Source organism: Anolis sagrei, chromosome 5, assembly GCF_037176765.1.
Source record: "Anolis sagrei isolate rAnoSag1 chromosome 5, rAnoSag1.mat, whole genome shotgun sequence".
Lineage (NCBI taxonomy): Eukaryota > Metazoa > Chordata > Lepidosauria > Squamata > Dactyloidae > Anolis > Anolis sagrei.
Window position 1 is genome coordinate 3,628,895 of NC_090025.1, and position 112,972 is coordinate 3,741,866.

The 112,972-nt window shown below is 49.1% G+C and overlaps 4 protein-coding genes and 1 long non-coding RNA gene across 7 annotated transcripts in view; 1 reads left to right on the forward strand and 4 right to left on the reverse strand.

The window, feature by feature from the left end:
* LOC137097118 (uncharacterized) overlaps nt 1-1,401 on the reverse strand; it is a 2,546-nt gene extending 1,145 nt beyond the window's left edge. The window contains exon 1 of the long non-coding RNA XR_010909986.1: nt 101-1,401. This is a non-coding gene — a long non-coding RNA (uncharacterized lncRNA). The remainder of the gene's footprint in view (nt 1-100) is intronic.
* Nucleotides 1,402-2,330: 929 nt separating this feature from the next.
* On the reverse strand, nt 2,331-9,489 carry LOC132777142 (BCL2/adenovirus E1B 19 kDa protein-interacting protein 3-like). Its single transcript, XM_067468447.1, has 7 exons — nt 9,129-9,489; nt 7,974-8,103; nt 7,647-7,671; nt 4,766-4,789; nt 4,450-4,529; nt 4,219-4,344; nt 2,331-4,066 (listed from the first exon to the last, which is right to left on the reverse strand). The coding sequence occupies exons 1-7, from the start codon at nt 9,175-9,177 to the stop codon at nt 4,018-4,020; spliced, it is 483 nt and encodes a 160-aa protein (XP_067324548.1). The 5' UTR covers nt 9,178-9,489; the 3' UTR covers nt 2,331-4,017.
* A 5,499-nt stretch (nt 9,490-14,988) lies between these two features.
* Nucleotides 14,989-28,802, reverse strand: AUP1 (AUP1 lipid droplet regulating VLDL assembly factor). Of its 2 annotated transcripts, none has more exons than XM_060771407.2 (12): nt 28,601-28,802; nt 28,366-28,503; nt 24,226-24,376; nt 23,130-23,317; nt 22,910-22,982; nt 22,604-22,677; nt 22,293-22,359; nt 22,033-22,141; nt 19,454-19,594; nt 18,259-18,416; nt 18,074-18,162; nt 14,989-15,404 (listed from the first exon to the last, which is right to left on the reverse strand). In XM_060771407.2, exons 1-12 carry the CDS (start codon nt 28,681-28,683, stop codon nt 15,353-15,355), a joined length of 1,323 nt encoding a protein of 440 aa, XP_060627390.2. In that variant the 5' UTR covers nt 28,684-28,802; the 3' UTR covers nt 14,989-15,352. The 2 variants fall into 2 exon arrangements, with proteins under 2 accessions (XP_060627390.2, XP_060627388.2); XM_060771405.2 differs by having other exon boundaries at nt 22,604-22,731.
* A 184-nt stretch (nt 28,803-28,986) lies between these two features.
* On the forward strand, nt 28,987-41,511 carry HTRA2 (HtrA serine peptidase 2). Its single transcript, XM_067468448.1, has 8 exons — nt 28,987-29,414; nt 33,398-33,602; nt 35,172-35,366; nt 35,498-35,530; nt 35,916-36,024; nt 37,707-37,779; nt 40,483-40,578; nt 40,705-41,511. Exons 1-8 carry the CDS (start codon nt 29,080-29,082, stop codon nt 40,868-40,870), a joined length of 1,212 nt encoding a protein of 403 aa, XP_067324549.1. The 5' UTR covers nt 28,987-29,079; the 3' UTR covers nt 40,871-41,511.
* Nucleotides 41,512-45,878: 4,367 nt separating this feature from the next.
* LOXL3 (lysyl oxidase like 3) lies at nt 45,879-98,773 on the reverse strand. 2 transcript variants are annotated; one of them, XM_067468450.1, is made up of 15 exons: nt 98,667-98,773; nt 86,140-86,480; nt 82,010-82,173; nt 77,479-77,690; nt 64,268-64,327; nt 63,652-63,889; nt 61,640-61,820; nt 61,237-61,391; nt 56,031-56,204; nt 53,861-54,020; nt 52,294-52,537; nt 52,053-52,168; nt 49,986-50,122; nt 46,536-46,647; nt 45,879-46,437 (listed from the first exon to the last, which is right to left on the reverse strand). In XM_067468450.1, the coding sequence occupies exons 2-15, from the start codon at nt 86,459-86,461 to the stop codon at nt 46,364-46,366; spliced, it is 2,349 nt and encodes a 782-aa protein (XP_067324551.1). In that variant the 5' UTR covers nt 86,462-86,480; nt 98,667-98,773; the 3' UTR covers nt 45,879-46,363. The 2 variants fall into 2 exon arrangements, with proteins under 2 accessions (XP_067324551.1, XP_067324550.1); XM_067468449.1 differs by lacking the exon at nt 64,268-64,327.
* Between the last annotated feature and the right edge of the window lie 14,199 nt (nt 98,774-112,972).

Sequence of the window (112,972 nt, forward strand, 5' to 3'; positions counted from 1 at the left end):
AATGGTATTGGGTGTCATTCAAATATGTGTTTCCACACATAATGTAGATTTATTTCCTATACGTATTGCACACAATTCCGTGGTATTGTAAATTAAAAACAACAGGGGAGTTATTACAATATTGAGCTCCCTTTGTGACTTTTGGTCTCCCTGTATGCATTTGCGCTATGTGTGTGTGTGAGAGAGAGAGAGAGAGAGAGTGAGTTGCAGTCCAAAACAGCTGGAGGGAGGGTTGAAGTTGGCTCAGGCCTGTGCTAGGTCTATTTGGAGGGGACACCGCATCTGAAGTGCCATTTTAGCCAAACTCCACACACACAAACACACAGGTCTGTTTATCCTGGGCCTTTCCTGTCCAAGTTTTCATCTTGGCTCTCCTGCAAACTAGCCGAATGACCATCCCTGCATCTTGTCCCCCAGGCTTCAGGGGGGGGAAAACATTCATAGAATCAAAGAGTTGGAAGAGATCTGGTGGGCCATCATCCAGTCCAACCCCATTCTGCCAAGAAGCAGGAATATTGCATTCAAATCACCCCTGACAGATGGCCATCCAGCCTCTGCTTCAAAGCTTCCAAAGAAGGAGCCTCCACCACACTCCAGGGCAGAGAGTTCCACTACTGAATGGCTCTCACAGTCAGGAAGTTCTTCCTCATGTTCAGATGGAATCTCCTCTCTTGTAGTTGGAAGCCATTGTTCCATTGCGTCCTAGTCTCCAAGGAAGCAGAAAACAAGCTTGCTCCCTCCTCCTCCCTGTGGCTTCCTCTCACATATTTATACATGGCTATCATGTCTCCTCTCAGCCTTCTCTTCTTCAGGCTAAACATGCCCAGCTCTTTAAACCGCTCCTCATAGGGCTTGTTCTCCAGACCCTTGATCATTTTAGTTGCCCTCCTCTGGACACATTCCAGCTTGTCAATATCTCTCTTGAATTGTGGTGCCCAGAATTGGACACAATATTCCAGGTGTGGTCTAACCAAAGCAGAATAGAGCATGGGGAGTAGGACTTCCCTAGATCTAGACATTATGCTCCTCTTGATGCAAGCCAAAATCCCATTGGTTTTTTTTGCCGTCACATCACATTGTTGGCTCATGTTTACCTTCCTCCCCACGAGGACTCCAAGATCTTTTTCACACGTACTGCTCTTGAGCCAGGCATTATCCCCCATTCTGTATCTTTGCATTTCGTTTTTCCTGCCAAAGTGGAGTCTCTTGCATTTGTCCCTGTTGAACTTCATTGTGTTAGTTTTGGCCATTCATCTCTCTAATCTGTCAAGATCGTTTTGACTCCTGCTCCTGTCCTCTGGAGTATTGGCTCTCCCTCCCAATTTGGTCCTGTCTGCAAACTTGATGATCCTGCCTTCTAGCCCTTCATCTAAGTCGTTAATAAAGATCCTGAGCAGGACCGGACCCAGGACGGAACCCTGCTTGTGGCACTCCACTTGTCACTTCTTTCCAAGATGAAGAGGAAGCCTTGGGGAGAATCACCCTCTGGGTTCGTCCATTTAACCAATTCCAGATCCACCTCATCGTGGTTTTGCCTAGTCCACATTGGACTAGTTTCCCATCCGAGGGTCCTAGAAGAAGCTGGAAAGCCCCCCCCCCCCCAATATGGGACCCCCAACCCATTCACTTTGCAGGAAACCCTTCCACGTTGGTGTCTCTTGCTGCGTGCAGGAAGAGGTCTTTCTGGCCAGACACCATTTCTTCTTCCTAGGTGAGGATCTCCAGACTCCCACTCTGAGTGAATCACAAGCTGAACATGAGTCAACATTGCCATGCGTCAGCTAAGCAGCCCGTGGGATTGGAAGCCATAGAAGGATGGTCCCGAGATCGAGGGAAAGTCATGGCTCCGTTCTCTTCTGGGTTGGCCAGACCTCGCCTGGAATAACCTTGTCTCCGATGCGGTTTTAATCTGCTGGCGAATTGATGAGTCAAGAGTGTGATGCGGCAGCTCACAAGGCCAATGCATTTCCAGGACACAACAATAGGAGTTTAGCATCCAGAGACCAAGAGCAAGCATCTTGGTCTCTATAGCCTCAATCTGCATTCTTCCTCTCTTTGCTTTGGGGGGTGGGCTCACTTGCTACCCGCCTCTAGGGGGGTTTCACCGTGAGTGGCATTCATCTTGCTATGGGGCCAAATTTGGGGGGGGGGGGGGAGAGATTGCTTGCATGCAATTTCAATTTAGTAGCAGTGGGGGAGAGATGTGAAGGGGAGATGTTGCGCTGCCCCCTCCCCCCAGCCAATCCATTGGGAAAACTTCAGTGATGTTCTCTCCAAAATGCCCCCTTCCCTTATAGGCACCATAAATTGGGGGCGGGGGGACTGATTGGGGGGGGGGGGGGTCAAGGTATGTTTGTGTGTGTAGAGACCCCACTTTGCCAGGAAACAACACCCCATTTCCCATGTACACAACACAGCCCCTCACAGCTCTGGGAAGGAGGGTCTTCTCAGTCAATTGGGGAGGGGTCCATAAATTGGGGGTGGGGGGGGTCGAGGTATGTTTGTGTGTGTAGAGACCCCACTTTGCCAGAAAGCAAACCCCTCCCTTTCCCATGTACACAACACAGCCCCACACAGTCCTGGGAAGGAGGGTCTTCTCAGTCAATTGGGGAGGGGTCCATAAATTGGGGGTGGGGATTGAGGTATGTTTGTGTGTGTAGAGACCCCACTTTGCCAGAAAGCAAACCCCTCCCTTTCCCATGTACACAACACAGCCCCACACAGTCCTGGGAAGGAGGGTCTTCTCAGTCAATTGGGGAGGGGTCCATAAATTGGGGAGGGGGGTCAAGGTATGTTTGTGTGTGTAGAGACCCCGCTTTGCCAGGAAACAACACCCCATGTCCCATGTACACAACACAGCCCCTCACAGCTCTGGGAAGGAGGGTCTTCTCAGTCAATTGGGGAGGGGTCCATAAATTGGGGGTGGGGGGGGGTCGAGGTATGTTTGTGTGTGTAGAGACCCCACTTTGCCAGAAAGCAAACCCCTCCCTTTCCCATGTACACAACACAGCCCCACACAGTCCTGGGAAGGAGGGTCTTCTCAGTCAATTGGGGAGGGGTCCATAAATTGGGGGGGGGATTGAGGTATGTTTGTGTGTGTAGAGACCCCGCTTTGCCAGGAAACAACACCCCATTTCCCATGTACACAACACAGCCCCACACAGCTCTGGGAAGCAAGGTCTTCTCAGTCAATTGGGGAGGGGTCCATAAATGGGGGGGGGGGGGGTCAAGGTATGTTTGTGTGTGTAGAGACCCCGCTTTGCCAGCAAACAACACCCCATGTCCCATGTACACAACACAGCCCCACACAGCTCTGGGAAGCAAGGTCTTCTCAGTCAATTGGGGAGGGGTCCATAAATGGGGGGGGGGTCAAGGTATGTTTGTGTGTGTAGAGACCCCGCTTTGCCAGCAAACAACACCCCATGTCCCATGTACACAACACAGCCCCACACAGCCCTGGGAAGCAGGGTCTTCTCAGTCAATTGGGGAGGGGTCCATAAATTGGGGGGGGGGGTCAAGGTATGTTTGTGTGTGTAGAGACCCCGCTTTGCCAGGAAACAACACCCCATGTCCCATGTACACAACACAGCCCTACACAGTCCTGGGAAGCAGGGTCTTCTCAGTCAATTGGGGAGGGGTCCATAAATTGGGGAGGGGGGTCAAGGTATGTTTGTGTGTGTAGAGACCCCGCTTTGCCAGCAAACAACACCCCATGTCCCATGTACACAACACAGCCCCACACAGTCCTGGGAAGGAGGGTCTTCTCAGTCAATTGGGGAGGGGTCCATAAATTGGGGGGGGGGGATTGAGGTATGTTTGTGTGTGTAGAGACCCCGCTTTGCCAGCAAACAACACCCCATGTCCCATGTACACAACACAGCCCCACACAGCCCTGGGAAGGAGGGTCTTCTCAGTCAATTGGGGAGGGGTCCATGGGGCGAGGAGCTGCAGACAAGTCCTGGAATTAGGGGAGGGGGCTCCTCACTGGAGAACGGACGAAAAGGGTGGGTGGTCCGGTCACAGGGCGCTGGAGGAAGAGGTGGCCAGGCGCTTCCCAATGCAGATGCTGGAGGGAGAAAGTGGGGAGGGGGGTGGTCAGGCATCAAGATCCCGGTGTGGAAAGGCAGAGCCCCCTCCCCAGGTTTTGCTTGACCAAATAGGACCCCTCAAAGAGCCCACCAAGCAGGGCAGGTTGTTGGGGGTCCCAAAGCAACTCACCCCAGGCCCAGGGCCAAGACGTGGCTGAGCATCAGGGAGGGGACCACCAGTAGCATCAGTGGGGGGTCCTGCAGCCCCTCTTTCCGGGTCAGGGCTGGGCTGAGGAGGGGGCCACAAGCCAGGTCTCTGCACAGACAGAGAGAGAGAGAAAGAGGGCAAAGGTTGGGGGTCCTGCAAAGCCAGAGAAGGCTCAAACGAAGAGGATGCAAGGGGGGGGGGGACCCTCCTTACGTGGTGGGAAGGGTCTCCGGGGGGCCAGTCCACGTCCAGGGCAGGGTCTCACACAGAGGCGGCCTCTCGGGGTCTTCCCTCTGCAAAGAGAAAGGGGATTGCGGGATACCTGCCTTCTTCTTTATGCAGGTGTTACATTCATTTGGCCCTCCTTCCAGGTGTTTGGACTACAACTCCCACAATTCCTAACACCTGGAAGGAGGGCCAAAGTTGGCCCAGGCTTCCTTAGAGGCCCTCCCCCATTCTGGCAGGAGAACGAGGTGCATTCTTGGTGGGGGGGGGTCTTCCCGGAGTCTCCCACCTTACTGCAGCTCACCTGTCCAGGTGGGCTCCCGTCCTCCTCTTCCTTTGGGGCAGGTCCCTTCGTGGTCCTAGACACACAAGGAAACGAGTCACACTCCCTTCTACATGGAGGGTTAATACACATTTGACCCTCTAGGCCAGGCCTGGGCCAACTTCGGCCCTCCCTCCAATTGTGGGAGTTGCACAAGGAAGAGGAAAGGAAGAAGGTGAAAAGAAAGGGAGAGGAAAAGGAAGAAGAAAAGGTAGTGGAGGAGAAGGAGAAAGGAAAGAGGAGAAGGAGAAGGAAGAGGAAAGGAAGAAGGTGAAAAGAAAGGAAAAGAAAGGAGGAGGAAAAGGAAGAAGAAAAGGTAGTGGAGGAGAAGGAGAAAGGAAAGAGGAGAAGGAGAAGGAAGAGGAAAGGAAGAAGGTGAAAAGAAAGGGAGGAAAAGGAAGAAGAAAAGGTAGTGGAGGTGAAGGAGAAAGGAAAGAGGAGAAGGAGAAGGAAGAGGAAAGGAAGAAGGTGAAAAGAAAGGAAAAGAAAGGAGGAGGAAAAGGAAGAAGAAAAGGTAGTGGAGGAGAAGGAGAAAGGAAAGAGGAGAAGGAGAAGGAAGAGGAAAGGAAGAAGGTGAAAAGAAAGGGAGGAAAAGGAAGAAGAAAAGGTAGTGGAGGTGAAGGAGAAAGGAAAGAGGAGAAGGAGAAGGAAGAGGAAAGGAGGAAGGTGAAAAGAAAGGAAAAGAAAGGAGGAGGAAAAGGAAGAAGAAAAGGTAGTGGAGGAGAAGGAGAAAGGAAAGAGGAGAAGGAGAAGGAAGAGGAAAGGAAGAAGGTGAAAAGGAAGGAGGAGGAAAAGGAAGAAGAAAAGGTAGTGGAGGAGAAGGAGAAAGGAAAGAGGAGAAGGAAAAGGAAGAGGAAAGGAAGAAGGTGAAAAGAAAGGGAGAGGAAAAGGAAGAAGAAAAGGTAGTGGAGGAGAAGGAGAAAGGAAAGAGGAGAAGAAGGAAGAGGAAAGGAAGAAGGTGAAAAAGGAAAAGAAAGGAGGAAAAGGAAGAAGAAAAGGTAGTGGAGGAGAAGGAGAAAGGAAAGAGGAGAAGGAGAAGGAAGAGGAAAGGAAGAAGGTGAAAAGAAAGGGAGAGGAAAAGGAAGAAGAAAAGGTAGTGGAGGAGAAGGAGAAAGGAAAGAGGAGAAGGAGAAGGAAGAGGAAAGGAAGAAGGTGAAAAGAAAGGGGGAGGAAAAGGAAGAAGAAAAGGTAGTGGAGGAGAAGGAGAAAGGAAAGAGGAGAAGGAGAAGGAAGAGGAAAGGAAGAAGGTGAAAAGAAAGGGAGAGGAAAAGGAAGAAGAAAAGGTAGTGGAGGAGAAGGAGAAAGGAAAGAGGAGAAGGAGAAGGAAGAGGAAAGGAAGAAGGTGAAAAGAAAGGAAAAGAAAGGAGGAGGAAAAGGAAGAAGAAAAGGTAGTGGAGGAGAAGGAGAAAGGAAAGAGGAGAAGGAGAAGGAAGAGGAAAGGAAGAAGGTGAAAAGAAAGGAGGAGGAAAAGGAAGAAGAAAAGGTAGTGGAGGAGAAGGAGAAAGGAAAGAGGAGAAGGAGAAGGAAGAGGAAAGGAAGAAGGTGAAAAGAAAGGGAGAGGAAAAGGAAGAAGAAAAGGTAGTGGAGGAGAAGGAGAAAGGAAAGAGGAGAAGAAGGAAGAGGAAAGGAAGAAGGTGAAAAAGGAAAAGAAAGGAGGAAAAGGAAGAAGAAAAGGTAGTGGAGGAGAAGGAGAAAGGAAAGAGGAGAAGGAGAAGGAAGAGGAAAGGAAGAAGGTGAAAAGAAAGGAAAAGAAAGGAGGAGGAAAAGGAAGAAGAAAAGGTAGTGGAGGAGAAGGAAAAAGGAAAGAGAAGAAGGAGAAGGAAGAGGAAAGGAAGAAGGTGAAAAGAAAGGAAAGGCAACTCCCACAATTGTGGGAGTTGCAGTCCAAAACATCTGGAAAGAGGGCAAAGTTGGCTCAGGCCTGCGCTAGGTTTATTTGGAGGGAACACCTCATCTGAAGTGCCATCTTAGCCAACCTCCACCTCCTCTACATCTCATTTCTTGTCCCTCCGTCTCATCTTTCTCTTTCTTCTCTCATCCTGCTCGTTCTTGCTTTTCCTCCTCTTCCTCCTCCCTTTATTTTCCTCCACCTCTTCCCTTTCCCCTTCACTACCCCTTCCTCCTCCTCCTTCCCCTTTCATCTTCTTTTCCTCCTCCTTCTCTTTCCTTTCCCCTTCACTACCCCTTCCTCCTCTTCCTTCATTTTCCTCGTTCTCCTCTTTCCTTTCCCCTCCCTCTCCACTCCCTTATCTTCCCCCTCTTCCTCTTCACCCTTCGCCCCGCTCCATCTGGGCTTCTCTCAGGATGGCCTCCAGCTTGCCTTCCTCCTCCTCCTATCTTTCTTTTTCTCCTCCCTCTTTTTCATCTTCCTCCTTTCCTCTTCCTTTTTATTTATTTATTTACTACTTTTCCTCCTCCTTCTCTTTCCTTTCCCCTCCACTACCTTTTCTTCTTCCTTTTCCTCCCTCTTTCTTTTCCTCCTCCTTCTTCTTTTCTCCAACTTTTCCTCTTTCTTTTCTTCCTTTCTCCTGTTTTCCTCCTCCTTCTCCTTTTACCTCTTTCTTTTCCTACTTTTTCTCTTTCCCTTTTTTCTCTTTCCTCTCCTTCTTTCCTCCACCTCTTCCTCTTTCTTTTCTTTCTCCCCCTTCCTTTTCCTCGCCTTTCTTTTCATCTTCCTCTTCCTCCTTTCCTCTTTCTCCTCCTCCTCCTCCTTTTTCCTTTCCCCTTCACGACCTCTTCCTTTTCCTACTTCCTTCCCTTTTCCTCCTCCTCCTTCCTCTTCCTCCTCACCCTTCTCCCCGCTCCATCTGGGCTTCTCTCAGGATGGCCTCCAGCTCACCTTCCTCTTCCTCATTTCCTCCACCTCTTCCTCTTTCTTTTCTTTTCCTCTCCTTTCTTTTCTTCTTCTTCCTTTCCTTTTTCTTTTCTTCCTCCTATTTTGTCCTTTCCCCTTCAATACTTCTTTCTCCTTCCTTCCCCTTTCCTTTCCCCTTCTCCTCCACTACCATTTCTTCTTCCTTTTTCTCCTCCTTTCCTTTTCACCTTCTTCCTTTCCCCTTCCTTCTCCTCTTTCCTTTCCCCTTCTCCTCCACTCTCTTATCTTCCCCCTTTTTCCTCCTCTCCTCCTTCTTTCCTCCAACTCTCTCTTTCTTTTCCTCCTCTTCCTCTTTCCCCTCTTCCTCTTCCTCACCCTTCTCCCCGCTCCATCTGGGCTTCTCTCAGGATGGCCTCCAGCTCGCCTTCCGCTTCCTCTTCCTCTTCCTCCTCCAGGGAGGGGGGCCACTCGGGGGCGCCCAGGGGGGCCACTTCCACCCAGGAGCCTGCGGGGAAGCAAAGTGGGGAGGGGGCGGGGGGGGTCAGCACCCACTGACCTTCCTTGAGACCCCTCCCCTCCGCGGGGAAGCCAAGTGGGGAGGGGGAAAGTGGGGAGGGGGTGGCAGGTGAGCCCCCCTGGCCTTCCTTGAGACCCCTCCCCTCCGCGGGGAAGCAAAGTGGGGAGGGGGAAAGTGGGGAGGGGGTGGCAGGTGAGCCCCCCTGGCCTTCCTTGAGACCCCTCCCCTCCTCGGGGAAGCAAAGTGGGGAGGGGGCGGGGGGGGGGTCAGCACCCACTGACCTTCCTTGAGACCCCTCCCCTCCGCGGGGAAGCAAAGTGGGGAGGGGGAAAGTGGGGAGGGGGTGGCAGGTGAGCCCCCCCCCCCGCCTTCCTTGAGACCCCTCCCCTCCGCGGGGAAGCAAAGTGGGGAGGGGGAAAGTGGGGAGGGGGTGGCAGGTGAGCCCCCCCCCCGCCTTCCTTGAGACCCCTCCCCTCCGCGGGGAAGCAAAGTGGGGAGGGGGAAAGTGGGGAGGGGGTGGCAGGTGAGCCCTCCTGGCCTTCCTTGAGACCCCTCCCCTCAGCGGGGAAGCAAAGTGGGGAGGGGGAAAGTGGGGAGGGGGTGGCAGGTGAGCCCCCCCTGGCCTTCCTTGAGACCCTTCCCTCCGCGGGGAAGCCAAGTGGGGAGGGGGGAAGTGGGGAGGGGGTGGCAGGTGAGCCCCCCCTGGCCTTCCTTGAGACCCTCCCCTCCGCGGGGAAGCCAAGTGGGGAGGGGAAAGTGGGGAGGGGGTGGCAGGTGAGCCCCCCCCCCGCCTTCCTTGAGACCCTTCCCCTCCGCGGGGAAGCAAAGTGGGGAGGGGGCGGATTGGGGTCAGCATCCCCTGGCCTTCCTTGAGACCCCTCCCCTCCGCGGGGAAGCCAAGTGGGGAGGGGGAAAGTGGGGAGGGGGTGGCAGGTGAGCCCCCCCTGGCCTTCCTTGAGACCCCGCCCCTCCTCCAATCCCCCTCCCTCCCTCCCCCTTGGCCCCCTCCTCACCGCGCAGCAGCATCAGGGGGTCCTCTTCCTGCGGGGGGCTCTCCATCATCTCCCCCTCCTCTTCCTCTTCCTCTTCCCCTTCCTCTTCCTCTCCTCCTTCCTGGCAGCCACTGGTTCTGAGCCCCGCGCCCCACCGACCACTTGTAAACACACGCGCTGCCTCCTTAAAAGGGCCATGCCACTCCTCAAAAGGGGGGGGGGCTCCCAGAACAAGGGACCTTGAATCCTCAGGGAGGGTCCGCTCTTTTTTGCAGCTGCGCCATCGCCCTTTTAAGAGCGTCCGCCTACGTGAGGCATGAATGGAGGGCGCGGAAAGCAGACATGCCGAGCTGCACGCAGCAGCCCCAGCGCCGCCAACCCAGAGCCTGACCTCGCCCGACCCCGGGGCATCCAGGGAAGGGGGGGGGGGGAAGAGAGAGTCACGTGACATGGTGGACCCCACCTCCCACCCTCCCTCCTATAGAAAGCAATAAGTCAATTTGAATAATCCGAAATATATGGAAGTGTAGAAGTGTCTACACCAGGTCTGGGCCAATTTAAACCCTCCCTCCAGGTGTTTTGGACTCCAACGCCCACCATTCCTTACAACCAGTGAGGACAAACTCGCAGGCCCCCGCCTTCAAGCTGATTTGAATTGCAGCAGGGAGTTCCGCAGTTCCTGAGAACCTGGACTGAATTATAATAAAGGGACTGTGGCTCCAGCAGAAACTTCAACACAAGAAACCTTTCCTTTGGGTTGTTGTAGGTTTTTTCCGGGCTATATGGCCATGTTCTGGAGGCAATTTTTCTCCTGACGTTTCGCCCGCATCTATGGCAAGCATCCTCAGAGGTAGTGAGGTCTGTTGGAAGTAGGAAAAGGGGTTTATATATCTGTGGAATGACCAGGGTGGGACAAAGGACTCTTGTCTGCTGGGGCTCGCTGTGAATGTTTCAGCTGATCACCTTGATTAGCAATCAATGGCTTGGAAGTGCCTGGGGAGGATCTTTTGTTGAGAGTGATTTTATGTGCCTGTTTGTTTCCCCTCTGTTGTTTTGCTGTTGTAATTTTTGAGTTTTTTAATACTGGTAGCCAGATTTTGTTACCAGTATTAAAAAAACAGTATTAAACAGGCACATAAAATCACTCTCAGAAAAAGATTCCCCCCAGGCACTTCCAAGCCATTGAATGCTAATCAAGGTGATCAGCTGAAACATTCACACCTAGCCCCAGCAGACAAGAGTTCTTTGCCCCACCCTGGTCATTCCACAGATATATAAACCCATTGTCCTATTTCTAACAGACCTCACTACCTCTGAGGATGCTTGCCATAGATGCAGGCGAGACGTCAGGAGAAAAATTGCCTCCAGAACATGGTCATATAGCCCGGAAAAACCTACAACAACCCAGTGATTCCGGCCATGAAAGCCTTCGACAATATATTGAACAACCTTTCCTTTTCTTACTAAACCCTGTTTCATTGTAACTAACCCCCTCCCCAATAAAAGGTATCCTTTCTTGTTACTTTCCCTCTCTAGAGTGATACTTTGTGTCCTTTTACTGACTCTGTCTTGCTATCCTTATTAACCTTCCCTTTCCAGAGGCGTGGAACTCCGCCGGCTCACCCGGGATGCTCTCGCAGCGTCCCAGAGAGGCCGAAACTGCATTCCTTTGAACCGCGGATACGGTAACCCATCCGGGCTCCTGTATCCACGGGTCAACCGATAAAAGGTATCTTTTCTTGTTACTTTCCCTCTCTAGAGTGAGACTTTGTGTCCTTTTACTGACTCTGTCTTGCTATCCTTATTAACCTTCCCTTTCCAGAAGCGTGGAACTTCACCGGCTCACCCAGGATGTTCTCGCAGCGTCCCAGAGAGGCCGAAACTGCGTTCCTTTGGACCGCGGATACAGTAACCCACCGTGCTCCTGTATCCGCGGGTCAACCGATAAAAGGTATCTTTTCTTGTTACTTTCCCTCTCTAGAGTGAGACTTTGTGTCCTTTTACTGACTCTGTCTTGCTATCCTTATTAACCTTCCCTTTCCAGAAGCGTGGAACTCCGCCGGCTCACCCGGGATGCTCTCGCAGCGTCCCAGAGAGGCCGAAACTGCGTTCCTTTGGACCGCGGATACGGTAACCCACCGGGCTCCTGTATCCGCGGGTCAACCGATAAAAGGTATCTTTTCTTGTTACTTTCCCTCTCTAGAGTGAGACTTTGGGTCCTTTTACTGATTCTGTCTTGCTATCCTTAATAATCTTCCCTTTCTAGAGACGTGGTACTCTGCCAGCTCACCCGGGATGCTCTCGCAGCGTCCCGGAGAGGCCAAAATTGCGTTCCTTTGGACCACGGATACGGTAACCCATCCGGGCTCCTATATCCGTGGGTCAACCAATCAGCTCCAAACCGGTGCCATCTTTCTCCTTCTCTTAATAATAATAATAATAAACTTTATTTAATACCCCACCACCAGCTCAACCGGGATGCTCTCGCAGCGTCCTGGGGAGGTTGAAACTTCGTTCCTTCGGACCGCGGATACGGTAACCCATCTGGGCTCCTCTATCCGCAGGTCAACCGATCAGCTCCAAACCGGTGCCATCTTTCTCCTTCTCTTAATAATAATAGGACTGAATTAGAATAAAGGGACTGTGGCTCCAGCAGAAGCTTCAGCACAAGAAACCTTTCCTTTTCTTACTAAACCCTGTTTCATTGTAACTAACCCCCCCCCCCCATAAAAGGTATCCTTTCTTGTTACTTTTCCTCTCTAGAGTGAGACTTTGTATCATTTTACTGACTCTGCCTTCCTATCCTTATTAACCTTCCCTTTCTAGAGGCGTGGTACTCCGCCGGCTCACCTGGGATGCTCTCGCAGCGTCCCGGAGAGGCCAAAACTGCGTTCCTTTGGACCACGGATACGGTAACCCATCCAGACTCCCGTATCCGCGGGTCAACCGATAAAAGGTATATTTTCTTGTTACTTTTCCTCTCTAGAGTGAGACTTTGGGTCCTTTTACTGATTCTGTCTTGCTATCCTTAATAACCTTCCCTTTCTAGAGACGTGGTACTCCGCCAGCTAACCCGGGATGCTCTCGCAGCGTCCCGGAGAGGCCGAAATTGCGTTCCTTTGGACTGCGGATACGGTAACCCACCGGGCTCCTGTATCCGCGGGTCAACCAATAAAAGGTATCTTTTCTTGTTACTTTTCTTCTCTAGAGTGAGACTTTGTGTCCTTTTACTGACTCTGTCTTGCTATCCTTATTAACCTTCCCTTTCCAGAGGTGTGGAACTCCGCCGGCTCGCCCAGGATGCTCTCGCAGTGTCCCGGAGAGGCTGAAACTGCATTCCTTTGGACTGCGGATACGGTAACCCATCCGGGCTCCTCTATCTGCGGGTCAACCGATCAGCTCCAAAACAGTGCCATCTTTCTCCTGGACTAATTCTAAGACTAACTGCTATCTCGATTTTTACTAAACTGACCCTTGTGCCTCGGGAAACCACCTTTTGTATAAAAATTATTTATTTATTTACACTATTTCTATTCTACAAGGTTGGCACAATTCGATGCCATATATAAATACATACATTGATAAAAAGCAGGAAAAAAAAACATTACAATACATTTAAAGCCATAAAAACAGTGTACAATAAAAATTCTAAAAACTATGACTTCTTGTTCACATCCTCATCCGTACCACTGTCTTAGCCGTTCCTGGGTCATTTTCCAATTCAAGTTTGTCTGGTTGTGCTGAATTTCCGAATGCTTGCTTGAAGAGCCAAGTTTTCACTATTTTTCGAAAGGTCAGGAGGGAGGGAGCCGATCTAATATTCCTAGGCAGGGAGTTCCACAACCGAGGGGCCACCACAGAGAAGGTCCTGTCTCTTGTCCCCGCCAGACGTGCTTGTGAAGCAGGCGGGATCGAGAGCAGGGCCTCCTCCAACGATCTCAAGTTCCTGGCGGGTTTGTAGGAAGATATGCGTTTGGATAGATAAGCTGGGCTGGAACCATTTAGGGCTTTATAGGCTAAAGCAAACTGGCAGCAAACTGGCAGCCAGTTGTATGCTCCCTGAGCGCTGCTCCTGTTAGCAACCTGGCTGCTGTCTGTTGGACCATTTGGAGCTTCCGAACAGTCTTCAAAGGGAACCCCACGTAGAGCGCATTGCAGTAGTCTATACGGGATGTAACCAGAGTGTGGACTACCGTGGCCAAGTCAGACTTCCCAAGGTACGGGTGCAGCTGGCGCACAAGTTTTAATTGTGCAAATGCTCCCCTGGCCACCACCGAAACCTGGGGATCCAGGCTCAACGATGAATCCAGGATCACACCCAAGGTGCAAACCTGCGTCTTCAGGGGGAGTGTAACCCCCTCATGTGGGGACCTGCAAGTTTCTTTCCATGGCTCCACACTGCAACGATGTTCGTGCCTCCATTTCATGTGCACCTGGAAGCCTGTCCACCCCAGGAGGGTCCCTTGTGTTCACCCCTTGGGACCCCTGGCAGGCCATTTTGGCCTTTATGAATTGGATCTAGTTTTCTTTTGTGAATGGACCCCGACTGCTCAGTGCTCCCATGGACTCCCATATGCTCCCCGTGAACTTTTGGGAGTTCTTATGGATGTTTATGAACTTCTCAGGAACTTTTATGAACTCTCTTCAACTTTTATGAACTTTTATGAACTTCCATGGACTCTTTACCAAACCCCCATGAACTTTTTGATAACGTTCACAAACTTTTATGAACGATGGACTTTGGGAAGGGACCGACTGACCCTGAATGATTTCCCCTCTTCTTATGAATTCCATGTATGCTTCCTTGGCCCATTCCCTATACGTGTTTCTGTCTATATGAAAAATATGAAGGAAAAAGCGGTTTTCATGGAACCAGCAACTGATGACTCTGGAAGTCCCCCCACGCTTCCTGAGTCGATAATCCCCTGACAAAAGGACTTCACCAAGACCATTTGCATGGACAATAAATGAATGGCTCTTTCAGGCCGGAGCTCGGAGGGTAAATCGCCAGGCCATCCAGAATGATGGAGTCGATGGACATTTCAGATCACGTAACACAAAGGACATCTCTCCATCTGCGAGGAACGGGGATTTGTCAAAGCCTCCCTGCTGTCCCACATCCTAGTCTTCCTGAAACTCATCTTTGCTTCATCAATAAACCCCATATCACTGAATGGGAAAAACAAAGGAACTAGCCTTTCGGGGCTAGACGAAAATGTCTCTTCCGGGCAACAGACAATAACTCCGGACAGGCTTGAGAGCCCAAAGCTATCGCCTGGCCATCAACAAACATTGGTCACCTTAATCCTATCATCTTTCCATTGTTTCTCGCCTGGCCCACCTCCTCCCTTCCCATTGGCTGAGCGGCTGAAGCGGGGCGAGAGCTCTGATTGGACAGAACGCTACCACTCACAGCCATTCCTCCCAACCAGCTGGTGCTCCCCACCAATCAGTGTGAAGTCGGCTCAGGGGGTGGGCATGGGAAATTTGAATTTGACAGTTCTGTATTTCCTATAAAAGTTGTGTTACTTTACCCAACGAGTCATGTCGGCTCCTAGGCAAGTGATTGCGGTCATCATCCATTCCAGCTGGAATGAAATAAACATCTCGGTGGTTTTTCTTCAACTTGGTGAGATTTATTTGGGAAAATAGGGAAAAATCTTTCTGGGTGCTTGCTGTCTCGCCAGGTGTTCCGAATCCTCTTTTTGGGTCTGGCCGGTCACTGCTTTGGTGGAGACTCCCAAATTCGTGTTTGTCATCACCGGTGTTTTTCCAACCATAGTGCATACAGCCCCCCCCTAATAGTACACCCCAGTTCAGAGCAACCACCTTGTGAAAAAGAGACCCAGCCAAAGAATCAGTGCCCAGCCCAGGCAGTGGGTGAGAATCAAAGTAAGGTTTATTTGGACAGTGAAAGCTCCCCCTCCCTCTCCCTTTGCAGGCTTCCTGGCTGCCCCACGGGGAGGAAGGCCTGCCTTTTGTCCTGGCTGCATCCCAGACCAAACAGCTTGGGCCAGGAGAGGGGCAGCCAGGCCGGGCCCCTGCGTTCTTTGCCCCGAAGAGCCAGGCAGGGTTCGCGCTGCTCCAAGGCTGCTCAGGGCCCACTGCACGACTGCAAGCGCAGCCTAGGCAGAAGCAGTCCCATCGGCCAGGGCCAGCTGCCCGCTTCTCTCGCAGGCAAACAAAGATCCGAAGTCGCTGGTCGACTCAAAAGTCCAGGTGACAGAGTGGGCTGTCCTGGCTGATCAGCGGCTGCCCTCTCTCTGTGCCATCGTCCCGTGTCTTTCCGTGAATCTCCTGCAAGGAATAAAAAAGAATATCCTAGAGTTGGAAGAGACCCCAAAAGGCCATTCTGCCCAACTCTCTCCTGCCAGGCAGGAAGACACAATTCAACCACTCCTGAGAGATGGCCATCTAGCCTCTGCTAAAAAAACCTCCACTAGACTATTAAGCAGCATATTCCACTACCAAGGAGCTTTCACATCAAGAAGTTCTTCCTAATGTTTAGTTGCAATGTCTCTTCCTGTCTTGAATATACAAAATGTGGTTTTATTGTATGAAAGATGTATGGTTGGCGTCTATGTAGCCTGAAAAACTACCAAAAAGAACGGATGAACTGTAATTAAAAGTTGCTAATGAGAACTGCTGATGTTGATGACCAGAGACAAATGTTTAAATCTTGGTGGAAAACAACATGTTTACATTACAAAATACAATGGCTTTCTCAAGCTAAGGCTAACAGTGCTCTTTACGATACGAAGGAAAATCAATTATCACTTCATAAGGAAAGGCGACATCTGTCTGGAACTGATGAGGTCAGGATGTTTTAGCTGCCTGTCATTCATATACAACTGTTGGAGCAACATCAGCAAGAAAAACGCTGTGTAAGAGACATCTGGCCTACTTTGTGGTCTCTTTTCCAAGAGAAGGAAGAACAGATGGGTTGCTGTGAGTTTTCCAGGCTGTATGGCCATGTTCCAGAAGCATTCTCTCCTGATGTTTTGCCCACATCTGTGTGGGATTTGTTGGAAACTAGGCAAGCGGTGTTTTATATATCTGTGGAAGGTCCAGGGTGGGAGAAAGAACTCTTGTCTGTGTGGATGTTGTAATTGGCCACCTTGAGTAGCACTGAATGACCTTGCAGTGTCAAAGCCTGGCTGCTTCCTGCCTGGGGGAATCCTTTGTTGGGAGTTGTTAGCTGGCCCTGATAGTTTCCTGTCTGAAATTTTCTGGTTAAATTAGTCTGCTGTTACTCAACCAGAGAAGTCAGCCATAGCAGAACACTTGATGGACCAACCTGGACACAGCATGATATTGGAGAACACAGAAATGCTGGACAACTCGCACAACCACGTCAGGCTACACGAAGAAGCCATTGAAATGCAGAAAGGAGGAAACCATGAAAGGGAACAAGATTTGGCTACCAGTATTAAAAAAAACTCGAGAATCAGGACAGTAAATAAAGAACAACACTTAGGAAACAGGGGAATTCCAGACAGGAAACAATCGGGGTCAGCAAAACCTCCCAAACAAGGATTACCCCAGACAGGAAGCAGCCAGGCCTTGAAGCTGCAAGGCTTTGCAATGTTAATCAAGGTGATTAACACCAAGATTCACACTTGCCCCCAATGGACAAGAGGTCTTTCTCCCACCCTGGACATTCCACAGGCATATAAATTTCACTTGCATAGTTTCCAACAGACCTCACAACCTCTGAGGATGCCTGCCATAGATGTGGGCGAAGGAGGACAAAAAAGCCAATGGGATTTTGGCCTGCATCAAGAGAAGCCTAGTGCCTAGATCTAGGGAAGTCATGCTCCCCATGCTCTATTCCGCCTTGGTTAGACCACACCTGGAATATTGTGTCCAATTCTGAGCACCACAATTCAAGAGAGATATTGACAAGCTGGAAAGTGTCCAGAGAAAGAGGGCGACTAAAATGATCAAGGGTCTGGAGAACAAGCCCTATGAGGAGCGGCTTAAGGAGCTGGGCATGTTTAGCCTGAAGAAGAGAAGGCTGAGAGGAGATATAATGAGTGCCATGTATAAATATGTGAGAGGAAGCCACAGGAAGGAGGGAGCAGGCTTGTTTTCTGCTTCCCTGGAGACTAGGACGCAAGGGAACAATGGCTTCAAACTACAAGAAAGGAGATTCCATCTGAACATGAGGGAGAACATCCTGACTGTGAGAGCCTTTCAGCAGTGGAACTCTCTGCCCCGGAGTGTGGTGGAGGCTCCTTCTTTGGAAGCTTTGAAGCAGAGGCTGGATGGCCATCTGTCAGGAGTGATTTGAATGCAATATTCCTGCTTCTTGGCAGAATGGGGTTGGACTGGATGGCCCAGGAGGTCTCTTCCAACTCTAGGATTCTAGGATTCTATGAGTGTAAGGAGTGGCAAGTGAAGGTCATGGGCTTGGTGCAAAAGGGCTATATAGCTCAGCAACCCAGTGAAACCCATGAAAGCCTTCGACAACACAAAAAATAGATGGTAATGTATGCATGTTGATGAATGAGTGTGTATATGTGTGTGAATGCTGAGTTAAATTAAATCCCCCTTGCTTGTGTACCTAATGAGTCTCAGTGTCTACTTTCTGTCTCTGTATTGCTCTGTGGTATACTTTGTCTCATTGTGAACAAAATAAAAGAACTTTAATGCTTTTTGGGGTTTAATTTATGACATTCCTGCCCTTCGAACCCATGGCTCTGTTGTGTCCCAGTCTCCAGAGCAGCAGAAAACAACCCTGCCCCCTCCTCAGTGTGACATCCTTTCAAACATTTAAACATGGCTCTCATGTCCCCCTCTCTGTTTACTTTTGCCCAAGCTAAATACATCTGAGTAAAAGTGCATCTACCAACTGCCCGCATGGCAACGTAACAACCCTTCTTTCCCACCAGAGAGGCTGTCCAGCTACACCCATTGGAGAGACTGTCCAGCTACAGCTATAAGGCAATGTGTGGGGTCCTCACCTCCTGGCGTAGTCATAGAGGACCCGCTTGCGCTCCTGCAGGGAGAGGTGCCGTGCTTCTGGGGACCGGGCAAAGACTGCGGCGGACGGCTGTGCAGAGAGAAGGGAAGCATCATAAAGCCTGTGTCTCAACCTCCCCACAGCACTGGCCCATTCTCCCCCCCCCCCATGACCCCCAGGTGTTACCGTGGCTGGGGGAGAGGCGGGCGGGCAGTGGGCACCGGAGCCAGAGGGAGCCAGGAGGGAGGACTCTGCCGTCGCCACCTCTCCCTCCTCGCTGGGTGTGAAGGGAACCCGCCCCTCCAGGAGGTTGGCGATAGTGGCGTCCACGCAGTTCGTCTGGGCTGCGGGGAAAGGAGGGGGTCACTCTGAGTGAGGCAATGTCCAATAAACAAGAAAGATCTTAGATAATTATTGGAAAATTAAACCTATTTGTCATGAAGAACAACAACAAACTGATGCTTCAAGGAAAGGAATCACTTCCTGTTCCTTAAATGATATAAGTTCTTTGAGACTTATTATGTTTGAGTCCAGATCTGGCCGGAGTGGTCCATGCCTTGGTCACCTCCAGATTGGATTACTGCAATGCGCTCTACGTGGGGCTGCCCTTGAAGATGGCTCGGAAGCTCCAACTGGTCCAACGATCAGCAGCCAGGATGCTAACTGGGGCCCCTTACAGAGAGAGGTCAACCCTCCTGTTCAAGGAGCTCCACTGGCTGCCATTTATTTTCCGAGCCCAATTCAAGGTGCAGGTGCTTACCTACAAAGCCCTAAACGGTTTGGGACCAGCCTACCTGTGTGACCGCATCTCCGTTTATGAACCCACACATTCACTTAGATCATCTGGAGAGGCCCTGCTCATGATCCCAGCGACGTCGCAAGCGCGCTTGGTGGGGACTCGGGACAGGGCCTTTTCCGTGGTGGCCCCCTGACTCTGGAACACCCTCCCCAAAGACCTTAGACAGGCCCCTACATTGGCTGTCTTCAGAAAGAACTTGAAGACCTGGCTTTTCCGATGCGCCTTCCCGGATTAGGAAATCTCCACCACCAAGTCCCATAAGCACTTTATCAGAACCAATGATTGCTGCACATCGCACATCGCACTTGCCCTGGAAGCCCTATATACACCTCCTGTCACATCAGGACTTTTGATCCTTGTACCCATTGCTCTGGCCCGGCCCAGTTTTACTGTGTTTTAGTGTATTGTGCCTGTTGTTTTGCTTTATTCTGTTTTTAATTGTTTGATTTGCTTAGATTGTATTGTTGTGTTGTGTGTTGAGGCCTCGGCCTGTGTGAGCCGCATCGAAACCTTCGGGAGACGCTAGCGGGGTACAAATAAAGTTTAATAATAACAATAACACACTGCTACCATCCTGCTCACCCAAGTCCTTGCAGATGACGGCCAGGGGCACGTGGGGCAGGACCTCCTTGACGCGCTGGGCCAGTTCCATCAAACGCACATCCTCTGCAGAGGTCACGATGGGAGGCGCTCGGGGCCGGGCCACTGCAGGCTGGTTTGGGGCTGGGAAAGAGGGACAAGTGTTATTATTAGAGTGTTCCGCCGCTACTTCATGGTTCTCTTATTGCAGACTCACTGTTTTGGGTTTTTTTTAAAGTAAGTTTTTTTTTAAGTACCTGTCCAGGGACGACCTGGCTACGGTGATCCAGGCCACGGTCATCTCAAGACTGGACTACTGTAACGCCCTCTACATTGGCCTTCCTCTGTCGGTGATCCGGAAGCTCAAGTTGGTACAAAATGCAGCTACTCGGCTTCTTGCGGGAATCCCAATGAGATGCCACATCACCCCAATCTTCCTGCAGCTGCATTGGTTACCCATTGAGCACCGGATCACTTTCAAAGGGATGGGACTCACCTTTAAGGCCTTGCATGGTCTGGAGCCGATGGACCTGAGGGACCGCCTCACCTCGTACCAACCCCAGAGATCCCTCCATTCTGAGGACCAAGATCTCTTGGAAGTCCCCAGTGTCAAGACCTTGCGTCTAACAGCAACCAGACGCAGAGCCTTCCCAGCAGTGGCACCATCACTCTGGAATACTCTGCCACCTGAAGTCCGTGCCTTGCGGGACTTACCAGCTTTCCGCAGGGCATGGAAGACATACCTGTTTCGACAGGACTTTGACCTTTAATATTGCTGTTTTTAAATTGTTTTAAACTGCTTTTAAATTTTGTTAGATTTTAGCTATTCTTGTAAGCCGCTCCAAGCCCCAGGGGAGTGGCCGCATATATGTTCAAATAATAAATAAATAAATAAATAATAAAGTAATAAAACTGGGGGAAAACCAAATACCACTAGGCGGCAGCCTCTTCTTCCTCCTCACCGCCTCTCCTTCCTTGGAGAGGGGTGCGCCGAGACTTCCCCTCCCCCTCCTCTTCCAAGGGGCCTTTGAGGAAGAGGAGGAGGGGGAGCTTCAGCACAGCCATCTCCAAGGAAGGAGCGGAGAGCAGCAGAAGCGGCGAGTAGGAGGCCACTGCCAAAGAGGGCCGTACTGAGCACCCCCCCCCCTCTTACTTGGAAGCCTAAGGGTCCTCTGAGGAAGGGGAGAAAGAGGATGAGGATGAGGAGGAGGGAAAGCCTTGGTGCGGCCCTTTCCGAGGAAGGGAGCAGTGAAGTTGGCGAGGAGGAGGAGGCCGCTGCCAAAGAGGGCCACGCTGAGGCCCAGTCCAGAGACAAGCCCCAGGGTAAGGCCCAGCACCCAGATCCCTCTCCCCTTCTCCTCTTCCTCATCCCTACTTCGCGGATTTTCACTTATCGCAGGTGGTCCTGGAACGTAACACCCTGGAATGTGATGGTACTTACCTTTAAGACCTTGAATGGTCTGGGGCCGATGTACCTGAGGGATCGCCTCACCCCCTACCACCCCAGAGATCTCTCTGCTCGGAGGACCAAGATTTATTGGAAGTTTCCAGTTTTAAACCCTTGCGTCTAACAGCGACTAGATGCAGAGCCTTTACAGCAGTGGCACCATCACTCTGGAATACTCTGCCACCAGAAGTCCGTGCCTTGCGGGATTTATCAGCTTTCCGCAGGGCTTGTAAGACATATTTGTTTCGACAGGCTTTCGATCTTTGACATGTTGTTTTAAATTGTGTTAGATTCGAGTTTGTTTCTTGTAAGCCGCTCCGAGCCCTAGGGGAGTGGCGGCATATAAGTTTGAAATATAAATAAATAAATAAATGAGGGAACACTGTATTTTCAAAAAGAAAAATGGGTTCCCCTGAAACTGTGGAGACCAAAATGCACTGATTGTGGCAATATGAAAATAACTAAATTGACTCAATGTATATATTACAAATACACATATCAAAAAAACTGCCACATTCACATTAAGTAGAAACAACTAGTTCTTCTCTTGAAGTATAAAACAATGTCTTCGTTTGAGAAAATGTCCTGTTCTTTATTACATATGAGTAGACTCCAGTAGTCACATGAATTGAAGGGGTGGATCAGCTATACTCGCCACAGAATAAAACTCCTTGCAGGGTATATTGCTCAACAAAGATTAGCTGATCCACCCCTTCAGAAGACTGATGGTGAATTTCTCACCTCTAAAGTTGAGCTTTTTTTGATAATTTGAACCCAACCGCCTGACGAAGGCTCTTGTGAGTCGAAACCGGTTGCAGGTTGGAGTCAATTCATGTGACTACTGAACACTGTATTTTCATCAGATTTATTTATATTCCTTCTTTTATCTCAGGAAATTCGGACCCAAAGTGTCTCATAACCTTGAGGGGAGGACAAATGAATACAAATCCTGTCCTGGGAGGGGAGAAGGAGGGGTTGAACACAATGTTTACAGTCCAGGGAGGGCACAGAGTTCCCTACTGAAGGTGGAAGGGCTTGAGGGGCAGCTGCTCTCCCCTCCCGCAAAGGTAGAGGAAGAGACAGTGCATGCAGATAAATAAAACGTCTCTCAGGGAATGAACATCCCCCAACTCACCTGGGGAGCTGTAGGAGTTGCGAGGGCTGTGGCGCAGGCGCTTCAGGTACTCCGCTTTGTCAGCCACCGTGAGCCGAGTAGAGACAAGGCCCAGCTCCAAGGCCAGGAGCTATGGAATGGGGGAGGAGAGGGGTCAGGACTCAAGCTCAGAGTGGACAGCGGAATCCCAGTCACCTTCGGCATGGGAGTAGGTCCAGCCTTCACCTGCCCAGCACCAAGACAAAGGGACATGACTCTCCCCCCACCACCCCGCTTCCTACCTCCTGAACTCGCAAGGCAAACTCCTCACGTGTCTCTTCAGCTTGTCTGCAGACAGATGGGAGCCACCTGGGAAAAAGGGAGGAAAGGGAAGGAAGCCCAAGTAGAGTTTTGGGTGCTGCAGCACACAGGGGAAGATCCCTCCCAATCACAGAGTTGGAAGAGACCACAAGGACCATCCGTCCAAGCCCCTCACATGACGGCAGCAGGAAGACACAATCGTGAATGGGGGGAATATAGGAGACCCACTTCCTTGAGCCACCCCAACCCTATGCCCCCCATCACCAACAAAAAAGGCAAAGAATTTTAGTACCTTACTTGATAAACAGTGAAGGGAACAAAGAACGTCCAGAGCAGCTCAGTCACCCAGGATGCATCAGCCACACTCTTCAGGGGGATTTGGAGGGAGGTGCATTGGGAGAGATGTGGGAAGAGAGAGGTCTGTGAAAAGTCCCCAAGGGAGCAGCTGCATGTGGACATTTGGGACGCTTGAAGAAAAGAGCGAATCCCGGCCTCTCTCCCTCCCTCCACATCCAAAGCATATTGTTTTAAAGGAGAGCATGGCAAGTAAGATCCTCCTCAATATGAGCAACCCCTCTTCCCATGTCTCTGAACTCACCACAGTAACAAATGGTCTCTGGACTTGTAGTGCCACTGGCTGGACAGTATCTGAGATAGAGAAGGGCCATGTGCTGCGGGGACGGAGGGAGGGGCCCAATCAGTAAGGCCAAATAAGGGGGTGATGCCCCCAATTCAGCAACAGCAGATTCCCCTTTTCCTGTCCCATGCCTTCATCACCCCCAGCTCTGCAAGGGACACAGAGATATCCCTTCTCCCACCTGAAGCGCAGGAGCCCAACGCGGCCATTGGTGGTTGTCTCCTCGGGGAAGAGCAGTAGCGGAGGGTTCCCCCCCTGAGAAGAGTAGGCCTTGAGCGACTCCAGCAGCTCAGCTCGGCTGTCCGTGGGCCCCACCTCCAGGAAGCCCCGGGACCAGCACAGGAAGCCAGAGGCACCATTCAGGACAGGCTGCAGGGGGAGATCAGGAGGAGGAGTCAGAGGGCCCCAGGGGCACATTTTGCAAGTGGACAATGCCAGGCAGGATCTACCTACTCCATTGTTCCTTGCTCAGCTACCTGGCAGACATGCCCCTACATCCCCTAAGGAAGAAGGGCCTCAAAAACTTTTGGGGCTGCAATGCTGCACTCTGGCCCACCATGCCCTCCAACCCATTGGAAATGAAGAAATAATAATTACAATCCCAAGAACAAGCCATTAGAACAAATGCCATCAAAGCCAGAAAATTCGACAACAGATCCCAAATGTAAACTCTGAAAGGAAGCAGATGAAACAATAGATCCCATCGTCAGCTGCTGCAAGAAGATCGTGCAGACAGACTACAAGCAGAGGCACAACACCATTGATCAGATGATTCATTGGGACTTGTGCCACAAATGCCATCTGCCTGCGACAGAGAACTGGTGGGATCACAGGCCGGAAAAAGTTACAGAGAATAAACATGTCAAGCTACTCTGGGACTTCCGGATTCAGACAGACAGAGTTTTGGAGAACAAAACTCCTGACCTCAAAAATATGGATTGTCGATGTTGCAATCCCGGGTGACATCAGGATTGAAGAGAAACAACTGGAAAAGATGACATGATATGAGGATTTAAAGATTGAACTGCAAAGACTCTGGCACAAGCCAGTCAAGGGGGCCCAATACCCTTTTGCTGTGCTCTCCTTTGCCATAGATACTCAATATCTCTGCAGGTAATGGGGCCAGCATTCTTAAGCTGCACTCTGTTGTGCAACAGGATCCAAGTATTCCTACACATGCATAAGGTGGCAGACCTAGAGCCCTGGCGCTGAGGATCTTCTACAAAGTCCTGCCCTCTCTCCCCTCCCTCCCATCTGGCCAGTCTTTGGGGACTCACAGCACCACAGGAGAGGAGGAGGCCAAGGACGTTGTGGTCGAAGGGGGTGATGTGGTTGGCGACCAGGAGGCGGAGGCGAGAGGGAGGCCGACGGGGGCTGCTCTGACGCACCAGGAGGCCCAGCACAGCGCACATCGCCCGCACCACGAACCTGCAGCAGGAGAAGGAATGGGGCAGCGGGTGAGGCACTGATCCAGCACTGACACCCATGTCCTGCAGCCTCCCACACAATTAGGCTACTTACAGGAACATACAGGAGAGAGCATATGACACTCATATTAAAGTCACTCCACTGGCTGCAATGAGTTTCTGGGCAAAGTACAAAGTGTAGATTTTGACCTTTAAAACCCTACATGGTTTGGGTCCAAGTGACCTAGAGCAGGAATAGGCAAACATGGGTCTTCCGGGTGTTTTGGACTTCAACACCCACTTAAGTGAGGAAAAGGAAAAGGCCTGAGGCTGTCAGGAATTGTGAGAGTTGGAGTCCAAAACACCTGGGTTAACACCAAAGTTAACCCAGCCCAATCTGAGCCAATTTGACATCTGTTCTGTTTATATACAATGCACAAGATAACCAGGGCATCAATCCCCAGAAGTCTCAGAAAGATTCACACATTGGCATATTTTTGGGAGTTTTTAATTTTTTTTGACAAAAACAATTTATCCCCCAAAAAGCACCAACAGCAATCCCCTTGAATGCCTGTCTTTATGACACACACCACATAACTTCAACTTAGCACAGATTTATACTATTACTTACTTACTTAAGTCCTCTTTGCGGACTCTTGTCCTTAGCTGAACGTAGCATTTGTTGGATTTTCTTAGTGAGTCTGTAGATAGTTTGTATTTTGTGTTTCCTCATCTGCTTCCCTGTGTGGTCAGTGGTTCCCTTGCTGTATGGCAATCCAACAAATGCTACGTTTAGCAAAGAACAATTTCTGCAGGGGTACACCATATACCATGCAGCTGTGGACAAGTCTACCAAACGCAGCAGCATTGCCCAAACACGAGTCAAGGAACATGAAAGGCACTGCAGACTACTTCAGCCAGAGAAGTCAGCCATAGCAGAACACCTGCTGAACCCACCTGGACACAGCATTTTATTTGACAACACAGAAATCCTGGACCACTCTCACAACCACCAGGTCAGACTACACAGAGAAGCCACTGAAATCCACATGAACCACATGGACTAGTTGAAGCTTCCGGACCGTCTTCAAAGGCAACTCCACACTTGCCTCCAACAAACAAGAGTTCTTTCTCCCACCCTGAACCTTCCAGATATATAAACCCAATTTTCCAGTTTCCAACAAACCTCACAGTCTCTGAGGATGCTTGCCACAGATGCAGACAAAACGTCAGGAGAGAATGCCTCTAGAACAGGGGTCCTCAAACTAAGGCCCGGGGGCCAGATACGGCCCTCTAAGGTCATTTACCCGGCCCTCGCTCAAGGTCAACCTAAGTCTGAAACGACTTGAAAGCACACAACAACAACAATTCTATTTCATCAGCCAAAAGCAGGCCCACACTCACCACTGAAATACTAGTAAGTTTATATTTGTTAAACTAGCTCTTCATTTTAATTTTTGTATCGGATTGTTGTAGGTTTTTTTGGGCTATCTGGCCGTGCTCTAGAGGCATTCTCTCCTGACGTTTCACCTGCATCTATGGCAAGCATCCTCAGAGGTAGTGAGGTCTGTTGGAACTAGGAAAGCCACATCATGAGGAGACAGCAAAGCCTAGAGAAGGGAATGATGCTGGGGAAAGGGGGGGCCGACCAAGGGCAAGATGGATGGATGGCATCCTTGAAGGGACTGGACTGACCTTGAAGGAGCTGGGGGTGGTGACGGCCGACAGGGAGCTCTGGCGTGGGCTGGTCCATGAGGTCACGAAGAGTCGGAGACGACTGAACGAATGAACAACAACATATCTGAGGAATGACCAGAGTGGGACAAAGAACTCTTGTCTGTTGGGAGCTAGGGGTGAATGTTTCAACTGACCACCTTGATTAGCATTTGATGGCCTGGCAGTTTTTTGGTATGGCTTGTTACTGCCTGGGGAAATCTTTTGTTTAGAGGTGATTAGCTGTCTGGGGCTGAGAGTTCAACTGCTGAACAGCTCTCACAGTCAGGAAGTTCTTAAAATCATAGAATCATAGAGCTGGGAGAGACCTCATGGGCCATCATCCAGTCCAACCCCATTCTGCCAAGAAGCAGGAATACTGTATTCAAATCAGCCCTGACAGATGGCCATCCAGCCTCTGTTTCAAAGCTTCCAAAGAAGGAGCCTCTACCACACTCTGGGGCAGAGAGTTCCACTGCTGAACAGCTCTCACAGTCAGGAAGTTCTTAAAATCATAGAATCAAAGAGTTGGAAGAGACCTCATGGGCCATCCAGTCCAACCCCATTCTGCCAAGAAGCAGGAATACTGCATTCAAACCACCCCTGACAGATGGCCATCCAGCCTCTGCTTAAAAGCTTCCAAAGAAGGAGTCTCCACCACACTTCGGGGCAGAAGTGAGAGAGTGTGCTGGTGGTGATGGGGGGTGCCTGGCTTGGAAGCAGTATGTGTGAAAAAGATCTTGGGAGTCTTCGTGGACAACAAGTTAAACATGAGCCAGGAATGTGATGTGGCAGCAAAAAAAGCTAATGGGATTTTGGCCTGCATCAAGAGGAGCCTAGTGTCTAGATCTAGGGAAATCATGCTCCCCATGCTCTATTCTGCCTTGGTTAGAATATTGTGTCCAATTCTGGGCACCACAATTCAGGAGAGATATTGACAAGCTGGAATGTGTCCAGAGGAGGGCGAGTAAAATGATCAAGGGTCTGGAGAACAAGCCCCATGAGGAGCGGCTTAAGGAGCTGGGCATGTTTAGTCTGAAGAAAAGAAGGCTGAGAGGAGATATGTTAGCCATGGATAAATATGTGAGATGAAGCCACAGGGAGGAGGAGGGAGCAAGCTTGTTTTCTGCTTCCCTGGAGACTAGGACGCAATGGAGCCATGGCTTCAAACTACAAGAGAGGAGATTCCATCTGAACATGAGGAATAACATCCTGGCTGTGAGAGCCATTCAGCAGTGGAACTCTCTGCCCCGGAGGGAGTGTGGTGGAGGCTCCTTCTTTGGAAGCTTTTAAACAGAGGCTGGATGTCCATCTGTCAGGGGTGATTTGAATACAATATTCCTGCTTCTTTGTAGAATGGGGTTGGACTGGATGATGACCCAGGAGGTCTCTTCCAACTCTTGGATTCTATGATTCAGGAAGTTCTTCCTCATGTTCAGATGGAATCTCCTCTCTTGGAGTTTGAAGCCATTGCTCCATTGCGTCCTAGTCTCCAGTGAAGCAGAAAACAAGCTTGCTCCCTCCTCCTACCTGTGGCTTCCTCTCACATATTTATACATGGTTATCATATCTCCTCTCAGCCTTCTCTTCTTCAGGCTAAACATGCTCAGCTCCTTAAGCCGCTCCTCATAACGCTTGTTCTCCAGATCCTTGATCATTTTAGTCGCCCTCCTCTGGACACATTCCAGCTTGTCACTACCTATTTAATGTTTTAAAAAGTACTTATAACAGGCCCTCCAGTCCAACCCCATTCTGCCAAGAAGCAGGAGTATTGTATTCAAAGCACCCCTGACAGATGGCCATCCAGCCTCTGTTTCAAAGCTTCCAAAGAAGGAGCCTCCACCACACTCCAGGGCAGAGAGTTCCACTGTTGAACAGCTCTCACAGGCATAGAATCATAGAATCAAAGAGTTGGAAGAGACCTCATGGGCCTTCATCCAGTCCAACCCCTTTCTGCCAAGAAGCAGGAATATTGCATTCAAAGCACCCCTGACAGATGGCCATCCAGCCTCTTTTTAAAAGCTTCCAAAGAAAGAGCCTCCACCACACTCCGGGGCAGAGAGTTCCACTGCTGAATGGCTCTCACAGTCATATAATCCTAGAATCCTAGAGTGGGAAGAGACCTCCTGGGCCATCATCCAGTCCATCCCCATTCTGCCAAGAAGCAGGAATATTGCATTCAAAGCACCCCTGACTGATGGCCATCCAGCCTCTGTTTCAAAGCTTCCAAAGAAGGAGCCTCTGGGGCAGAAGTGGGAGAGTGTAATGGCAGTGATGGTGGCGAGGGGTGAGCCTGACCTCCTGGGGGCGCTGTCGGGGAGGGCGCAGCTGACGAGGAAGACGTGGAGTCCGACGAAGAGGCGCAGGAGGAGCAGGCAGAGGCCCACGGGCGCGTAGAGCAGCAGCGCCACCGCCAGCAGGCCGTCTCCCGGGAGGCTGCGGGAGAGAAGGAGACAGAGAGAGAGAAAGAGAGGCGTGAGGGTCTGAGGAGAGAGGTAGGCCCAAATCCACTGCGCCGCGCTCCTGCCCTCACCGGTGCGAGTCGAAGAGGCGCTCGGGCCCCACGGGGGAAGGAGAGGCGCCCGCTGCTGCTGCGGAGGGCGGCGCGGGATCCATGGCTTCTCCCCGGCGCCTCCCGCCTCTCCTCCTTCCCTTCCCGGGCTCTCCCTCAGCGCTCCCAAGGCCCGGCGGCCATCTTGGCGTCGCCTCCTCGCACAGGCCCCAGTTGGGCGGAAATGCGTCACCGCGTAGCACAACCCTGAGCCCTGATTGGTTCCCCGCCCGGAAGTGACCAAAAAGCGCCTCGGACTACACTTCCGGTCGCCTCCTCGCACAGGCCCCAGTTGGGCGGAAGTGCGTCACCGCGTAGCACAGCCCTGCGCCCTGATTGGTTCCCCGCCCGGAAGTAAACAAAACTGCGCTTCGGCCTACACTTCCGGTGGCGCCGCGGCCTACACTTCCGGTGTTACTCCCAGGGAGTCTCTTGTTTCCTTCGCCCGGGGGATAGGGAGGATGTGGCCGGCGGGGATGCGGAGGGGTTTGTGCTTGGCGTTGGGAAAGAGGGCGGTCTTCTCAGGCGGAGGAAGGCCTCCTTTTCCTCCTCCTTCTCCGCCGCCGTCTCCTCCTCGTTGGCGTTGGGCAGCCATGGGAGCGTGCGGAGCGGGGGCCGGGCTGCTGCTGCTGTTCTTCCTCCCTCGCAAACGGCGGAGGCCCGAGGAAGGCCTGGTCCCCGCGCTCTTGGCCGCCGTGCCTTCCCCGCCGCCTTCCCCGCGCACCACTTACAACTTCATCGCCGACGTCGTGGAACGGACCGCCCCGGCCCTCGTCTACATCGAGATCCTGGGCAGGTGCGCCTTTAGGGTTATTATTTAGTATTATTGTGCTGTCGCACGCTGGGCCTGTGCATAAGACTGTATTGTTGTTGTTCATTCGTTCAGGCGTCTCCGACTCTTCATGACCTCATGGACCAGCCCATGCCAGAGCTCCCTGTGGGCCGTCACCACCCCCAGCTCCTTCAAGGTCAGTCCAGTCCCTTCAAGGATGCCATCCATCCATCTTTCCCTTGGTCGGCCCCTCTTCCTTTTGCCTTCCACTTTCCCCAGCATCATTCCCTTATCAAGGCTTTGCTGTCTCCTCATGATGTGGCATTCAAAGGACTTCCACTTTCCCTCTAGTCTCCTTCCCTCCAGTGAGCAGCCGGGCTTTCTTTCCTGGAGGATGGACTGGTTGGATCTTCTCGCAGTCCAAGGCACTCTCAGCACTTTCCTCCAACACCACAGCTCAAAAGCATCTCTCTTCCTTCGCTCAGCCTTCCCTAAGGTCCAGCTCTCACATCCGTAGGTTACTACAGGGAATACCATGGCTTTGACTAGGCGGATCTTTGTTGCCAGTCTGATGTTTATTTATATATATATAAATAAATACAACGCATGCACGAAACCACATATAGATATGCAAACACACATATGCACACACATATACACACACCACATGTGCACAGACTGGACCGCACATTATAATGCATGTGGAAAACCACATATATACATATAAACACAAATATATGTGCGCGCACACATATATATATATAAACACAAATACACACACACACACACATATATACACACACAAAACACATATACACAGACAGGACTACAGCAATGTGTGGCAGGCACAAAACCACACACACATCACACATATACCCAAATATATATAAACACACAAAACACATATACAAAGACTGGGCCACAGCAACACGTGGCAGGGGATGGCTAGTATATAAATAAAAATGTAATGTTCGTTTGTGAGATTAACAGAACTCAAAAACCACCGGGGGAATTGACACCAAATTTAGACAGCATACACCTAACAACCCAATGTATGTCCTTCTCTCAATTTGATTTTGTCATTTGGTAGTTGTAGTTTCTGGGATTTATAGTTCACCTACAATCAAAGAGCATTCTGAACTCCACCAACGATGGAATTGAACCAGGACTCCCATGACCAACAGAAAACACTAGAAGGGTTTGATGAGCATTGACCTTGAGTTTGGGAGTTGTAGTTCACCTACATCCAGAGAGCACTGTGGACTCAAACAATGATGGATCTGGACCAAACTTGGCACAGATATTCAATATGCCCAAATATGAACACAGATGGAGTTTAGGGAAAATAGACCGTGACATTTGGGAGTTGTAGGTACTGGGTTTTATAGTTCACCTACAGTCAAAGAGCATTCTGAACCCCACCAACGATAGAATTGGGGCAAACTTCCCACACAGGAACCCCATGACCAACAGAAAATACTTGAGGCCACCCAGTCCAACTCTTCACCAGGGCAGGAAAATGTAATCATAGCCCTCCTGACAATGAGGAATCCAGTCATAAATATAGATGTATATTATTCTCTCTCTCACACACAGATATAGTATCATAAATTTGAAAGGGACCTCTAAAGAAGGACAATTATATGTTGCATGTTCCAGAGTAGGCAAACCAGACACTCTCCACATCAACACTGACGAAGAAACAACAAGAAATACTGTTTACCCACAAGCAGAAAGACTACATAGATTAGAAACCAACACTTTCTCATTACTTTATTTTCCAGATCACCAGATTGGGCCACAGCAACACGTGGCAAGGGATGGCTAGTAATAATAATAATAATAATAGGACTCGGGGCGGTTTCCAACAAAAGTGACAAACATTAAATGCCAGAAACTAACAAACTGTAAATTAAATAAAAACAATCACAATATAAAACTTACAACTATTCCAAAAAGTAATCAACATTATTAAATATTAACAGATTAGAAAAAGTATAAAGTATAAGACATTACAAAAAATTACAATATAGTAGAACGAACCCACCAGGACTTTGAGATCATACGGGGAGGCTCTGCTCTCGATCCCGCCTGCTACACAAGCACAGCTGGCGGGGACGAGAGATAGGGACTTCTCGGTGGTGGCCCCTCGGCTGTGAAACGCCCTTCCCACGGACATTAAATCGGCCCCATCGCTAATGGTATTCCGGAAAAAAGTGAAAACCTGGTTATTTGAACAGGCGTTTGAATAGACAGTGCAATGAGTGAATGAACATAGGAATGGAGGAATGGATGACGATTTTGGATCATGTTTTTAGTTATGAGACGTTAGTGTATGATTACTGTTGTTAATTGGTTAATGTGTTTATGATGTAATTGTTTTATATACTGTGTTGTTGAAGGGTCTAGAGAACAAGCCCTATGAGGAGCGGCTTAAGGAGCTGGGCATGTTTAGCCTGAAGAAGAGAAGGCTGAGAGGAGATATGATAGCCATGCATAAATATGTGAGAGGAAGCCACAGGGAGGAGGAGGGAGCAAGTTTGTTTTCCGCTTCCTTGGAGACTAGGACGCAAGGGAACAATGGCTTCAAACTACAGGAAAGGAGATTCCATCTCAACACGAGGAAGAACTTCCTGACTGTGAGAGCCGTTCAGCAGTGGAACTCTCTGCCCCGGAGTGTGGTGGAGGCTCCTTTGGAAGTTTTTAAACAGAGGCTGGATGGCCATCTGTCAGGGGTGATTTGAATGCAATATTCCTGCTTCTTGGCAGAATGGGGTTGGACTGGATGGCCCATGAGGTCTCTTCCAACTCTTTGATTCTATGATTCTATGAAGCATTGAATTTTTGTTGTTCTTGTTGTTAACCGCTGTGAGTCGCCTAAAGGCTGAGAACAGCGGTATACAAATAAAGTAAATAAATAAACAACAGATAAAAGGCATTAAAATTATGGCAACAGACTGATGTAGGTTTCCAGTATGTGAACAAGGATAAATATAGCGGTATTAGTCCTTTACTCTGTAACATTGAGTAACATTATTATTATATTTATTTATTTATACTCTGCTTAATCTCTCCGGAAGAAAACTCAATGTGGCTTGACATTATTATTATAGTTATTAATATCCCACTAAGGTCTAGAACCCAAGCCCTATAAGGAGCTGGTTAGGGAACTGGAGTGTCTACTTTGGTTTTCCTATAGAGGCTGGGTGGCCATTTTTCAGGAGTGCTTTGATTGTAGAAGAAGGAGATTGACCTTGGGGTCTCCTATTCTTTAATTCTATCAGATGGAGGCCCCTCCTTTGGCGTCTTGGCAAAAGAGAGGCTGAAGGACCTGGGGATGTTTAGCTTGGAGAAAAGGAGGCTGAGAGAAGGGGTCACGAGAGGCGTGCTTCAATATTGGAAAGGAGGTTACATTGAGGAGGAAAGGGCCAGCTTGTTTTGTTATGATCCGGAGACACAATGGAACAATGGATTCAAATTGCAGGAAAAGAGATGGTAAAAGCTGTTCAACCATGGAGTACGTTGCTTCCGTTTGTCTGTTTCTTTTGAGGTCTTTAAGCAGAGGCTGGGTGGACATCTGTTATGAGGGCTTGGATTGTGTCTTCCAGTATAGAATCATAGAATCAAAGAGCTGGAAGAGACCTCATGGGCCATCCAGTCCAACCCCCTGCCAAGAAGCAGGAATATTGCATTCAAATCACCCCTGACAGATGGCCATCCAGCCTCTGTTTAAAAGCTTCCAAAGAAGGAGCCTCCACCACACTCCGGGGCAGAGAGTTCCACTGCTGAACGGCTCTCACAATCAGGATGGCAGAAGGGGGTTGGACAGGATGGCTCTTGGCCTGTCTTCTAACTCCATGAAATGGAGGCCCTGACTTTGGTGCCTTGGGCACAGATCACACTGTTTCCGTGCCTTTTCCTCTGGGCTGGGAAGCTGTGTGGAGGGGTGTGTGTGGATTCCCTCCGCTGGACCCCTCATCCTCCCTCTGCTCCCCCTTGCTTTGCAGGCACCCCTTCTCTGGGCGTGAGGTGCCCATCTCCAATGGCTCAGGCTTCGTGGTGTCTTCGGACGGGGTGATTGTGACCAACGCGCACGTGGTGGCCAACCGGAGGCGAGTGCGGGTGCGCCTGGCCAGCGGGGAGCTCTACGATGCGACAGTGCGGCAGGTGGACCAGGTGGCCGACATCGCTACCCTCAAGATCTCCCCCAAGGTGAGGAGCCACTGGGACTGGAAGGGGACTGAGCCAGAAGAACAGAAGAAGGGCAAGAGAGCCAGCCCCTGGAATCTGGCTCTCTTAGCATCTAAATGGGGTGCTGGTGGTCCTCAGATAGACCACCCTTTTCCATTCAAAGAGCCAACACAGAGCCCATCTGCAGGTTCAGATGCTGCCATACTCTCACCTTGACACCTAAATTGAGGCATTAGACTCTTTGTTCTGGGTTGACAATGAGGCAGCCTCCTCACCATGTTGGAATGATGCTTGGTTTAGTGTGAAGGAAGGCAGCAGAATATCTTGAGTTGGTCACATCCCTAAGGATATCCCATTCCTTTAGAGTTAATCCGATTTCTGGTCAGTTGGTATTGACAGATGTAAACAGATGTAAATATTTCTCTTTATCACGGTCAGAGTTCTTATCAATCCCAGTAGTTTACTATGGCAGATCAAACATTTTAGTTCTCATTAGCAACTTTTAATTACAGTCCATCAAGCAGGTAGTAAATGATTTAGAATGGTGTCTTCAGCCAAATTATTAGCTCTCATTCATTCATCTTTCATTTAAATCCACATTTATCAAATCTGCACAATACATTTCTTCACAGGCTTACCTTTTTAGTATTTATTGCCTGAGTAATTTTGGCCCCACCCATGCAAACTTCTGAGTTGCAACTCATTCTCGGTATCTAGGCTTGGGTAACCACGGAAAAATTTGGTTCTAAACTCGTTTTGTTTTTAGGGGGCCCTTGTGTTTCGTTTTTTTTAATAATTCCGAAATTTTCCTTTTAAAAATGTCAAAATATATGAAATTTCGTATAATTACGAATCGATTCGTTAATGGCGGACGCGATTGCGCAATATGCTAAAAAAAACCCTCCAAATGGGACAGGGGGAACTTCTGAAGCTTCCCTCTCCCTCTGTTGTTGACTGTTGGTGTGATAAAACAAACAACAACTATAAAACTTGCACCAGACATGCGAAAATAATTATGAAATAAATTGAAAAAAATTGTTTCGAATCTAATTTACTCCTCACACTATTCCTGCATGGCTCAATATTGGATCATAAGCTAATTTAAATACGAATTAATAACGAATTACTAAATTAACGAACGAAACCGCCCAAGCCTACTGTATACCTATATCTTCTGTTTTCCATATATTACTATTGCCTGCTCCAGCATATTAATACTTTGTACTAAGCTTGTAGGTGTGAATTAGAATTGAAAGCAGGCTTATAGGACCAGTACCTGGGAGATAAGAGAGGAAAGTCTGGGAGATGGGAACGAAGGTCGTTTTCTCCTGAGAACTGGGGTTAGGATAAGGGGGCTTGTTTAGTTTTATTAGCCAATAGAGATGTTGTGAGCCAATGAAAATGTATGCACAAGATATCTAATTGCAGTCCATCATAATGTGTGTATGTTATGACCAACTTTAGTGTTGACGGGGGCAGAGCTTGCGCTGTTTTCTTTTCACAAAGTTCTTCAAGATGGACTTATTCTTGAAAGACAGGTGAGGTTTGTAGCTGTGCGCTGGCGCTGACCCGCTTCCCCTTCTCCCCCAGAAACCCCTCCCCACACTCCGCCTGGGCCGCTCCTCGGAGGTGCGCCAGGGGGAGTTTGTGGTGGCCATGGGCAGCCCCTTCGCCCTCCAGAACACCATCACCTCCGGCATCGTCAGCTCGGCCCAGCGGGGGGGCCGGGAGCTGGGACTCTCCTCCTCGGACATTGAGTACATCCAGACCGATGCCGCCATCGACGTAAGTAAGCCATTCCAGAGTGGATGGGCACAGGCTCTGTCCTGGCCCCTGTGTTGGGAGTGAGAAAGGTCCTTGGGGGTGCCATGGGGTCCTCAAGTAACACCCCCTCCTTTGTGTCTCTTTCCATGTAGTTTGGGAACTCTGGAGGCCCCCTTGTCAATCTGGTAAGTACTTCTTTTGCTGAGTATGCCTTGTTTGCCTCTCCTTTGCCCTTCAGCCTTGTCTGCCCCATTTCTGAAGGTTGGCTCTGCATCTCGTGGTGCCAGAGCGCAGTCTGTTCAGTGCCTTCCAAGTCGCCCAGTCTTCTGTGTGCCCAGGGGGGAGTCTCTCATTTAGTATCAGCCATTGGTTGAGGTTCAGGGTTTGAGCCTGCCACTTTTGGACTCTCGCTTGCTGAGGTGTTCCAGCGAGTGTGGCACGCTTGGGGCTTTTGCACACCCCAGAAGCCCTCCCCCTGTGGCTACATGGAAGGATTCTTCTCTTATCTCTCCCTCCTACCTATCGGAACACAGCTAAGCCCTGGTCCTCTCTTTTTCTTCCTGACCCCAGGATGGGGAGGTGATTGGGGTGAACACCATGAAGGTGACACCTGGGATTTCCTTTGCCATTCCCTCGGACCGTCTCCGGGCCTTTCTGGAGAAGGAGGAGAAGCACAAAGGTGAGATGATAATAATAATAATAATAATAATAATCCTTTATTTATACCCTGCTAACATCTCCCGAAGGACTCAGTGCGGCTTACAAGAGGCCGAGGCCCAACACATCAATAAAACAACAGCATAACAAATACAACAATACATAAACTCATAAAACAAGCAATACACATTAAAACAATCACAATAAACTGTAGACAATATGACACATTTAAAACTAAGGCCGGGCCAAATGTAATGATTAAAATTTTTTAAAATGCTGGGCATGACAGTTGAAATGGATAGGTTTTTGGAGATAGGTGCGATATGCAGACAATCTTAAATCTCTAGTAAAGTGCATTTGGGACATGATGCTTGGAGTTTCCTATTCTGGGAAGCCACACTGGAACAATCACGTCTTCAAGCTCTTCCTAAAGACTGCCAATGTTGGGGCTTGTCTGATGTCCTTGGGGAGAGAGTTCCAGAGTCGGGGGGCCACCATGGAGAAGGCCCTGTCCCTCGTCCCCACCAAATGCGCTTGCGACGCAGGTGGGATCGCGAACAGGGCCTCTCCAGATGATCGGAGAGATCGTGTGGGTTCATATACGGAGATGCAGTCACGCAGGTAGGCGGGTCCCAAACCGTTTAGGGCTTTGTAGGTAAGCCCCTGCACCTTGAATTGGGACCGGAAAATGAACGGCAGCCAGTGGAGCTCCTTAAACAGGAGGGTTGACCTCTCCCTGTAAGGAGCACCAGTTAACAACCTGGCCACCGCCCGTTGGACCAGTTGGATCTCATGCATCCAGATCTCATGCATTTTTATTGATTGTGTTATGTACCGATTGTTTTTAACTGTGATAATTGTTTTAACTGCTGTTTTGTACGTATGTGTATTTTGTGTAGGCATTGAATTGTGCCTTTTTGTAAGCCTCCCTGAGTTCCCCCCTCGGGGGTTGAGAAGGGCGGCGTAGAAGGACTCGAAATAAATAAATACGTATATATATATTTCTCCTTGACCTTGTTAGTTTGGGAAAATTTCTTCATATTTATATTTCATATGGATACAAACAAGTTAAGGGGCCAGAGTGGTGCAGTGGGTTAAACCGTTGAACCTGCTCACCTAAAGGTTGGCAGTTTGCAATTGCAGGTGAGCTCCCACTGTTAGCCCTAGCTCCTGCCAACCTAGCAGTTCAAAAACATGCAAATGTGAGTAGATCAATAGGTATTGCTGCGGCAGGAAGGTAATAAAAGCATCCATGTAGCCATGCCGGCAACATGACCAGCCATGCCGGCAATATATCCACGAACAGCAGGCTCCTTGGCTTGAAAATGGAACAAGAGCACCTCCCCGTGGCCAGAGTTGAGCATTGCCTCTTGAAATCCGGAGACTAACAATGACACACAAATACACAGAACAAAGGTAAAGGCCTTTACCTTTGTTCTGTGTATTTGTGTGTCATTGTTAGTCCACTGTACTAAGGCATTGAATGTTTGCTTTTCTGTGTGTGTTGTAATCCTCTCTGAGTCCCCTTGGGAGATAGAGGGGAATAAAGTGTTGTTGTTGTTGTTGACAGTTTCTGTTACTCTTCTGGGTTTGCTGCCATGTGGGTCTGTGTGCGGATCCATCGGGTGTGAGATCTGGAGGGCCAAGTCCCCTTCCATGATGACAGACCCTCTTCTCCCCACTTCCCCCCTCCCCCAATTGCAGACTCCTGGTTTGGTGGCACGACGGAGGGGAAGAGGCGCTACATTGGCGTGATGATGCTGACCCTGACCTCCAGGTAGAGACTTTTCCATAAAGCTGGGGGGGGGGGGGGGCGTTGCTGTTGCGGTCAGTGGATGGGGCAGAAGTCTTTCTGTGTTGGAGACAAAGACCCTGCTCCATCCAACCACAGAATAGGGTGGGATGTGCATTGTAGCAATAGTATGGTGCAATGAAGCCAGTGCTATGTATGAGTATGATAGTATCACTTGCTGCTCCATCCCTCCCCACTGTTTCCCATTCTGTGGGGTGAGGCTTATTGTGTGATATTGCGTATATGTTCAGTTGTATTATTTATATTGTTTTACTTGCTTGCTTGTTTGTGGATGTATTGTTGTATTTTTATTTGACGGGCTTGGCCTCATGTAAGCCGCTCCGAGTCCCTTCGGGGAGATGGTGGCGAGGTATAAAGTATTATTATTATTATTATTATTATTATTAGCCGTCCCCTGCCACACATTGCTGTGGCCCAGTCTGGTGGTCTGGAAAATAAAGTAATGAGAAAGTGTTGATTTCTAATATTTGCAATGTCTTCATGCTTGTGGGTAAACAGTATTTCTTATTGTTTCTTTGTCAGTGTTGATGTGGAGATTGTCTGGTTTGCCTACTCTGGAACAGGCAACATATCATTGTCCTTCTTTAGGGGTCTCTTTCAAATCTATGATACTATATCTCTCTGTTGTGTGAATCATATATATCTATATCTATGGCTGGATAGCTCTTTGTCAGGAGGGCTTTGATTACATTTTCTTGCTCTGGTGAAGGGAGTTGGACTGGATGGCCTTAAGTATTTTCTGTTCTGTGTGGGAAGTTTGCCCAATTCTGTTGTTGGTGTGGTTCAGAATGCTCTTTGATTGTAGGTGAACTATAAATCCCAGTAACTATAACTCCCAAATGTCAGGGTCTATTTCCCCCAAACTCCATCTGTGTTCATATTTGGGCATATGGAATATTCATGCCAAATTTGGTCCAGATCCATCATTGTTTGAGTCCACAGTGATCTCTGGATGTAGGTGAACTACAACTCCAAAACCAAAGGACACTGCCCACCAAACCCTTCCAGTATTTTCTGTTGGTCATGCGAATCCTTTGTGCTCAGTTTGGCCCATTTTTATCATTGGTGGGGTTCAGAATGCTCTTTGATTGTAGGTGAACTATAAATCCCAGCAACTCCCAAATGACAAAATCATTTTTTTTGAGTGAAGGACATACATTGGGTTGTTAGGTGTCTTGTGTCCACATTTGGTGTCCAGTGGTGTTTGCGTTCTGTTAATCCCACAAATGAACATTACATTGTTATTTATATAGACTAGCTGTACGCGCCACGCATTGCTGTGGCCAACCTTCCCTCCCTCTTTCTCTCCTTCCTTCCCTCTATCCTTCCTTCCCTCTTTTTCTTTCCCTCTATCTCATCTTTCTTCCATCTTTACCTGTTTCTTTCCTCCCTTTCTTTGCTCTTTGGTTACTTCCTTCCTTCCCTATCTTTTTCCTTTCACTTTTTTATTTCCTTCTCTCCTTGCTTCTCTATCTTTCCTTCTTTCCCTCCCTGCTTCTCTCCTTCCTTCCCTTTTTCCCTCCTTCTCTCGTTACTTCTTGACTGTCCCATTTAATATCGTATTTATATCTTAGAAATAAGGACAGGAAGAAGGAAGGACAGGAAGGAAGGAAAAGAAAGAAGGAGGGACAGGAAGAGAGGGAGGAAGGAAGGAGGGAAAGAACGGAGGGGGATGAAGAAAGGAGGGAAGGAAATGAAGGGGGGAGGAAATGAAGAAAGGGAAAGAGGGAGGGAGGGAGGAAAAGAAGGAAGGAAGGAAAAGAAAGGAGGGACAGGAAGAGAGGGAGGAAGGCAGGAAGGAGGGAAAGAACAGAGGGGGATGAAGAAAGGAGGGAGGGAAGGAAATGAAGGGGGAGGAAATGAAGAAAGGGAAAGAAGGAGGAAAGGGAGGGAGGGAGGAAGGAAAAGAAGGAAAGGAAGGAAGGAGGGACAGGAAGGAAGGAAAAGCAAGGAGGGACAGGAAGAGAGGGAGGAAGGAAGGAGGGAAAGAACGGAGGGGGATGAAGAAAGGAGGGAAGGAAATGAAGGGGGGAGGAAATGAAGAAAGGGAAAGAGGGAGGGAGGGAGGAAAAGAAGGAAAGGAAGGAAGGAGGGACAGGAAGGAGGGAAAGAAGGAAAGGAAGGAGAAGGAAGTAAAGGAAGGAAGGAAAAGGAGGAAAGAAGAGAAGGGAGGGAGAGAAGGAAGGTCCTTCATTCAAGCACCGTGGACCTTCCATTACATTTTTATTTATATAGATGATGATGATGATGATGATTATGGTGTGAACCCACTCCCCAATGATGATGAAGGAAGGAAGGAGGAAGGAAGGAGGGAAAGAACGGAGGGGGATGAAGAGAGGGAGGGAAGGAAATGAAGGGGGAGGAAATGAAGAAAAGGAAAGAAGGAGGAAAGGGAGGGAGGGAGGAAGGAAAAGAAGGAAAGGAAGAAGGAAGGAGGGACAGAATGGAAGGGAAGGAGGGAAAGAAGGAAAGGAAGGAGAAGGAAGGAAGGAAAGGGAGGAAAGAAAAGAAGGGAGGGAGAGAAGGAAGGTCCTTCATTCAAGCACCGTGGACCTTCCATTACATTTTTATTTATATAGATGATGATGATGGTGATGGTGATGGTGATGGTGTGAACCCACTCCCCAATGATGATGATGATGTCCCCCCCCCCCCCCTTTCTCATAGCATCTTGTCAGAACTGAAGATGAGAGACCCTTCCTTCCCAGACATCTCCTATGGAATCCTGATCCACAAGGTTATCATTGGTTCTCCAGCGCACCAGTAAGTTGCATGTTCCTACTTGCGCGGCCAAGGGAGGGATCTGGAGGGGTGCCTCCCTTGTGGGGGCCACAATCTTTCCCCGTTGCGCTCCCCCGCCATCTGTTGCTGTGCCTTTTCCCCCTGCAGGGCAGGACTCAAGGCGGGTGACGTGGTGGTGGAGATCAACGGCCGGGCTTCCCGCCGGGCGGAGGACATCTACGAAGCCGTGCGGACCCAGGACCACCTGACCCTGCTGGTCCGCCGGGGCTACGAAGCCCTGCTCTTGACCATCACCCCAGAAACTACCGAGTGAAGCCGGAACGAGGCAGAACGGTCCCTTTATTTTCAAAATGGATGCCTTGTTCAAGGGGGCATTAAATCAGAGTTGCTCCCTCGAAAGTGGGGATGTGCTAAGTGACCCCCACATTCCTCAAAGCGGACTGTGGAATGGCTGCGTGGCAGTAGCTGTGCTCTCTCCACTCCCTGGCTTGTCTGCACAGGTTCCAGATTTTAGCCTGCCACTTTTGGACTCTTGTTTGCTGAGGCCCACTATGTTGACAATGAGAGCACAAGGGCAGACACGCATGGGGGGAGCTTATATTGAGTACGTTGGGGGACACCTTTTGTGGCCCTTGTATGTCATAGCTCGAACTGGTCCAGAAATTCATATTTTATGTGCATTGCATCACATCTCATCCTAAAGGACTTGGTGTGAAATCAGAGGATAATGTCGTGGCAGTGGCTTGTGCTGGATGGGGATTGTGGGAGTTGTAGTCCAATGCAGAAAGAGGGATCTGGATTGCGTAGGCTGCCATAAGGACTAGCGCCTTGAGCGTTCTTTCTTTTTTTTTACAGTAGCTGCCGGAAAATTATGTGTGGGGTCTGTGGGGCTTGACCCACCCTCCAAAGGTTTTGATGAAATAAATCTTGGGGTGCTGCACGCCCAGAACTTTGGCTTCTTCTTTCAACGCCAGTATTTTCAAAGTGTGTGTGATTTATTGAAGTTTGTGTGTCTACAGAGTGTTGGAATATAACCCCATACTGCCCAAGTCTCAAGTCCTCAGTGAGGAACAGTTTACTTAGCTTAGAATCATAGAATCCTAGAGTTGGAGGAGCTGGCCATGTTTAGCCTGAAGAAGAGAAGGATGAGAGGAGATATGATAGCCATGTATAAATATGTGAGAGGAAGCCACAGGGAGGAGGAGGGAGCAAGCTTGTTTTCTGCTTCCCTGGAGACGCAAGGGAACAATGGCTTCAAACTACAAGAGAGGAGATTCCACCTGAACATGAGGAAGAACTTCCTGACTGTGAGAGCCGTTCAGCAGTGGAACTCTCTGCCCCGGAGTGTGGTGGAGGCTCCTTCTTTGGAAGCTTTTAAGCAGAGGCTGGATGGCCATCTGTTGGGGGTGATTTGAATGCGATTGTCCTGCTTCTTGGCAGAATGGGGTTGGACTGGATGGCCCAGGAGGCCTCTTCCAACCCTAGGATTCTATGATTCTATGAAATGTCAAGGTTCTATTTCCCCCAAACTCCACCAGTGTTCACATTTGGGCATATTGAGCATTCGTGTAGAATTTGGTCCAGATCCATCATTGTTTGAGTCCACAGTGATCTCTGGATGTAGGTGAACTACAACTCCCAAACTCAAGGTCAATGCCCCCCAAACCCTTCTAGTGTTTTCTGTTGGTCCTGGGAGTTCTGTGTGCCAAGTTTGGTTCAGTTCCATCGTTGGTGGGGTTCAGAATGCTCTTTGATTGTAGGTGGACTATGAATCCCAGTAACTACAAATCCCAAATGACAAAACCCATGCTTTTTGAGTGATGGTCACTCCTTGGGGTAGTAGGTGTATGGTGTCTAAATTTGGTGGCAATTCTTCCAGTGGTTTTTGAGTTCTGTTAATCCCACAAACGAACATTACATTTTTATTTATATAGACTATCCGTCCCTTGCCACGTGGTGCTGTGGCCCACTCTGGTGGTCATGGGGGTTCCGCGTGGGAGGTTTGGCCCAATTCTATCATTGGTGGGGTTCAGAATGCTCTTTGATTGTAGGTGAACTATGAATCCCAGCAACTACAAATCCCAAATGTCAAGATTCTATTTCCCCCAAACTCCACCAGTGTTCACATTTGGGCATATGGAGTATTTGTGTAGAGTTTGGTCCAGATCCATCATTGTTTGAGTCCACAGTGATCTCTGGATGTAGGTGAACTACAACTCCAAAACCAAAGGACACTGCTCACCTTTCTGTTGGTCATGAGAGAACTGTGTGCCAAGTTTGGTTCAATTCCATCATTGGTGGGGTTCAGAATGCTCTTTGATTGTAGGTGAACTATGAATCCCAGCAACTACAATTCCCAAATGTCAAGATTCTATTTCCCCCAAACTCCACCAGTGTTCACACTTGGGCATATTGAGTCTTCGTGTAGAGTTTGGTCCAGATCCATCATTGTTTGAGTCCACAGTGATCTTTGGATGTAGGTGAACTATAACTCCAAAACCAAAGGACACTGCTCACCTTTCTGTTGGTCATGAGAGAACTGTGTGCCAAGTTTGGTTCAATTCCATCATTGGTGGGGTTCAGAATGCTCTTTGATTGTAGGTGAACTGTCAATCCCAGCAACTACAAATCCCAAATAACAAAACCCATGCTTTTTGAGTGATGGTCACTCCTTGGGGTAGTAGGTGTATGGTGGGAGAACTGTGTGCCAAGTTTGGTTCAATTCCATCGTTGGTGGGGTTCAGAATGCTCTGTGATGGTAGGTGAACTATGAATCCCAGCAACTACAAATCCCAAATGTCAAGATTCTATTTCCCCCAAACTCCACCAGTGTTCACATTTGGGCATATTGAGTATTCGTGTAGAGTTTGGTCCAGATCCATCATTGTTTGAATCCACAGTGATCTCTGGATGTAGGCGAACTATAACTCCAAAACCAAAGGACACTGCCCACCAAACCCTTCCAGTATTTTCTGTTGGTCATGGGAGAACTGTGTGCCAAGTTTGGTTCAATTCCATCGTTGGTGGGATTCAGAATGGGCATATACCGCAGCTATACGGGTAGCCAGGGAGTCTTTCACGACTGCCCGTATAGCGTCTGTAGCAAATAGATCATCGGAGTTGTTTCGGGTTGTCGGGGAACTCCTTCACTCACCTGTGGTGGAGGAGACCTTCGATGACCCAACAACTCGGTGTCGCGAGTTCGCACACCATTTTGCAGGCAAAGTTGCTCAGATACGCCTTGAGCTGGACTCCAATTTCATCACAGTTCCAGAGGAGGTGACTGAGGCACCTGTTTGTCCGATTTTGTGGGATTCTTTTAGGCTTGTTCCTCCTGAGACCGTGGAGGAGGTCCTTGGGCCTGTGAGGGCGACCACGTCGGCTCTAGACCCTTGCCAGTCTTGGCTAATTAAATTGGCCAGGGAGGAGTTGGTTGAATGGTTTGTGTTGATCATTAACGCATCGTTGGAGCAGGGGTTTTTTCCATCTCGACTAAAACAGGTTGTGGTTTCTCCACTCCTCAAAAAAGTCTCCCTTGACTCCACGGTGCTGAACAACTATAGACCAATCTCCAACCTTCCGTTTTTGGGCAAGGTGCTGGAGCAGGTGGTCGCCTCCCAGCTCCAGGGTTTTTTGGATGACATCAACTACCTAGATCAGTCACAGTCTGTTTTCGGGCCTGGTCACGGCACCGAGACAGCCCTGGTCGCCTTGGTGGATGACCTCCGTAGAGAGCTGGACTGGGGGAGTGTGACCGTGTTGGTCCTCTTGGACATCTTGGTGGCTTTCGATACCATCGATCATGGTATCCTTCTGGGTCGAGTCTCCGGGATGGGTCTTGGGGGCACGGTTTGTCCTGGCTCCGGTCCTTCCTGGAGGACCGATCCCAGATGGTGAAGCTGGGAGATGCCTGCTCGGACCCCTGGCCTTTGACCTGTGCAGTCCCGCAGGGCTCTATTTTATCTCCCATGCTTTTTAACATCTACATGAAACCGCTGGGGTTCAGAATGCTCTTTCATAGAATCCTAGAATCCAAGAGTTGGAAGAGACCTCCTGGGCCATCATCCAGTCCAACCCCATTCTGCCAAGAAGCAGGAATATTGCATTCAAATCACCCCTGACAGATGGCCATCCAGCCTCTGCTTAAAAGCTTCCAAAGAAGGAGCCTCCACCACACTCCGGGGCAGAGAGTTCCTCTGCTGAACAGCTCTCACAGTCAGGAAGTTCTTCCTCGTGTTCAGATGGAATCTCCTCTCTTGGAGTTTGAAGCCATTGTTCCGCGTCCTAGTCTTCAGGGAAGCAGAAAACAAGCTTGCTCCCTCCTCCCTGTGGCTTCCTCTCACATATTAATACATGGCTATCATATCTCCTCTCAGCCTTCTCTTCTTCAGGCTAAACATGCCCAGCTCCTTAAGCCGCTCCTCATAGGGCTTGTTCTCCAGACCTTTTATCATTTTAGTCGCTCTCCTCTGGACACATTCCAGCTTGTCAATATCTGTCTTGAATTGTGGTGCCCAGAATTGGACACAATATTCCAGGTGTGGTCTAACCAAAGCAGAATAGAGCATGGGGAGCAGGACTTCCCTAGATCTAGATTGTAGGTGAACTATGAATCCCAGCAACTACAACTCCCAAATGACAAAATTATTTTTTTTTTGAGTGAGAGACATACATTGGTTTGTTAGGTGTCTTGTGTCCAAATTTTGTGTCAATTTGTCCAGTGGTTTATGCGTTTTGTTAATCCCACAAACGAACATGATATTTTTATTTATATGGATGTGTTCATGTCCCCAGAGGGGTTGGAGCATCCTTGTTGGAATGCCACCCCCCAAATGCCTTTTCACCTGCTGCTCTGGCTTCCTCCGCACTTGGGCAATGGAGGTGCGCCTTTTATGGGAGTCCCTGGTGTGTGTGTGTGTGTGTATCTGTGTGCGGAGCATCCAGACGGACTAAGCCCCAGGAAGTCCAAGGGGGAGGCGGCCTTGTTGGTTTTAGGGCCGGGCTGTCCAGCGGCTGGACAGCCTCTCCTTTCAGCTCCTGTCTTGGAATGTGAGACCCAGCCAGGAAAGAAAACACGCCTTGCGAAGAAGAACGGGCAGCCAGACGGAGTCCTCCTCCTCGCAGCAGCAGCAGAAAGCGTCTGGTGGCTCAGCTGACCACAGGCATTGCTGACATAGCTGGCTGTGTGCTTGGAAGGGGAGAGGCCGGCCAGCCGGGCAGAGAGTGGCTGAGCCCATCAATGCCTCCCATTTTGGTCCCAGAGGTGGAGGAAGGGCCCCTTCGTCGGGGTTGGCAACAGAAGAGTCAGCCGAGAGACACGGTTGGGCCAAGAGAGTTACCTTTATATAAGAGACAGAGTGGGCCAATGCCCAGGCGGACAGAGACCAAAGCACCAGCAATGTGGGGAGGGGGGGGCAGGCTGAGGACCTCCCGGGTGGCCGCCGTGCCTGCCACCTGCAGCACCAAGGGGGACCCCTACCCGAGACCCCCTCAACATTCGGAATGTACCCATGGCAATGAAAAGACGTGTGTTGGGGGCCAAGTCGGGGTGGTGACAGTCCGGTCCCAGACACGCTGCAAGAGGTTGTGCTGTTTGGGGAAGAGGGTCAGTGGCAACTCCTCTCTCCTTTCAGAGATGGTGGGGCTGACTTTGAGGTGGCCCCAGCTGTGCCCCCCAAGCTGCTCTCCCGCTCAGCCCTTGATCCTGGGGGTGATGTCTCAGCGGGCTTCTCGTCTCTCCGGGTGGCACAGCTGACGCGGGCAGTTCTAGTGGCATGAGGGGGCCGGCGGGTGGTCTTCCCTGCTGCTACGCGATCTGGTTGTTGAGCTGTCCTGGGTACTGTTCGAAGCGCCGGTTGGCCTCCTCGCTGAGAGCGTCGCCTGCAGAGAAGGGAGACAATGAGGCTCGCCCTTGCCCCACACAGGGAAAAGCCCCCCTTCCTTCCTGCAGTAAGAGTCCCACGACCCCCAAGCTGTACCTATATGGCAGTTGTGGATCCAGATGCGGTGCCCGTCGTACTTGCAGTTGCATTTCATGGCGTTGTTGGTGAAGTCGCTCTCCGCCACTTCATAGCGAGGGTTGATCACCACCTGGAAGAAGGAGGAGGAGGAGGAGGAAATGCATTACAGAAACCTGGATATGAGAAAGAGATAATATTCCCTCGTATGAACTAACACCTTCAGGTTTCCAGATGCTTCAAAGATCTCGAGGGGGGTTGAGGAGGGGGGTGGGTGGGAATAGTAGCCCACGATCATTTCTCCATTAGAACTATTCCTACCCCAGATATTATGGGTATCGAATGTATAGGTTTGACATTGGCTGCTAGGGAAAGTGTGACTATCCTCTTAGTTTATCGGGCCCCTGGGGCCCCGAACGAGAGCATCCCCAAGTTATTAGACCTTGTGGCGGACTGGGCCCTGAAGTTCCCAAGTCTCATCGTATTGGGAGACTTCAATGTACATGCAGATAGGTTGTTGTCTTCTTCGATAGCAAGGGACCTAGTATGATCTATGGAAACAATAGATCATACTGGACTGGTGCGGAGCTTTGGCCTAGAGTGCTACCAGTATGTAGATGATACCCAGCTACTCTTGCGTCTTGAACCTGGGACAACCGTGATTCCTGAGAACTTTAGGCTGTGTTTGGAAGCAGTGATGAGTTGGCTGCGAGCGAGCAGACTCAAAGTGAATCCTGCAAAAACAGAGATCCTCTGGCCCGGCCAGCCGCCAGAATTAACCCAGCCTCTGCCTGATTTCGATGGGGAAGCTCTGGTTCCGCCTGCCACTGGTCAAAGCCTTAAAGGGGTTGTGTTGGACTCATCGCTGACGATGGAGGCCCAGATCACGGCCATAAGGAAGCAGGCCTTTTCTCATCTTCGCCAGGCAAGGAAATTGGCATCCGACTTTCCGGTAGAAGCATTGAGAGGGTTTTCGCCTTCTGTGAGAAAGAGGCCAGCTGCTCTTCCCAGCACAAAATTGAGAGATACGTACAAGTGGTTGCATGTGTGTGCATGTTGGTTGAAGTATGTGAGAGAATAAAACAAAGGATCATAGAAGCATAGAATCCTAGAGTTGGAAGAGACCTCATGGGCCATCCAGTCCAACCCCATTCTGCCAAGGAATATTGCGTTCATAGAATCATAGAATCCAAGAGTTGGAAGAAACCTCCTGGGCCATCAACCAGTCCAACCCCATTCTGCCAAGAAGCAGGAATATTGCATTCAAATCACCCCTGACAGATGGCCACCCAGCCTCTGCTTAAAGGCTTCCAAAGAAGGAGCCTCCACCACGCTCCAGGGCAGAGAGTTCCACTGCTGAACGGCTCTCACAGTCAAGAAGTTCTTCCTCGTGTTCAGGTGGAATCTCCTTTCTTGTAGGTTGAAGCCATTGCTCCATTGCGTCCTAGTCTCCAAGGAAGCAGAAAACAAGCTTGCTCCCTCCTCCTCCCTGTGGCTTCCTCTCACATATTTATATATGGCTATCATGTCTCCTCTCAGCCTTCTCTTCTTCAGGCTAAACATGCCCAGCTCCTTAAGCCGCTCCTCATAGGGCTTGTTCTCCAGACCCTTGATCATTTTTGTTGCCCTTCTCTGGACACATTCCAGCTTGTCAATATCTCTCTTGAATTGTGGTGCCCAGAATTGGACGCAATATTCCAGGTGTGGTCTAACCAGAGCAGAATAGAGCATGGGGAGCAGGACTTCCCTAGATCTAGACACTAGGCTCCTATTGATGCAGGCCAAAATCCCATTGCCTTTTTTGCTGCAGCATCACATTGTGGGCTCATTGTTTAACTTGTTGTCCACGAGGACTCCAAGATCCTTTTCACATGTACTGCTCTCGAGCCAGGCATCATCGTCCCCCATTCTGTCTCTTCAGATTTCGTTTTCTCTGCCTCTCCTTTGTAGGCTGCCCCAACTTGGCACTGTGTCCAAAGCCCAGACTGAGGGCTGTCTTGATGTTTTGTAATCAATTTTGTGGTCAAACATGGAAGAGAATAAGTGTTTTAAGTTATTGCTTTCAGGAAAACGGCTTTTGACACAAACTGGGTGTTGTTTGGTTCATCTCTGCCTGTATTCCACTCTTATGGTTGCAGCCTAGAATTGTATTGCCTTTTAAAGCTGCCACGCACCCTGTTACTCATGTAGTTGCCACAACCCCCCTGTTCAATGCCTGCTCCTGTTGCTTGTTTTCAACCACAGTAGCCTTGTATATTGCGTGTTTGTCTGGGGTGGCATTTTGCCCATTCTGGCTTTCCATCCTTTGTGGATTCTGGAATGTGGAGAATGCAGGGAATGCTCCGCTGGAGAGAGCAAAAAGCCAGGTTAACAACCCAACGCCTCTTGCATGTAAAACAGCGGGACGGCTGGTAGTAGCCAAAGAATGCCGCCTCTGACATCCCTCTTCCACCTCAGTTGCTGGAAATGACGACATCCCACTCACCAGAGGCCAGGCTGTGAAACCTGGCAGGCGGTCAAGCACCAAAGTGTTGTGGCTCAGCTTGATAATCCTGAAACTAAACCCTCACAAGAGGGTTCCCTGAACCCTCTTGTAAGCCTGAAATGTTCCCTGATGAAGAGGATGATGGGATTCAGATTTCTGGGTCTGCTTCTATGCTTTTCTCTGTGCCTCTTGCAGACAGTGCATTGGAGGAGTCGCTAAGTCACTTCTCATGGGAAAAGAATGCCAGCGAGTTAGATAACGACCAGGTGCAGAGGCCTTCTCTTTCTCAGCCGTCTCACGCTAATAGAGAAGAGAGCTTTGATAGTGATTTAATGAGCAGGCAGGAACGTTTAGATTGGCGGGTCAAGAGGAGTTCACGGATAGCCAGCAAGAAAGAAGCTAGGTCGGTGAAAGGTCACCGTAATGCTTTCATGTTGGCCAGAGCGTAATGTTTTCATTGGCAAAAAGTATTTAGGCTTCTGGTTAACAGGGGGAAGGTGTCAGTTCAATGTGGCTTTTGGCATGAAAGCTTCTATGGAATAATCTTGGCTTTACAGCAGCACACTTTGGGCTTCCTGCCTCGTGATTCTTGGGTCTTGTGTTTCACTGTTTTTACCATGGACTCTGATTTGACCATTGCCTAAAGGATTATGTTTTATGTTCTTACCTGAAGACCTTTGGAACTGTGTTTTGCATTTAACCTTTGTCTTTGGAACTTTGCATTGCTTATTCTATGTTTTGATTTGGATTCTTTCCTCAATAAACTACAAAATCTACAGCTCTTGTGTGGTGGTGCTTGGGAGCAAGGTGAAGCCTACTCCGAGTTGCAACACAAAGCCTGCCAGCCCTTCCCCATGGCAAGATGACTTTGCAACCCTGGCGAGCGTTATCTGGGGGCAGGATGGGGGAGGAAGGGAACCCACCACTGCTGCCTTTCTTCTCCATCCACAAGGACTTTCCTGCCCCACTCCCCATGTCTCACTCACCTGCAGGATGTAATTCCCAGCCTTGACGTCTGTGATGTCGATCCACTGGCAGTCAATGTCGTGCCGATAGAGGTCCCAGCAACCCACGGTGATGCCCTGTTCCCCAAAATTGGCGCACTCGTAACGCTTGGCTACATCTGACCAAAGAGAAGGGGGGGGGGGTTAGATGCCACCTGTGAGAGGGGCATTTTGCCTGGGCAAGGAAAGCAGCACCAAAGAGGTTCCTCCACCTTTCCCACTTTCAACACCACACATTATATCATTTCTGTATATCATTTCTGAACATGATTTACTTTACAGTAGAGTCTCATTTATCTGACATAAATGGGCTGGCAGAACGTCTGTGTCATGTATCATGTTCCACAGTTGATGGTGACAGGCCTAGCAGTTGGTGATGGAAGGGTTAACGTAAGTCTTAGTTCTAAAGGGTTGAGTAATCTGTAAGTAAGAGTTTATGGGTGAGAGCAATTAAGGGTGGAGGCATGCAAGAGACAGGTTGCAGCTGGGTGTTACTGTAAATAAGGAACTAACCTTGGGACTGATCTTTGTGAGAAAAGTATTTGTCTTATTTTGGTGGTAGATGCTGCTGGTTTTCCCCCAGGTTGGTGGATTTTCGGTATCCTGTTTCGTCTCCTGAACTTTTGGAACCCTGGAACCTTGAATCTCTGGACTGGCTTTTGACTACGGTATAGACTCTTGATCCCTGGACTTTAGTCATTGAACTCTCAGCATTTGACCACTGGACTGGACCCTTTGACTATGATGTTCTCATGAATTTGAAGCTGAAGATGTCACTGCCAGTGTCGCTGTCGCTGTCAGTGACATCTCCAGCTCATCCCTTGTTTGGGTATCGGCCAGCACATGAACAACTTAAATCACGAAGTAGTTTTCTGAGATCTACAGAAACACTCGGAACACCCCAGCAAGCGAGAGTCCAAAAGTGGCAGGCTCAAACCCAGAACCTCAATCAATGGCACACAGAAGACTGGGCGACTTGGAAGGTGCTGAACAGACTGCGCTCTGGCACCACGAGATGCAAAGCCAACCTTAAGAAATGGGGCCACAAAGCGGAGTCCATGACATGCGAGTGTGGAGAAGAGCAAACCACTGACCACCTGCTACAATGCACCCTGAGCCCTGCCACATGCACAATGGAGGACCTCCTTGTGGCAACACCAGAGGCACTCCAAGTGGCCAGATCCTGGTCAAAGGACATTTAATCAACTCCCAAGCTTGCAAACTTTGTGTTTTGTCTGTCTGTTTGTTTGTTTGTTTGTTTTGTCAAAAATGTAATACAAATGTCTGGTTGCTCCTGACACGATAAATAAATAAATAATTGAATAAATTAAATAAATTTGCATCGCCGTATGCTATCAGTTTCTGTTTTATATTCTGTAGCAGAGTGCTATCTTTATGTTTTACATTTGGACTATGAAAGCAGCCGGAAGGTAAGTGCTGCTTTAATTAAACAGTTTGATTCTAATGGGTGTTTGATTCACCTCTGCCTTCATACCGGCAGAGCTCTGGCAATGACACAGTCAGATAAACTAAAATATCGGATAAATATGGAGTCTCCTACTGTTACTCATCCGACGCAGTGCTAGACACCTAGAATACTAACTACAGGGACTCAAAAGGTTGAGGAAAGGCAACACCATGACCTAGTTGCCCAGCGGGGAGTTCCCAAATGATGCGGAAGAGCAGCATGGAAATTACAGAGGGAAGGAGGGAGGGTGCTTCCGCTTCCGGTCCTGCCTCAGTCCTCTCTTTCCTCCCTCCTCCTCCTCCTTGTGTTGCCTTTTTCACTTATTGGGAATGGAGAGAGAGTTGGGGAGTGCTCCCTTAATTGAAGGGGAAATTCTGGAGGAAAACTGGGGGGACGTCGGATAAGAGCATTAGATTATATGTAATGTTGGATAAGTGAGACTCTACTGTACACTGAAAATGAGAAAGGGAGAGAGAAGCTGAGAAAGTGTAGAGAAGGAAGGAGGGAGGGAGGGAGGAAGGAAGGGGAAACAGGCAGGTCTTTCCCCCCAACTGTGCCAAAGAAGGCAGCCCCCCACCTACCTTCTTCACACTCTGTGTCCTCCAAGCAGAAGCTGGCCTTGTGTCCTTCAGCTACCTTGGTGCCGTTGGGCGTCAGGAGGTCGTAGTGGGTAAAGATGTCCATGCTATGGTAGTGCCTGGGGTAAGGAAGCCACAAAATGTGAGTGGCACATACCAAGAGGGCGAAGCCAACGAGTGTGGAGGGGAACTGGGTGCCAGGGGGCAAGGCAGCATGGGAACAGGCTATGCTGGGGTTTCTTACCCGTGACATTCGTGCCAGACCCAAGAATGCCGTCCAGCCTTTGGGCGGAAGTCGGCGCGGCCGTTGTTGTGGATCTGGGAGGAGAAGCGCAGGAGCCGCCGGTATCCATAGGGCCAGGTGGCATTGCGGGCGGTGCTAGACAGGCAGTTCTCCTCTGCGGCGCAGTAGAGCATGTGCAGAGGGCGGTCCTCAATGTAGGCAGTCTCTTGTACCAGAGGGGCATGCAGAAGGAGGTCCGACGCAGCTGGGAGGAGATGGTAGAGAAAAGGCGTCATGGTGGGGGGAGAGAGGGAGCATGCTCAGTGACACCTGGAGGAAACCCATCCAGGGACCCCCAAGCAAGTATTGAGATGCTCAGGAGGAATATGGAGAGCTGGCCGTAGAGAAAAGGGGTCATGGTGGGGGGGGGGCAGAGGGAACATGCTCAGTGACATCTGGAGGAAGCTCATCCAGGGACCCCCTGTTGGGGTTCAGCCTGATCCTGATCTGTGTGAACAGGATTCTCCGATAGTTTTTCAAACTGAGCAAGCTTTCCCTGACCCTGACAGTGTGGAATCTGTTGTTGATACTGAGCTCAGTGGGAATGAAAACGAAACCCAACAGTTAGAAGAGAATGTTTTGGAAATTAGCCGTGATATCTCCCCACCTGGGCTAGATAATGAGCTCTGGAGAGAACAGATAGTGAGAGATAGATGTGTCTCCCAGTCTATACGAAGGTCACAGCGGCTTCAGCAAAAAGAAACCCAAACAGAAAAGTCAAGGGGCGTTTCTAAGAATAGCTTCTTTGGTTTAAGAGCATCCCTGCCGGGTGCTTCTTTAGGTCAAGCAACGTTTGGGACTGTGGCTGGTCTTGGCAGAATTCCTGTGTTCCATGGCCAGTAATCCCAGAGGCTTCTGTTTCCAAGTTCATGCTTAGTAAAAGGCTAACAGAATCTTGGTTATTGTTTTGTGGCTTTTGAAGTTTTGCTCAAGTTCAGAGATTCTATTGACTCCTGTGTTTTTCTGTGTTTTTTTTTTTTACTCTGCATTTACCTTTCTTTTGTAACCAATTTTTCATCAATAAACAAGGATTGCTTTTCCTACAGTACAGAGTGGTGGATTTAATCTTATGGTCTTGTTTCTTGAACTGGGATGCAACACCCCCAAGCAAGTATTGGGACACCCAAGAGGAATATGGAGAGCTGGCCGTAGAGAAAAGGCGTCATGGTGGGGGGGGAGAGGGAACATGCTCATTGACACCTGGAGGAAGCCCTTCCAAGGACCCCCAAGCAAGTACTGAGATGCTCAGGAGGAATATGGAGAGCTGGCCGTAGAGAAAAGGGGTCATGGTGGGGGGAGAGAGGGAGCATGCTCAGTGGCACCTGGAGGAAGCCCATCCAGGGACCCCCAAGCAAGTATTGAGATGCTCAGGAGGAATATGGAGAGCTGGCCGTGACCACACTCCCACCAACCACTGCTTCCTTCTCCTCCTCCTCATCCAGCTGCTAATTCACCAACCAATGATGCTCTCTGCCACAGAGGCTATGGCAAAAGTGTGAAGAAGGCCCCCTCCCCATCCCCTTCTTACTCTCGGAGCAGATGACGCCCGCGGCAAAGCGGGTGCCCGTCTTCCGGCAGGTGACGGTGTTGTGGTGCTGGCACTGACTCAAGGCCATCTCATGCCCGGCACACTTCACGCCACTCAGCACCATTTGGGTCACGTTGCTGGCATCCCAGTACCACGTTTCCTGTGGGTGGGGGGAGCACAAGCAGAGCACACACAGAGAGGGATGGGACACGGGACAAACCTCAACCCATACCATCCCCACATTGCGAAGCAAGCGTGGCCGTGAGCACATGCAAGTGCTGCTCTCGTGTCCAGCTAAACGTGGCTGCATTGTCACCCTTTGTTGTGGTTCAGGCAGATGATGATGAGGGGTTTATGGGTTCAGGGCTTGATGGTTCTATAGGGGAGCAAGTTGGTTCTGTAGATGAGGGGATGGAGGAGGTTTTGGAGCAAGATGCTGTTGCTGAAACAGAGTGTGATAGTGAAACTGTTATGTTCATTACAGAGATTCAGGTGCAGGAAATCTGAAAGAATGTGAAAGAGAGGCAGAAGCAGGCCTCTCAAGGTCAAAGGAATGTCTCTCAGTTCTTGTGGGTTTTTTCGGGCTATATGGCCATGTTCTAGAGGCATTTCTCCTGATGTTTCGCCTGCATCTATGGTAAGCATCCTCAGAGGTGAGGTCACCTCTGAGGATGCTTGCCATAGATGCAGGCGAAACATCAGGAGAAATGCCTCTAGAACATGGCCATATAGCCCGAAAAAACCCACAAGAACTGAGTGATTCCAGCCATGAAAGCCTTCGACAATACATCAAAGGAATGTGTTCATGTTTTGCAGTCCTTACATTTGGTTGGGAGTTTAGATCAAACAATATCACTTTTGGAGTGAAGAACTCTTGTCTTGTTCCTGGCTCAGGCTGTTGTGGCTGAGATGTTCCCTGATGATGAGGATGATGGGATTCAGATTCCTGGCTCTTTCTGTGCCTCAGATCCCTGCTTCTAGATCTTTTTCTGAGGCTCCCACAGACAGTGGAGAGTCAACAACACAGCGGTTCTCAGAAGAAAAGGATTTTAACGAAGGAGATAGCGAACAGGTGGGGAGGCATTCGCCTCCTTCCCACGCTGATACTGAAGGTGCAGAAAACCTTGATAGTGACCTGACCCAGCAGGCTCGTCTTGATTTGCGGGTCAGGCGGAGTTCTCGCCTGGCCGGCAGACGGGAAGCCAGCTCAGGCCAAGGTCATCGCAATGCTTTCATGTTGGTGAGAGCATAATGTTTTCATGTTAGAAAGGTATTTAGGCTTCTTGCAAACTAAGGGAAAGCGTCAGTTCAACGTAGCTTATTAGCCTGAAAGCTTCATGGAATAACCTTAGCCTGGAAAGCAGCACGCTTGGGATTTCTTGCATTGTGATTCTTGGGGCAATTATTTTATTGCTTGTACCTTGGACTCTGGTTTGAACTCTGCCTATAAGGTTGTGCCTCTTGTTTTTACCTGAAGATCTTTGGAACTATATTCTGCATTTAACCTAATCTTTGGAACTTTGCAATCCTTATTCTTTATTTTGACTTGGATTTTTCCTCAATAAACTATAAAACTACAGCTCTCGTGTGGTGGTGTTTGGAAGCAAGGTGAAGCTTACTCTGAGTTGCAACACTGGCCTTCATTCAAAACACAAGATTGATGCTCATGTTTTGTTCCCTGTTCTTTGGAGATGCCTTTGGTTTCATGCTCATGTTGTGTTCCTCGTTTCTTGGACTTACTTTGGAATTCATGTTCATGTTTTGATCTTTGCTTCCTAGATTTTCCTATTGCTTTAGGACTTGTTTCCTTCATTAACTCTTGGATTTTTACCCTTCCATTTGCTATGGTGCCTTTCCCCCTTTTTATATCTGCCTGCTTGTATCAATAAACTATTTATTATCATGTTTAGTATCTTGGTGACTATTGTGAGCAAGGTGAACTCCTGCTGAGGTGCAACACCCTCCTCCCCCCAAAGCCCTTTCACGATGTCTGTCATATATGCATGCATGCACCCTCCATGCCAGCCGCCCACCTACCGTGATGGCATGCATGGCCCATGCCCAGTGGCTTCCGGTCAAGGGGAGGAGTTAGCTGCTGCTGCTGCTCTTCGCCAGCCAGCTGGTTAGTTTAGCGGTGGCAGCCGGGCAAGGGGCAAGCGGTGGTACCTACTTGCAAGCCGTGGTTGGCATAGCCCAGACCCAGCTGGCGGCAGGCCACCATGGCCTCCAGCGTGCCCCAGTTGTCTCCGCAGATCAAGCCCCAGCGGCGGGTGCCGAGACCACCGTGCCCTAGTGCCACCTCGACCCTCCCCTCGAAACGGCTGCGCCCCCCACTCAGCCGGATCTGTGGAGGAGACACAATTATTTATTTATTTATTTATTTATTACTTGCACTTATTTACCGCCACTCTCAGCCCAGGGGGCGACTCGTGGCGGTGAACAACAACATAGAAAAGGCAATTTACAGTAATCAGAACAATACATAACATGCTACTACTACTTGACATATACTTATACTAAAAATCCGCTTCGTCATATCATGGGTCATAGTCAGTCTCATAGTCGTGGTCCATTCCGGTCATCATTGCCAAGATATAGCACTCAGTTGAAGGCCAACTCGAAGAGCCATGTTTTCAGGCTCTTACGAAAGGCCATAAGGGAGGGCGCCTGTCTAACTTCAGCAGGGAGGGCGTTCCACAGCCGGGGGGCCACCACCGAGAAGGCCCGCTCTCTCGTCCCCGCCAGGCGTGCCTGTGAGGCAGACGGGATCGAGAGAAGGGCCTCCCCGGATGATCTCAAGGTCCTCGTGGGCTCGTAGGCCAAGATGAGGTCTGCAAGGTATTTTGGGCCGGAACCGTTTAGGGCTTTGTAGGATAGTACCAGCACCTTAAATTGGGCCCGGTAGCAAATCGGCAGCCAGTGGAGCTGGGACAGCAGGGGCGTTGTGTGCTCCCTACGCCCTGCTCCTGTTAACAACATGGCTGCCGCGCGCTGGACTAGCTGGAGCTTCCGGGCCGTTTTCAAGGGCAGCCCCACGTAGAGAGCGTTGCAGTAGTCGAGGCGGGATGTGACCAAAGCGTGTACCACCGTGGCCAAGTCAGACTTCCCAAGATACGGGCGCAGCTGGCGCACGAGCCTGAGCTGTGCAAATGCTCCCCTGGTCACCGCTGAAACCTGGGGATCCAGGCTCAGCGACGAGTCCAGGGTCACACCCAAGCTGCGAACCTGAGCCTTCAAGGGGAGTGCGACCCCGTCCAGCACAGGCTGTAACCCTATACCCTGTTCGGCCTTGCGACTGACCAGGAGTACCTCTGTCTTGTCTGGATTTAATTTCAGTTTGTTCGCCCTCATCCAGACCATTACAGCAGCCAGGCACCGGTTCAGGACTTCGACGGCCTCCTTAGTAGCAGGTGGGAAGGAGTGACAGAGTTGGACATCATCTGCGTACAGATGACACCGCACCCCGAAACTCCGGATGATCTCACCCAGCGGCTTCATGTAGATGTTAAACAGCATGGGGGACAGGATGGAGCCCTGAGGAACCCCACAGGTCAAAGGCTGTGGTGTTGAACAGGAGTCCCCCAATAACACCTTCTGGGTACGGCCCTCCAGAAATGACCGGAGCCACTGCAAAGCAGTGCCCCCGAGACCCATCTCTGCAAGGCGCCCCAGAAGAATACCGTGGTCGACGGTATCGAAGGCCGCTGAGAGGTCCAGGAGCACCAACAGGGACACACTCCCCCTGTCTAGCTCCCGGCGCAGATCATCCACTAAGGCGACCAAGACCGTCTCGGTACCATGTCCCGGTCTGAAACCAGACTGTGCCGGATCCAGATAATCCGTGTCTCTCAAGAATACCTGGAGTTGTGAGGCCACCACGCTTTCCATGACTTTGCCCAAGTAGGGAAGATTGGAAACAGGCCGAAAGTTTTCGAATTTGGTGGGGTCCAGTGATGGCTTCTTCAACAGCGGCTTTATAATAGCCTGTTTTAGGCTCGCTGGAATCTTGCCTTCCCGAAGGGAGGCATTCACCACCACCGTTACCCACTCGGCCAATCCCCCTCTGGCCTCCTTCAGAAGCCAGGATGGGCAGGGGTCTAGGATGGACGTGGTGGGCCTCATTCCTCCAAGTATCTTGTCCACATCCTCGGGCTTCACAAACTGAAAAGAATCCAACAAAATAGGACAAGCAGGTGCTTGTGTCACATCCACAGAGACTGCACTTAATGTGGCGTCCAGCTCAGAGCGGATCAAAGCGACTTTGTCTGCAAAGAACCGAGCAAATGCTTCACAGCGCGTGACCGAATTGTCAGGGCTCCCACCTGAGGTAGGGGGAGTTAAAAGACCTCTGACAATCCGAAACAGCTCCGCCGGATGGTTCTTTGCAGACGCAATAGTAGCCGCAAAGAAAGTTTTCTTTGCGGCTTTTATTGCCGCGGCATATGCCCTTAGAAAGGACACAAACCGTGTTCGATTTGGCTCGCTTGGGTCCGAGCGCCACACGCTCTCTAGTACCCTCTTCCTTCGCTTCATCGCTGCCAGCTCCTCAGTGAACCAAGGGGCTGATTTAGCTCGGTTACTCGAGAGGGGACGTTCCGGAGCGATCCTGTCAATTGCCCTGGTCATCTCCCCATTCCAGAGAGCGACCAAGGCCTCGACATGGTCACCTACCGAGGTGGCGGGAAAATCCCCAAGAGCCGTCAGGAATCCATTCGGATCCATAAGCCTCCTGGGGCGGACCTTCTTAATGGGTCCTCCACCTCTGCAGAGGTTAGGGGGCGCAGTGAGCCTAAATCTGATCAAGAAGTGGTCGGTCCATGGCAACGGAGAGATAGACAGCTCCTCCACACCGCCACCCTGCTCCCATCCCTGGCAGAAGACCAAGTCCAATGTGTGTCCAGCACAGTGGGTGGGGCCAGTTATCTGTTGGGACAGCCCCATGGTTGCCATGGCGGACATGAAGTCCTGAGCCGCTCCTGTGAGGGTTGCCTCGGCATGGATGTTGAAGTCCCCCAGCACAAGGAGCTGTTGGGACTCCACCGCCAGGCTCAAGACCACCCCCGCTAGCTCAGGTAGGGAGACTGTAGTGCAGCGAGGTGGACGGTACACTAGCAGAATCCCTATTCTGTCCCGGTCACCCACCCTCAGGTGGACGCATTCAAAATTTGTGGTCTGCGGGATGGGGCTCCTGGTCAGATGGATGGAATCTCTATAGACCACTGCGACCCCGCCTCCCCGTCCTCCGGCTCTTGGTTGGTGTTGCACGGAGAAACCTGGAGGGCAAAGCTGGGAGAGATTTACGCCCCCAGCTTCATCCAACCAGGTCTCCGTGATGCACGCCAGATCTGCCCGCTCCTCCAGGATTAAATCCTGGATCCAGGTCGTTTTTCCGTTGACAGATCTGGCGTTCAACAACACCACCTTCAAGCCGGAGGGTCCGCTCACCTGGTTACACCAATTTACCTTAGGAGACCGATTGGGGGTTGTTAATATGGATAAGCGTTCCGAATTAGGCCGAATTTGAGGTCTCCTTTTTCCGCATCTCCTCCTTCCCACCACGACCTCTATGGGGGCCCCTCGGCTAGTGGAAGACCTCCCCCCCTCCATGCCGCCATCCATAGTCAAGAAATTGCTTTCTACTTTGCTCGTTGTTAGATTTTTTGGTTCTTGCCAACATCCTCTCTCCCCCTCCCCCTCCCTCCCTATCCCATTTTCGTTCGCAGGCTCCAACCCACCTCCTTTTTTGCCCCCTCCGCTACACAGAAGTAACAGGGACAGTACATAAATGGGGATGGGGAACCACATGGATAGCAGCAATACAGATGGTGGTGGTGTTCCAGCCACACCAATGGGCTAGATCTTAAAGTGCAAGTTTTTAAATGCAGCCCTGTCTATAGTAGTATTTAATCAACAGCAGACACTACGTGCTATCGGGCACAATCATAAAGTGCTAGGTCTAAAGTGCTCTATTCGACAATAATTAAAGTGCGGCACGGAGGGATGGGGAAGGGGCGAAAGTGCTGGTGCAATCTAGCAGCAGGCGGCAGGCGCCTAAAGTGCTCTATTATGTTCTCACCATATTGGTACAAATGACAACCAGGAATATACTAATATACAAGGGTGGACGGAAGCGCATAGGTCAGTTGGGGTCATTTTGGTCTCCTCCGCCTTCACAAAAGAGGGACAGATGGGTTGGTTGCTTCTACCTGGACTACCATCCACTTTGCTGGTTCCTCTAAGGCAGTGTTTCTCAACCTTTCTAATGCTGCGACCCCTTAATGCAGTTCCTCATGTTGTGCTGACCCCCAACCACAACATTATTGTATAACTGTCATTTTGCTAGTGTTATGAATCATAATGTAAATATCTGATATGCAGGATGTATTTTCATTCATTTGGCACAAAGACCCAATACGCCCAAATCTGAATACTGGTGGAGTGGCAGGGGGTTGGTTTTGTCATTTGGGAGTTGTATTTGCTGGGATTTATAGCTCGTAGAAACAAGAATGTATGTATGTGTATTTTATAAGACTCTCAAGAAAATAATATCAGGATAATATGTTCTCTAATGGAGTAAATTGTCTAGACTTATAGCATATATAGCATTTAACAGTAATGTTATCAGCACATTATAAGTAAATGTAGGTTATCTTATCAACATAAAGAGAAATGAATAGTAGACTAGAGATAATAAAGTCCATCCTTTCCTGGAGTCGGATTTCAGTGCAGGAATTCAACAGTCTCTGTCTTTATCCTCAAAAGAATTCTTCTTTTAACAACACAGTCTTAAGGAGTACTTCTTATGATTTATAGCTCACCTACAATCAAAGAGCATTCTGAACTCCACCAACAATGCAATTGAACTAGACTTGGCACACAGAACTCCCACGACCAATAGAAAATACTGGAAGGGTTTGGTGGGCATTGACTTTGAGTTTGGGAGCTGTAGTTCACCTACATCCAGAGAGCACTGTGAACTCAAACAATGATGCATCTGGACCAAACTTGGCACGAATACTCAATATGCCCAAATGTGAACAGTAGTGGAGTTTGGCGAAAATGTACCTTGACATTTGGGAGTTGTGGTTGCTGGAATTTATAGTTCATCTACAATCAAAGAGCATTCTGAAGCACATCAATAATACAATTCGACCAAACTTCCCACACAGAACCCCCATAACCAACAGAATATACTGTGTATTCTGATGGTCTTTGGCGACCCCAATGACACCCCCTCGTGACCCCCCCCCAGGGGTCCCGACCCCCAGGTTGAGAAACACTGTTCTACCTGGACTACTATCCACTTTGCTTGTTCCTTTAAGGAATTGCTGGATATTTGCTCACCCCTCCCGGAGTACAACTGCTCCCCGACTCACCGTGGTTTCGTAGCCCATGTATGGGATGTTGCAACGGACGGCGGCATCCTCTGAGTGTTTGCAGCCCTCTTGGGTGATGTTCTTGTGAGGGCAGCTCCACAGGGACTTCTCGGAGCCCAGGCATTGGACCTCGTTCATGTGGATCTGGCCGAATCCTGCCAGGAATGCCAGGAATCATTGGGTGACATCATGTGTGTATGCAGAATGGTTCTCTCTACCCAAACCTCCCATGCACTCATGACTCCTGTCCTACCTTCCTACATGCCAGGGACAGTGGGGTGCTGCCCAGTGGGAGCCCCAGTTCCTGCATGATAGTAGGAGGTGGAAGTGGGGACCTTCATCAGATTCCTTGGAAGCGTCTGAAGGGGGGAAGGAGTGTGCAGCCCATCCTCCCCATGCTCACCTTGGCCCATGCGTGCCCCCGTGAGAGCCTCCTTGGCGCTACCAAAGCCCAGCTCTCGGCAAACCACGCTGGCTGAGATTAGGTTCCAGCGATCGTCACAGACGGTGCCCCACTCGCCGTTCTTCAGCACCTCAACCCGCCCCTCGCCGGGCTTGGCACCTGCTTTCAGGCGGACACGTTGCTGCGGAATAGGAGAAAGAGGTGGTGAGCAAGAGACTGTAGCCCCTCAAAGATGCCATTCCACTCCACCATCATCTCCACTTTGGAGTTCTGCAGAACCTGTGCTCATCCGCAGGACGGGAGAAGTACAAAGGAAAGTGCAAAGGCCCTTCACTGGAAACATTTAAAAAGAACCTCAAAACCCGGCTTATCCGCTGCGCCTTTGGCGAGTAGGTGCACAGCATGATTTTTGTTACACCCCCTCAATGTTTTCGGCTAATGGAGTTTGTGCCCTCCAAATAGGATGTTCTGCCCCACAACTCTGTGTGTTTTATGAGTTCCATTTAAACGTCCTGCTCCTATTTTATCTCATCATAGTTTGTTAATTGTTTTAAAATTCAGAATATGTGGCCCACCCATTGTCATAGAATCATAGAATCAAAGAGTTGGAAGAGACCTCCTGGGCCATCCAGTCCAACCCCATTCTGCCAAGAAGCAGGAATATTGCATTCAAATCACCCCTGACAGATGGCCATCCAGCCTCTGTTTAAAAGCTTCCAAAGAAGGAGCCTCCACCACACTCCGGGGCAGAGAGTTCCACTGCTGAACGGCTCTCACAGTCAGGAAGTTCTTCCTCACGTTCAGATGGAATCTCCTCTCTTGTCATCTCTATCGTGATTGTGTCTATTGGAATTTTCATTTTATTTATTTATTTATTATTCTTTTAATGCCATTTTGATAATGTTGTTGTCTGTTGTATATGTTTTGATTTTATCGCTGTATTATGTTGTCCGGGCTTGGCCCCATGTAAGCCGCTCCGAGTCCCCATCGGGGAGATGGTGGCGGGGTAGAAATAAAGTTTACTATTTATTACTATTATTTATTTATAAGGAAGCCTTGGCTGCAGGCATGTAGCTGGGGGGGGGGGGGGGCTTGGGGGGCTTCAGTCCCCCCCCCCCCGAAATTCTCAGGGTGGTCTGCAAAAAGGCCTTACTGGTACATTATTTAAACTGTTATGTTTATTCATATCATGATCTGATCACCATGCTCAATATATCTCATATGCATGGGGGTATGAGAAGCATCCCGAGCTCTGAGGATGACCTGGGAACGAATCCCACTGGAGCATTGCAGCGCACCCAAATACCTGGGAGTCACTCTGGACCGTGTTCTTACCTACAAGAAGCATTGCCTGAACATCAAGCAAAAAGTGGGCGCTAGAAACAATATCATACGAAAGCTGACTGGCACAACCTGGGGATCACAACCAAATACAGTGAAGACATCCGCCCTTGCACTGTGCTACTCTGCTGCTGAGTACGCATGCCCAGTGTGGAACACATCTCACCACGCTAAAACAGTGGATGTGGCTCTTAATGGGACATGCTGCATTATCACAGGGGGTCTGCGCCCTACACCACTGGGGAAATTACTCTGCTTAGCTGGTATTGCACCACCTGACATCCGCCGGGAAGTAGCAGGCAATAGTGAAAGGACCAAGGCAGAGACATCTCCAGCTCATCCCTTGTTTGGGTATCAGCCAGCACGTCAACGACTAAAAAATAGTTTTCTAAGGTCTACAGAGACACTCGCTGGAACGCCCCAGCAAGCGAGAGTCCAAAAGTGGCAGGCTCAAACCCAGCACCTCAACCAATGGCTGATACCAAATGAGAGACACAGAAAACTGGGCGATTTGGAAGGCGCTCTGGCACCACGAGATGCAGAGCCAACCTTAAGAAATGGGGCCACAAATTGGAATCCATGACATGCGAGTGTGGAGAGGAGCCAACCACTGACCACCTGCTGCAATGCAACCTGAGCTTGGCTGCATGCCCTCCAGTCCAACCACTCACCTGCCCGTCCTTCTGCTGCTGCTGCCTCCTCTTCTTCTTGGCCTGCGGATTGCTGCCGGCGGCAAAGAGGGGCCCTGGCACACAGCTGACTATGGCGGGCATCCCACCCTTGCACGCTCCGGTGCTGTTGCCCTTGTAGAACTCGAAGGAGCAAAGGGAGAGGTGGACCTCGTTCCCGGTGCATGTGACCGAGTGCAGGCGGAAGTTCAGCTGGTGCTGCTGGCGCTCCAGGGACAGCCTGTGAGAGAGGGGTCAGATGGGGTGCAATGAGGCATGCGGAGGGAAACTGAGTCAAGCTGGACTGCTGCCCCAGATGCCCACTGTTTTCAGTGACTGAGAGTGAATCCTACAGGTGCACAATTGGTCTTCTGCACATCACTGACTCTGGATCGTGTCCATCAAAAGGTCTCATCATCTCCTGGCTCTGCTCAGATGTTCCCTCCCACCCTGGAAGAGCTTTGTCCAGTTGCACCCCATGGACCGCTGCCCTCCCCTCCTATTGGTCTGAGGTGGGGAGTGGGCAAGGTCTCCCCTCCCCAAAAGGCTGAGGGTGGGGGTGGGGGGGTCCCTGGTACTAGACATGGGGGGGAGGAAGAGGCAACCGAGGCCGTTGTACCTCTTGGTGCCCCTCCACGCCTCCCTGCGCCTGTCTCTGGGCTGGGGCTTGGAGACCCTCCTGGAAAATAGAAGACAAACATGAAACGGGGTCAAGGGTTGTTGCTGGGTTTGTTGGGGTGGGGTGGGGTGGCAGTGCTTCTTTGCAAATGCTCTCCTGGATTGGCCCCATCGTCCCAAGAGCCAAAGAAGAATGCGCCTGGAATCCCCCCCAACAAGCAAAGAGACCCTGAATCTGTTCCATCAGAACAAATGTCAGTCAGGTCCAGGTTTGTTTATTTCGTGTCAAAAGCATTGCATAAATAAACAAGTATAAAATAGAGGGAACACAAGTGGGTAAATAATTTTCGGCCAAAAAACGGGCAACAGCGACTGCATTGTCTGTAGCTTTAGACAATTCTTCCTCTGTGCATGAGGCAGGGCATTGCGGACAAGCACACAGGTGAAATAAACAAGTACAAAACTGATAAAATAGAGGGAACACAAGTGGGTAAATAATTTTCGGCCAAAAAACGGGCAACAGCGACTGCATTGTCTGTAGCTTTAGACAATTCTTCCTCTGTGCATGAGGCAGGGCATTGCGGACAAGCACACAGGTGAAATAAACAAGTACAAAACGGATAAAATAGAGGGAACACAAGTGGGTAAATAATTTTAGGCCAAAAAACGGGCAACAGCGACTGCATTGTCTGTAGCTTTAAACAATTCTTCCTCTGTGCATGAGGCAGGGCATTGCGGACAAGCACACAGGTGAAATAAACAAGTACAAAACTAATAAAATAGAGGGAATACAAGTGGGTAAATAATTTTAGGCCCAAACTGGGCAACAGCGACTGCATTGTCTGTAGCTTTAAACAATTCTTCCTCTGTGCATGAGGCAGGGCATTGCGGACAAGCACACAGGTGAAATAAACAAGTACAAAACTAATAAAATAGAGGGAATACAAGTGGGTAAATAATTTTCGGCCAAAAAACGGGCAACAGCGACAGCATTGTCTGTAGCTTTAAACAATTCTTCCTCTGTGCATGAGGCAGGGCATTGCGGACAAGCACACAGGTGAAATAAACAAGTACAAAACTAATAAAATAGAGGGAATACAAGTGGGTAAATAATTTTAGGCCCAAACTGGGCAACAGCGACTGCATTGTCTGTAGCTTTAAACAATTCTTCCTCTGTGCATGAGGCAGGGCATTGCGGACAAGCACACAGGTGAAATAAACAAGTACAAAACGGATAAAATAGAGGGAATACAAGTGGGTAAATAATTTTAGGTCAAAAAACAGGCAATAGCGACTGCATTGTCTGTAGCTTGAAACAATTCTTCTGTGCATGAGGCAGGGCATTGCGGACAAGCACACAGGTGAAATAAACAAGTACAAAACTAATAAAATAGAGGGAATACAAGTGGGTAAATAATTTTAGGCCCAAACTGGGCAACAGCGACTGCATTGTCTGTAGCTTTAAACAATTCTTCCTCTGTGCATGAGGCAGGGCATTGCAGACAAGCACACAGGTGAAATAAACAAGTACAAAACTGATAAAATAGAGGGAACACAAGTGGGTAAATAATTTTAGGCCAAAAAACGGGCAACAGCGACTGCATTGTCTGTAGCTTTAGACAATTCTTCCTCTGTGCATGAGGCAGGGCATTGCGGACAAGCACACAGGTGAAATAAACAAGTACAAAACTAATAAAATAGAGGGAATACAAGTGGGTAAATAATTTTAGGTCAAAAAACAGGCAATAGCGACTGCATTGTCTGTAGCTTGAAACAATTCTTCTTCTGTGCATGAGGCAGGGCATTGAGGACAAGCACACAGGTGCGGAATTGTTAGTTCTGCTCTATAGTCACACAAAGTGGAGGATTCTTCTAGGTCGTGCCATTTTGCCAGGGATGGTTTGCAATGTAAGAGTGAGATATTTAGAAAGGTCAGCCAGAGAGCTGTAGTGCATCCCCAAACTACCCTATTCCCCTGAAAAGAAGAATTAATGGGAAAGAAAGCCCTACCCTCAAATTAAGCCCTAGTTAAGACCATCAGACAGATTGTGGCATACATTTAGGGCATCCGTTGCAAAATGCGACTGACGTAAAACTGATAAAATAGAGGGAACACAAGCGGCTAAATAATTGAAGACCAAAACCGGTCAACAGTAACCACATTGTAGTTTAAACAATTCTTCCTCTGTGCATGAGGCAGGGCATTGTGGACAAGCACACAGGTGAGGAATTGTTTGTTCTGCTCCACAGTCACACAAGGTGGAGGATTCTTCTAGGTTGTGCCATTTGGCCAGGTTGCCTTTTGATCTTCCCACTCTGCTTCTGAGTCTGTTCAGGGACTTCCACGTTGCTCATTCTTGGTTTGCCCCTGGAGGAAGACCCTCTCTTGTGGCAACCCCACATAGAGAGTGCTGCAGTAGTCTATAGGGATGTAACCAGAGCATGGACTACCGTGGCCAAGTCAGACTTCCCAAGGTACGTGCGCAGCTGGTGCACAAGTTTTAACTGTGCAAATGCTCCCCTGGTTAAATGTTTTAAATAAATGATGAGAAAGGGTCCGATTCAAGGTCATTGGGAAGGTGCATAGCTGGCGTCCGTGTGGGCGCAAGGCTCTGGATCTTAGGTTCTTGTAGGTTTTTTCGGGCTATAGGGCCATGTTCTAGAGGCATTTTCTCCTGACGTTTCGCCTGCATCTATGGCAAGCATCCTCAGAGGTAGTGAGGTCTGTTGGAATTAGGACAATGGGTGTATATATCTGTGGAATGGCTGGGGTGGGGCAAAGAGCTCTTCTCTGCTGGAGCTAGGTGTGAATGTTTCAACTGACCACCTTCATTAGCATTTGAAGGCCTGGCTGAGCCTGGGAAAATCTTTTGTTGAGAGGTGTTAAGATGTGCCTGGTTGTTTCCTCTCTGCTGTTTTGCTGTTGTAATTTTAGAGTTTTTTAATACTGGTGGCCAGATTTTGTTCATTTTCATGGTCTCTTCCTTTCTGTTGAAACTGTCCACATGCTTGTGGATGTCAATGGCTTCTCTGTGTAGTCTGACATGGTGGTTGTGAGAGTGGTCCAGCATTTCTCTGGATCTTAGTTGGGAGTGGATGGGCATGTGAGTCAGAAAAGAGGCATCCCTGGACTGGACCTTGGCCCACTTTGACCAGAACAGCCTTGCTAGCTGTAGCTGAACGTGGTCTGGTGACCACTGCTGGAGGGTCTTGTTGCCCATCCCTAGACTGGTATTTTGGGAAGAGAGAGAAACGCCCTCTCCCTCCGGCTCCCTCTTACTCCACCAGCTGTGCCAACCTGCTGAGATTGAAAGATGGGCTCAAAGCCAACCTTAAAAACTCTGACATAGACACTGAGAACGGGAAAGCCCTGGCCCTTGAGCGCTCCAACTGGAGGTCAGCTGTGACCAGCAGTACTGCAGAATTTCAAGAGGCACGAATGGAGGGTGAAAGAGAAACGTGCCAAGAGGAAAGCATGTCAAGCCAACCCCAACCAAGACCACCTTCTACCTGGAAACCAATGTCCTCATTGTGGGAGAAGATGCAGGCTCCACAGTCACCTATGGACCCACCCTGGAAGATTATCCTACTCGGACAACGAGGGATCGCCTAAGTAAGTAAGTAAGCCAACCTGCATCAGCTGGGCAGTGAGTACACTTGATTTTGTAGGCGTGGCCTTCATTAAAAGTACGAAAAGAAGCATCCCTGAGGAGTATCATGGAATCATAGATGGAACGGACCTCAGAAGGGACATCTTCCTCCAAGGAAGGAGAGCTGCTGCTGATGGAGGGCTTGGTTGGTTGCCCATCCATCTCTGGTATTTTGGGAGGGTGGCTCCCTCTCCCTCTTTCAGCTGTGCCACAGAAGCTCTCCAAAGCTCTGGGTGCTCTAACTGCTTATTACAGGGAAAACCAGCTGATCCCTAACCCATCTAAAACACAGACATGTGCCTTTCACCTTAAGAACAGACAAGCATCCCGAGCTCTGAGGATTATGACCTGGGAAGGAATCCCACTGGAGCATTGCAGCGCACCCAAATCCCTGGGAGTCACTCTGGACCATGCTCTGACCTACAAGAAGCACTGCCTGAACATCAAGCAAAAAGTGGGGGCTAGAAACAATATCATACGAAAGCTGACTGGCACAACCTGGGGATCACAACCAGACACAGTGAAGACATCTGCCCTTGCGCTATGCTACTCTGCTGCTGAGTATGCATGCCCAGCGTGGAACACATCTCACCACACTAAAACTGTGGATGTGGCTCTTAATGAGACATGTCGCATTATCACGGGGTGTCTGCGCCCTCCACCACTGGAGAAATTACACTGTTTAGCCGGTATCGCACCACCTGACATCCGCCGGGAAGTAGCAGCCAATAGTGAAAGGACCAAGGCAGAGACATCTCCAGCTCATCCCCTGTTTGGGTATCAGCCAGCTCGTTAATGACTTAAATCTAGAAATAGTTTTCTAAGATCTACAGAGACACTCGCTGGAACACCCCAGCAAGCGAGAGTCCAAAAGTGGCAGGCTCAAACCAAGAACTGATACCAGATGAGAGACTCCCCCCCTGGGCACACAGAAGACGGGGCGACTTGGAAGGCGCTGAACAGACTGCGCTCAGGCACCACAAGATGCAGAGCCAACCTTCAGAAATGGGGCTACAAAGTGGAATCCTCGACATGCGAGTGCGGAGAAGAGCAAACCACTGACCACCTGCTGCAATGCAACCTGAGCCCTGCCACATGATGCACAAGGGAGGACCTTCTTGCGGCAACACCAGAGGCACTCCAAGGGGCCAGATACTGGTCAAAGGACATCTAATCAGCTACCAAGTTTGCAAAATTTGTGTTTTTTTTTATCTGTTTGTTTGTTTTGTTCTGTTAGAAATGTGGTACAATTTTCTGGTTGCGGATGACACGATAAATAAATAGCTGTGCCACCCTAACTGATCCCAGCCCCGATCCTCCAAAGGGTTTCATGCGTGGGAGGAAAAGGAACGGGAGCCGAGGCACCGCCAATTGAGGACAGTGCCCAGACGGTCAGAGCGAGAGAGAGATGCCCGCGTGGCAGTCCCTAGGTGCCAAGGCTGCCTTGCCATGTGCCGCTGCTGTTGCATGCTCTGGAAAACCCGGCTTGCTTCCAAAGCACATGGAGCCCAAGGCAGAAGACACTGGGGGCTTTGTCTCCCCACCCACACTGCCTCCTTCCCTCTTCCTCCTGCCTCTCAGCCGGCTTCTTCTCGTGGAGCAGAGGAAAAGAGTCATCTGCAGAAGCCGGGAAATTCAGGGTTCCCTTGGCATGGATTTGGCACGGCTTTTCCTGCCCGGGGCTTGCCTAGTCATAGAATCATAGAATCAAAGAGTTGGAAGAGACCGCCTGGGCCATCCAGTCCAACCCCATTCTGCCAAGAAGCAGGAATATTGCATTCAAATCACCCCTGACAGATGGCCATCCAGCCTCTGCTTAAAAGCTTCCAAAGAAGGAGCCTCCACCACACTCCGGGGCAGAGAGTTCCACTGCTGAACGGCTCTCACAATCAGGAAGTTATAGAATCCTAGAGTTGGAAGAGACCTCATGGGCCATCCAGTCCAATCCCATTCTGCCAAGAAGCAGGAATATTGCATTCAAAGCACCCCTGACAGATGGCCATCCAGCCAAACAAAGAAGAAGCCTCCACCACACTCCGGGGCAGAGAGTTCCACTGCTGAACGGCTCTCACAGTCAGGAAGTTCTTCCTCGTGTTCAGATGGAATCTCCTCTCTTGTAGTTTGAAGCCATTGTTCCATTGCGTCCTAGTCTCCAGGGAATCATAGAATCATAGAATCATAGAATCAAAGAGTTGGAAGAGACCTCCTGGGCCATCCAGTCCAATCCCATTCTGCCAAGAAGCAGGAATATTGCATTCAAAGCACCCCTGACAGATGGCCATCCAGCCTCTCTTTAAAAGCTTCCAAAGAAGGAGCCTCCACCACACTCTGGGGCAGAGAGTTCCACTGCTGAACGGCTCTCACAGTCAGGAAGTTCTTCCTAATGTTCAGATGGAATCTCCTCTCTTGTAGTTTGAAGCCATTGTTCTATTGCGTCCTAGTCTCCAGGGAATCATAGAATCATAGAATCATAGAATCAAAGAGTTGGAAGAGACCTCCTGGGCCACCCAGTCCAATCCCATTCTGCAAAGAAGCAGGAATATTGCATTCAAAGCACCCCTGACAGATGGCCATCCAGCCTCTCTTTAAAAGCTTCCAAAGAAGGAGCCTCCACCACACTCCGGGGCAGAGAGTTCCACTGCTGAACGGCTCTCACAGTCAGGAAGTTCTTCCTAATGTTCAGATGGAATCTCCTCTCTTGTAGTTTGAAGCCATTGTTCCATTGCGTCCTAGTCTCCAGGGAATCATAGAATCATAGAATCAAAGAGTTGGAAGAGACCTCCTGGGCCATCATCCAGTCCAACTCCATTCTGCCAAGAAGCATGAATATTGCATTCAAAGCACCCCTGACAGATGGCCATCCAGCCTCTGCTTAAAAGCTTCCAAAGAAGGAGCCTCCACCACACTCCGGGGCAGAGAGTTCCACTGCTGAACGGCTCTCACAGTCAGGAAGTTCTTCCTCGTGTTCAGATGGAATCTCCTCTCTTGTAGTTTGAAGCCATGGCTCCATTGCGTCCTAGTCTCCAGGGAAGCAGAAAACAAGCTTGCTCCCTCCTCCTCCCTGTGGCTTCCTCTCACATATTTAGACATGGCTATCATATCTCCTCTCAGCCTTCTTTTCTTCAGGCTAAACATGCCCAGCTCCTTAAGCCGCTCCTCATAGGGCTTGTTCTCCAGACCCTTGTCGCCCTCCTCTGGACAAATTCCAGCTTGTCAATATCTCTCTTGAATTGTGGTGCCCAGCATTGGACACAGTATTCCAGATGTGGTCTAACCAAAGCAGAATAGAGGGGTAGCATTGCTTCCTTAGATCTAGCCACTAGGCTCCTATTGATGCAGGCCAAAATCCCATTGGCTTTTTTGCCACCACATCACATTCCTGGCTCATGTTTAACTTGCTGTCCATGAGGACTCCAAGATCTTTTTCACACGTCCTGCTCTCGAGCCAGGCCTCATCGTCCCCCATTCTGTATCTTTGCATTTCGTTTTTCCTGCCAAAGTGGAGTATCTTGCATTTGTCCCTGTTGAACTTCATTTTGTTAGTTTTGGCCATTCATCTCTCTAATCTGTCAAGATCGTTTTGAATTCTGCTCCCAAGAATTCTGAGGCTCTTGGCTGTGGCCTGCCCCCTCCCATCCTATTCATGCCCCTTGGACCTCTCTTTGCCCCCTTGCCAGAGAGGGGCCTCCTCTGTTATGAGCATCCTGGGGTTCCCTTTTGGGGGGAAACGCAAGAAGGGCTGGGAGGGGGGCTGCTCTTTGATCCAAGGGCCAATTAAGCTCTGGACACAGCCATTGCTCCCTCCCTGCAAAGGCTCAGCTCCCAAGGGGCAGGGGCTGGGGAGCAATGGGTTAGGGCAGTGGTTCTCAACCTTCCTAATGCCGTGACCCCTTAATCCAGTCCCTCATGTGGTGGTGACCCCCAACCAGAACATTGTGTTTGTTGCTACTTCATAACAGTCATTTTACTACTGCTATAAATCACAATGTAAATATCAGATATGCAAGATGTATTTTCATTCACTGGACCAAACTGGGCACAAATACCCAATGCACCTACATGTAAATGCTAGTGGGGTTGGGGGAGGATTGATTTTGGAATTTGGGAGTTGTAGTTGCTGGGATTTATAGTTCACCTATAATCAAAGAGCATTCTGAACTGCACCAGCAATTGATTTGAACCTAATTTGCCACACAGAACTCCCATGACCAACGGAAAACACCGGAAGGGTTTGGTGGGCATTGACCTTGAGTTTGGGAGTTGTTGTTCACCTACATTCAGAGAGCACTGTGGACTCAAACAATGATGGATCTGGACCAAACTTGGTGCAAATACACAATATGCCCCAATGTGAATACCGGTGGAGTTTGGGGAAAATAGACCTTGACATTTGGGAGTTCTAATTGCTGGGATTTATAGTGCACCTACAATCAAAGAGCATTCTGAACTCCACCAACGATGGAATTGAACCAAACTTGGCACACAGAACTCCCATGACCAACGGAAAACACCGGAAGGGTTTGGTGGGTATTGACCTTGATTTTGGGAGTTGTAGTTCACCTATATCCAGAGAGCACTGTGGACTCAAGCAATGGTGGATCTGGACTGAACTTGGCACAAATACTCAATATGCGCAAATGTGAACACTGGTGGAGCCTGGGGAAAATAGACCTTGACTTTTGGGAGTTGTAGTTGCTGGGATTTACAGTTCATTACAATCAAAGAACATTCTGAACTCCACCAACGATAGAATTGGGTCAAACCTCCCACATGGAATCCCCATGACCATCAGAAAATGCTGTGTTTTCTGATGGTCTTTGGCGACCCCTCTGACACCCCTTTGCGACCCCCTCAGGGGTCCCGACCCCCAGGTTGAGAAACACTGGGTTAGGGGGTTTCAAGCGAATGGGAAAGTCTTTTGGGAGGAGCAGCACGGTTGAGATTGTACTCGTACGCATTGCTTCCGGGGGACAAAAACGTTCAGGTCTCTTTTTCAGGGAGAAAAAATTGGATTAAATATTAATAATAACAATAACACTATGTAACACTCCTTCTGGGCCAGAGAAGCAGAAGGTGCAAAGGGAAGAATGTCCTGCCTCAGGGGAGCATGCTTGCCCCATCCATGTTTAGCATTTACACAAATGACCAGCGACTTCCAGAAGGGACAGGGAGTTTCATCTACGCTGACGATCGTGCCATCACCACCCAAGCAGGGAGGTTTGAAATGGTGGAACAGAAACTCTCTGTAGTTTTAGGTGCTCTTGCTGCCTATTACAGGAAAAACCAGCTGATTCCCAATCCATCTAAAACACAGACGTGTGCTTTTCACCTTCAGAACAGACAAGCATCTTGAGCTCTGAGGATCACCTAGGGAGGAATCCCACTGGAGCATTGCAGCGCATCCAAATACCTGGGAGTCACTCTGGACCATGCTCTGACCTACAAGAAGCACTGCCTGAATATCAAGCAAAAAGTGGGTGCTAGAAACAATATCATACGAAAGCTGACGGGCACAACCTGGGGATCACAACCAAACATCACGATTGTGGAAAAGAAAAAAAATCTGGATTATTGATGTCGCCATTCCGGGTGAGAGTCGCATTGAGGAAAAACAACAGGAAAAACTCAGCAATTATCAGGACCTCAAAATCGAATGGCAAAGGCTCTGGCATAAACCAGTCCAGGTGGTCCCAGTGGTGATGGGCACACTGGGTGCCATGCGAAAAGATCTCAGCCGGCATTTGGAAACAATAAACATGGACAAAATCACGATCTGTCAACTGCAAAAGGCCACCTGACTTGGATCTGCACGCATTATTCGGAAATACATCACACAGTCCTAGACGCTTGGGAAGGGGTCGAATTGTGATGTTGTGATACGAAATCCAGCATAGAGATCTCATTTGCTGTGACATACTGTGGTTTTGTGTAAGTAAAATAATAATAATAATAATAATCTATATAAATAAAAATGTAATGTTAGTTTGTGGGATTAACAGAACTCAAAAACCACTGGATGAATTGACACCAAATTTGGACACAAGACACCTAACAGCTTAATGTATGTCCTTCACTCAAAAAAATTTGATTTTGTCACTTGGGAGTTGTAGTTGCTGAGATTTATAGTTCACCTACAATCAAAGAGCATTCTAAACCCCACCAACGATAGAATTGAGCCAAACCTCCCACACAGAATCCCCATGTGGGCCACAGCAATGTGTGGGAGGGGACGGCTAATAATAATAATAATAATAATAATAATAATAATAATAATGTCAGCAGTTTGCACATTGAATAACATGTCTGCCTACAAACGTCAAACTCCTGTGGGACTTCTGAATTCAGACTGACAGAGTTTTGGAGCACAATACTTCTGACCTCATGATTGTTGGGGGAAAAACAAGCGTGGATTGTTGATGTTGCAATCCCAGGCGACAGAATTGACGAGAAGCAACTGGAAAAGCTGACACAATATGAGGATTTAAAGATTGAACTGCAAAGACTCTGTCACAAGCCAGTCAAGGAGGTCCGGGTGGTGTTTGGCACACTGGGTGCAGTGCCTAAAGACCTTGGCCTGCACTTGAAAACAATTACCATCCGTCAGCTGCAGGAAGCCCACTCCCACCCTTCCAAGCAAGCTGCTGAAGCCAAGCCCCTTCCCCTGGTACCCTTTTCCCAAATGAACCTCATGCCCTCCAGACCAATGGGGCCGGCCCATTGGTGAGACAGCTAGCCATCCCTTTGGATGGAGGCATGAAGTGAGAAAGGGTGAGCATGCATGTGGGGCCAGTTTGGGGATGAGGTTCTCTGTCTCCTGCATCCTATGGTTGGATTCATAGCCAACAAATCCAGCCGGATGAGGCACGAGGGATCAATCCAGCCAAACGGGGGGGGGGGGGGGGGGGGGGGGCTCAGCCCGATCTTGGGGATGCGGGCAGGAGCGTGGCCGGGCCTTGGTGGCTACGGTGCCAGCTGAGAGTTGCCCAGGGCAACCGCCTGGACCGTTGGCCGGCCCGTTACCTCTTGGGGGGCTTTGGGGGCAGCGGGCGCCTCCTCCTCCTGTCCTTGCTCGGGCCTCGGGGGGCCGCCTTGGCCGCTCGCTTGAATCGCCTGCGAAGGAAAGGCAACAGCCTCTTCAGGGCAGAGTTTTGGTGATGGTGATGGTGGTGGTGAGCAACCGGGAACGATGGGCTTTGCCATTAATGACCCTGCTCACTTGAGTTTCCAAATCTTGCACCGACTGAGGCACCGGACACACTCCTTTCCAAGACGGCTTGCTCACTTCAGGACAACTTTGCTAAGCATGCACTCCAAGCCCACTCACTCCTCACCCCTCCACATCAACATCGTTTCATAGAATCATAGAATAACAGACTTGGAAGAGACCACATGGGCCATGTAGTCCAACCCCCTGCCAGGCAGGAAAACCATCCTCAAAGCACCCCTGACAGATGGTCATCCATCCTCTGTTTAAAAGCTTACAAGGAAGGAGCTTCCACCAGACTCCGAGGCAGAGAGTTCCACTCCTGAACAGCTTGTACACTCAGGAAGTTCTTCCTAATGTTCCTTGTGCCGTCACACCCAGACGCCTTAAAAATAAAACTGCGATGTGCTGCTCTCTCTCTTCGTTAGACCACACCTGGAATATTGTGTGCAATTCTGGGCACAACAATTCAAGAGAGATATTGACAAGCTGGAATGTGTCCAGAGGAGGGCGACTCAAATGATCAAGGGTCTGGAGAACAAGCCCTATGAGGAGCGGCTTAGGGAACTGGGCATGTTTAGCCTGAAGAAGAGAAGGATGAGAGGAGATATGATAGCCATGTATAAATATGTGAGAGGAAGCCACAGGGAGGAGGGACCAAGCTTGTTTTCTGCTTCCTTGGAGACTAGGACGCAATGGAACAATGGCTTCAAACTACAAGAGAGGAGATTCCATCTGAACATGAGAAAGAACTTCCTGACTGTGAGAGCCGTTCAGCAGTGGAACTCTCTGCCCCGGAGTGTGGTGGAGGCTCCTTCTTTGGAAGCTTTTAAGCAGAGGCTGGATGGCCATCTGTCAGGGGTGATTTGAATGCAATATTCCTGCTTCTTGGCAGAATGGGGTTGGACTGGATGGCCCATGAGGTCTCTTCCAACTCTAGGATTCTAGGATTCTATGATTCTTTGTCTGAGCGGACCGCTGGGATCTTTCTTTGGAAGCTCAAATTTTCTCAGTAACTGAGTCCACTTCAGGTATGGAACCCCAAACAAAGTATTTGTTTCCAAAGTCCCTGCAGACTTGGCACAGCTTATCAAAGTTACAAACAGTCAAAAGCATAGAGATGAGTTTTCCCTTCCTCCAAAAGGTAAAAAGAATTCTGGAATCCCTTACCTTAACCCTGAGCTCCAATGGTCAGAAAAAAGCCGTTTTTTCCCTATCTATTGCTCAAAGTTAGCTTTGGAGGCAAAGGCTCAATACTATCTATCTAACTCAATAGTTATTTCTCAATAAACTCAATACTTTCTCAATAGCTTCTCTATTGGAATCATAGAATCAAAGAGTTGGAAGAGGCCTCCTGGGCCATCCAGTCCAACCCCATTTTGCCAAGAAGCAGGAATATTGCATTCAAATCACCCCTGACAGATGGCCATCCAGCCTCTGTTTAAAAGCTTCCAAAGAAGGAGCCTCCACCACACTCCGGGGCAGAGAGTTCCACTGCTGAACGGCTCTCACAGTCAGGAAGTTCTTCCTAATGTTCAGTTGGAATCTCCTCTCTTCTAGTTTGAAACCATTGCTCCATTGTGTCCTAGTCTCCAGCTTGCTCCCTCCTCCTCCCTGTGGCTTCCTCTCACATATTTATACATGGCTATCATGTCTCCTCTCAGCCTTCGCTTCTTCAGGCTAAACATTCCCAGCTCCTTAAGCCACTCCTCATAGGGCTTATTCTCCAGACTCTTGATCATTTGAGTCGCCTTCCTCTGGACACATTCCAGCTTAGAGTCAATATCTCTCTTCAATTGTGGTGCCCAGAACTGGACACAATATTCCAGGTAAAGTGGTCTAACCAAAGCGGAATAGAGCATGGGGAGCAGGACTTCCCTAGATCTAGACACTATTAATCTATCTATCTATAATTTCTCTATAAACTCAATAGCTATCTTCTATAACTCAATAAGCTATAACTCAACATTAATAGCTCAATAGTACTTGCAATGGTTTCTCAGAGCTACCCTGATCTGGTCACCAGCACATCTGAATTCTTCCTTTCGACTGAAAAGGCAGGGGAAGATTCTAAAATGGAGATCCTTTCCCTGGGAGAAAGGGCGGGCTCTAAACTCAAAGAGCGGCTCTCTAGGCCAATAGCTGCCAAGGGTCTGCAGATTGGTTTTCCCGCCTCTGAAACGGCTACCCTTTTAGGTCTTTGCAATGCTGCAGCAGCCCTGAGAGAAATGCAAGGGGAAGACACTCAAAGCAACTAAAAAGGTAATGAAAACCAGACTCCCCCCCCCCCCCCCAAATTACTCCCACATACCCACTCTGGCTCTCCACACTGCCACATCTGCGCATCCCCCGACTCACTTATAGAAGTTGCGGTTGACCTTCTTCTCCGCCGGGAAACCCAGCATGCCGCAGACGACACGGCTGTTCCGGCTGCCCCAGTTCTCGTCGCAGATCTGGGCCCAGGCATTGCGGTGGCGCACCTCCACGATGCCTTCGGCCACTGGGAGCGGGCGCTTGGCGTGCGACACCACTGGGCGCAGGCGCACCTCCTCCAGCTGGTTCTGTTCCGTCTGCAGGGAGGGAAGGAGAGGGTAATGATCAAACCTGTTGGAATTCAAATTCACAGTCTCAAGTCCTCATCCAAGTCCTAACCAGGGCTGACCCCACTTGAGATCTGGTGCTTTAAGCGTATTTAAGCCAACCCTGCCATTAGCACGGCGGGTTAAACTGCCAGCTGCAGAAAATCTTGCCAATCAGAAGACTGGCAGTTCAAGCCGTGAGTCGGGGTGAGCTCCTGCCGTCAGCCCTAGCTTCTGCTTATCTAGCGATTCAAAAACAGGCATGTGAGTAGATTAAGACATGCTGGCAATTCGATCAGGAAGGCGTCTAAGGACAACAGGCTCTGTTGGAATTCATCCTGTGATTGTGTTTCAGGATCAGGATGCTTTGGATGTGGGAAGTGATGCCAATGAATTTCAAGATGGCAATGGTTTGGCCAATGATACTGATGCCGAGAAGGACCAGGAGACCCCTGTGCAAAGTGTGAAAATGTCCTTGAAGGGTGTGGGGATGATGGTGTACTCCTTGAATTGCTACCAGAGAGTTCACAGGATTTGGGGCTTGAAAACAACTGGGGACCTGGGCCAGTTGCAAAACTTAATGAGCAAATAGATAGGAGGCAGGAGATTGGTCAAAACAGGCTGATCGAACAGTGCCTTTGGCGGTCTGCCAGAATCCAATAGAAAAAGATAAGAGAATCTCAATTAAAACAAAACCAATTTCTGAGTGCTGGGGATAGCTTAACGAGGGGATAAAAGTTCTAAGTATGGGAAATATAGTCAGATGAAGCATCATTTGGAATCAAGGGACGTTCTCATTCTTGTTCATGGAAGCCTTGCTGGGAAGATTCTTGTCTAAGTATTTCTTGTTTCGCGATTTGGATTCTTGGATTGTATGAATGCCTATTCATGCCTTGGATTAATGTTTCCTGGTTTGCTGAATTATATTAGAGAAGTGTGGACTTTGTTGTTATGGACTTTGCTGAACTTTACCCTAGTCTATTTTTGCTCCTGCTTATCTTCTTAACTAATTGGATTTACCTATTTCTTTAAAGTGCTTTTTACTTGCTGCTTTTTAACTATCTTCAATAAAGGGTTGTTTTCCAATCAATGGAGGACCAGGAGACCTCTGTGCAAAGTGTAGTTTCCTATGAGAATGTCCCTGAAGGGTGTGGGGATGATGGTGTACTCCCTGAATTGCTACCAGAGGGTTCCCAGGATTTGGGGCTTGAAAACAACTCGGCACCTGGCCCAGATGCAAAACTTAATGAGCAAATAGATAGGAGGCAGGAGATTAGTCAAAGCAGGCAGACTGAACAGTGCCTTTGGTGGTCTGCCAGAATCTGACAAACAGTGAGTCTGCAAAAAGTGAACTGCGAAGTAGCGAGGGAACAATGTATACAGGGGCCAAGACTGCCTCTGATCCAGTGGCTCAAGACCCAGTAAGGGCCTAATTTTGAAAGAATCACAATGGAAACTGAGTGGGTTGCACAGCCTCCTCTATTGCTTGGTCCTGATCCTACCACAAGTTTGCCGTACTACGATTCCAAACTGGGCCAGTCCTTTCATTCTGGGAGAGACAGGAGTTGAAGCAGCAGCCAATGTGAATTCAATTACAACTGGAGGTTTGCATCACCTCTCTTGGGAGGGAAACACAATACCTGGGGTCTGGCTGTGGGCTGTGAGGAAGGGGCTTCCCTTGCTGCCCCCGGCCTGGCCTTTCCCTGGGAAGCAATGCTGCAGAGCCCGGCCTGGGGCCCCCGCCCATCATCTTCCCAGCCAGCCGGCCAGTTGGCCGTGCGTGCTCTTTGGGGAGATGGCTGGCCTGCAGCTGGCTTGGGAAGGGGGGGGCACTTCCTCCTGCCGCAGAGTCAGGCCGCCCACAACATTCCTTCCTTCCCTCCGTCATCCGAGGAAGGCTTCCAGCCTCTTTCCAGACTCGGGAAAATCTGCGCGGCTTCCTTGTAAACAAGCCCGCTTCCCAAACGGGGGCTGTGTTGGGGGGGCCCAATTTGCTTCTCATGTTTGTGGAAAGGCGGTTGGCCGTCGCAGAGGATGGATGGATGCCTGTGGAACTGAGTCGCTCAAGGAAAATCTTCAGCAGCAGCGGGTAGAATGATCTCATTAGGCTGCTAATTGCTGCTCTTGCGGATGACGCTTAGTCAACCATAAATGGGCTCAAGGGTTCTTTGCATGAGGCATCGTTAACCTGTGGAATTCAGTGCCACAGGAGAAGGCGGTGGTGGGATTCGAAAGAGAATAATCCTACCAGCTGCCCAACAAATGCACACACACACACACAAATACAAGGCAGGTGAGGGGCTCACCTGAACCAGAGAGCCCTTCTTCCCCGCACCAAAGAGAAATGAGCCGTGTGTAAACCTAATAAAAGCACTAGAGTCAGGACCGGGAGAGTCCTCTAGTCCAGGGCTTTGTAAACAGTGGGTCCTGACTCCAAATGGGGTCCTCTTAGCCCAGTGTTGGGGTCTTGAAAATTTGGCAACTTTCTGACTGCCAGCCATTTGCACCAATCGACTAATAACAGCACAGAGTGTTTACACTGCGGAGGTCTTTAACTCTGAACATGTTTTAATGGTTTTTAACTGGGATTTTTTAAAAAATAATGTTTATATTTAGTCCCGTTTTAATGTTTGCATATTTGCATATTTTAAATTGTATGCTGATGCTTTTATATTAAACTGCTTTTAGTTGCTGAAGGCTTTCATGGCCAGAATCACTGGGTTGCTGTGAGTTTTTCACGCTGTAAGGCCATAAGAAGAAGGAGGAGGGGGGAGAGGAAGAGGAGGAAGAAGAGGAGGAGAGAAGAAGAGGAAGAGGAGGAGAGGAAGAAGAAGAGGAGGAAGAGAGGAGGAGGAGGAGGAGGAGGAGGAGGAGGAGAGGAAGAAGAAGAGGAGGAGGGGGAGAGGAAGAAGAGGAGGAAGAGGGAGAGGAAGAAGAATGAAGAGGAGGAGGAGAGAAGAGGAGGAGGAGGAGAGGAAGAAGAAGAGGAGGAAGAGGGAGAGGAGGAGGAGGAGAGGAAGAAGAAGGAAGAGGAGGAGGAGAGAAGAAGAGGAGGAGGAGAGGAAAAAGAAGAGGGGGAGGGAGAGGAAGAAGAAGAGGAGGAAGAGGGAGAGGAGGAGATGAAGAAGAAGAGGAGGAGGGGGAGAGGAAGAAGAAGAGGAGGAGGGGGAGAGGAAGAAGAGGAAGAAGAGGAGGAGGAGAGAAGAAGAGGAAGAGGAGGAGAGGAAGAAGAAGAGGAGGAGGGGGAGAGGAAGAAGAAGAGGAGTAGGAGAGGAAGAAGAGGAGGAGGAAGAGGGAGAGGAAGAGGAGGAGGAGGAGAGGAAGAAGAAGAGGAGGAGGAGAGGAAGAAGAAGAGGAGGAAGAGGGAGAGGAAGAAGAAGGAAGAGGAGGAGGAGAGAAGAGGTGGAGGAGGAGAGGAAAAAGAAGATAAGGAGGGAGAGGAAGAGGAAGAAGAAGAGGAGGAGGACAAGGAGGAGGAGGAGAGGAAGAGGAAGAAGAAGAAGAGGAGAGAAGAAGAGGAGGAGGATAGGAAAAAGGAGGAGGGAGAGGAAGGGGAAGAAGAAGAGGAGGAGGAGGAGAGGAAGAGGAAGAGGAGGAGGAAGAAGAAAAACTGCACTCCAAACCAGAGCTAAGAGCTGGCACAGGAAAACCTTGCATGGGCAGTTCCTTGACAAAATTGAAGGAAAAGTTGAAGAGGAGAAGACCTGGTAATGGCTCATGAATGGAACCCTGAAGAAGGAGACAGAAGAAGGCCTGATTCTTGCAGCCCAGGAGTAAGCCATCAGAACAAATACAATTAAGGCCAGGATCAAAAAATCAGAAGAAGAACTCAGACTGTGCAAGGAAGCAGATGAAACCATGGACCATCTCCTCAGCTGCTGCAAGAAAATTGCACAGACGGACTACAAACAGAGGTACAACTCTGTGGCGCAAATGATTCACTGGAGAAGTGTGCCAAGAGGAAGGTGCATCAAGCCAACCCCGACCAGGACCGCCTTCCGTCTGGAAACCAATGCCCTCACTGCGGGAGAAGATGCAGATCAAGAAGAGGGCTCCACAGTCACCTACGGACCCACCAACAGAACCTCAGACTATGAGGCATCGCCTAAGTAAGTCCTACTGATACAGTCTAGAATCACATTGGCTTTTCAACCTGCCTCATCACCCTGTTGGCTCATGTTCAACTTGCGATCTCTGAAGACTCCCAGATCCTCGAAAAGGCCAACATTCCTCCTGTATAAAGCACCAAGAGCATCCCAGCCCAGGAGACCAGCCTCAGACCCTCTCCCTTCCCCGCATGTGGACCCCACCTCAATGACGTTGGAGTCCACGAAGCCAGTGATGCGCTCATCCTTGCAGATCACTCCAGCGTCTTCCTCGTGCGAGCAGTCGCTATTTCCCCAGCCGCGCGAAGGGCAATCCGCAACGCTCTTCTCACTTCCTCCGCAGTTGAGGTTGTCCAACCAGATGCGCCCTGCGGAGCCACAAAGAGCCATAGATCAAGATCAGGGAGGGAAACGGGTGGGAGAAGGTGCTGATGCAAAGGAACTCCAGCTCTCAATAAGAAATGCACTTTGCACATGCTTTAAAACTCCTGAACCTGTTCTTAGAATCAAAGAGTTGGAAGAGACCTCATGGGCCATCCAGTCCAACCCCCTTCTGCCAAAAAGCAGGAATATTGCATTCAAATCACCCTTGACAGATGGCCATCCAGCCTCTGTTTAAAAGCTTCCAAAGAAGGAGCCTCCACCACACTCCGGGGCAAAGAGTTCCACTGCTGAACGGCTCTCCCAGTCAGGAAGTTCTTCCTCATGTTCAGATGGAATCTCCTTTCTTGTAGTTTGAAGCCATCTTCAGACAGTATTCCTCACAATGTATTGTCGGAGGCTTTCATGGCTGGAATCACTGTGTTGTTGTAGGTTTTTGTGCTATATTGCCATGTATTAGAAGCATTCTCTCCTGACATTTCACCTGCATCTATGGCAAGCATCCTCAGAGGATGTGAGTTTCTCCCTTCTCCCTTCTTCTTCTTCTTCCCTTTCTCCATCTCCATCACCATCTCCATCTCCATCTTTCTCCTCCTTTCTCCATCTCCACCTTCACAACCTCTGAGGATGCTTGCCATAGATACAGGCAAAATGTCAGGAGAGAATGCTTCTAGAACATGACTATATAGCCCAAAAAACCTACAACAACCCAGTATTCCTCACAGCTGACCTCTGGGAAGGCTGGAGAGAGGGAGTGTTTTCTGCTGCCCTAGAGACTAGGATGTAATGGAGCCATGGCTTCAAACTTCAGGAGATTCCACCTGAACATGAGGAAGAACTTCCTGACGGTGAGAGAGAACTGTTCAGCAGTGGAACTCTCTGCTTTCCCTGAAGTGTGGTGGAGGCTCCTTCTTTGAAGGCTTTCAAACAGAGGCTGGATGGCCATCTGTAGGGGGTGCTTTGAAGGTGATTTTCCTGCTTCTTAATAAGAAGGGGTTGGACTGGATGGCCTACCAGGTCTCTTCCAACTCTAGGATTCTAGGATTCTTTGAGTGCTGCCCATGCCAAGTTGGCCTCCACACAGCTCCAGAAGACAGGAGCAGAATTCAAAACGGTTTCAACAGATTAGAGAGATGATGGGCCAAAACTAACACAATGAAGTTCAATAGGGACAAATGGAAGATACTCCACTTACGCAGAAAAAAACAAAATGCAAAGATACAGAATGGGGGACAATGCCTGGCTTGAGAGCAGTACATATGAAAAATGTCTTGGAGTCCTCGTGGACAACAAGATAAACATGAGCCAGGAATGTGATGCGGCGGCAAAAAAAGCCAATGGGATTTTGGCCTGCATCAATAGGAGCATAGTGTCTAGATCTAAGGAAGTCATGCTCCCCATGCTCTATTCTGCCTTGGTCAGACCACACCTGGAATATTGTGTCCAATTCTGGGCACCACAATTGAAGGGAGATGTTGACAAGCTGGAATGTGTCCAGAGGAGGGCGACTCAAATGATCAAGGGTCTGGAGAACAAGCCCTATGAGGAGCGGCTTAAGGAGCTGGGCATGTTTAGCCTGAAGAAGAGAAGGCTAAGAGGAGACATGATAGCCATGTATAAATATGTGAGAGGAAGCCACAGGGAGGAGGAGGGATACTTGGACACAATTATTATTTATTATTTATTTCTTGCACTTCTACCCCGCCCTTCTCAGCCCCAAGGCGGGGGGGGGGAGGGGCGGACTCAGGGTGGCTTACAAAAGGCACAATTAGATGCCAGCACACAACAAGGTAAAAATAAACGTATGTAAACAGTGATTAAAACAATTAAAACAGTCCGTTATACATCACACATCAAAACAACACGTCATCAAAATCCATAAAACCAATCTAATGCTCAGCGTTTGCCAACTCAGAGTTCATAAATTCAATTCCACACGGTCAAGTCCATCAGTTGTCATCACTAGTCCTTTGTCTGTCTGCCAGATTACCCAAAGGCCTGGTCCCAAATCCATGTTTTTAATTTCCTTCTAAATGAGAGGAGGAATGATGTTGACCTAATTTTCCCAGGGAGCGAATTCCACAGGTGAGGGGCCACCACCGAGAAGGCCCTGCTCCTCGTCCCCACCAACCTCACTTGTGATAGAGGTGGGGCCGAGAGCAGGGCCTCTCCAGAAGATCGTAAACTCCAAGGTGGGACGTAGAAGGAGATACAGTATGCTGGGCCGGAACCGTATAGGGTTTTGTAGGTCAAAACCAGCACTTTGAATTGTGCTCGGAACTGGATCGGCAGCCAATGGAGCTGACACAACAGGGGGGTGGTATGCTCCCTGTATGACGCTCCGGTGAGTAATCTGGCCGCCGCCTGCTGGACTAATTGAAGTTTCCGAACAGTCTTCAAAGGCAACCCCACGTAGAGCGCGTTGCAGTAATCTATTCGGGATGTAACAAGAGCGTGGACCACCGTGGCCAAGTCCGACTTCCCAAGGTACGGGCGCAGCTGGTGCACAAGTTTTAATTGTGCGAAAGCTCTCCCGGCCACCGCCGAAACCTGGGCTTCCAGGCTCAGCAATGAGTCCAGGATCCCTCCCAAACTGCGAACCTGCGTCTTCAGGGGGAGTGGAACCCTGTGCCCTGTTCGGCCTTACGACTGACCAGTAGGACCTCTGTCTTGTCTGGATTCAGTTTCAATTTGTGAGCTCTCATCCAGTCCGACACAGCGGCCAAGCACCGGTTCAAGGGCTGGACACCCTCCTGGGTGACAGGTGGGAAGGAGTGACAGATCTGGACATCATCTGCATAGAGATAACATCACATTCTGAAACTCCGGATGATCTCCCCCAGCGGCTTCATGTAGATGTTAAACAACATCGGGGACAAGATTGATCCCTGTGGGACTCCACACAACAACGGCTGTGGGGCCAAACAGGAGTCACCCAGTAACACCTTCTGGGACCGTCCCTCGAGAAAGGACCAGAGCCACTGCAAGGCAGTTCCCCCAAGTCCCATATCTGTGAGGCGTCCCAAAAGGATACCGTGGTGAACAGTATCGAAGGCCGCTGAGAGGTCCAGCAGAACTAACAGGGACACACTCCCCCTGTCCAGTTCCTGGCGAAGATCATCTACCAAGGCGACCAAGGCTGTCTCAGTTCCATGTCCCGGCCTAAAGCCAGACTGTGCCGGATCATTTGAAGCCAATGGAGGAATGGCTTCAAACTACAAGAGAGGAGATTCCATCCAAACATTAGGAAGAACTTCCTGACTGTAAGAGCTGTTCAGCAGTGGAACTCTCTGCCCTGGAGTGTGGTGGAGGCCCTTTCTTTGGAAGCTTTTAAACAGAAGTTGGATGGCCACCTGTCGGTTGTGCTTTGAATGCGATTTTCCCGCTTCTCGGCAGGGGGTTGGACTGGATGGTCCATGAGGTCTCTTCCAACTCTAGGATTCTATTATACTAATTATAGAGTTGGAAGAGACTATCTAGTCCAATACTGGCACAATCAAAGCACCCCCAACAGAAAGCCATCCAGCCTTTATTTAGAAGCTTCCAAAGAAGGAGCCTCCACACTCTGAGGCAGAGAGTTCCACTGCTGAACAGCTTGTATAGTCAGGAAGTTCTTCCTTATGTTCAGGTGGAATCTACTCTCCTGTCAAAGATGTTGGACAGAACTGGACCCAGGATCAGACCCTCTTTATGGTACCCAAATAGTCACTTCTTTCCAGGATAGAGAAGAGAACCCATTAGGGTGAAGCACCCTTTGAGTTCAGTATCTTAACCAATAACAGATCCACTTAATAGCCAAATGTGGACCACATTTGACCAGTTTGCTTGCAAGAAGGTCATGGGGAACCTTCACTTCACTTCACTTTATTTCTTAATTAGTCGCTCTCCACCTTGTCAAATCAAGATATGATACATCCACAGCATTCCCTGCATCTACCAAGCTTGCAACTCACCAACTCCTTTGCCGTATTTGGCGCTGTGGGCCCATCCGGTGGCCCCCGTGAAGCCCAGGTGGCGGCACAGGACTTCGGCATTGGCCAAGGAGAAGTCGTCATCGCAGATGGTGCCCCACTCCTGGCGGTAGAAGACCTCGATACGGCCCTCGTTGTGCTTGCGGGGATAGCCGGCCAGGCGGAACTGCAGCTTGGGGGCGGGGGTGGCCCCTCCGGGGGTGGTCTGCCTTGGAGGGGAGGGGGTGCTCCGTTGGGCCGCCAGCCCCACCCACAGCCAGGCCCCCCAAAGCACGCCCAGCAGCGCCCAACACCGCCGACCCATCCTCTCCTGCTGCCTGGACCTGTGGGGAGAAAGAGGAGGGTCAAGGTGGGTGGGGGTCCCACATGAGCCCCTCCCCAGGTGAAGCCCTCCTTGAGGAATCTGTCAGGGTGGGGATACTGCCCTACTGCTCCCCTATGGAACTTGAACCAACAACTGAATGAAAAACTATAGGAGACATTCTCCTTCTGTGCTATAGGGAGTGTCCTAACCTACTGTATCTGCATGTGGTTTGGTAACTCCACAGGGGCAGATAGGAAGGCCCTCTAAAGCAATGGTTCTCAATCTATGGGTCCCCAAATGTTTTGGCCTTCAACTCCTAACAGCTGGTAAACTGGCTGGGATTTCTGGGAGTTGTAGGACAAAACACCTGGGGTCCCACAGGTTGAGAACCACTGCTCTAAAGCAACGTTTCTCAACTTGGGGGTCAGGACACAAATTTTTGATGGTCTTAGGAACCCCTTGTTGTATGTCAACCTGTTCAGCCTGTGATTGTTTCTGATGGCCATGGGCCTGGGTCTCTTGGCAGTGGGAATGAGGGTTTTCCTGGGCCTGAGTTAAGCTCAGACGAGAGGCCCGAGCTGTCTCAGGAAGATTCACAAGGCCACATTCCTGGGAGAGGCCCTTCACGGTCTTTCTCAGAGCAACTATCTGAAGATGACTTGTCAGGTGCAGAAGTTAATGAGAGTCAAGTTAATGAGAGTGTAGATAGAAAGCAGGGCTTTTGTAAACAGCAACAGAGTGCTCAGGCATGAAGAAGATCAGTTTGTTTACAGGAAAAGAGAGATAAGAAACCTTTCTCTGGTGGTAAGGTCAAGAGAAATGCTTTCCTTTTGGTTTTGGGATCTGGAAAAGCCTTATATTGATTCATGAGAAAGAGTTGCCTCAGTTGAGTCAATGTTGGAATTTGATGACGGTCTTGCTCTCAAGTGTTCTTAGTTTCATGTACCAAGTTTTTGCCAAGCACCTGAGTTGTAAATTGGATTTTTCATGCTGCCTTGTTTCATGGATTATTGTTCTCTTCTTCAGGTTTAGCCTGAAGAAGAGAAGGCTGAAAGGAGATATGATAGCCATGTATAAATATATGAGAGGAAGCCACAGGGAGGAGGAGGGAGCAAGCTTGTTTTCTGCTTCCTTGGAGACTAGGACGTGAAACAATGGCTTCAAACTACAAGAAAGGAGATTCCATCTGAACATGAGGAAGAACTTCCTGACTGTGAGAGCCGTTCAGCAGTGGAACTCTCTGCCCCGGAGTGTGGTGGAGGCTCCTTCTTTGGAAGCTTTTAAACAGAGGCTGGATGGCCATCTGTCAGGGGTGATTTGAATGCAATATTCCTGCTTCTTGGCAGAATGGGGTTGGACTGGATGGCCCATGTGGTCTCTTCCAACTCTAGGATTCTAGGATTCTATGGATCACATTTTGCCCTGGACTATCCTTTGTTTTGGGAACTTTACTATTTTTTTTTATTTTGTTTTTTGCTAATTTTGCTGCTTTATCTACATATAGTTAACTATTTTAAATATGTTGACTGGGCTTAGTCACCATGTAAGCCGTCCCAAGTGCCTCCAAGGAGATGGAGGCGGGATACAAATTATTATTATTATTATTATTATTATTATTATTATTATTATTATTTGAAACACAACAAGATGAGTCCACAGCAAGCAAGATCACTCTGCTAGCTCTTGTATTGGATCACACATTGGACACTTCCCAAGGGCCTAGGATTGTGTGACGTATCAGCAAATAATGCGTGCAGATCCCAGTAAGGTGGCCTTTTGCAGCTGGCAGGGGGTAATTTTGTCAATGCCGATTGTGTTTAAGTGCAGGCCACGGACTTGAGGCACTGCACGCAGTGTGCCGATTACCACTGAGATCCCCTTGACTGGCTTGTGCCAGTCTTTGCAGTTTGATCTTTCAGAATGCTTCTGAAGCATGGCCAGACAACCATTTTTACTGTTTTGCTTACATACCTCCTTCAATAAACTGCTTGCTGATTTTACTGCTCTGGTGTGGTGTTTAAGGACAGAGGTGTTCCTGCTCTGAGATCCAGCAATCCCTGTCAATGCCAGGTAAGGGGAGCTCATGGCTTTGGCTATTGGAGATGCCTGGTGCGGATCCTGCCCCTCTTTTGAGCAGACACAGCAAACCAGAAGGGGAGGCTGTGCTCTTTGCACAGCCCCAAGGCTGGCCCACCTTACAAGCCTGTCGAATGTGGCTGAAGCCATCCGTTTAACATTTGAGAGACTTTAGAGCCTTCTCCATGGGCTCTAAAGTGGCACTGACTTCTCCGCCTTCTCCAGAAAAAAACGAAATGGAAAGAGACAGAATGGGGGACGATGATGCCTGGCTCGAGAGCAGGATGTGTGAAAAAGATCTTGGAGTCCTCGTGGGGAGGAAGATGAACATGAGCCAACAATGTGATGTGGCGGCAAAAGAAGTCAATGAGATTTTGGCCTGCGTCAATAGGTGCCTAGTGTCTAGATCTAGGGAAGTCCTGCTCCCCATGCTCTATTCCGCTCTGCTTAGACCACAAGTGGAATATTGTGTCCAATTCTGGGCACCACAATTCAAGAGATATTGACAAGCTGGAATGTGTCCAGAGGAGGGCGACTCAAATGATCAAGGGTCTGGAGAATAAGCCCTACGAGGAGCGGCTTAAGGAGATGGGCATGTTTAGCCTGAAGAAGAGAAGGCTGAGAGGAGACATGATAGCCATGTATAAATATGTGAGAGGAAGTCATAGGGAGGAGGGAGCTGTCCTGGAGACTAGGACGCAATAGAACAGTGGCTTCAAACTACAAGAGAGGAGATTCCACCTGAACATGAGGAACAACTTCCTGACTGTGAGAGCCGTTCAGCAGTGGAACTCTCTGCCCCGGAGTGTGGTGGAGGCTCCTTCTTTGGAGGCTTTTAAACAGAGGCTGGATGGCCATCTGTTAGGGGTGCTTTGAATGCAATATTCCTGCTTCTTGGCAGAATGGGGTTGGACTGGATGAGGGCCCAGGAGGTCTCTTCCAACTCTAGGATTCTATGGATCACATTTTGCCCTGAAGCTCATGGACTATCCTTTGTTTTAGGAACTTTACTATTTTTATTTATTTATTTATTTATTTATTTATGCTAATTTTGCTGCTTTATCTACATATAGTTAACTATTTTAAATATGTTGACTGGGCTTAGTCACCATGTAAGCCGTCCCAAGTGCCTCCAAGGAGATGGAGGCGGGATACAAATTATTATTATTATTATTATTATTATTATTATTATTATTACTATTTGAAACACAACAAGATGAGTCCACAGCAAACAAGATCACTCTGCTAGCTCTTGTATTAGATCACACGTCGAACGCTTCCCAAGTGTCTAGGACTGTGTGACGTATCGGTGAATAATGCATGCAGATCCCAGTAAGGTGGTCTTCTACAGCTGGCAGGTGGTAATTTTGTCAGCACCGATTGTGTTTAAATACAGGCCAAGGTCTTTAGGCACTGCACTCAGTGTGCCCATCACCACTGGGACCCCTTTGACTGGCTTGTTCCAGAGTCTTTGCAGTTCGATCTTTAAATCCTCATATCGTGTCAGCTTTTCCAGTTGTTTCTCTTCAATCCTGCTGTAACCTGGGATTGCAACATCCACAATCCATACTTAACACGATTGTGAGGTCAGGAGTATTATGCTCCAAAACTCTATCTGTCTGAATTCGGAAGTCCCAGAGGGATTTGTGGCACAAGTTCCAATGAATCATCGGAGCAAGGGTGTTGTGCCTTTGCTTGGAGTCTGTCTTTGCGATCTTCTTGCAGCAGCTGAGGATGGGATCTATTGTTTCACCTGCTTCCTTGCAGAGTCTACATTTGGGATCTGTTGTCGACTTTTCAATTCTGGCTTGGATGGCATTTTTAAAATTATTGGATAATACTGTTTTGAACTACACTGTTTTTACCATTTTTACTGTTTTGCTTACATACCTCCTTCAATAAACTGCTTGCTGATTTTACTACCATGGTGTGGTGTTTAGAATCATAGAATCCGAGAGTTGGAAGCGACCTCCTGGGCCATCCAGTCCAACCCCATTCTGCCAAGAAGCAGGAATATTGCATTCAAAGCACCCCTGACAGATGGCCATCCAGCCTCTGTTTAAAAGCTTCCAAAGAAGGAGCCTCCACCACACTCCGGGGCAGAGAGTTCCACTGCTGAACGGCTCTCACAGTCAGGATGTTCTTCCTCATGTTCAGATGGAATCTCCTCTCTTGTAGTTTGAAGCCATTGTTCCATTGCGTCCTAGTCTCCAGGGAAGCAGAAAACAAGCTTGCTCCCTCCTCCTCCCTGTGGCTTCCTCTCACATATTTATCCATGGCTCTCATCATGCCTCCTCTCAGCCTTCTCTTCTTCAGGCTAAACATGCCCAGCTCCTTAAGCTGCTCCTCATAGGGCTTGTTCTCCAGACCCTTGATCATTTGAGTCGCCCTCCTCTGGACACATTCCTGCCAGTTTAAGGACAGAGGTGTTCCTGCTCTGGGATCCAGCAATCCCTGTCAATGCCAGGTAAGGGGAGCTCATGGCTTTGGCATTGGAGATGCCTGGTGCGGATCCTGCCCCTCTTTTGAGCAGACACAGCAACCCAGAAGGGGAGGCTGCGCTCTTTGCACAGACCCAAGGCTGGCCCACCTCACAAGCCTGTCCAATGTGGCTGAAGCCATCCGTTTAACATTTGAGCCACTTGAGAGCCTCCTCCTCCATGGGCTCTAAAGTGGCACTCTGACTTCTCCACCTTCTCCAGAAAAAAACGAAATGCAAAGATACAGAATGGGGGACGGTGAGGCCTGGCTCAAGAGCAGGACGTGTGAAAAAGATCTTGGAGTCCTTGCGGACAGCAAGTTAAACATGAGCCAACAATGTGATGTGGCGGCAAAAAAAGCCAATGGGATTTTGGCCTGCATCAAGAGGAGCATAGTGTCTAGATCCAGAGAAGTCATGCTCCCCATGTTATATTCTGCTTTGGTTAGACCACACCTGGAACATTGTGTCCAATTCTGGGCACCACAATTGAAGGGAAATATTGACAAGCTGGAATGTGTCCAGAGGAGGGCGACTCAAATGATCAAGGATCTGGAGAACAAGCCCTATGAGGAGCGGCTTAAGGAGCTGGGCATGTTTAGCCTGAAGAAGAGAAGGCTGAGATGAGATACGATAGCCATGCATAAATATGTGAGAGGAAGCCACGGGGAGGAGGAGGGAGCAAGCTTGTTTTCTGCTTCCTTGGAGACGCAAGGGAACAATGTCTTCAAACTACAAGAGAGGAGATTCCATCTGAACATGAGGAAGAATCTCCAAAGAAGGAGCCTCCACCACACTCCAGGGCAGAGAGTTCCACTGCTGAACGGCTCTCACAGTCAGGAAGTTCTTCCTCATGTTCAGATGGAATCTACAAGAAAGAAGATTAGGAAGAACTTCCTGACTGTGGAGCCGTTCAGCAGTGGAGCTCTCTGCCTCGGAGTGTGGTAGAGGCTCCTTCTTTGGAAGCTTTTAAGCAGAGGCTGGATGGCCATTTGTCAGGGGTGATTTGAATGCAATATTCCTGCTTCTTGGCAGAATGGGGTTGGACTGGATGATGGCCCAGGAGGTTTCTTCCAACTCTTTGATTCTATGATTCTATGACTGTGAGAGTTGTTCAGCAGTGGAACTCTCTGCCCTGGAGTGTGGTGGAGGCTCCTTCTTTGGAAGCTTTTAAGCAGAGGCTGGATGGCCATCTGTCAGGGGTGATTTGAATGCAATATTCCTGCTTCTTGGCAGAATGGGGTTGGACTGGATGATGGCCCAGGAGGTCTCTTCCAACTCTTTGATTCTAGGATTCTATGATTCCAGACTCAACTCGGGTGCTGCCCATCAGGAACGGACTGCCCAGCTGGCACCCCAGCAGCGCATCCGAGCCAAGGAAGGTCCTTTGAGTGGCCAGCCTTAGCAAGCGTCATGGAGGAGGAGGCCCAGCCTTGGCCCCCAATGACCTCTTGAAAGGGAACAGAAAGTCCGCCTGCAGCCCAAAGCCAGGGAGGCTTGCCAAGGAGACGGACGCTCCCGCCCAAACGCCTCCCAGTAGACTAACAGTTTTGCAAAGGAGGGGAAAGGGCTTGCTCCCCTTCCTCGGGACCCCATGCATCCCTCTGACCGGTGCCAGGACCTTCGGTGACCCCCAAGCAGGCCAACCCATGCCCTCTCTCCTCCCAAGTCTCTTCTTTGGGAAGAAGACGCAGACCAAATGGAGCTTCAGAAGACATGTTTGTGTTTATGGAAGGAGGAGGACGTTTTAGTTGTGGGTGGGTTGAGTGGGGCAGAGTTTCGTAATGCAAGCGGTCAAGGCAAGGAGCAAAGAGGGAGTCCTCCAAAGGAAATGGCCTGGGAGGGAGAGAGAGAGGCATTTGCAGACGGTGCATGCTCAAAACCCCATTCCAGAGTCAAATGGTGCCTCTTACATAAATGGCAAAATCAAAGTTGCCTTTAGGCGGTCCAAAAAAAGGGGGAATTGACCCATGGAGTGTATAATACATAACACAAAGAGGTCCAGATGGCCACGACAGCGTCCAACCCCAAAGCAGCGAACACAGGAATCCCCAGTGGGCACTCAAGGCGGATGACAACATCTAAAGAGGCAAAAGATCCTTCATGCCACGTTGCCCAACTCCAACATTAAGTCAGGGAGGTGGGGTGCTATTATTGGGTTGCTATGACTTTTCCAGGCTGTCTGGCCATGTTCCAGAAGCATTCCCTCCTGATGTTTTGCCCACATTTATGGCAGGCATCCTCAGAGGTTGCTATGACTTTTCCAGGCTGTCTGGCCATGTTCCAGAAGCATTCTCTCCTGATGTTTTGCCCACATCTATGGCAGGGATCCTCAGAGGTTGCTATGACTTTTCTGGGCTGTCTGGACAGGCTCCAGAAGCATTCTCTCCTGATGTTTCGCCCACATCCATGGCAGGCATCCTCAGAAGTTGCTATGACTTTTCCAGGCTGTCTGGCCATGCTCCAGAAGCATTCCCTCCTGACGTTTCACCCACATCTATGGCAGGCATCCTCAGAGGTTGCTATGACTTTTCCAGGCTGTCTGGCCATGCTCCAGAAGCATTCTCTCCTGACGTTTCGCCCACATCTATGGCAGGCATCCTCAGAGGTTGCTATGACTTTTCCAGGCTGTCTGGCCATGCTCCAGAAGCATTCTATCCTGACGTTTTGCCCACATCCATGGCAGGCATCCTCAGAGGTTGCTATGACTTTTCCAGGCTGTCTGGCCATGCTCCAGAAGCATTCTCTCCTGACGTTTCGCCCACATCTATGGCAGGCATCCTCAGAGATTGCTATGACTTTTCCAGGCTGTGTGGCCATGTTCCAGAAGCATTCTCTCCTGACGTTTCGCCCACATCCATGGCAGGCATCCTCAGAAGTTGCTATGACTTTTCCAGGCTGTCTGGCCATATTCCCGAAGCATTCTCTCCTGACGTTTCACCCACATCTATGGCAGGCATCCTCAGAGGTTGCTATGACTTTTCCAGGCTGTCTGGCCATGCTCCAGAAGCATTCTATCCTGACGTTTTGCCCACATCCATGGCAGGCATCCTCAGAAGTTGCTATGACTTTTCCAGGCTGTCTGGCCATGCTCCAGAAGCATTCTCTCCTGACGTTTCGCCCACATCTATGGCAGGCATCCTCAGAGATTGCTATGACTTTTCCAGGCTGTGTGGCCATGTTCCAGAAGCATTCTCTCCTGACGTTTCGCCCACATCCATGGCAGGCATCCTCAGAAGTTGCTATGACTTTTCCAGGCTGTCTGGCCATGCTCCAGAAGCATTCTCTCCTGACGTTTTGCCCACATCTATGGCAGGCATCCTCAGAGATTGCTATGACTTTTCCAGACTGTCTGGCCATGCTCCAGAAGCATTCTATCCTGACGTTTCGCCCACATCCATGGCAGGCATCCTCAGAAGTTGCTATGACTTTTCCAGGCTGTCTGGCCATGCTCCAGAAGCATTCTCTCCTGACGTTTCGCCCACATCTATGGCAGGCATCCTCAGAGGTGGCAATGACTTTTCCAGACTGTCTGGCCATATTCCAGAAGCATTCTCTCCTGACGTTTCGCCCACATCCATGGCAGGCATCCTCAGAAGTTGCTATGACTTTTCCAGGCTGTCTGGCCATATTCCTGAAGCATTCTCTCCTGAGGTTTCGCCCACATCTATGGCAGGCATCCTCAGAGGTTGCTATGACTTTTCCAGGCTGTCTGGCCATGTTCCAGAAGCATTCTCTCCTGATGTTTCGCCCACATCTATGGCAGGCTTCCTCAGAGGTTGCTATGACTTTTCCAGGCTTTCTGGCCATGTTCCAGAAGCATTCTCTCCTGACGTTTCGCCCACATCTATGGCAGGTATCCTCAGAGGTTGAGGTTTGTTGGAAACTAGGAAAGTGAGGTTTATATATATATATATATATATATATATATCTCCCTGTGGAGTAATGCCCAAGGTGTTGCCATTGACCACCTTGATTATCATTGCAAAGCCTTCCAGCTTCAAGGCCTGGCTGATTCCTGCCTGGGTGCAAATAACTGATTTTTAGCTTTGGCAGAGCACCTGGACACAGCATATGATTGGAGAACACAGAAATGCTGGACCACTCTCACAACCACCATGTCAGGCTACACAGAGAAGCCATTGAAATCCACAAGAAGCATGTGGACAATTTCAACAGAAAGGAGGAAACCAAGAAAATGAACACAATCTGGCTACCAGTATTTAAAAAAACTCTAAAATTACAACAGCAAAACAACAGAGGGGAAACAATCTGGGACTCCTAATCACCTCTCAGCAAAAGATTGCCCCAGGCACTGCCAGGTCATCCAATGCTAATCAAGGTGGTCAGTAGAAACATTCACACCTAGCTCCAACAGACAAGAGTCCTTTGTCCCACCCTGGTCATTCCACAGATATATAAACCCAATTTTCCTAGTTCCAACAGACCTCACTACCTCTGAGGATGCTTGCCATAGATGCAGGCGAAACGTCAGGAGAGAATGCTTCTAGAACATGGCCATACAGCCCAAAAAGCCTACAACAACCCAGAAAAAAATCTGGCTATCAGTATTTTTTTTAAAAAACTCTAAAATCAGGACAGTAAATAACGAACAACACTCAAAAAGCAGGGAAATTCCAGACATGAATCAATCAGGGCCAGCTAATCACATGCCAACAAAGGATTCCCCCAGGCAACAATCAGCCAGCCTTTGAAGCTGCAAGGTCTCAATTTGGGAGAGAAGTGTCTCTGCTCCAGAGAGACCCCAAAAGGCTGAGAATGAAAGGGCTTGACCCCTGATCCCTTTCCTGCCCCCCGAAGCATTCTCTCCTGATGTTTCACCCACATCTATGCCATGCATCCTCAGAGATGTCTGTTGAAAACTAGAAGTTTATATACCTGTAGAATAATGTCCAAGGTGGGAGGAAGAACTCTTGTCTGCTTGAGGCAAGTGTGAATGTTGCAAATGGCCACCTTGATGAGAATTGAATGGCCATGCAGTGTCAAGGCTTGGCTGCTTCCTGCCTAACACCTCCCAACAAAGGATTCCCCCAGGCAGGAAGCAGGCAATGTATTGTCGAAGGCTTTCATGGACAGAATCACTGGGTTGTTGTAGGTTTTTTCAGGCTATATGGGCAATTATAGAGGCATTTTCTCCTGACGTTTCGCCTGCATCTATGGCAAGCATCCTCACTATCTCTGAGGATGCAGGTGAAACATCAGGAGAGAATGCCTCTAGAACATGGCCATAGTAAAGGTTGTTCCCTGACATTAAGTCCAGTCATGTCTGACTCTGGGGGTTGGTGCTTATCTCCATTTCTAAGCTGAAGAGCCAGCGTTGTCCATAGACACCTCCAAGGTCATGTGGCCATTAGCATTACTGCATGGAGCGCCATTACCTTCCCATTGGAGTGGTACCTTTTGATCTACTCACATTTGCATGTTTTCAAACTGCTAGGTTGGCAGAAGCTAGTGCTGACAGCGGAAGCTCACGCCGCTCCCCGAAATCGAACCTGCAACCTTTCGGTCAGCAAGCTCAGCGCTTTAACCCATTGCGGCACCGGGGGCATATAGCCCGGAAAAACCTACAACAACCCAGTAAGCAGACAGGCTTTGAAGCTGCAAGGTCATTAAATACTAATCAAGGTGGCCAACTGCAACATTCACACCTGCCTCCAACAGACAAGAGTTTTTTCTCCCACCCTACACTTGCCTAATTTCCAACTGACCTCTCAACCTGCCAGAGACAGGGGCGAAACGTCAGGAGAGAATGCTTCTGGAACATGGTCAGACAGCCCAGAAAACTCACAGCAACCCCGTAAAGCCTTTGTTTTGGCTCTAGTTTTTCAATGCCTATCTCATCCCAATTCAACCTAGTTTGCTGGAGCAGAAGAACTACTTTCAAAGTAAAGGCTGAGCAATTAAATAGGAAATAACACTTTCAAACCAGGAACAGAAAAGTTTTCCAAGTTTGTCACCTAGTTAGTGAAATCTGAAAGCAGTTATGAAAGGCTCTTTGGGGATGGCGGGGGTCAAAGAGAAAAAAGTTCGGGACTTGTTTGTGGCCTTGTTCAGAGCAAAGAAGGATCACATTTCAACTGCTGGGATTTTTTTTTAAAGCAGAGGAATGTTTCTTAATAGTAGAAGTGTGGTTATTATATATATATAGTATTGTGGAAATAGGGTAAGGAAGGCTGGAAACTAGCGGAGCAGGAGGGCCAGGTTGGCAAGAGAGTTTCTGCAGCTGAGTCCCAGGAGCCTAGGGTGGGTTTGCAGATTTAGTTTTGCAAGATTGCAAGGTTTCCGTGTCCTGCCTGGTCAAAAAAATCCCCTTCTTTCTTTGGGTCGCCTTTGCTCTTTTCTCACCCCCTCCACACAACTTCTGAATATAGAAAGGGAGAGGCGAGAAGTGGGTCAGGGTGCCCCCCCTTCCAGAAGCCCACATTTGTCCCTCTTCTGAGCCTCCTTCCTTCCTTCCTTTCTCCTTTTCTCCCTTCCTTCCCTCCTCCTTTTCTCCCTTCTTTTCTCCCTTCCTTTCTCCTTTTCTCCCTTCCTTCCTTCCTTTTTCCTTTTCTCCCTTCCTTCCTTTCTCCTTTTCTCCCTTCCTTCCTTCCTTTCTCCTTTTCTCCCTTCCTTCCCTCCTCCTTTTCTCCCTTCCTTCCTTCTTTCCTTTCTCCCTTCCTTCTTTCCTTCTTTCCTTCCTTTCTCCTTTTTTCCCTTCCTTCCTTCCTTCCTTCCTTCCCTCCTCCCTTCCTTTCTTTCTTTCTCCTTTTCTCCCTTCCTTTTTTCTTTCCTTTCTCCCTTCCTTCCTTCCTCCTTTTCTCCCTTTCTCCCTTCTTTTCTCCCTTCCTTCCTTCTTTCCTTTCTCCCTTCCTTCTTTCCTTCTTTCCTTCCTTTCTCCTTTTTTCCCTTCCTTCCTTCCCTCCTCCCTTCCTTCCTTTCTTTCTTTCTTTCTTTCTTTCTTTCTTTCTCCTTTTCTCCCTTCCTTTTTTCTTTCCTTTCTCCCTTCCTTCCTTCCTCCTTTTCTCCCTTCCTTCCTTCCCTCCTCTTTTTCTCCCTTTCTTTCTTTCTTTCTTTCTCCTTTTCTCCCTTCCTTCCTTCTTTCCTTTCTCCCTCCCTCCCTCCCTTCCTTCCTCCTTTTCTCCCTTCCTTCCTCCCTCCTTTTCTCCCTCCCTCCCTCCCTTCTTTTGTCCCTTATTTCCTTCCTTCCTATCTTCCTAACTTTTTTCTTCCTTCTTTCTTTCTTTTCTCCCTTCCTCCTTTTCCCCCTTCCTTCCTTCCTTCCTTCCTTCCTTCCTCCTTTTCTCCCTTCTTTCCTTCCTCCTTTCCTTCCTTCCTTCCTAACTTTTTTCTTCCTTCCTTCTTTCTTTTCTCCCTTCTTTCCTTTCTCCCTCCATTTCTCTCTTCCTTCCTTTTTCTCCTTTTCTCCCTTCCTTCCTTCCTTCCTTCCTTCCTTCCTTCCTTCCTTCCTTCTTCCTTCCAAGGGTCCCCTGCTTCCAGCCCGCCTTCGGCCGCATCCCGAAGGAAGAGACCCGCAGACCCTCCCCCTGAAACCCACCCACCCCCAGGAGAGGTCCAGTCCCGTCCCTCCCTCCCTCCCTCCCTCCCTCCCTCGGGCTGCCCCCGCCCCCCTGAGAGCCCCCTCCTCACCTTCTGCGCCGCCGCCCCGCTCCCCGGCGCCGCCCGAGCCCTGGTTGCGCTGCCTGGCTCGAGGGATGGATGAAGGGAGGGATGGAGGGATAGAAGGATGGATAGAAGGACCCCCCTCCTTCCCCTCTCCAGGCCACGCCCCCTGGCCCCTCCTCCTCCTCCTCTCAGGCAGGGAGGGGCGAGAGAGGGAGGGGGGCCCAGGCAGGAGAAATGGGTCCCACCAAAACACGACTTAGGAAGGACTTCCTGACACAATGGCAACATTCACACTTCGCTTCCAACTTACTTTTGGCACGTTTCTCCCTTTCTCCCTCCGTTCGTGCCTCTTCGAATTCCACAGCACTGCTGGTCACAGCTGACCTCCAGTTAGAGCACTCAAAGACCAGGGCTTCCCAGTTCTTGGTGTCTGTGCCACAATTTTTAGGGTTGGCTTTTTGAAGTCCAAAACACCTGGTGGAAGGCCAAAGTTTGCCCATGCCTGTTCTACAAGATGTTTGTTTATGTTATTATGGTTGTTTATTGTGGCGCAGCTGGTGGGAGTCAGCTGCTTTAAAATCACTACTGACCCAAAGGTCACGAGTACAAAGCCAGCCTGGGTCGGAGTAAGCTCCCTACCATTGGTCTAGCTTGCTGTTGACCTTTGCAGCCTGAAAGGCAGTTGTATTTGTCAAGTAGGAAATGTAGGTACCGCTTATGCAGGGAGGCTAATTTAACTAATTGATGTATTGTCAAAGGCTTTCATGGCCGGAATCACTGAGTTGTTTGGTATCAGCCAGCATGTCAACGACTTAAATCAAGAAGTAGTTTTCTTAGATCTACAGAGACACTACTGACCGAAAGGTCATGAGGTCGAAGACAGCCCGGGTCGGAGTAAGCCTCCGACCATTGGTCTAGCTTGCTGTTGACCTTTGCAGCCCAAAAGACAGTTGCATTTCTCAAGTAGGAAATTTAGGTACCGCTTATGCAGGGAGGCTAATTTAACTAATTTATGTATTGTCGAAGGCTTTCATGGCTGGAATCACTGAGTTGTTTGGGTAGCAGCCAGCATGTCAACGACTTAAATCAAGAAATAGTTTTTAGGGCTGGGCGGTTTCGTTCGTTAATTTCGTAATTCGTTATTAATTCATATTTAAATTAGCTTACGATCCGATATTGAGCCATTTTGGAATAGTGTGAGGAGTTAAATAGATTCGAAACAATTTTTCAACTTATTTCGTAATTGTTTCGTAATTGTTTCATAATTGTTTCGAGATTGTTTCGTAATTATTTTCGCATGCCTGGTGCAAGTTTTATAGTTGTTGTTTGTTTTATCTCACCAACAGTCAACAACAGAGGGAGAGGGAAGCTTCAGAAGTTCCCCCTGTCCCATTTGGACGTTTTTTCAGCATATTTTTAGCATATTTGGAGGTTTTTTTAGCATATTGTGCAATCGCGTCCGCCATTAACGAATCAATTCGAAATTTACGAAATTTCGTATATTTCGAAATTTTTAAAAGGAAAATTTCGGAATTCTTTAAAGAAACGAAACGTGATGGATCCCTTAAAAACGAATCGAGATTAGAAACAAATTTTTCCGTGGTTACCCAGCCCTAATAGTTTTCTTAGATCTACAGAGACACTCGCTGGAACACTTCAGCAAGCGAGAGTCCAAAAGTGGCAGGCTCAAACCCAGAACCTCAATCCGTGGGTGATACCAAATGATACCTGGGCACACAGAAGACTGGGCAACTTGGAAGGCGCCGAACAGACTGTGCTCTGGCACCACGAGATGCAGAGCCAATCTTAAGAAATGGGGCCACAAAGTGGAATCCACGACATGCGAGTGTGGAGAAGAGCACACCACTGACCACCTGCTGCAATGCACCCTGAGCCCTGCCACATGATGCACAAGGGAGGACCTTCTTGCAGCAACATCAGAAGCACTCCAAGTGGCCAGAGACTGGTCAGAGGACATCTAATCAACTACCAAGTTTGCAAAATTTGTGGTGTTTTTTTTTATCTGTTTGTTTGTTTTGTTCTGTTAGGAATGCAATACAATGGTCTGATTGCTGAACATGAGGAAGAACTTCCTGACTGTGAGAGCCGTTCAGCAGTGGAACTCTCTGCCCCGGAGTGTGGTGGAGGCTCCTTCTTTGGAAGCTTTTAAGCAGAGGCTGGATGGCCATCTGTCAGGGGTGATTTGAATGCAATATTCCTGCTTCTTGGCAGAATGGGGTTGGACTGGATGGCCCAAGAGGTCTCTTCCAACTCTTTGATTCTATGATTCTATGACACGATAAATAAATAAGTTGCACTTTGAACATCTTCTTGCACTTTGAATCCATGGCTCCGTTGTGTCCAGAGCAACAGAAACCAGGCTTGACCTCACCTCAATGGGACACCCTTTCCAATATTTAAAAAATATATTTTCCAATATTTAAAGACGACTCTCGTGTCCCTTCTTCACTCTTTTTTTTCTCCAAGGTAAACATCCCCACCTCCCTCAGGGATTCGTAGTTTCCAGACATTTCTGGTCCCCCTTCTCTGAATACTTTCCCCTTTTTGCATCTTTCCTGAACGCTGCTGCCCAAAACGGACACCGTTTTCCGTGTCTGACCGACATAGAATACAGTGGGACTATTTCTTCCCTTGACTAATGACTCTACATTCCTATCGATGCAGCTGAGAATCACATTGGCTTTTTCAGATGCCGCTTCACCTTGTTGACTCATGTTCCGTTTGTGGTCGACAACCCAAATAGTTTCCTTGGATTGAGGTGGGAAGGAGAGAGAGAGAGACACCTGGGTGTCCTCAGCTGGTGGTTTCCTGCAGGTATGAAATAGCTTGAAATAGTTCCATGTAGATATTGGCAGTCATGCCTATGGCCACATGACCTTGGAGGTGTCTACGGACAACGCTGGCTCTTCGGCTTAGAAATGGAGATGAGCACCACACCCCAGAGTCAGACATGACTGGACTTAATGTCAGGGGGCTACCTTTACCTTTACCTTTTTAGATATTGGTCAGTGGCTCAAGGAGGAAGCCTCCACCAGCCTTCCTTCCTCTGAGGCTGAGAGAGTGTGCTTGCCCAGGGATTCCCTGCTTTCCCAGCCACCCCCAGACATAGAACATAGAACCACAATTGGAAGCAATGCCTAAAGGCCATCTAGTCCACCCCTGTTCTGCCCGGCAGGAAGACACAATCTGTGCTGTCACACGCTGGGCCTGTAGCAATTGTCTATTAACAGGACGTGATCTTTATGTGCCCAGTGGGACGCCGGGGTGCCTCGGCTGAGACGCCCTATGGATTTCCCTATACAACAGTGTTTCTCAACCTGGGGGTCGGGACCCCTGAGGGGGTCGCAAGGGGGTGTCAGAGGGGTCGCCAAAGACCATAAGAAAACACAGTATTTTCTGATGGCCATGGGGGTTCCATGTGGGAAGTTTGACCCAATTCTATGGCTGGACTTCAGAATGTTCTTTGATTGCAATGAACTATAAATCCCAGCAACTACAACTCCCAAATGTCAAGATCTATTTTCCCCAGACTCCACCAGTGCTCACATTTGGGCATATTGAGGATTTGTGCCAAGTTTGGTCCAGATCCACCATTGCATGAGTCCACAGTGCTCTCTGGAGATAGGTGAACTACAACTCCCAAACTCAAGGTCAATGCCCATCAAACCCTTCCAGTGTTTTCCATTGGTCATGGGAGTGAAGTTTGGTTGAAATCCATCGCTGGTGGCGTTCAAAATGCTCTTTGATTATAACTGAACTATAAATCCCAGCAACTACAACTCCCAAATTACAAAATCAATCCTCCCCCAACCCCACTAGCATTCACATTTGGGTGTATTGGGTATTTGTGCCCAGTTTGGTGAATGAAAATGCATCCTATATATCAGATATTTACATTATGATTTATAACAGTAGTAAAATGACTGTTACGAAGTAGCAACAAAACAATATTATGGTTGGGGGTCACCACCACATGAGGGACTGCATTAAGGGGTCACGGCATTAGGAAGGTTGAGAACCACTGCTATACAAAGTCTTTAAAAGCTTGGAAAGTTTAACAAAGTTCTTTATTGGTGCAACAAATCAGTCAAATACTTTTTAGATCTTCAACAAATCAACCAAATATTTCTTAACTTGTCCACAATGGACATGAACTGTTTCTCTCTTCTATGAGGGAAATCCTTTTGACCCCTCCCTGGGCAATCTGTCTTTTAGGCTTAGCTGGCGTGGGGCCCTACTCCCGGTTCCAATTTGCTTTATGGGTACCCGAGTAGACCTTACCGGTTAAAACTCTGAAGATTTTCCAGCTGGAGTCCTTTGGATTTTTTCCACGAATGCCGTGGATCTGTTTCTTTAACCCCAACACGGGCTGTGCTGTATTTCTTAGTAAATCTGTGAGAATTGTCTTCCCCAGCCAAGCTTGTAAGAAACGAAGCTTTTCTACAGGAGGGAAAAATTCACACGTCCTGTAGTTGGGCTTCAACTGTAAGACTGAGCTAAAGGTCCCTTTTCCCCTCCTAACCTGGAAAAATGGATGGATGGCATCCTTGAAGTGACTGGACTGACCTTGAAGGAGCTGGGGGTGGTGACAGCTGACAGGGAGCTCTGGCGCGGGCTGGTCCATGAAGTCACAAAGAGTTGGAGACGACTGAACGAATGAACAACAACAACCTGGAAAAAGGGGCAGAACTAAAGAACTTAACGATGATCGATGGGTCGTTGGCCCTATGATTGCAACCTGGAGGAAGCTGCCAGATTGCAAAATGCATGCCCTAAAGGAATTCATGCAAACAAGCAAAGAAAGAAAACGGGGGTTGAAGCTCCTGGCACACAATCAAATCTGGGGAGTCAATGGGTGGTTTCCGAGCTGTGTGGCCAATACCACAATGGAAGGGAGATGATGACAAGCTGGAATGTGTCCAGAGGAGGGTGACTAAAAATGTGCTGTCATGCGCTGGGCCTATAATAATTGTCTTTAGAACAGGATGTGTTCTTTGTGCCCAGCAGGAAGCCAGTTTGCCTTGGCTGAGAGGCTCTAAGGATTTTCCTATATAAAAGTCTTTAGATGCTTGAAAAGTTTAACAAAGTCCTTTATTATTGCTCAGATCTTTCACAATTTAAACAAACACTTCTCAGATCTTCAACAAGTCAAACAAATGCTTCTTAACTTGCCCAAATGGACAGGTAACTGGCTTCGTGAACGGTTTCTTTTCTTTAACAAGGAAAACCTTTTTAACCCCTCCCAGGCAATCTACTTTCTATGCTTGTTGGTTTGGGCTCTACTCCCGGCTCCAATTGCTTCTGGTTACCCGAGTAGACCTACCAGCCAAGGCTTTGTAGATTCTCCAGCTGGAGTTCTTTTGGATTTTTTCCACCAAAAATGTGGAGCTGTTTCCCCCGGAGATGCTGTGAGAAACGAAGCTTGTCTACAGATGGAGCGGATCCACGTCCTGTAGCTAAGCTTTCCACTATAAGACTGAACTAAAAATGGTTCCCTTTCGCTCCCAGAGACCTGGAAAAAGGGGTTGAACCAAAACTTAATGATAGACATGTCATTGGCCCTATAATTGCAAACTAAGGGAAGCCACCTTACTGCAAAATGCATGGAACCTTGGAATATATGCAAACACTCAATAGAAAGAAAATGAAGCTGAAGCTCCTGGTACAGCCGTACCAGCACAAAAATGATCAAAGGTCTGGAGAACAAGCCCTATGAGGAGCGGCTTAAGGAGCTGGGCATGTTTAGCCTGCAGAAGAGAAGGCTGAGAGGAGACATGATAGCCATGGATAAATATGTGAGAGGAAGTCATAGGGAGGAGGGAGCAAGCTTGTCTTCTGCTGCCCTGGAGACTAGGACACAATGGGACAACGGCTTTAAACTACGGGAAAGAAGATTCCATCTGAACATGAAGAAGAACTTCCTGACTGTGAGAGCTGTTCAGCAGTGGAACTCTCTGCCTCAGAGTGTGGTGGAGGCTCCCTCTTTGGAGGTTTGAAACAGAGACTGGATGGCCATCTGTCAGGGGTGATTTGAATGCAATATTCCTGCTTCTTGGCAGAATGGGGTTGGACTGGATGGCCCAGGAGGTCTTTTCCAACTCTTGGATTCTAGGATTCTATGTTCTAGCAGCATTTTCTCCTTTTTGCATTTCACCTTCACCTGTGGCTATTGGCATCTACAGAGGATCTGATAGTGGTCAAGCCAGTTGAGTAAATATACCTATGGAATGTCCAGGGTGGGAGGAAGAACCATGATCTGTTAATCTAGTTCACAGATTGGGACTCATCGCTGAGCCTAGAACCCCAGGTCTTGGCAGTGGGGTTCCAGGCTTTGCACAATTAAAACTTACATGCTAGTTATGCCCATATCTTGGAAAGTCAGCCTTGGCTATGGTGGCTCATGCTCTTGTTACATCGAGAATGGACTACTGCAATGTGCTCTACGTGGGGTTGCCTTTGAAGACTGTTCGGAAGCTTCAAATAGTTCAACGAGCAGCAGCCAGATTCCTCACCGGAGACGAGTATTACTTACTTCCTTAGAAGATCCCTCGTAGTCCAAGGATGATGGCCCTCCAAGTGCGGTGTCCTGACAGTGAGTCCATAGGTGACTGTGGAGCCCTCTTCTTGACCTGCATGTTCTCCCACAGTGAGGGCATTGGTTTCCAGGTGGTTTCCAGTCAGGATTGGTTTCACGTGCTTTCCTCTTGGCATGTTTCTCTCTTCTGCCCTCCATTCATACCTCTTCAAATTCTACAGCACTGCTAGTCACAGCTGACCTCCAGCTGGAGTGCTCAAGGGCCAGGGCTTCCCAGTTCTCGGTGTCTACGCCACAGTTTTTAAGGTTGGCTTTGAGCCCATTTTTCAATCTCTTTTCCTGTCCTCAAAGCCAACCTTAAAAACTGTGGCATAGGCAGTCCCAAAACATGAGCCAACAATGTGATGTGGCGGCAAAAAAAGCCAATGGGATTTTGGCCTGCATCAATAGGAGCCTAGTGTCTAGATCTAGGGAAGTCCTGCTCCCCATGCTCTATTCCACTTTGGTTAGACCACACCTGGAATATTGTGTCCAATTCTGGGCACCACAATTCAAGAGAGATATTGACTCTAAGCTGGAATGTGTCCAGAGGAGGGCGACCAAAATGATCAAGGGTCTGGAGAACAAGCCCTATGAGGAGCGGCTTAAGGAGCTGGGCATGTTTAGCCGGAAGAAGAGAAGGCTGAGAGGAGATATGATAGCCATGTATACATATGTGAGGGGAAGCCACAGGGAGGAGGAGGGAGCAAGCTTGTTTTCTGCTTCCCTGGAGACTAAGAGGAAGCCACAGGGACGAGCTTGTTTTCTGCTTCCATGGAGACTAGGACGCAATGGAACAATGGCTTCAAACTACAAGAGAGGAGATTCCATCTGAACATGAGGAAGAACTTCCTGACTGTGAGAGCCGTTCAGCAGTGGAACTCTCTGCCCCGGAGTGTGGTGGAGGCTCCTTCTTTGGAAGCTTTTAAGCAGAGGCTGGATGGCCATCTGTCAGGGGTGATTTGAATGCAATATTCCTGCTTCTTGGCAGAATGGGGTTGGACTGGATGGCCCAGGAGGTCTCTTCCAACTCTTGGATTCTATTAAAACACCTGGAGGAAGGCCATGCTTGTTGCAGAAGTGTGTTGTACGCAGCACCCGGACTGCCATCTGTGTTTCCTTTTAGTGTTCTTACGCCTTGTGCTTTCAGGAAAGCAACAAGAGCCCAAGCTGCGGCTTTCTGCTAATATTTATTCTAGCAACACAGGTGAGTGGCCAGGCTCAGCCTCCCATTTCCACCAGTACAAGCCATTCAGGTGCTCCAGCCCCTCTCCTGTGCCCCCGTCCAGCCTTCTTTCTTTGCTGGCACCTGGATGGGAATTCAATACCAAGCTTCAATCTGAAAACTCGGTGTTTCCACACAGCAGAGTCCAGGTTATCAGCTATCACTTGGCAGCATCGGAGAGCAGACTCGCTTTGCCAAGAGCAAAATCCGGTGCTTCGGCTTTGTACTCTCATTTGAATACTGGTGAGTTTGGGCGACTGGTTTTGTCATTTGGGAGTTGTAGTAGCTGGGATTTATAGTTCACCTACAATCAAAGAGCATTCTGAACTCCACCAACAATGGAATTCAACCAAATTTGGCCCACAGAACTCCCATGACCAACAGAAAATACAGGAAGGGTATGGTGGGCATTGACCTTGAGTTGTGGAGTTGTAGTTCACCTACATCCAGAGAGCACTGTGGACTCAAGCAATGATGGATCTGGACCAAACTTGGCACAAATACTCAATATGCCCAAATGTGAACACTGATGGAGTTCGGGGGAAATAGAGCTTGACATTTGGGATTTCTAGTTCACCTATAACCAAAGACCACCAACGATGGAATTGAACCAAACTTAGGACACAAACTTATGACCAACAGAAAATACAGGATGGGTTTGGTGGGCATTGACCTTGAGTTTGGAAGTTGTAGTTCACTTACATCTAGAGAGAACTGTGGACACAAACAATGATAGTTCTGGACCAAACTTGGCACAAATACTCAATATGCCCAAATGTGAGCACTGGTGGAGCTTGGGGAAAATAGACCTTGACATTTGGGAGTTGGAGTTGCTGGGATTTATAGTTCACCTGCAATCAAAGAGCATTCTGAACCCCACCAACGATAGAATTGGGCTAAACTTCCCACAGAATCCTCATGCCTTGAAGGGACTTGCTTGTATGAGCCTCCCTCCAGCCTCACATGCTCTCCCTTGCCCTTACATACGCACACGCTGCCACGCACCAAGCATGCCTGCTCCCCACTTGAAACAGCCCTCCCCTTGGCTGAGAGGCTGGCCAATCACAGCAGAGGGGGGCTTTTGGTGGGAGGATTCACCCTGTTTCCAAAAAGGAAGAGAAGGACAGGTGGAGAGATCTTCATCCTTCTCTGCCAAAGGGGTTCCTCAGACCAGCAGAAATATATGTTTTCTGATGGTCTTTGGTGACCCTACTGAAACCCCCTTGCGACCCCCAGGTTGAGCAACGCTGCTTTAGACAACCAGCTGAAAGGCCTCCACTCCTCTCCCTAGATATCTCAGCCACTGAGTCGAGGTCTTTGCTTTGGTCAGTGATGGCATTCTGAGTCAGAGCTCCCCCAAGATTTCAACTGGGCGGGTGTTTCATGGCTTTGAACATGTGAGCTTATTCCACTGGGGTTTATTGGGAGCTGGTCTCTTTCATTTCCCCTCTTGCTTTCAAACATGTCTGTTTGTAATTACTGTGGGTGCAGTCAGTCCTGGAGTCAGCAGAAGTCTATGCTCGGGAGACGCTTGACGCACATTTATTGCAGCCTCGTGAAGTTCAGTGGGGCAAACATAACTCCCCAAACCAGCCCAGCCTGCACAGTCCTGCTTTGCAGATTTTGCACCCACCTTGCTGCTGGTGTGTCAGTGTGAGTTATGCTCTTGCTCAGTGTTGTCCATAGCATCTGTTGCACTCCAGAACAGGACTATAATCACACCACACGTTGAGTAAAGGAACAATCCTTTCTATTAAAGCTTAGCAAAAAGGCCAGTAGAAATAAATGCTTGTAAAAGTGCTGAGAGTGCCTTGGACTGCGAGAAGATCCAACCAGTCCATCCTCCAGGAAAGAAAGCCCGGCTGCTCATTGGAGGGAAGGAGACTAGAGACAAAGCTGAAGTCCTTTGAATGCCACATCATGAGGAGACAGCAAAGCCTAGAGAAGGGAATGATGCTGGGGAAAGTGGAAGGCAAAAGGAAGAGGGGCCGACCAAGGGCAAGATGGATGGATGGCATCCTTGAAGTGACCGGGCTGACCTTGAAGGAGCTGGGGGTGGTGACGGCTGACAGGGAGCTCTGGCGTGGCTGGTCCGTGAGGTCACAAAGAGTCGGAGACGACTGAATGAATGAACAACAACAACAACAAACAAAGATAGATAAGATTCCAAAAAGCAATAAGGCATTCAAAGGCAGCAAGATAAGACAGTGTCCAAACGTAGCAATCAAAAGCAATGTCCAAAAAGCATGAAAATACAATCCAATGATTATCCAGACAAGAATCAAACAAGAAGCAAGAACAGACCAGACGCTGCTAGTCACCTTGAAAGGCTAGAAAAAATCCATGAAGACAAGACCACTTAAACAGGAATTCCATGAGGCTTGTGCTTGGTTTCCAAACGATGCCTGATCTGACAAGATTTTCTACAGGCAAACCTTAAATCCCAAAAACTGGTTTCGTCTTCCCCCAGGCTCTGACCTTAACTGATGAATTCTTTTTATCAAAAAGTTCATGAAAGCCTCTGGAAGCTTGCGAAGAATCCATGGAAAGTTCCTAAGTCCATTAAAGTTTATACAAGTTTTTATAAAGTTCATGAAAGTTTATAAGAACTCATAAGAGTTCATGGGGGGGGGGGGGTACATGGAAGTTCAGGGGAGCACTGAATAGTCAGACTCCATTCATAAAAACAGGAGGAGAGATAGGGGATTATGGGATCAATTCAGCCTGGTGTCCTTGGCAAAACTACAAATTCCCTGATTATGAGCTATCTTTTACAGAGTCTTGGAAGGGAAGGGGGGGGGGGGTCACCTCTGATCACAAAGTGATCATACCATCATAGAATCCAAGAGTTGGAAGAGACCTCATGGGCCTTCCAGTCCAACCCCATTCTGCCAAGAAGCAGGAATATTGCATTCAAAGCACCCCTGACAGATGGCCATCCAGCCTCTGCTTAAAAGCTTCCAAAGAAGCAGCCTCCACCACACTCCGGGGCAGAGAGTTCCACTGCTGAACGGCTCTCACAGTCAGGAAGTCCTTCCTCGTGTTCAGATGGAATCTCCTCTCTTGTAGTTTGAAGCCATTGTTCCTTTGCGTCCTAGTCTCCAGGACAGCAGAAAGGAAGCTTGCTCCTCCTCCCTGTGGCTTCCTCTCACATATTTATACATGGCCCTTATCATGTCTTCTCCCAGCCTTCTCTTCTTCAGGCTAAACATGCCCAGCTCCTTAAGCCGCTCCTCATAGGGCTTGTTCTCCAGACCCTTGATCATTTTAGTCGCTCTCCTCTGGACACATTCCAGCTTGTCAATATCTCTCTTGAATTGTGGTGCCCAGAACTGGACACAATATTCCAGGTGTGGTCTAACCAAGGCGGAATAGAGGTAGCATTACTAGCATGTGATTGTTACATTCAGGCCAGTATTTTCAAAGGCCAGTTTGCTAACTCTGTACTGTAGCTTCATTGCCACATTCCTTATTGTGATGTTATGCAACCACATTCCCTGGTTTTGGAAGAGGGGTGTGTGTATGCCTCTGTGTGTGTGTGTATGTGTGTGTGTGTTCAAGAGCCAGGGAGCCATTGCACCAGATGTTTTTCTTCTCCCGTCAGCGGTCAAGGAAGAGGCCCGATCCCCATCCCTTCCAAATGCACAGCAGGGAATGTGTTCTGGGCCCTGTTTCTTGGGAAAAGGGGGGGGGGGAATGGTTCACAGCTTGCTTCTCGATTGATGGCCAGCTGCCTGGGGAGCGAAAACAAGAGCCAGGAGCTGCCAAGGCTCTTCTGCGGAGAGAAAGGGGATGACAAAGAGAAGAGGGACAAATTCTGGGAAAGGGAATGTTTTGCATTAGTGGATCACTGTGTCAAATTAAATGTGTTGAATTAAAGCTTCCAAACCAGGCACGGGCCAACTTCGGCCCTCCCTCCAAGTGCTTACTGAAGACGTAGCCCACTGTTTAACATCTGTTGGGCCATTTGGATAGAACGGCAAAACATCCGTAATTTGGGTTGCTGTGAGTTTTCCGGGCTGCCTGGCCATGTCCCAGAAGCATTCTCTCCTGACGTTTTGCCCTCATCTATGGCAGGCATCCTCAGAGATTGTGAGGTCTGTTGCAAACTACGCAAGTGAAGTTTATATATTTATTTGTTTATTGTAGTCTCGAAGGCTTTCATGGCCGGAATCACTGGGTTGTTATAGGTTTTTTCGGGCTATATGGCCATGTTCTAGAGGCATTCTCTCCTGACGTTTCGCCTGCATCTATGGCAAGCATCCTCAGAAGTAGTGAGGTCTGTTGGAACTAGGAAAATGGGTTTATATATCTGTGGAATAATGCCCAGGGTGGGACAAAGAACTCTTGTCTGTTGGAGCTAGGTGTGACTGTTTCAACAGACCACCTTGATTAGCATTTGATTGCCTGGCAGTGCCTGGAGCAATCTTTTGTTGAGAGGTGATTAGATGTCCTTGTTTGTTTCCTCTCTGTTGTTGTGCTGTTGTAATTTCAGAGTTTTTTAATACTGGTAGCCAGATTTTGTTCATTTTCATGGTTTCCTCCTTTCTGTTGAAATTGTCCACATGCTTATGGATTTCAATTGCTTCTCTGTGTAGTCTGATATGGTGGTTGTGAGAGTGGTCCAGCATTTCTTTGTCCAGGTTGGTTCCTCAGGTGCTCTGCTATGGCTGATTTCTCTGGTTGAGGGAGTCTGCAGTGCCTTTCATGTTCCTTGATGCGTGTTTGGGAAATGCTGCTGCGTTTGGTGGTCCCTCTGTAGACTTGTCCACAGAAGCATGGTATCCGGTAGACTGATGCAGAGGTGAGAGGGTCCCTCTTGTCCTTTGCTGATCCCTCTTTGTCTTTTGCACTTTCATAGAATCATAGAATCAAAGAGTTCGAAGAGACCTCCTGGGCCATCCAGTCCAACCCCATTCTGCCAAGAAGCAGGAATATTGCATTCAAATCACCCCTGACAGATGGCCATCCAGCCTCTGTTTAAAAGCTTCCAAAGAAGGAGCCTCCACCACACTCCCTCCGGGGCAGAGAGTTCCACTGCTGAACGGCTCTCACAGTCAGCAGTTCACTACTATTGGAGAATTGCAAAAACTGCAAAACAAACCTCTATACAATTATTATTATTATTATTATTATTATTATTATACTCAACAGGTTCCTGGACCATCTGAACAGCATCCACCCAAACATCCAGTTCACTATGGAAAAAGAAAATGAAGGAAGACTGCCTTTCCTAGATGTCCTAGTCATCCGCAAACCAGATCAACAATTGGGTCACACTGTCTACAGAAAACCCACACACACAGATAGATATCTACATAAAAACTCCAACCATCACCCAAGTCAAAAAAGAAGCACCATCAAAGCCTTGGCAGACCGTGCCAAAAGAATCTGCGAAGCCCACCTCCTCCAAGAGGAACAGAACCACCTCAACTGGGCTCTCCAGGCCAATGGAGACTCCACCTCAGACATCAGAAGAGCGGCAAGACAACCGAGAAGAAGCCACGAGAGTCAAGATGAAGATCCACCCAGAGGAAAAGTGTTCCTGCCAGACATCAAGGGAACCACTGACCACAGAGGGAAGCTGATGAGGAAACACAACATACAAACAATCTACAAACCCACCAAGAAAATCCAACCAATGCTCCGTTCAGCAAAGGACAAGAGGGATCCTCTCACTTCTGCAGGAGTCTACCGTGTACCATGCAGCTGTGGACAAGTCTCCATCGGGACTACCAAACGCAGCAGCATTGCAGACTAGGTCAACCAGAGAAGTCAGCCATAGCAGAGCACCTGAGGAACCAGCCTGGACACAGCAGATTGAGAACACAGAAATGCTGGACCACTCTCACAACCACCATGCCAGGCTATACAGAGAAGCCATTGAAATCCACAAAAAGCATGTGGACAATTTCAACAGAAAGGAGGAAACCATGAAAATGAACAAAATCTGGCTACCAGTATTAAAAAACTCTAAAATTACAACAGCAAAACAGCAGAGAGGAAACAACCAGGCACATCTTAACACCTCTCAACAAAAGGTTTTCCCAGGCTCAGGCAGGCCTTCACATGGTAATGAAGGTAATCAGCTGAAACATTCACACCTAGCTCCAGCAGAGAAGAGCTCTTTGCCCCACCCCAGCCATTCCACAGATATCTAAACCCATTTTCCTAGTTCCAACAGACCTCACACCTCTGAGGATGCTTGCCATAGATGCAGGTGAAACGTCAGGAGAGAATGCCTCTAGAACATGGCCCTATAGCCTGAAAAAACCTACAACAACCCAGAGATTCTGGCCATGAAAAGCCTTCGACAATACATTATTATTATTATTATTATTATTATTATTATTATTATTATTATCCCAATCTGATGGCCATTCTTGTGCTTTCCATATTTGCTGGATTATGCCATGCAGCACCTATGAAACATAAATAAGAGCATATATACAAAGAACCCCATTGGCTGGCGAGTGCCCACTGGTGGGCAGCCTTCATAATTGCAAAAGC

Excerpts from the sequence above, each read along its gene's own strand:
- LOC132777142 (XM_067468447.1), bottom strand. The coding sequence starts at position 9,177 with ATGATGGAGAGCCCCCCGCAGGAAGAGGACCCCCTGATGCTGCTGCGC. Across the intron at positions 8,104-9,128 it reads CCCCCTGATGCTGCTGCGCG|GCTCCTGGGTGGAAGTGGCC; the intron begins GTGAGGAGGGGG and ends GCTTCCCCGCAG. Across the intron at positions 4,345-4,449 it reads CCGGAGACCCTTCCCACCAC|AGACCTGGCTTGTGGCCCCC; the intron begins GTAAGGAGGGTC and ends CTGTCTGTGCAG.
- AUP1 (XM_060771405.2), bottom strand. The coding sequence starts at position 28,683 with ATGGATCCCGCGCCGCCCTCCGCAGCAGCAGCGGGCGCCTCTCCTTCC. Across the intron at positions 22,983-23,129 it reads GTTGGGCTCCTGCGCTTCAG|CACATGGCCCTTCTCTATCT; the intron begins GTGGGAGAAGGG and ends CCGTCCCCGCAG. Across the intron at positions 22,360-22,603 it reads TTCACTGTTTATCAAGTAAG|GTGGCTCCCATCTGTCTGCA; the intron begins GTACTAAAATTC and ends CCTTTTTCCCAG.
- HTRA2 (XM_067468448.1), top strand. The coding sequence starts at position 29,080 with ATGTGGCCGGCGGGGATGCGGAGGGGTTTGTGCTTGGCGTTGGGAAAG. Across the intron at positions 29,415-33,397 it reads TACATCGAGATCCTGGGCAG|GCACCCCTTCTCTGGGCGTG; the intron begins GTGCGCCTTTAG and ends CTTGCTTTGCAG. Across the intron at positions 40,579-40,704 it reads ATTGGTTCTCCAGCGCACCA|GGCAGGACTCAAGGCGGGTG; the intron begins GTAAGTTGCATG and ends TTCCCCCTGCAG.
- LOXL3 (XM_067468450.1), bottom strand. The coding sequence starts at position 86,461 with ATGGGTCGGCGGTGTTGGGCGCTGCTGGGCGTGCTTTGGGGGGCCTGG. Across the intron at positions 77,691-82,009 it reads TGGACTCCAACGTCATTGAG|ACGGAACAGAACCAGCTGGA; the intron begins GTGGGGTCCACA and ends CCCTCCCTGCAG. Across the intron at positions 50,123-52,052 it reads GGACACAGAGTGTGAAGAAG|ATGTAGCCAAGCGTTACGAG; the intron begins GTAGGTGGGGGG and ends CTCTTTGGTCAG.